Source organism: Venturia canescens, chromosome 9, assembly GCF_019457755.1.
Source record: "Venturia canescens isolate UGA chromosome 9, ASM1945775v1, whole genome shotgun sequence".
NCBI lineage: Eukaryota > Metazoa > Arthropoda > Insecta > Hymenoptera > Ichneumonidae > Venturia > Venturia canescens.
The window spans coordinates 1119675-1263853 of record NC_057429.1 but is presented as its reverse complement, the minus strand read 5'-3'; the positions used below and the strand labels follow the sequence as shown (position 1 = coordinate 1263853).

At 37.3% G+C, this 144179-nt stretch overlaps 3 protein-coding genes across 3 annotated transcripts in view; all 3 read right to left on the bottom strand.

The window, feature by feature from the left end:
• The window catches only part of LOC122416217 (uncharacterized), a 17750-nt gene extending 11602 nt beyond the window's left edge, over positions 1-6148 (bottom strand). The window contains exon 1 of the mRNA XM_043428971.1: positions 5532-6148. Within this exon, the coding sequence (XP_043284906.1) occupies positions 5532-6134 (603 nt within the window). The 5' untranslated portion in view covers positions 6135-6148. The remainder of the gene's footprint in view (positions 1-5531) is intronic.
• Positions 6149-51585: 45437 nt separating this feature from the next.
• Positions 51586-102273, bottom strand: LOC122416216 (uncharacterized). The gene is made up of 3 exons (XM_043428969.1): positions 102245-102273; positions 56698-56864; positions 51586-51985 (listed from the first exon to the last, which is right to left on the bottom strand). Exons 1-3 carry the CDS (start codon positions 102271-102273, stop codon positions 51828-51830), a joined length of 354 nt encoding a protein of 117 aa, XP_043284904.1. The 3' UTR covers positions 51586-51827.
• Positions 102274-123783: 21510 nt separating this feature from the next.
• LOC122416215 (putative ubiquitin-like-specific protease 1B) lies at positions 123784-125262 on the bottom strand. Its single transcript, XM_043428968.1, has one exon. It carries the CDS (start codon positions 125260-125262, stop codon positions 123784-123786), a length of 1479 nt encoding a protein of 492 aa, XP_043284903.1.
• Positions 125263-144179: the final 18917 nt, after the last annotated feature.

Genomic DNA, 144179 nt, shown 5'->3' with positions numbered 1-144179 from the left:
GAAAAAAACTTTAAAAATATTTTCTTTTTAAATTGTCAAAAAAATGATTTTATAAAAAAAAAATATAGAAAAATTCGAAAAAATTTTCACAAATCTTGAAAAAATATTATCTGTAAAAAAAACTAATCTGTATCTACTTTTCAAAGTATCAAAAGAATCAAATAATAAGTAAAAAATAAAAAACTGAAAAATCGCGCTTGAAATCATTTTGGAAACCGATGCCTCATTCTTCTTATTTGATTTGAACAGCTAAATCAATTGAAAAAAATTCTATCTAATTTATGTGCAGCATTAAAATTTATTATATCAATTCGAGGCCAAGTATTTTCTAATGAATTGAAAAAGTTACCACTTGAGTTACGTGCAGCACTAAAATTTATGATATCAATAGAAGGACAAGTAATTTATGAGTAACTCCAAATTTCAACATTATGGAATTGTTCTAAGAAGCTTTTAAATCCAAAAAATTACATGCAAGCTAGCCATTTCTTACTCTATGGTGGCAAAGACTTATAAGAAAATCGATTCTTTTCAGACTTTTAGGAGCTTCTGATATTATTCACAATATTCGACGTCAGTAGTAAGGCTACGCCGGTTCTGGCTCAAATGGGGGCGAGGGGGGAGCGGTGTACGGGGAAGCGCCAGGGCCAGAGGGGGGCAACGAAGGGGGAAGTCGCGCGCCGTAGGGCCGTGTGTGTGTGTCGCACACATTCTCGCGGCCCTTGAAAAAGAAGGAGAGATAGAGCCGATGGTGAGTGTGAGAGAGATGGAATGAGAAAAATCGTGTTAATTTATGACCAGTGCGTTACGGATTTGTCTTCGCCTCGGATGCAGATAAGGGAGAGGGGGCATAACGAAGGGTCTGCCGTTGGAGAGAGAGGTGTGAGAGAGATAGAATGACCGTAGAGAGCAAAAGCATGAGAGAGACGGAGTGAACGAGAAAAAATATTCTCTAAGAGTTTTGAACTCTGGGTGTATGTCGAGATGTAAACATTCAGTTTGAAATGCCATTGATTCGTCATCGCTCGTGTGCGGGCCGGATGGGGAAGGGTCTGCAGCAAAATTATTCTACAATAATTCTATAAGAGGTCTCAAGATTTTTTTTCGACATTTTGTTGTGTTTTTTTTTTTCAAGACTTCAGTATGAAAAGTATTCTCAAGATGGATAGATGTGCGAGTATGTATGCGATCCATCCGTTGAAAGAACATTGGATGCTGACTAAAAATGAACTCGAATCAATTCCTAAGATTCTACTCATAAAATATTATGGTAAATTCATTCCATCGCTATGGGATCGATTACCTGAACATTTGAAGAGTGATAGTGAAGTTCAGTCTTATCAATATTGTCACGATCATTTTAATCCACCGTGGATGTCGACTCATATTGATGCTCTAGGACCAATACGTCGAGAGTGTGAAAAATGTTGGATCATGGAACAACTAGTGAATATTTATGCAATTTATTGTATACGGAGCCCTCGTGAAATGACGGCGGAAGAACTCCTCATTATATCACCACCAACGTTCAAGAAATATTTCAGTGACTTTACGGATGTTTTGTGGGAGCGTTTTCCATATTACTACAAATCCGACGTTGAAATTCAATCGTTGCGTCGATGCCATGATCATTGGAATACGTCTTCGATGGAAGATCACATTGATGCTCCGGCCCCTCTACGGAAAAATTGTAGAAAATGTCGGGAGAGGGAGGACATGCATGAGGTAGAGGCGGAATAACCCTAAAAATTCAAGAGAAATCGAGAGCAACGTCGTCGTCAGTCAGCTGCTGCATTAGTTCGAGAGCAGATGAGAAAAAAATCACTCTTCAAAAATGGAGTTTACATCTTTGAACAAAGTTGCCACGCTGGAAAACAACATACCAACGAAGAAGCTGATTGAACTTGAGGTCGGGACTGATCATCCAATTCATCATATTCGATCGGTGAAAACGAAATTTGGAAAACGATACATCGCCAACATCGGAGGTCAATTCATGGTTTTTCTACCGGGGAGACTTTCCGAGGCTTTCGACCAAGACGAGGATGAATTCAAAAAGCTGTTGGAGGCGGCTCAAGCGAGAGAACTCTACATGGAAACGTTTGCCGACAAGTGGAGTAAAATTTTGTTCAAACATATTCCAAAATCTTCGTGAAGAGAAAAAAAAATGTATAATTGTGATCATTATTGAAAAATCATACTAATAATAGTAATAATAATATGAAATATTGTAGACTAATTGGAGGAGGAGGAGGAGGAGGAGGAGGAGGGCTTGCAATAAAAATATGGAAAAAGTCTCATCGTAGAAATGTTTTGTTTATTTGAAAATCCCTCGTTCACACAATGCTAGATATACATATAACCAACTTCTGAGCGATTTCACATTCGCATTCGCACAATTGTATTTCGGATTGTTATGGTGATGGTGAGGACAATCGAGGCGACTTTTCGGCAACTTCTGCAACGATGGGCAGTCCAGAGTCTCCATATCGATAATTTCCGATGACAGATCCAAGAAATTCTTCAGCCACAAAGACTTTTCGCTCCCTTTCACGTATATAGCTCGAGCTCGTTGTAAGATTGTTTGAATGATTATTTTCGCTGTTTTGTATGGTAGACCCTCATAGTCCCATGAAATCCCGTGAACATTTCGTTCCAACCATTTGTTTGTTATTTTATATTGACCGGGTAGCGCGTCCCAAGTACATGGTGATTTGAAGAACAGCGTTAGAGGTTTATAAATTTTGTCGTTGGCTCGAATAATTGATATTTCTTTCGGGATAAATTCATTGCGTGAGCCCTTAAAACCCTGGAGATCAACGATAAAGTCCATCTCGACTGACGATTAGTAAAATCATCACCATGACTTTATACCAATTTTTTCACCCCACCACTCACAGGATTGTATTCAACAATGCGATCGTGTAGAATGAGACAGTATGCGCATGTTTGAGCAGGAATATTTGTGCTTGTTTCAAATTCAAGGCGTACATCAACAGGCCCAGACTTGAGAGAATCGTTCTGCTTCGAGCAGTCAACCACAATGAGAGGAGCATATTTGAGAAAATCCGTTTTTGTAAGCCACGGTTCGGCCTCCTTATTGTAGTACATCGGTTGAAAGTTTGTATACATATCGTATAGTACTGCATACTGATTTTGCGGTATATTCAAATTCATGTTACCATAGGGATAACATTGTGAATTTAAGTATAATTTTACATCGGTAACATTGCAATGATCAAAATTGCTCGCATTTTGCCTTTTAACGCTCTTTCGTCCTGTTTGGAACGCCAGGATCACATATCGAGGTTTTTCCAGCTGTGTGGATGTCTTGACAGACCACACGTGTTTCGATGTCGCTGGTAACATTGGATATTCATACAATTCCCACGTACGAAAACTCATTGGAATTGGAGTATCTTTGGCGATGAATTTCAACAGTTGAATTTTCCGTTTATCTGCCACGGTGACGTATGGAACGAGCCATTCAATTTTTCGTAGTGTAATTTTATAATCTTCAGCGGCTGCTTGAACTATTGCATTATCATCGGAATGTGATCTAGTCAAGATCAATTCGTGTTTTGCATTCACCACCACTTTTCGATAATCTTCAGCAAATCCCAGCAGCATGCTCAGTGGTATGCATACGTCAAAGTTGCCTGCTACGTCTACAATTTGTTGAGTCTCCTCAACATCGAGCCAACCGGTGTTCTCAAGCATTGCACTTCTCGCCGACGAATGAGATGTATATCCTTTGATGAGAGATGTGATTCCCACATTTTTATTACGATCGATTTCAACTGCGTTAAGTTCATAACGCACCTCCTCGAATAAATGACAAATGGCATTGTTGACGAGGCTCGTTGCAGCTAACGCTGTACCATCCGCCTTTGTCAGTTTACCGCAAATGTGAATTGAACTTTTGCTCGGTAAAATTGATAAATCTTGATGTTGGATTGAAATACGTATTTCATCACTATTGTTGTATGTTGACGATGCGTATGGTTGATGAGCATGAACCTCATAATGTATGATGGATTCGTCAAACATGACGGGTGTCTGGATGTTTATGATTTCTTCCTCCATCGCAAGCAGCAAATGCACAACATATAATTTCTCACACGGCAACTCCACGAATTTTGAAACCCAAACTCTTTAATAGTAGAAGGTTTTGAGGTGTTAACGCTTTCAGCGTCGTTCGACGACTGGTGGTTTCGTAATGCCATGTTGGCTTATTAATATTGCCAATACGGTGATTGTAAATTATCCCCATCGAGATTTTATATGAAGTCTTATGGTGATTACTTCGCCGCGAAAATTTATCAAATCTCCGTCCTGATCAACAATACGAAGTTGTATATTGTCAATTCGCCGATTTGTGATTGGTAGATAAATGACACTCGATGGTACTTCGATGATTTTATAGCCAGCCGGTACAGATGGAAAAAATTCATGAATTGTGTGAACTTTTCGTCCGTTGATGTATGCACCAGTTGTTATGTTACACTCGACTCGGATGGCGTTCACTTTGATAATGGATACCGGCAAATCAGACACGTGTCTTTTATTGGGTTCCAATCGACGCGATGTAAAACCCAAAAGAGGTCCAATAGAATTGTTCGATGTAAAATCAATCGATTGATTACACTCAATTTCACTACGTAGCGTATAATTATTCGGCTTAAGCTGAATTTGTATGTTTGTCAACTGAGCTTTCAAATATTTTTCAATATCTTCAATTTCATAGCTGCCCGTTGGAATGGTCAACACTTGCGTTCCAACATGAAATTCATTGCAACCAATGTCAATATTTGGAATTGAATTGAACGTGAGCAGCTCGACGAGTCCAAGAGTATAATTTTTGTCGGGCGATAGTTCGATGGGTGGAAAAAATTGTGCTTCGAGTATGGAGGATGTGCCAGTGATGGTAATGGTTAAACTATCATCCATGATGCTCGCAACTTTAGAACTAAACACATAGCTCTATAATCTTTATTTATATAGTTTATAATTGTCTCGCCGATTCAGTTGATTACACAAAAATTTTAAACATAAATGTCCACATATTATTGTGTCATATTCTTGATAATTTTTATAATTATATTTCACGCTACCAACATTAAAGTATTTCATGAGTTCGGGTGGAGGTGGAAGATTGCCAAAGCTGTCAAAGTATGTGATTCCTCGGCCAGATTTTTTATAAGCAACCCAGTGTGTACCAGGTCCCACATTATCATCCAAATTAACGATTGCTGATTCTTGCTCGAGTGGTCCGTCCGCAGGTAAAGTGTCACGCATGAAAACACCGCGAAAGTTACGAATTTTCATGGCTCCCGCATATTTTAGCAGATCGATGTCGGTGAGTGGTTGATGTGGTAGCGTGATTATACGTTTTTTGACCCGAGGTAAAGACCCAAACCCTGTTTGTATGGTTTCAAGTGTAAACCTTTACCCAAAGCGATGGCCTCGAGTGTTCGATTGTGACGCTTACGTTCGTCCAATTCCTTTTTAGCCGCTTGAGCAGCATTTACAGCTTTGACTATTGCAGCACTGCCACCCGACAATGCTCCAACAGCGCTAAGACCGGCAAAGATGGGTACGAGGAAGGGTAATAAACCGCCGGTTTTTTGAGGAACAGGTAGAATCCTAGGCGTGCGTACTTTAACGCCCTTTACACCAGCTCGCGCACCTTTCAGTGCAGACATTACGACTTTACGAGAATCATCACTACGTATCATTGCTTTCTTCGCAGCACCGATAATCTTCTTCAGGCAAACACTTTTCGGGCGTTTCATACCCAATCCAAATTTCCTCTTAGTCTTCATAATGTTCGTCACAGCCCAAGCACTTGCTCTTTCACCGAGACTCGCGTCTTTCGAGGTTACACGCTTCCAAGCTTGTTCAGCCAAAACTTTATCCGCCAAATGTCTTGCTTCCAAATTGTCGCGATTTTTCGAATATGCGATATCGTGCTGTTTGCAAGCTGCGTCCAGCGGATTTATACCTGGATCACCACGAGCAAGACGTTTGGCCAATTTTGTGCCAGGTCCACAATATTGATAGCCTGGTAGATGCAATTCCACCGGGAGATTGTTAATTAGACTGTTGACAAGACCTTTGCCATGCACAATCATTACCACGCGGTGGTCGCAACACGACTGATCAGTATTATATTATAAAGTCGCATTTATATGATTTTTTCAATCAGTAGCATGCGCGATGAAGATGAAGAAACAAGGTGGTCAACTTCCCGTAATAAATTTCGATGAACTCGTAGGTGATGCAAAGAAAGTGAAGCGTCATGGGAACATACTACCTAGTAGCATTCGTGCCGTGTTTTGTGGACCATCGAATTGTGGAAAAACGAATGCTCTACTTACGCTCCTGATACATCCAAACGGTTTGAGATTCGAGAACATTTATCTCTACTCGAAATCGTTGAAACAGCCGAAATATCGACTTCTCGAGCAAATGCTCAAACCCGTGAAAGGAGTGGAATTCTTCCCATTTAACGAGCATGAACAAGTTGTGGCCCCCAGTGAAGCTCGACCAAACTCAATATTTATCTTTGATGATATAGCATGCGAAAAGCAGGATAATGTGAGAGCATTTTTTTCCATGGGGAGACATGAGATTGTGGACAGTTTTTATCTATGTCAAACGTATACCCGTATCCCGAAACATCTTGTGAGAGATAATGCAAATTTTGTTGTACTATTCAAGCAAGACGATATGAATCTAAAACATGTGTATAATGACCATGTGAATACTGATATGACTTATGCGTGCTTCAAAAACATGTGTATAAAGTGTTGGAAGTCGGACAAGTATGGATTCATCACGATTGACAAGGAGAGTGAATTGAATGCTGGAAGATATAGAAGAGGATTTGATTCCTTCCTCACCGTCGATGATAAATGATTGTTCTTTCAGTTTTAAGAGGATGGATCACACGATAAAGTGCGTCCCGCACCCCCCCACCTCTGTCGGTACTGCAGAACTTGGAAACAAGCTACTGCAGAGTACCGACAGATGTCGCGGCACTCGTCTTCCACCAGGGTTCGAGGTTACGCACTGAGCGCATACGACGAACCCGATGAATGACGTTTGCCAAGTGTAGGACCGTGGTGCATGACAGCACTCGCCTCGAAAGACGAATTACGTGCGCTATGAGCGAACGCAAAAACATTATATATATGTATATACATATAAATAATGCGAATTGAAGTTGTGGTCCCATATTTGTGCTGATTTAAAAAAATCGAGCTCTCAAGCAGTGAAGACTGCTGGGTCCTCGCTTGAATAAGCGGTAATAAATAAACAAGTCATTTTGTTTATGTGAAAGAACGTTAGTTCTTCGTACATCGCCAGCGATTTTCATAGCTGGGTAGTTCAACGTAAATTGAACTCTCCAGCAGTGAAAACAGCTCGGTTCTCGCCTGAAAAAGCGGTAATAAATAAACAATTTATATTGTTTATATAAAAAAACGATTTTCGTTCGATAAATCCACAACGATTTTCATTGTTGGATAGTTCAATGTGAATTGAGCTCTCCAGCAGGAAAGACTGCTGGGTCCTCGCTTGAAAAAGCGGTAATAAACAAACAAGTCATGTTGTTTATGTGGAAGAACATTAGTTCTTCGTACATCGCCAGCGATTTTCATAGCTGGGTAGTTCAACGTAAATTGAACTCTCTAGCAGTAAAAACTGCTGGGTTCTCGCTTGAGAAAGCGGTAATAAATAAACAATTTATATTGTTTATATAACAAAACGATTTTTGTTCGATAAATCTCCAACGATTTTCATCGTTGGGTAGTTCAATGTGAATTGAACTCTCCAGCAGTGAAGACTGCTGGGTCCTTGTTTGGAACGAATTTTTCAAACGATTTTGAAGTTTCTGAATTTGTAAAAAAAAAAATTCCGAAAAACCCACTTGTATTTTTTTAATCATTCCCAACATTTCTTGTTCTACAAAATTTCATCGTAAAATTGATATTATCCGAGAAAAAAAAATTATGAATCTTTTACAGTCACACAATTTCTTTTTCATGGAAAATAACAATTTTACAATGAATTTTTGTAGAACAAGAAGTGTTGGGAATCATTCAAAAAATACGCGGGGGTTTTTCCGAATTTTTTCCATTCTTTTCAAAATCAGAAACTTCTAAATAGCTTTAAAAATTCGGGAAAAACTAACTCTTATTTTTTGGATAAGCCTAAACACTTTTTGTCTCATAAGATTTTATCGTCAAGTTAATAATACTCGAGAAAAAGAATTATGTCACCCGGATGGGCTCATAATTGTTTCTCTAAAATTATCAACTTTACGAGATAAAATCTCATGGAGCAGTAAGTGTTTAAAGTCGTCCAAAAAATAAGCGTTCGTAATTCCGGAATTTTTTGAGCTACTTTGAAATTTTGGAATTCTCCAATATTTTGAAGCAGCAAAAAAAATGCCAGAAAACTAATTGGCATTTTTTGGATGATTCCCGACATTTATTGTTCTACAAAATTTCATCGTAAAATTGTTATTTTTCGGGAACGAAAAATTGTGTGACTCTAAAAGGTTCATAATTTTATTTTCCCGGAAAATAGCAATTATACGATGAAATTTTATAGAACAAAAAGTGTCGGGAATCATCCAAAAAATGCCAATTAGTTTTCTGGCATTTTTTTGCTGCTTTAAAGCATTTGGAGAATTGCAAAATTTCAAAATAGCTCAAAAAATTCCGGAATAACGAACGTTTATTTTTTGGATGAATTTAAACACTTACTGCTCCATGAGATTTTATCGTAAAGTTAATAATTTTCGAGAAACAAAATTATCAGCCCATCTGGGTGACATAATTTTTTTTTTCGAGTATTATTAACTTGACGATAAAATCGTATGAGACAAAAAGTGTTTAGGCTTATCCAAAAAATAAGAGTTAGTTTTTCCCGAATTTTTAAAGCGATTTAGAAGTTTCTGATTTTGAAAAGAATGGTAGAAATTCGGAAAAACACCCGCGTATTTTTTGAATGATTCCCAACACTTTCTGTTGTACAGAATTTCATCGTAAAATTGTTTTTTTCCGGGAAAATAAAATTATGAACTTTTTAGAGTACCACAATTTTTTTCCCCGAAAATAACAATTTTACGATGAAATTCTGTACAACAGAAAGTGTTGGGAATCATTCAAAAAATACGCGGGGCTTTTTCCGAATTTTTTCCATTCTGTTCAACATCAGAAACTGCTAAATCGCTTTAAAAATTCGGGAAAAACTAACTCTTATTTTTTGGATAAGCCTGAACACATTTTGTCTCATAAGATTTTATCGTCAAGTTAATAATACTCGAGAAAAAGAATTATGTCACCCGGATGGGCTCATAATTGTTTCTCTAAAATTATCAACTTTACGAGATAAAATCTCATGGAGCAGTAAGTGTTTAAAGTCGTACAAAAAATAAGCGTTCGTAATTCCGGAATTTTTTGAGCTACTTTGAAATTTTGGAATTCTCCAATATTTTGAAGCAGCAAAATAAATGCCAGAAAACTAATTGGCATTTTTTGGATGATTCCCGACATTTTTTGTTCTACAAAATTTCATCGTAAAATTGTTATTTTCCGGGAACGAAAAATTGTGTGACTCTAAAAGGTTCATATTTTTATTTTCCCGGAAAATAGCAATTTTACGATGAAATTTTATAGAACAAAAAGTGTCGGGAATCATCCAAAAAATGCCAATTAGTTTTCTGGCATTTTTTTGCTGCTTTAAAGCATTTGGAGAATTGCAAAATTTCAAAATAGCTCAAAAAATTCCGGAATAACGAACGTTTATTTTTTGGATGAATTTAAACATTTACTGCTCCATGAGATTTTATCGTAAAGTTAATAATTTTCGAGAAACAAAATTATCAGCCCATCCGGGTGACATAATTTTTTTTCTCGAGTATTTTGACGATAAAATCTTATGAGACAAAAAGTGTTGAGGGTTATCCAAAAAATAAGAGTTAGTTTTTCTCGAATTTTTGAAGCGATTTAGCAGTTTCTGATGTTGAACAAAATGGAAAAAATTCGGAAAAAGCCCCGCGTATTTTTTGAATGATTCCCAACACTTTCTGTTGTACAGAATTTCATCGTAAAATTGTTATTTTCGGGGAAGAAAATTGTGGTACTCTAAAAGGTTCATAATTTTATTTTCCCGGAAAATAGCAATTTTACGATGAAATTTTATAGAACAAAAAGTGTCGGGAATCATCCAAAAAATGCCAATTAGTTTTCTGGCATTTTTTTGCTGCTTTAAAGCATTTGGAGAATTGCAAAATTTCAAAATAGCTCAAAAAATTCTGGAATAACGAACGTTTATTTTTTGGATGAATTTAAACACTTACTGCTCCATGAGATTTTATCGTAAAGTTAATAATTTTCGAGAAACAAATTTATCAGCCCATCCGGGTGACATAATTTTTTTTCTCGAGTATTATTAACTTGACGATCAAGAGACTCGGTAGAGTCTCGGGACAAGTACATTGACAGCCCTGTCGTCTGCTGGCCCGAGGCTCTCGCCGAGTATACTTTCTCCGAATAAAACGATTCGCCGTGGTGGGGGTAAAATTGGCAAGTGATTTTTTTGAATTGCCGAAGTTATGAGTCATCTAAGGCTTTGAAAATTGAACTTTCAGCTAATTAAGAAATTCTCTTTAGATTGCGCCCAAAATCAACACGATCGGTGGCGTAATTGCTGAGAAAAAACTTTGCACAGGCTCAAGATTATGCAAAAGTTACTGACACATCACGAGTTCGACGTATACGTATACGCGTTTTGACGTAGTTAGTAGTAGTAGAGTTGTTGCCTCTACGCATTCTGATTGGCTCAACGATGTCGGCTCCTCCAGCTGCTAGGCCGACCGCGGGTGAGGCTCAAGTGTTAGAAGGCCTAAAATAGCGAACAGGCATTCAGTATATCTATATATGCGTTATACAGAATGCCTGTTCGCCATTTTAGGCCTTCTAACTATTGAGTCTTACCCCGACCGCGCTCAGACTCCGTGAATATTATATTATATATATATATATATAAACCATGTGTCAGTTTTCGATCATCGTATAAACAAACAGAGTTTTGACATTATGGAATGCGTGTGGGATAAATAAAAAAAACTTTCGTCATCTAACGAAGTGCATAGTATTAAAACCTGTGGAATGCTAAACTAAACCGGTATAAAAGCAGTTGCGTAAATGTAGTCTGTGATCTGTGTGTGAAAAAGAATAAAATAAAAATGAAATGCATGTCGACGAAACTTTTTAAGATTTCATTAATTCGTTTGACTGAAAATAAGTTTATCATTTATATCATTTGTAAATAGGTTATATGATATCAATACATCGATACGCACATCCGAAACCATCCGAGACTTGTTTTCATATTGAACGTCATTTTGACAGGTGAGGTTATGATCCCCAAAGTGCTGTTGTGGGCGGACTCTAATTAATAAATGAAAATGGTTAGTGAAAGGTGGTTAATATTTATTTTGTTAAAACTTGTGGTATACTAAACCGGTATAAAAGCGGCCGCGTAAATGTAGACTATGATCTGTGTGTGCTAAAAAATATAAAAAAATGCGCGATGCATATGTCAACGAAACTTTTCAAGATTTCATTATTTCGTTCGATTGGAAATAAGTGTCAACTGAGATAATCTTTCAATTAAACCAGAGTTCGCGGAATATTGTCCAGTGTAAATATATCATCAGTTGCGTGATAACATATCATATGTAATAATGTAGGTCATATATACGAGTTCCCTTTGATAGCTGTGTGGTAACGAACCGGCCGGGGTTTGACGTTACGAAGTACGGGACAAATGTAACAAACGTTCGCATAGTTAGTGAATAATATAAATAAGGCAAATCAGTTCATCAAAAATAGGTCTGGAAGTTGTAAGAAAAAATGTTCGTCAACCTATAACGTCAAATTTTCTTTTTGCGATCTGAAATATTATGGTTGACATTGATTAAGACAAGAACATACAGAACTGTTAGTATATATAATGTGAGAAACTCCAATCGAATAAATGTTTTCTAATTTATTTCTTGTGTCATCATTTTTTTTGAATATTCTCATATTTTGCTTCCTATTGAGTTTGGCTCTGCTCTATCCGATCCTTGTTTTGACTCTATCGGTTTGCAGCGGATGGATACATATTATTAATTGGTTTCCTAATATGTGTCCTATGATTTTCTAATATTTCTTCATGCTGATTGTGGTAACGTAATTCAAGTGGTTTCCGACTATGATCATCAATCGCACATTTTGTATATTTGATTCTCAAAACAGTTTCTGGTGTTGATATAAGTGTAGTTATACTTTTTCCACCTGGTCTGTCGAGTAATAAATTTTGAAACTTGTTCCAAAAAGTCTTTGGATGTTTTTTTTGCTGATAGTATGAAAAGTTAAATCTTCGGAATGCGGTAGGCAAACACAAATTTTGACAACAATACTTATGAAATAACGTGTATGTTGAGTATTCCTACTCTGCAAACTGCAAATGTGGAATTATTGGTGAAAACATTCATTACGATATGTCTACAGTTGCTCAGTTTTGGATGCGATTGAGTATAATGCCTGCCAACATCATGGAAACCTACAGAATTTATAAATGTTATGTGCGCTATGTCATTTTAATGTAACATCATGACTTTGAACAACTTTTCACTATAATACTATATAGATTTGGATCATTGAAATACAGCAAAAATCTGCAAACTATAAAATTTATATACTTTGCCATTCATTTTACTTTTTGACTCTCACTGCAACATAAATATGAAGTGAAAAATTCATTAGAAAAGTCTTCAGTTGCTCATTTATGCTTTGAAATTTGATTTGAAATTGCTGTTTTCCAAACTCATTGCGCAGATACATTGAATTGCAGCAGATAGCTGCGAACTTTAAAATTTCTGTGGATAAATATATGTGCTAAGTATCACCTCCTATCTTTAATTATGGTAATATTGAGTATTCTCACTTTGCAAACTACAAATGTGGAATTATTAGTGAAAAGATTCATTACGCTAAGTCTACAGTTGCTCAGTTTTGGATGCGATCAAATATAATGCCTGCTAACATCCATGGGAACATACAGAATTTCTGAATACAATGTTCGCTATGTAATTTCAACGTAACATCATGACTTTTGCCAACTTTTCTCTATAATACTATAGATTTGGATTATTGAAATACAGCAAAAATCTGCGAATTATAAAATTGATATACTGTGTCACTCATTTTACTTTTTAAAACTAACTGTAACATATATATGAAGTAAACACTCATCACAGAAGTCTTCAGTTGCTCATTTATGGATAGATTTTAAATTGCTGTCTTCAAAATTTATTGCGCAGATACATTGAATCGCAGCAGATACCTGCGAACTCTGAAATTTCTGTGCATAAATATGTGTGTTAAGTATCACCCCCTATCTTTGATTATGAGAATGAGTAATAGAACTTGGTTTAGTAAGTTTTAAGGTATTTCTTTTTAAATACTATTGAAGTTTGTATTACTGCGGTATGAAGCGAATACCTCCAAACTTTCATATTTTTGTGTCGCAGCATGTGTGCCAATCATTTAAATTCTTTACTCCAACCGTAACATGTAATCTCAAAAATTCATCATAAACGTCTTCAGCTTCTCTAAATTCCTAAATTTTCCGTTTTCTATTTTATTCTGAGTTTTTATATTTCTAAATTCATTTTTAAATTCTCCTGAAATTGTTTTTCTTCAAAACCAATGCGCAGGTACCTTAAACGTCTTTGAATTCGGTTGCTCTGTTGAATTAAGTACGCTCAGTTTTTTTTGCTTCTTTGAGTTCTGACATAATAAATGTTTCCGGGTGCCTTTTTTCTGACGACTATCAAACTGGATAATTGGATCTCAGCGGCCACTTGCAAACTTTGGAAATATATTTCATCGGGGACACGTTTTGAATGACACGAAAATGTCTAGATTCAGAATGCAAAAGCAACATTTAAAAAGGGCCAATTCTGTTGGATATATGTTGTGTCTTGAATTTTATGTATCTTTCCTCTTTTCCTTTCTTTTTCCTTACGTTATCAGCCGAAAATCATATCAGCTGATAAAAAGACCTATTTTTCGTCGAAATTGTACTAAAAATAAGAGCAACCCGCATTGCTCCATGCTCTTGAGTTCCCAATGGACGAAACATATTAGAAGACAAGGAGAAAAATCACAAAAGTCCAAGACTAAACTTCTATCGAAATATTTTCAGTACAATTTCGACGAAAAATAGGTCTTTTTTCGTGAAAACCAACGTTATACGCCGAAAATTATAAACAATTCATAGAAATTTAAACTAAAATCTTACAGTCATCTGAACATAAATAAGAATCTTTTGAGAAAAAAGACGTGATATCAAACCATAAACTTCCCCTACGGAAAAAAAAAGGTTGGGACAAGTACATTGATGGTCCCTCGTTTGCTGATAATTCCACCCATAAACAAAACTTTAAAAAAAAATTTTTTTTAATTGTAAAAAAAATTATTTCATAAAAAAAAAATACAGAACAATTCGAAAAAAATTTTACAAATCTTGAAAAAACGTTATATTAAAAAAAAAACTAATCTGCATCTATTTTTTAAAGTGTCAAAAGAATCAAATAACAAGTAAAAAATAATAAACCGAAAAATTGCCCTTGAAATCATTTTGGAAACCGATGCCTCATTCTTCTTATTTGATTCGAACAGCTAAATCAACTGAAAAAAACTCCATCTAATTTACGTGCGGCATTAAAATTTATTATATTAATTCGAGGCCAAGTATTTTCTAATGAATTGAAAAAAGTTACCATTTGAATTACGTGCAGCATTAAAATTTATGATATCAATCGGTGGACAAGTATTTTATTAGTAAATCCAAATTTTGACATTATTAAATTCTCCTAAGAAGCATTTAAATCCAAAAAAAATCACATGAAAGCTAGTCATTTCTTACTCTATGGTGGCAGAGACTTATAAGAAAATCGACTCTTCTCAGACTTTCAGGATCCTCTGGTATTATTCACAAAATTCGACGTCGATTGGATCGATACAAATTATGTTTAAATATGTGTTAAAAGTACTTGTCCGGCCCATCACTTTCCGTTTAAATTGTTTATCCAAATAAAAGTCAGGACTTGTCTAGAACTGATGGATCACAAGTATTCATGCAGAGGGAATTGAGAGAATTATCTTCAAGTAATTTTTACTTAATTGCACTAATTTAATAAAAAACGGAAACAAATTATTCCGCAATATAGAAGGGATATTATTGTGCATCGATAAATGAAAAAAAATTGTACATAATGTATATGTTCATGCTTCCAAAATAACTCTGCAGTTTACATTCGATGACGGCAATTTTTACTTCCCACTTATTCTTCCAGCGAACGAGTTCCATTCGGAATAAGAACTAACCTATAATATTATTAAGAACATTGAAAATAATAATGAATCGCATTTCAACAAACTTTTAACGAGATTCTGCCGTGCCATTTCGTTTTTTTATGATTGATTCTTTATTGAATGAATAGTGATGGGCCGGACAAGTACTTTTAACACATATTTAAACATAATTTGTATCGATCCAATCGACGTCGAATTTTGTGAATAATACCAGAGGATCCTGAAAGTCTGAGAAGAGTCGATTTTCTTATAAGTCTCTGCCACCATAGAGTAAGAAATGACTAGCTTTCATGTGATTTTTTTTGGATTTAAATGCTTCTTAGGAGAATTTAATAATGTCAAAATTTGGATTTACTAATAAAATACTTGTCCACCGATTGATATCATAAATTTTAATGCTGCACGTAATTCAAATGGTAACTTTTTTCAATTCATTAGAAAATACTTGGCCTCGAATTAATATAATAAATTTTAATGCCGCACGTAAATTAGATGGAGTTTTTTTCAGTTGATTTAGCTGTTCGAATCAAATAAGAAGAATGAGGCATCGGTTTCCAAAATGATTTCAAGGGCAATTTTTCGGTTTATTATTTTTTACTTGTTATTTGATTCTTTTGACACTTTAAAAAATAGATGCAGATTAGTTTTTTTTTTAATATAACGTTTTTTCAAGATTTGTAAAATTTTTTTCGAATTGTTCTGTATTTTTTTTTTATGAAATAATTTTTTTTACAATTAAAAAAAATTTTTTTTTAAAGTTTTAAAATCTTATGAGACAAAAAGTGTTTAGGCTTATCCAAAAAATAAGAGTTAGTTTTTCCCGAATTTTTAAAGCGATTTAGCAGTTTCTGATGTTGAACAGAATGGAAAAAATTCGGAAAAAGCCCCGCGTATTTTTTGAATGATTCCCAACACTTTCTGTTGTACAGAATTTCATCGTAAAATTGTTATTTTCGGGGAAAAAAATTGTGGTACTCTAAAAGGTTCATAATTTTATTTTCCCGGAAAAAAACAATTTTACGATGAAATTCTGTAGAAAAGAAAGTGTTGGGAATCATTCAAAAAATACGCGGGGGTTTTTCCGAATTTTTTCCATTCTTTTCAAAATCAGAAACTTCTAAATCGCTTTAAAAATTCGGGAAAAACTAACTCTTATTTTTTGGATAAGCCTAAACACTTTTTGTCTCATAAGATTTTATCGTCAAGTTAATAATACTCGAGAAAAAGAATTATGTCACCCAGATGGGCTCATAATTGTTTCTCTAAAATTATCAACTTTACGAGATAAAATCTCATGGAGCAGTAAGTGTTTAAATTCGTCCAAAAAATAAGCGTTCGTTATTCCGGAATTTTTTGAGCTACTTTGAAATTTTGGAATTCTCCAAATGTTTTGAAGAAGCAAAAAAATGCCAGAAAACGAATTGGCATTTTTTGGATGATTCCCGACATTTTTTGTTCTACAAAATTTCATCGTAAAATTATTATTTTCCGGGGACGAAAAATTGTGTGACTCTAAAAGGTTCATAATTTTATTTTCCCGGAAAATAGCAATTTTACGATGAAATTTTATAGAACAAAAAATGTCGGGAATCATCCAAAAAATGCCAATTAGTTTTCTGGCATTTTTTTGCTGCTTTAAAGCATTTGGAGAATTGCACAATTTCAAAATAGCTCAAAAAATTCCGGAATAACGAACGTTTTTTTTTTGGATGAATTTAAACACTTACTGCTCCATGAGATTTTATCGTAAAGTTAATAATTTTCGAGAAACAAAATTATCAGCCCATCCGGGTGACATAATTTTTTTTCTCGAGTATTTTGACGATAAAATCTTATGAGACAAAAAGTGTTGAGGCTTATCCAAAAAATAAGAGTTAGTTTTTCTCGAATTTTTGAAGCGATTTAGCAGTTTCTGATGTTGAACAGAATGGAAAAAATTCGGAAAAAGCCCCGCGTATTTTTTGAATGATTGCCAACACTTTCTGTTGTACAGAATTTCATCGTAAAATTGTTATTTTCGGGGAAAAAAATTGTGGTACTCTAAAAGGTTCATAATTTTATTTTCCCGGAAAAAAACAATTTTACGATGAAATTCTGTAGAAAAGAAAGTGTTGGGAATCATTCAAAAAATACGCGGGGGTTTTTCCGAATTTTTTCCATTCTTTTCAAAATCAGAAACTTCTAAATCGCTTTAAAAATTCGGGAAAAACTAACTCTTATTTTTTGGATAAGCCTAAACACTTTTTGTCTCATAAGATTTTATCGTCAAGTTAATAATACTCGAGAAAAAGAATTATGTCACCCGGATGGGCTCATAATTGTTTCTCTAAAATTATCAACTTTACGAGATAAAATCTCATGGAGCAGTAAGTGTTTAAATTCGTCCAAAAAATAAGCGTTCGTTATTCCCGAATTTTTTGAGCTACTTTGAAATTTTGGAATTCTCCAAATGTTTTGAAGCAGCAAAAAAATGCCAGAAAACTAATTGGCATTTTTTGGATGATTCCCGACATTTTTTGTTCTACAAAATTTCATCGTAAAATTGTTATTTGCCGGGGACGAAAAATTGTGTGACTCTAAAAGGTTCATAATTTTATTTTCCGGGAAATAGCAATTTTACGATGAAATTTTATAGAACAAAAAATGTCGGGAATCATCCAAAAAATGCCAATTAGTTTTCTGGCATTTTTTTGCTGCTTTAAAGCATTTGGAGAATTGCAAAATTTCAAAATAGCTCAAAAAATTCCGGAATAACGAACGTTTTTTTTTTGGATGAATTTAAACACTTACTGCTCCATGAGATTTTATCTCGTAAAGTTGATTTCAACAGCGGTTCAGGAAACGTCAACTTGGATAGTTTATTTTTCAATTTGTCCAATATTTATGAATTTTTTTGAAAATTTTTTATTTTTCTTTACAGAATTTTTTCGATTGTTTTTTATTTTTGTTGAATTTTTTTGAAGTTTTCAATTTTTCGTTTATTATTTCTATAGAATTTTTTTCCTGGTTCTGAATCTTTTTTCTATGTCATCCAGAAACAAGAGACCATCAATGTACTTGTCCCAACCTTTTTTTCCCTAGGGGAAGTTTATGGTTTGATATCACGCCTTTTTTCTCAAAAGTTCCTCATTTATGTTATGACGGTTATAGGATTTTAGTATAAATTTCTATGAATTAATTGCTTAGTACATTTTTATAGATTCCATTCTCATACGAACATTTTTTATGGGATAATCTTTTTCATGAAATTATCAGCAAATAAGGGACCATCAATGTACTTTTCCCAATCTTATTTTCCCTGTGTATGATGTTCGGCTTATAAAGTTGGTTTCCACCATAAAAAACCAATTTTTCGTAAAAGTTATAGTGAAAATATTTCGTCACAAGTCTGCCCTTGAACTTTGGCGATTTTTTTCCTCATACTCTAATATGTTATGCCTATTTGGAACTCAACAGCATGGAGGAATCCGGGATGAGGCCCGAGAAATGAATTTCGGTTTATAATGTTGGTTTCCACGTAAAAGACCAATTTTTCTTCAAAATTGTACTGAAAATATTTCGGCACTGGTTTGGTCTTGGACTTTGGTGATTTTTCTCCTTATCTTCTAATATGTTTTGTCTATTGGGAATCCAAGAGCATGAAGAAATACGTTTTGTGGGCCATAATATGATTTTCGGCTTATAACGTTGGTTTCCACGAAATAAGATCTATTTTTCGTCAAAATTGTACTGGAAATATTTCGTCACAGGTCTGTCTTTGCACTTTGGTTATTTTTTTTCTTCTACTCTAATATGCTATGCTTATTGGGAACCCAAGAGAATGGTAGAAAGCAGGTTGGGTGCCGAGATATGATTTTCAGCTTATAACGTTGGTTTCCACGAAAAAGGACCTATTTTTCGTCAAAATTGTACTGGAAATATTTCGGCACTGGTTTGTTTTTCCACGTTGGTGATTTTCCCCCTTATCTTCTAATATGTTTTGTATAATAGGAACCCAAGAGAGTGAAGAAATGCGTCTCGTGGGCTGTAATATGATTTTCGGCTTATAACGTTGGTTTCCGCGACAAAAGATTTATTTTTCGTCAAAATTGTACTGGAAATATTTCGTCTCCTGTCTGTCCTTGGCCTTTCGTGATTTTTTCCAAGTCTTCATACCAAGAAAGAACTGATGTAAAGATTTCCTTAATAGAACAGATTTTATTTATCCCTGTTCTTTAAAATTCAAATGAAAGATAGATCAAATTCATAACACGAAAAATCCAACAGATTTGCCCACTTTAAATGTCGCTTTTGCATTCTGAATCTAGAGATTTCATCTCATCCAAAATGTGCCCCAAGTGAAATATATTTCCAAAGTTGGCAAGTGGCCGCTAAAGTCCAATTATCCACAGTTTGATAGTTGCTGAAAAAAAGTACCCGAAAACTTTTAACATTTATTATGCCAGAACTCAAAGCAGCAAAAAAACTAAGCGAACTTAATTCAACGGAGCAACAGAATTCAAAGACGTTTAAGGTACCTGCATTGGTTTTGGAGGAAATCCATTTCAGGACAATTCAGAAATGAATTTAGAAATTCGAAAACTCACAATGGAGTAGAAAAAGGAAAATTGAAGTATTTAGAAAAGCGGAAGACTTTTGTGATAAATTTTCTAGATTACATGATATGGTTGGAGTAAATGATTTGAATGATTGGCACACATGCTGCAACACAGAAATATCAAAGTTTGGAAGTATTCGCGGTGTATCAGTCATACAAACTTCAATACTATTTGAAAAGAAACACTTAAAACCTTGCCGAACCAAGTTCCATTACATATTACCATAATCAAGGATAAGGGGTGATCCGTCGCATATATATTTATCCACAGAAATTTCAGAGTCAATGTATCTGCGCAATGAGCTTCGAAGACAGCAATTTCAAATCTATCCATAAATGAGCAATTGAAGACTTTTATAATCAATTTTTTACTTCATATATATGGTACAGTTAGAGTCAAAATGTAAAATGAATGGCACAGTATTTAAATTGTATAGTTTGCAGATTTTTGCAGTATATCAATGATCCGAATTTACAGCATTATAATGAAAAGTTGTCAAAAGTCATGATGTTACATTAAAATGACATAGCGCACATTGCATTCAGCAATTCTGTAAGTTTCTGGGGATGTTGGTTGGCATTATATTTGATCGCATCCAAAACTGAGCAACAGTAGACTTATTCGAATGAATTTTTTTTATAATAATTCCATATTTGTAGTTTGCAAAGTGGAAATACTCAACATACATGTCATTCCATAAGTTTTGTTATCAAAATTTGTGTTTGCATACAGCATTCCCAAGATACGACTTTTCATATCATCAGCAAAATAAGCATCCAAAGACTTTTTGGAAGAAGTTTCAAAATTTATTACTCGACAGACCAGGTGGAAAAAGTATAACAACACTTATATCAACACCAGAAACTGTTTTAAGAATCTGATATATAAAATGTGCGATTGATGATCATAGTCGGAAACCACTTGAATCATGTTACCACAATCAGCATGAAGAAATATTAGAAAATTATAGGACACATATTAGGCAACCATTTAATACTATGTATCGATCCGCTGCAAACCGATGGAGTCAAAACAAGGATCGGAAAGAGCAGAGCCAAACTCAATAGGAAGCAAAATGTGGGAATATTCAAAAATACCGATGACACAAGAAATAAATTAGAAAACATTTATTCGATTGGAGTTTCTTACATTATATATACTAACAGTTCCGTGTGTTCTTGTTTTATTAATTATCAACCATAATATTTCAGATCGCAAAAAGAAAATTTGACGTTATAGGTTGACGAACATTTTTTCTTACAACTTCCAGACTTGTTTATCCAAATAAAAATCAGGGCTTGTCTAGAACTGATGAGTCACAAGTATTCATGCAGAGGGAATTGAGAGAATGATCTTTAAGTAATTGTTACTTAATTGCACTAATTTAATAAAAAACGGAAACAAATTGTTCCGCAATATACAAGGGATATTATTCTGCATCTACAAATGAAAAAAATTGTATATAATATATATGTTCAAGCTTCCAAAATAACTCTCCAGTTTATATTCAATGATGGCAATTTTTACTTCCCACTTATTCTTCCAGCGAACGAATTCCATTCAGAATAAGAACTAACTTATACTATATTATTAAGCGCATTAAACTAATAATGAATCGCATTTCAACAAATTTTTGACCAGATTCTGCCGTACGATTTCGTTTTTTATGATTGATTTTTTATTGAATGAATATTGATGGGCCGGACAAGTACTTTTAACTCATATTTAAACATAATTTGTATCGATCCAATCGACGTCGAATATTGTGAATAATATCAGAAGCTCCTGAAAGTCTGAAAAGAATCGATTTTCTTATAAGTCTTTGCCACCATAGAGTAAGAAATGGCTAGCTTGCATGTGATTTTTTGGATTTAAAAGCTTCTTAGAACAATTCCATAATGTTGAAATTTGGAGTTACTCATAAATTACTTGTCCTTCTATTGATATCATAAATTTTAGTGCTGCACGTAACTCAAGTGGTAACTTTTTCAATTCATTAGAAAATACTTGGCCTCGAATTGATATAATAAATTTTAATGCTGCACATAAATTAGATAGAATTTTTTTCAATTGATTTCGCTGTTCAAATCAAATAAGAAGAATGAGGCATCGGTTTCCAAAATGATTTCAAGCGCGATTTTTCGGTTTTTTATTTTTTACTTATTATTTGATTCTTTTGATACTTTAAAAAGTAGATACAGATTAGTTTTTTTTACAGATAATATTTTTTCAAGATTTGTGAAATCTTTTTCGAATTGTTCTATATTTTTTTTTATAAAATCATTTTTTTGACAATTTAAAAAGAAAATATTTTTAAAGTTTTTTTCATGGATGTATTATATACTAATAAAATACTTATCCTCCGATTGATGCCATAAATTGTAGTGCTGCACATAACTCAGATGGTAACTTTTTTGATTCACTGGAACTTTCTTAAGTTCCGGGTGCTTCCCGTAAGAATGAATTTCTCACGTCCTATTTGAATTATTTTTTTCCTTTACAATATAATTACAGATTTCTATTTTTTTTAATATAATATTTTTTCATGATTTGTGAAAGCTTTTCTTAATTGTTTTGTTGAAATTATTTACAGTTGGTTTCGTAATTTTTTTTACATACCATTATGTTTTGAATTTTTTTCCACTCGTCATCCGATGTACTCGTCACTTTTGCATTTATTTGACCACGTTTTGTTCCTTTGAACCAAACATTTTTCACGCATTACCATGATTTAACAGTAGGGAATGACCCGAGTGCAATCCCACATATCACTGGCATAACAATATGTTCAAAACTCATGCTCTTATTCGACCAAAATTTTGATAGAATACTCTACAGAAATATATTTTTGGAAAATACCGTTTAATTCTCACTGTCTATACTTCAGAAAAGTCCATTCCTCATTAACTAACTTAACAAAATTATCCAAAATAAGTAAATTTTTGGCAGTATTACGATATCTGTGGCCCCAAGTTTTGACTATGTAGTCTTTATATTTGGCCCGAAATAAGACTTTTTTCAAGAGTGACAAAAATCGAAATTCGGCCTTTTAAGGGGTGAAACAGGGGGTTGAAAGTTGAAGCATTATAATGTTTGTGGTCCCTAATTCTGACGATACAGCGTCTATATTCCATCGAAAATCAGACTTTTTTTTATTTACTCAAGATCCAAGTTCGACCATTAAGGGGGTGATAGAGTGGTTTAAAAATTGCAGCGTTTTTATAATGTATGTTATTTGTGGTCGCTAATTCTGACCATGCAAACTTTTTTAAACAAAGATAATCGGAACTCGGCCTTTGAGGGGGGAAAATGAGAGACATGAAGTTTGCGTATTATATTATTTGGGGTACCTAAATTGTTTTAAAAAAATTTGCAAATTAAATGTGTTCTTTCGGGGGCTCTGCCCCGCGGGGGGTTTCGCCCCCCCCCCCCCCCCCCCCCCCGACCCCCCGTTGATGGTTGCGTTTGCGGATATAGTTCCGAAAGGGACACTTCGATTTGAACACCCAGCTTTTGCAAAAACACACATAAAAAAGAGGTTAAAACAAGATCACACCTAAAATTTCAACCGCGGCAAATGTTTTTTAAAATTTTTATCACCATTTTTGTGTGGCGGTAGCCAACTCGCGACGACGCGCACAGAGCACCTTCGATGTGTGTGCGGAATCATTGGGCGAGTTTTGAGCACTTTCAATGTATGTGCGGAATCGTTGGGTGGGTCTGGAGCACCTTCGATGTGTGTGCGGAATCGTTGGGTGGGTTTGAAGCACCTTTGATGTGTGTGCGGAATCGTCGTTAGGTGGGTTTGGAGCACCTTCGATGTGTGTGCGGAATTGTTGGGTGGGTCTGAAGCACCTTCGATGTGTGTGCGAAATCGTTGAGTGGGTTTGGAGTACCTTCGATGTGTGTGCGGAATTGTTGGGTGGGTCTGAAGCACCTTCGATGTGTGTGCGGAATCGTTGGGTGGGTCTGCAACACCTTCGATAAGTTCCAAATAACTGCCGAACACTTTTTAAATTACTCATATATTCTAGAATATAAACGTCGAATTTCAAGAAAATCTGCCAAAAAATACTTTCTCTTAGAAAAAATTTAAAATCTCTGTTTCACCCGCTTAAAAGCCGAATTTCGATTTTTTTTACTCTTTAAAAAAGTCTTATTTCGGGCCAAATATGAAGACTACATGGCCAAAACTTGGGGCCACAGATATCGTAATATCCCCAAATTTTTCTTTACCGATTAAAAATTATGAAAAAAAACAACAAAATATACATTAATGCTGAAATTTGTTGTAGCACCAAAGAAACGTGCAAGCACAAAACCAGTGAGAGTTTTCGTTTCCGGTTGTTCCTATTGGATTGGTTTCCAGCATTCAACATGGTCTAAAGCGAGGAAATCCTGTGAATTGATGAATGCCTCGTTAGTTGCGCTGGATTCACCAGAAAAAATATCTCACATGATCAGTTTGATGGTGGACAACAAAGCAGGTTTTGTTTGAGCTTGAAATATTATCACAAAAACTGTATGATCGGAACTAGTTGGAAAGGGCTTTTGATAGCGAGTTATAGATTTTTCTAACAATTTTTTTGTTCTCAAGTGTTGTTATGATTGAAAAAAGGAAGTGTTTTCATCTTTGCTTTGATTTTCAAGGCAACACATCAAAGGATGACTAACTAATGATAAAAAAGAGTACCTTTTCATTAAATAGGTAAAATAATCCTAAGAAACGTTTTCCTTCAACTTGCATGTGTTTTTATTTGCATACTTTTGCGTGCTTCTATAATACAGTTCCCCTCCAACAAACTGATTCTTCTCTATATATGAAAGTTTTTCTCCTACCTTCAATTTTCATACCTTCTTTACATTCTTCTTTATTATGCTTTAAACCCAACTAATTTCTCCCTACCTTCATCTTGTCCTTTTTTTTAACTTCCTTCTTCCATCTTTTCCCTTTTTCCATTATCTTTTGTCTACGATGAAGCTTGTTTTTATTTGTCCATCATATTTTTTATTTGCGAATGCCCCTTACTTTTCTAACTTATGTGTATTTTGAACGGCAGGGTGTCAGTTGGACCCCGTGTAATTTTCCATCGTGGCATTTGCCCCGTTTCATTCTCCACTGTAAAACTCTCCTACTGTGGCAATTGGACACCGTGGCAAATGCCCAACCGTGCATTTACCCCGTAGGGCTATTGATCACCGCAGCAGTTCGACATTTCCCCGATGCTCGCGTATTCCCACTTTTCGCACCATCAGGCTCAGCCGTCCTCACCATGCTCGATATGCCTTCGTTATAACTCCCCTCTGCTGTGGCAATTAGACATCGTGGCAAATGCCCAACCGTGCATATGCCCCGTAGGGCTATTAGCCATCGTAGCATTTCGACATTTTCCCAACTCTTAGATGTCCAAATTCCCTATCAGCTGTACTTTCCCAATAGAATCATCCGTACCCGACAAAAAACTTACCAGCTAGTAAATTTATCTATTCACGACTACTACAAACGAATCAAATATTCACAATTTAAAAAGGAGATACAAATTAGAATATTTTTAAATACAATGTTTTTTCAAGATTTGTAAAATTTTTTTCGAATTATTCTATTAAAATTATTAACAGTTGATTTTATAATTTTTATAATGGAATTTTCAGTACATTTTTCGTGATGTGATCAAGAAACAAGGGACCATCAATATACTTGCCCAACCTTTTTTTCCCGAAGGGAATTTTGAAGGTTTTATATCACGACTTTTTTCTCAAAAGTTCTGCAATCTTGTTTTTCGGGTTACATCAAGCTGAGCTAACCATGCACAATCACGCTGAGTTCAAGAAGAAATGAAAACTATATACTCTCTGATCAGAAAATTGAAAATTTGATTGAAGCAATCTTTTAACTTTTCACTATTTGTTTTGCAAAATTGAGAAAAAGATTGGCTATTAGTAGGCAAGAGGAAGGAGTAATATTCAAAAAATTCTCTTTTATCTCATGTAACTTGCTGTTGATGAACTCAAGAACAAAAATCAACAGAGTGTTGAATGCGAAATTCAAATATTGGTCGATCTATCGAGCGATATATGCGGAAATAAATTGAATTTTCGAAAATAATCTTTGTCTCATTTTTTTCAAATTATAAATTAAACGCCGTATTATGACAAATAATTATAGTCAACAATTTAAACCCTAGATGTTTGTTTTGTGTATCCAATGCTTAAAATTCAATTCAAAACTCTCATTAACGTTGAAAATACCCCCATAATCGGTATATTAGTGGATAATATCATTCACTAATATTGCAGGGCTGTAATGTATTTGAATATTTTTCACGGTTTAAAATAATTTCCATTGCAAGATTTGAGAATATTTGTTTACATTTTTCGAAATATAATTCGAAAATGGGCGATCATCAATGTACTTGTCGAAATTTTTTTTTTCCAAGAGAAGATTTTTGCGGCTTGATATCAAATCTTTTTTCTGCGGTAGTTCTAAACATTTATTATGTTTTATGTCACCTGGCAGTAGTCTCCGTGAAACCTCATGTAACATACTTCAAAACACAAATGCAGGCTGATTTATTAGAAGTTGTTCGATCTATTTCGAAACTTTCTTCGAACGAGCAAATCATTACTAAAGGTCATAAAAAAACCATTTCAAACGTAATGAATAAAAAAAATGGAATCTGCTGAATCTTGGTAATGTATGAAAAAAGTTTGGTGTTCGAATGAACAAAACGTTGTCGAATAAATGCAAAAGTGATGAGTACATCGGATGACGAATGAAAAAAATTAAAAACATAATGATATGGATTAAAAAAAATTACGAAACCAACTGTAAATAATTTCAACAACACAATTAAGAAAAGCTTTCACAAATCGTGAAAAAAAGATTATATTTAGAAGAAATATAAATCCGTAATTATATTGTAAAAGAAAAAAAATTCAAATAGAACGTGAGAAATTCATTCCTACGGGAAGCATTCGGAACTTGAAAAAGTTCTAGTGAATCAAAGAGTTACCAAAAAATCGCATTAAAGGTAAAAGTCATTTGTTACTCTATAGTGGCGGAGACTTAGAAGAAAATCGATTTTCTCAGACTTTCAGGATCCCTTGTTATTCACAATATTCGATGTCGATTTCGTGTCGGTACAAATTATGTTTAAATATGTGCTAAATACTGCTAAAGTACTTATCCGGCCCATCACTTTTCATTCAAATTGCTCATTCAAATAAAAATCAAACTAGACTAAATTAATGTATTATTTTTATGGAACTAGAATTAACGCTGCCGTTACACGCCCACTTGAATTCAAACATCATCCCATATATGCTCGGCGACAACTATCTCTTCGCAACAATTCACTCATGTTTTTATGTTGATTTTAACAAAGTGCAATTGTGTACGTGATGATAAAAAAAACGAGATTGTGCAGACGAATCCTCTCGAAAATTTATTAGAATGCGATTTATTATCAATTGAATATCTTCAGTAGTAGAATAGGTTAGTTGCTATAACAAATAAAATTCGCCAAGTATTAAAAGTTCGTACCTTAAGTAAAACACTGTTCATCAAGTCCGAACTAAAATGCTGTTATGTTTTTTTTTTCCAAAAAGAAATGATGTCTGTGGAAAAACTTTAAAAAAGTAAAAATAACGCCAAGTATTAAAAGTCCGTACCTTCAGTTGAATAATAATTTTAAAAATCAATTCTCAAAGGAAGCACATGGAGTTTGTTACAAAAGGAATAGAACATTTTTTAAAAATCTCTTCGCAGGCTAAATGTCTACCACTGAATGAGAGAATTTGAACTTGCTGAATAAAGAATCAAAATTTTCGCTGTTGCTTGTAAAGAAAAGAAAATTCTCGTCGCATGTGAAGTTTTGACTCTTTAAAATGATGAATCGAACATGTCGAAAAATAATCGAAATCGTAACCATTGTTTGTAGCCAAGAATCGGAAGCATTCGATAAATTCTTTCATCATTAGTTGGAATTATCGACCGTGCATCAGTAGTTGTTGCAATTGATCGGAGTTCTGACGGTTCCTGGACCGCTGTTGAGATACAAAAACAATACAAAAACTTGGCGTGCATGGTTAAGTAAAAAAGCTCGGGAAGATATGAAATATATATAACTCAGAAGAACGATTCTCAGTTGTGCAAGCAGAATTTTTGTTCGATGTGGAAAAAAAAACTTGTATGGAATAGAAGAGAGAGATCGAATAAAACGTTGAACGTTTCGGATGCACTCGGTCGGTGGCTGGATAGATAAATGTATGAATGAACGGAGAGGATGATCCTGGGTCTAAAAGGTATACAGTAGGAAATGATCGCAGGGTAAAGAATTAATATATAATTCCGTGATGAAGAAATGCGGCACAGTTAACGATGGTTTCTTTTCCAATGCATGACGTTATATTGCTTCTTTGCGCGTGCGTTGTGACTGTTGATAACGACAGTTATCAACGAGACATTCCTTCGCCGAGCTTTTTTACTTAACCATGCACGCCAAGTTTTTGTATTGTTTTTGTAGCTCAACAGCGGTCCAGGAAACGTCATTGTTAAACTGCAGTTAAAACTGACTAAACTGACGTGCGATTTGAGATCATAACTTACAATCGAGTTATGTCGTTTCCGAACGTGCATAAACATGAAAATTGGTGAACACGGATTCACTTTTGTGTGAATCGATAGAAATTAACAAGATTCACTGACATTTCGTTCTCAATCGCTTTCCGATGTGGTGATCGAGATCATAACTTACAATCGAGTGATATCGTTACCGAACCATCATAAACGTGAAAATTGGAGATCACCGATACACTTTTGTGTGAATCGATACAATTTAACAACATTCACTGACATTTCGAAAAGAGCAGCTTTTCGATGTGCGATTCGATATCATAACTGACAATCGAGTGATGTCGTTTCCGACCGTTCATAAACGTGAAAATTGGAGATCACCGATACACTTTTGTGTGAATCGATTCAATTTAACAACATTCACTGACATTTCGAACAGAACAGCTTTCCGACATGCGATTCGAGATCATAACCTACAATCGAGTGATGTCGTTTCCGAACGTTCATTAACATGAAAATTTGTGATCACCAATACACTTTTGTGCGAATCGATGGAAATTAACAGGATTCACTGACATTTCGTTCTGAATCGCTTTCCGATGTGCGAATCGAGATAATACATTACAATCGAGTGATGTCGTTTCCGAACGTTCATAAACGTGAAAATTGGAGATCACCGATACACTTTTGTGTGAATCGATACAGTTTAACAACATTCACTGACATTTCGAAAAGAGCAGCTTTTCGATGTGCGATTCGATATCATAACTTACAATCGAGTGATGTCGTTTCCGACCGTTCATAAACGTGAAAATTGGAGATCACCGATACACTTTTGTGTGAATCGATACATTTTATCAACATTCACTGACATTTCGAACAGAACAGCTTTCCGACGTGCGATTCGAGATCATAACCTACAATCGACTGATGTCGTTTCCGTACGTTCATAAACATGAAAATTTGTGATCACCGATACACTTTTGTGCGAATCGATACAAATTAACAAGGTTCATTGACATTTCGTTCTAAATAGCTTTCCGATGTGCGAATCGAGATAATACATTACAATCGAGTGATGTCGTTTCCGAACGTTCATAAACGTGAAAATTGGAGATCACCGATACACTTTTGTGTGAATCGATACATTTTATCAACATTCACTGACATTTCGAACAGAACAGCTTTCCGACGTGCGATTCAAGATTATAACCTACAATCGAGTGATGTCGTTTCCGAACGTTCATAAACATGAAAATTTGTGATCACCGATACACTTTTGTGCGAATCGATACAAATTAACAACGTTCACTGTCATTTCGTTCTGAATCGCTTTCCGACGTGTAATGATCTCGAATCGCACGTCGGAAAGCGATGCTAGTCGAAATGTCAGTGAATGTTGTTAAATTGTATCGATTCACACAAAAGTGTATCGGTGATGCCGTTCTTAATGTTTATGAACGTTCGGAAACGACATCACTCAATTCTAAGGTATGATCTCGAATCACACGTTGGAAAGCTATTCTGTTCGAAATGTCAGTGAATGTTGTTAAATTGTATCGATTTACACAAAAGTGTATCGGTGATCACCAATTTTCATGTTCAGGAACGTTCGGAAACGACATCACTCGATTGTAAGGTATGATCTCGAATCGCACGTCGGAAAGCTGTTCTGTTCGAAATGTCAGTGAATGTAGTTAAATTGTATCGATTCACACAAAAGTGTACCGGTGATCACCAATTTTCATGTTCATGAACGTTCGGAAACGACATCACTCGATTGTAAGGTATGATCTCGAATCGCACGTGGGAATCTGATTTTGTTCGAAATGTCAGTGAATCTTCTTGATTTGTTGCGATTCTCACAAAAATCTATCGGCGATCACCGTTCTTCATGTTTATGAACGTTCGGAAACGACAACACTCGATTGTAAGCTGTGATCGCGATTCGCACATCGGAAAGCGATTCAGAACGAAATGTCAGTGAATCTGGTTAATTTGTGTCGATTCACACAAAAGTGTATAGGTGATCACCAATTTTCATGTTCATGAACGTTCGGAAACGACACCACTCGATTGTAAGGTGTGATCTAGAATCGCACGTGGGAATCTGATTTTGTTCGAAATGTCAGTGAATCTTCTTAATTTGTTGCGATTCTCACAAAAATCTATCGGTGATCACCGTTCTTCATGTTTATGAAGGTTCGGAAACGACAACACTCGATTGTAAGCTGTGATCGCGATTCGCACATCGGAAAGCGATTCAGAACGAAATGTCAGTGAATCTGGTTAATTTGTGTCGATTCACACAAAAGTGTATAGGTGATCACCAATTTTCATGTTCATGAACGTTCGGAAACGACATCATTCGATTGTAAGGTATGATCTCGAATCGCACGTCGGAAAGCTGTTCTGTTCGAAATGTCAGTGAATGTTGTTAAATTGTATCGATTCACACAAAAGTGTATCGGTGATCACCAATTTTCACGTTTATGAACGTTCGGAAATGACATCACTCGATTGTAAGTTATGATCTCGGTTCGCACGTCGGAAAGCTGTTCTGTTCGAAATGTCAGTGAATGTTGTTAAATTGTATAGATTCACACAAAAGTGTATCGGTGATTACCAGTTTTCACGTTTATGAACGTTCCGAAATGACATCACTCGATTTTAAGTTATGATCTCGGATCGCACGTCGGAAAGCTGTTCTGTTCGAAATGTCAGTGAATGTTGTTAAATTGTATAGATTCACACAAAAGTGTATCGGTGATCACCAATTTGCACGTTTATGAACGTTCGGAAACGACATCACTCGATTGTAATTTATGATCTCGAATCGAAATGTCATTGAATATTGTTAATTTGTCATGAATTGAACAAAAATTTTATTGGTGATCACCAACTTCATGTTTATGAACGTTCGGAAACGTTTTCATCGCTCGATTGTCAGTTCAGATCTCAAATGGCCCTTCGGATTGCGATACTAAATGTCTGTAAAATTGTTGATATGTGACGTTTATCGGTGACCGTTTCCAATCTTTCATAAACATGAAAATAGGTAATCAGCGATAATCTTTTCTGTTAATCGTTACAAATCAACAATTTTTTCCGACATTTCTATCAGAATCGCAATCCGAGATGCGATTCGAGACCGGAACTGACAATCGAACGATGTCGTTTCTGAACGTTCACAAATATGAAAATTGGTGATCACAAATAAATTTTTGTGAGAATCGCTACAAATTATCAAGATTCACTGACAATTCGAACAGAATCGGTTTCCGACGTGCGATTCGAGATCATAACTTACAATCGAGTGATGTCGTCTCCGAAAGTTCGTATACATGAAAAACGGTGATCACGATAAACTTTTTGTTCACGTCATCACAAATTAACAAGATTCTATGACATTTCGAACAGAATCGCTTTCTGACGTGCGATTTGAGATCATAACTTACAATCGAGTTATGTCGTTTCCGAACGTGCATAAACATGAAAATTGGTGAACACGGATTCACTTTTGTGTGAATCGATAGAAATTAACAAGATTCACTGACATTTCGTTCTCAATCGCTTTCCGATGTGGTGATCGAGATCATAACTTACAATCGAGTGATATCGTTTCCGAACCATCATAAACGTGAAAATTGGAGATCACCGATACACTTTTGTGTGAATCGATACAATTTAACAACATTCACTGACATTTCGAAAAGAGCAGCTTCTCGATGTGCGATTCGATATCATAACTGACAATCGAGTGATGTCGTTTCCGACCGTTCATAAACGTGATAATTGGAGATCACCGATACACTTTTGTGTGAATCGATTCAATTTAACAACATTCACTGACATTTCGAACAGAACAGCTTTCCGACATGCGATTCGAGATCATAACCTACAATCGAGTGATGTCGTTTCCGAACGTTCATAAACATGAAAATTTGTGATCACCAATACACTTTTGTGCGAATCGATGGAAATTAACAGGATTCACTGACATTTCGTTCTGAATCGCTTTCCGATGTGCGAATCGAGACAATACATTACAATCGAGTGATGTCGTTTCCGAACGTTCATAAACGTGAAAATTGGAGTTCACCGATACACTTTTGTGTGAATCGATACATTTTATCAACATTCACTGACATTTCGAACAGAACAGCTTTCCGACGTGCGATTCGAAATCATAACCTACAATCGAGTGATGTCGTTTCCGAACGTTCATAAACATGAAAATTTGTGATCACCGATACACTTTTGTGCGAATCGATACAAATTAACAACGTTCACTGTCATTTCGTTCTGAATCGCTTTCCGACGTGTAATGATCTCGAATCGCACGTCGGAAAGCGATGCTAGTCGAAATGTCAGTGAATGTTGTTAAATTGTATCGATTCACACAAAAGTGTATCGGTGATCACCAATTTTCACGTTTATGAACGTTCGGAAATGACATCACTCGATTGTAAGTTATGATCTCGGTTCGCACGTCGGAAAGCTGTTCTGTTCGAAATGTCAGTGAATGTTGTTAAATTGTATGGATTCACACAAAAGTGTATCGGTGATCACCAATTTGCACGTTTATGAACGTTCGGAAACGACATCACTCGATTGTAATTTATGATCTCGAATCGAAATGTCATTGAATATTGTTAATTTGTCATGAATTGAACAAAAATTTTATTGGTGATCACCAACTTCATGTTTATGAACGTTCGGAAACGTTTTCATCGCTCGATTGTCAGTTCAGATCTCAAATGGCCCTTCGGATTGCGATACTAAATGTCTGTAAAATTGTTGATATGAGACGTTTATCGGTGACCGTTTCCAATCTTTCATAAACATGAAAATAGGTAATCAGCGATAATCTTTTCTGTTAATCGTTACAAATCAACAATTTTTTCGACATTTCTATCAGAATCGCAATCCGAGATGCTATTCGAGACCGGAACTGACAATCGAACGATGTCGTTTCTGAACGTTCACAAATATGAAAATTGGTGATCACAAATAAACTTTTGTGAGAATCGCTACAAATTATCAAGATTCACTGACAATTCGAACAGAATCGGTTTCCGACGTGCGATTCGAGATCATAACTTACAATCGAGTGATGTCGTCTCCGAAAGTTCGTATACATGAAAAACGGTGATCACGATAAACTTTTTGTTCAAGTCATCACAAATTAACAAGATTCACTGACATTTCGTTCTGAATCGCTTTCCGACGTGCGATTCGAGATCATAACCTACAATCGAGTGATGTCGTTTCCGAACGTTCATAAACATGAAAATTTGTGATCACCAATACACTTTTGTGCGAATCGATGGAAATTAACAGGATTCACTGACATTTCGTTCTGAATCGCTTTCCGATGTGCGAATCGAGATAATACATTACAATCGAGTGATGTCGTTTCCGAACGTTCATAAACGTGAAAATTGGAGTTCACCGATACACTTTTGTGTGAATCGATACATTTTATCAACATTTACTGACAGTTCGAACAGAACAGCTTTCCGACGTGCGATTCGAGATCATAACCAACAATCGACTGATGTCGTTTCCGTACGTTCATAAACATGAAAATTTGTGATCACCGATACACTTTTGTGCGAATCGATACAAATTAACAAGGTTCAGTGACATTTCGTTCTAAATAGCTTTCCGATGTGCGAATCGAGATAATACATTACAATCGAGTGATGTCGTTTCCGAACGTTCATAAACGTGAAAATTGGAGATCACCGATACACTTTTGTGTGAATCGATACATTTTATCAACATTCACTGACATTTCGAACAGAACAGCTTTCCGACGTGCGATTCGAGATTATAACCTACAATCGAGTGATGTCGTTTCCGAACGTTCATAAACATGAAAATTTGTGATCACCGATACACTTTTGTGCGAATCGATACAAATTAACAACGTTCACTGTCATTTCGTTCTGAATCGCTTTCCGACGTGTAATGATCTCGAATCGCACGTCGGAAAGCGATGCTAGTCGAAATGTCAGTGAATGTTGTTAAATTGTATCGATTCACACAAAAGTGTATCGGTGATGCCGTTCTTAATGTTTATGAACGTTCGGAAACGACATCACTCAATTCTAAGGTATGATCTCGAATCACACGTTGGAAAGCTATTCTGTTCGAAATGTCAGTGAATGTTGTTAAATTGTATCGATTTACACAAAAGTGTATCGGTGATCACCAATTTTCATGTTCAGGAACGTTCGGAAACGACATCACTCGATTGTAAGGTATGATCTCGAATCGCACGTCGGAAAGCTGTTCTGTTCGAAATGTCAGTGAATGTAGTTAAATTGTATCGATTCACACAAAAGTGTACCGGTGATCACCAATTTTCATGTTCATGAACGTTCGGAAACGACATCACTCGATTGTAAGGTATGATCTCGAATCGCACGTGGGAATCTGATTTTGTTCGAAATGTCAGTGAATCTTCTTGATTTGTTGCGATTCTCACAAAAATCTATCGGCGATCACCGTTCTTCATGTTTATGAACGTTCGGAAACGACAACACTCGATTGTAAGCTGTGATCGCGATTCGCACATCGGAAAGCGATTCAGAACGAAATGTCAGTGAATCTGGTTAATTTGTGTCGATTCACACAAAAGTGTATAGGTGATCACCAATTTTCATGTTCATGAACGTTCGGAAACGACACCACTCGATTGTAAGGTGTGATCTAGAATCGCACGTGGGAATCTGATTTTGTTCGAAATGTCAGTGAATCTTCTTAATTTGTTGCGATTCTCACAAAAATCTATCGGTGATCACCGTTCTTCATGTTTATGAAGGTTCGGAAACGACAACACTCGATTGTAAGCTGTGATCGCGATTCGCACATCGGAAAGCGATTCAGAACGAAATGTCAGTGAATCTGGTTAATTTGTGTCGATTCACACAAAAGTGTATAGGTGATCACCAATTTTCATGTTCATGAACGTTCGGAAACGACATCATTCGATTGTAAGGTATGATCTCGAATCGCACGTCGGAAAGCTGTTCTGTTCGAAATGTCAGTGAATGTTGTTAAATTGTATCGATTCACACAAAAGTGTATCGGTGATCACCAATTTTCACGTTTATGAACGTTCGGAAATGACATCACTCGATTGTAAGTTATGATCTCGGTTCGCACGTCGGAAAGCTGTTCTGTTCGAAATGTCAGTGAATGTTGTTAAATTGTATAGATTCACACAAAAGTGTATCGGTGATTACCAGTTTTCACGTTTATGAACGTTCCGAAATGACATCACTCGATTTTAAGTTATGATCTCGGATCGCACGTCGGAAAGCTGTTCTGTTCGAAATGTCAGTGAATGTTGTTAAATTGTATAGATTCACACAAAAGTGTATCGGTGATCACCAATTTGCACGTTTATGAACGTTCGGAAACGACATCACTCGATTGTAATTTATGATCTCGAATCGAAATGTCATTGAATATTGTTAATTTGTCATGAATTGAACAAAAATTTTATTGGTGATCACCAACTTCATGTTTATGAACGTTCGGAAACGTTTTCATCGCTCGATTGTCAGTTCAGATCTCAAATGGCCCTTCGGATTGCGATACTAAATGTCTGTAAAATTGTTGATATGTGACGTTTATCGGTGACCGTTTCCAATCTTTCATAAACATGAAAATAGGTAATCAGCGATAATCGTTTCTGTTAATCGTTACAAATCAACAATTTTTTCCGACATTTCTATCAGAATCGCAATCCGAGATGCGATTCGAGACCGGAACTGACAATCGAACGATGTCGTTTCTGAACGTTCACAAATATGAAAATTGGTGATCACAAATAAATTTTTGTGAGAATCGCTACAAATTATCAAGATTCACTGACAATTCGAACAGAATCGGTTTCCGACGTGCGATTCGAGATCATAACTTACAATCGAGTGATGTCGTCTCCGAAAGTTCGTATACATGAAAAACGGTGATCACGATAAACTTTTTGTTCAAGTCATCACAAATTAACAAGATTCTATGACATTTCGAACAGAATCGCTTTCTGACGTGCGATTTGAGATCATAACTTACAATCGAGTTATGTCGTTTCCGAACGTGCATAAACATGAAAATTGGTGAACACGGATTCACTTTTGTGTGAATCGATAGAAATTAACAAGATTCACTGACATTTCGTTCTCAATCGCTTTCCGATGTGGTGATCGAGATCATAACTTACAATCGAGTGATATCGTTTCCGAACCATCATAAACGTGAAAATTGGAGATCACCGATACACTTTTGTGTGAATCGATACAATTTAACAACATTCACTGACATTTCGAAAAGAGCAGCTTCTCGATGTGCGATTCGATATCATAACTGACAATCGAGTGATGTCGTTTCCGACCGTTCATAAACGTGATAATTGGAGATCACCGATACACTTTTGTGTGAATCGATTCAATTTAACAACATTCACTGACATTTCGAACAGAACAGCTTTCCGACATGCGATTCGAGATCATAACCTACAATCGAGTGATGTCGTTTCCGAACGTTCATAAACATGAAAATTTGTGATCACCAATACACTTTTGTGCGAATCGATGGAAATTAACAGGATTCACTGACATTTCGTTCTGAATCGCTTTCCGATGTGCGAATCGAGACAATACATTACAATCGAGTGATGTCGTTTCCGAACGTTCATAAACGTGAAAATTGGAGTTCACCGATACACTTTTGTGTGAATCGATACATTTTATCAACATTCACTGACATTTCGAACAGAACAGCTTTCCGACGTGCGATTCGAAATCATAACCTACAATCGAGTGATGTCGTTTCCGAACGTTCATAAACATGAAAATTTGTGATCACCGATACACTTTTGTGCGAATCGATACAAATTAACAACGTTCACTGTCATTTCGTTCTGAATCGCTTTCCGACGTGTAATGATCTCGAATCGCACGTCGGAAAGCGATGCTAGTCGAAATGTCAGTGAATGTTGTTAAATTGTATCGATTCACACAAAAGTGTATCGGTGATCACCAATTTTCACGTTTATGAACGTTCGGAAATGACATCACTCGATTGTAAGTTATGATCTCGGTTCGCACGTCGGAAAGCTGTTCTGTTCGAAATGTCAGTGAATGTTGTTAAATTGTATGGATTCACACAAAAGTGTATCGGTGATCACCAATTTGCACGTTTATGAACGTTCGGAAACGACATCACTCGATTGTAATTTATGATCTCGAATCGAAATGTCATTGAATATTGTTAATTTGTCATGAATTGAACAAAAATTTTATTGGTGATCACCAACTTCATGTTTATGAACGTTCGGAAACGTTTTCATCGCTCGATTGTCAGTTCAGATCTCAAATGGCCCTTCGGATTGCGATACTAAATGTCTGTAAAATTGTTGATATGAGACGTTTATCGGTGACCGTTTCCAATCTTTCATAAACATGAAAATAGGTAATCAGCGATAATCTTTTCTGTTAATCGTTACAAATCAACAATTTTTTCGACATTTCTATCAGAATCGCAATCCGAGATGCTATTCGAGACCGGAACTGACAATCGAACGATGTCGTTTCTGAACGTTCACAAATATGAAAATTGGTGATCACAAATAAACTTTTGTGAGAATCGCTACAAATTATCAAGATTCACTGACAATTCGAACAGAATCGGTTTCCGACGTGCGATTCGAGATCATAACTTACAATCGAGTGATGTCGTCTCCGAAAGTTCGTATACATGAAAAACGGTGATCACGATAAACTTTTTGTTCAAGTCATCACAAATTAACAAGATTCACTGACATTTCGTTCTGAATCGCTTTCCGACGTGCGATTCGAGATCATAACCTACAATCGAGTGATGTCGTTTCCGAACGTTCATAAACATGAAAATTTGTGATCACCAATACACTTTTGTGCGAATCGATGGAAATTAACAGGATTCACTGACATTTCGTTCTGAATCGCTTTCCGATGTGCGAATCGAGATAATACATTACAATCGAGTGATGTCGTTTCCGAACGTTCATAAACGTGAAAATTGGAGTTCACCGATACACTTTTGTGTGAATCGATACATTTTATCAACATTTACTGACAGTTCGAACAGAACAGCTTTCCGACGTGCGATTCGAGATCATAACCAACAATCGACTGATGTCGTTTCCGTACGTTCATAAACATGAAAATTTGTGATCACCGATACACTTTTGTGCGAATCGATACAAATTAACAAGGTTCAGTGACATTTCGTTCTAAATAGCTTTCCGATGTGCGAATCGAGATAATACATTACAATCGAGTGATGTCGTTTCCGAACGTTCATAAACGTGAAAATTGGAGATCACCGATACACTTTTGTGTGAATCGATACATTTTATCAACATTCACTGACATTTCGAACAGAACAGCTTTCCGACGTGCGATTCGAGATTATAACCTACAATCGAGTGATGTCGTTTCCGAACGTTCATAAACATGAAAATTTGTGATCACCGATACACTTTAGTGCGAATCGATACAAATTAACAACGTTCACTGTCATTTCGTTCTGAATCGCTTTCCGACGTGTAATGATCTCGAATCGCACGTCGGAAAGCGATGCTAGTCGAAATGTCAGTGAATGTTTTTAAATTGTATCGATTCACACAAAAGTGTATCGGTGATCACCGTTCTTAATGTTTATGAACGTTCGGAAACGACATCACTCAATTCTAAGGTATGATCTCGAATCGCACGTTGGAAAGCTGTTCTGTTCAAAATGTCAGTGAATGTTGTTAAATTGTATCGATTTACACAAAAGTGTATCGGTGATCACCAATTTTCATGTTCATGAACGTTCGGAAACGACATCACTCGATTGTAAGGTATGATCTCGAATCGCACGTCGGAAAGCTGTTCTGTTCGAAATGTCAGTGAATGTTGTTAAATTGTATCGATTCACACAAAAGTGTATCGGTGATCACCAATTTTCATGTTCATGAACGTTCGGAAACGACATCACTCGATTGTAAGGTATGATCTCGAATCGCTCGTCGGAAGGCTGTTCTGTTCGAAATGTCAGTGAATGTTGTAAAATTGTATCGATTCACACAAAAGTGTATCGGTGATCACCAATTTTCACGTTTATGAACGTTCGAAAACTACATCACTCGATTGTAAGTTATGATCTCGAATCGCACGTCGGAATCTGATTTTGTTCGAAATGTCAGTGAATCTTCTTGATTTGTTGCGATTCTCGCAAAAATCTATCGGTGATCACCGTTCTTCATGTTTATGAACGTTCGGAAACGACATCACTCGATCGTGAGGTATGATCTCGAATCGCACGTCGGAAAGCTGTTCAGTTCGAAATGTCAGTGAATCTTGTTAATTTTTATCGATTTACACGAAAGTGTATCGGTGATCACCAATTTTCATGTTCAGGAACGTTCGGAAACGACATCACTTGATTGCAAGGTATGATCTCGAATCGCACGTCGGAAAGCTGTTCTGTTCGAAATGTCAGTGAATGTAGTTAAATTGTATCGATTCACACATAAGTGTACCGGTGATCACCAATTTTCATGTTCATGAACGTTCGGAAACGACATCACTCGATTGTAAGGTATGATCTCGAATCGCACGTGGGAATCTGATTTTGTTCGAAATGTCAGTGAATCTTCTTGATTTGTTGCGATTCTCACAAAAATCTATCGGTGATCACCGTTCTTCATGTTTATGAACGTTCGGAAACGACAACACTCGATTGTAAGCTGTGATCGCGATTCGCACATCGGAAAGCGATTCAGAACGAAATGTCAGTGAATCTGGTTAATTTGTGTCGATTCACACAAAAGTGTATAGGTGATCACCAATTTTCATGTTCATGAACGTTCGGAAACGACATCACTCGATTTTAAGTTATGATCTCGGATCGCACGTCGGAAAGCTGTTCTGTTCGAAATGTCAGTGAATGTTGTTAAATTGTATAGATTCACACAAAAGTGTATCGGTGATCACCAATTTGCACGTTTATGAACGTTCGGAAACGACATCACTCGATTGTAATTTATGATCTCGAATCGAAATGTCATTGAATATTGTTAATTTGTCATGAATTGAACAAAAATTTTATTGGTGATCACCAACTTCATGTTTATGAACGTTCGGAAACGTTTTCATCGCTCGATTGTCAGTTCAGATCTCAAATGGCCCTTCGGATTGCGATACTAAATGTCTGTAAAATTGTTGATATGTGACGTTTATCGGTGACCGTTTCCAATCTTTCATAAACATGAAAATAGGTAATCAGCGATAATCTTTTCTGTTAATCGTTACAAATCAACAATTTTTTCCGACATTTCTATCAGAATCGCAATCCGAGATGCGATTCGAGACCGGAACTGACAATCGAACGATGTCGTTTCTGAACGTTCACAAATATGAAAATTGGTGATCACAAATAAATTTTTGTGAGAATCGCTACAAATTATCAAGATTCACTGACAATTCGAACAGAATCGGTTTCCGACGTGCGATTCGAGATCATAACTTACAATCGAGTGATGTCGTCTCCGAAAGTTCGTATACATGAAAAACGGTGATCACGATAAACTTTTTGTTCAAGTCATCACAAATTAACAAGATTCTATGACATTTCGAACAGAATCGCTTTCTGACGTGCGATTTGAGATCATAACTTACAATCGAGTTATGTCGTTTCCGAACGTGCATAAACATGAAAATTGGTGAACACGGATTCACTTTTGTGTGAATCGATAGAAATTAACAAGATTCACTGACATTTCGTTCTCAATCGCTTTCCGATGTGGTGATCGAGATCATAACTTACAATCGAGTGATATCGTTTCCGAACCATCATAAACGTGAAAATTGGAGATCACCGATACACTTTTGTGTGAATCGATACAATTTAACAACATTCACTGACATTTCGAAAAGAGCAGCTTTTCGATGTGCGATTCGATATCATAACTGACAATCGAGTGATGTCGTTTCCGACCGTTCATAAACGTGATAATTGGAGATCACCGATACACTTTTGTGTGAATCGATTCAATTTAACAACATTCACTGACATTTCGAACAGAACAGCTTTCCGACATGCCATTCGAGATCATAACCTACAATCGAGTGATGTCGTTTCCGAACGTTCATAAACATGAAAATTTGTGATCACCAATACACTTTTGTGCGAATCGATGGAAATTAACAGGATTCACTGACATTTCGTTCTGAATCGCTTTCCGATGTGCGAATCGAGATAATACATTACAATCGAGTGATGTCGTTTCCGAACGTTCATAAACGTGAAAATTGGAGTTCACCGATACACTTTTGTGTGAATCGATACATTTTATCAACATTCACTGACATTTCGAACAGAACAGCTTTCCGACGTGCGATTCGAAATCATAACCTACAATCGAGTGATGTCGTTTCCGAACGTTCATAAACATGAAAATTTGTGATCACCGATACACTTTTGTGCGAATCGATACAAATTAACAAGGTTCACTGAAATTTCGTTCTGAATAGCTTTCCGATGTGCGAATCGAGATAATACATTACAATCGAGTGATGTCGTTTCCGAACGTTCATAAACGTGAAAATTGGAGATCACCGATACACTTTTGTGTGAATCGATACATTTTATCAACATTCACTGACATTTCGAACAGAACAGCTTTCCGACGTGCGATTCGAGATCATAACCTAAAATCGACTGATGTCGTTTCCGTACGTTCATAAACATGAAAATTTGTGATCACCGATACACTTTTGTGCGAATCGATACAACTTAACAAGGTTCAGTGACATTTCGTTCTAAATAGCTTTCCGATGTGCGAATCGAGATAATACATTACAATCGAGTGATGTCGTTTCCGAACGTTCATAAACGTGAAAATTGGAGATCACCGATACACTTTTGTGTGAATCGATACATTTTATCAACATTCACTGACATTTCGAACAGAACAGCTTTCCGACGTGCGATTCGAGATTATAACCTACAATCGAGTGATGTCGTTTCCGAACGTTCATAAACATGAAAATTTGTGATCACCGATACGCTTTAGTGCGAATCGATACAAATTAACAACGTTCACTGTCATTTCGTTCTGAATCGCTTTCCGACGTGTAATGATCTCGAATCGCACGTCGGAAAGCGATGCTAGTCGAAATGTCAGTGAATGTTTTTAAATTGTATCGATTCACACAAAAGTGTATCGGTGATCACCGTTCTTAATGTTTATGAACGTTCGGAAACGACATCACTCAATTCTAAGGTATGATCTCGAATCGCACGTTGGAAAGCTGTTCTGTTCAAAATGTCAGTGAATGTTGTTAAATTGTATCGATTTACACAAAAGTGTATCGGTGATCACCAATTTTCATGTTCATGAACGTTCGGAAACGACATCACTCGATTGCAAGGTATGATCTCGAATCGCACGTCGGAAAGCTGTTCTGTTCGAAATGTCAGTGAATGTAGTTAAATTGTATCGATTCACACAAAAGTGTACCGGTGATCACCAATTTTCATGTTCATGAACGTTCGGAAACGACATCACTCGATTGTAAGGTATGATCTCGAATCGCACGTGGGAATCTGATTTTGTTCGAAATGTCAGTGAATCTTCTTGATTTGTTGCGATTCTCACAAAAATCTATCGGCGATCACCGTTCTTCATGTTTATGAACGTTCGGAAACAAAAACACTCGATTGTAAGCTGTGATCGCGATTCGCACATCGGAAAGCGATTCAGAACGAAATGTCAGTGAATCTGGTTAATTTGTGTCGATTCACACAAAAGTGTATCGGTGATCACCAATTTTCATGTTCATGAACGTTCGGAAACGACATCACTCCATTGTAAGGTATGATCTCGAATCGCACGTCGGAAAGCTGTTCTGTTCAAAATGTCAGTGAATGTTGTTAAATTGTATCGATTCACACAAAAGTGTATCGGTGATCACCAATTTTCACGTTTATGAACGTTCCGAAATGACATCACTCGATTGTAAGTTATGATCTCGGATCGCACGTCGGAAAGCTGTTCTGTTCGAAATGTCAGTGAATGTTGTTAAATTGTATAGATTCACACAAAAGTGTATCGGTGATCACCAATTTGCACGTTTATGAACGTTCGGAAACGACATCACTCGATTGTAATTTATGATCTCGAATCGAAATGTCATTGAATATTGTTAATTTGTCATGAATTGAACAAAAATTTTATTGGTGATCACCAACTTCATGTTTATGAACGTTCGGAAACGTTTTCATCGCTCGATTGTCAGTTCAGATCTCAAATGGCCCTTCGGATTGCGATACTAAATGTCTGTAAAATTGTTGATATGTGACGTTTATCGGTGACCGTTTCCAATCTTTCATAAACATGAAAATAGGTAATCAGCGATAATCTTTTCTGTTAATCGTTACAAATCAACAATTTTTTCCGACATTTCTATCAGAATCGCAATCCGAGATGCGATTCGAGACCGGAACTGACAATCGAACGATGTCGTTTCTGAACGTTCACAAATATGAAAATTGGTGATCACAAATAAATTTTTGTGAGAATCGCTACAAATTATCAAGATTCACTGACAATTCGAACAGAATCGGTTTCCGACGTGCGATTCGAGATCATAACTTACAATCGAGTGATGTCGTCTCCGAAAGTTCGTATACATGAAAAACGGTGATCACGATAAACTTTTTGTTCAAGTCATCACAAATTAACAAGATTCTATGACATTTCGAACAGAATCGCTTTCTGACGTGCGATTTGAGATCATAACTTACAATCGAGTTATGTCGTTTCCGAACGTGCATAAACATGAAAATTGGTGAACACGGATTCACTTTTGTGTGAATCGATAGAAATTAACAAGATTCACTGACATTTCGTTCTCAATCGCTTTCCGATGTGGTGATCGAGATCATAACTTACAGTCGAGTGATATCGTTTCCGAACCATCATAAACGTGAAAATTGGAGATCACCGATACACTTTTGTGTGAATCGATACAATTTAACAACATTCACTGACATTTCGAAAAGAGCAGCTTTTCGATGTGCGATTCGATATCATAACTGACAATCGAGTGATGTCGTTTCCGACCGTTCATAAACGTGATAATTGGAGATCACCGATACACTTTTGTGTGAATCGATTCAATTTAACAACATTCACTGACATTTCGAACAGAACAGCTTTCCGACATGCCATTCGAGATCATAACCTACAATCGAGTGATGTCGTTTCCGAACGTTCATAAACATGAAAATTTGTGATCACCAATACACTTTTGTGCGAATCGATGGAAATTAACAGGATTCACTGACATTTCGTTCTGAATCGCTTTCCGATGTGCGAATCGAGATAATACATTACAATCGAGTGATGTCGTTTCCGAACGTTCATAAACGTGAAAATTGGAGTTCACCGATACACTTTTGTGTGAATCGATACATTTTATCAACATTCACTGACATTTCGAACAGAACAGCTTTCCGACGTGCGATTCGAAATCATAACCTACAATCGAGTGATGTCGTTTCCGAACGTTCATAAACATGAAAATTTGTGATCACCGATACACTTTTGTGCGAATCGATACAAATTAACAAGGTTCACGGACATTTCGTTCTGAATAGCTTTCCGATGTGCGAATCGAGATAATACATTACAATCGAGTGATGTCGTTTCCGAACGTTCATAAACGTGAAAATTGGAGATCACCGATACACTTTTGTGTGAATCGATACAGTTTAACAACATTCACTGACATTTCGAAAAGAGCAGCTTTTCGATGTGCGATTCGATATCATAACTTACAATCGAGTGATGTCGTTTCCGACCGTTCATAAACGTGAAAATTGGAGATCACCGATACACTTTTGTGTGAATCGATTCAATTTAACAACATTCACTGACATTTCGAACAGAACAGCTTTCCGACGTGCGATTCGAGATCATAACCTACAATCGAGTGATGTCGTTTCCGAACGTCCATAAACATGAAAATTTGTGATCACCGATACACTTTTGTGTGAATCGATACATTTTATCAACATTCACTGACATTTCGAACAGAACAGCTTTCCGACGTGCGATTCGAGATTATAACCTACAATCGAGTGATGTCGTGACCGAACGTTCATAAACATTAAAATTTGTGATCACCGATACACTTTTGTGCGAATCGATACAAATTAACAAGGTTCACTGAAATTTCGTTCTGAATAGCTTTCCGATGTGCGAATCGAGATAATACATTACAATCGAGTGATGTCGTTTCCGAACGTTCATAAACGTGAAAATTGGAGATCACCGATACACTTTTGTGTGAATCGATACATTTTATCAACATTCACTGACATTTCGAACAGAACAGCTTTCCGACGTGCGATTCGAGATCATAACCTACAATCGACTGATGTCGTTTCCGTACGTTCATAAACATGAAAATTTGTGATCACCGATACACTTTTGTGCGAATCGATACAAATTAACAAGGTTCAGTGACATTTCGTTCTAAATAGCTTTCCGATGTGCGAATCGAGATAATACATTACAATCGAGTGATGTCGTTTCCGAACGTTCATAAACGTGAAAATTGGAGATCACCGATACACTTTTGTGTGAATCGATACATTTTATCAACATTCACTGACATTTCGAACAGAACAGCTTTCCGACGTGCGATTCGAGATTATAACCTACAATCGAGTGATGTCGTGTCCGAACGTTCATAAACATTAAAATTTGTGATCACCGATACACTTTTGTGCGAATCGATACAAATTAACAAGGTTCACTGAAATTTCGTTCTGAATAGCTTTCCGATGTGCGAATCGAGATAATACATTGCAATCGAGTGATGTCGTTTCCGAACGTTCATAAACGTGAAAATTGGAGATCACCGATACACTTTTGTGTGAATCGATACATTTTATCAACATTCACTGACATTTCGAACAGAACAGCTTTCCGACGTGCGATTCGAGATCATAACCTACAATCGACTGATGTCGTTTCCGTACGTTCATAAACATGAAAATTTGTGATCACCGATACACTTTTGTGCGAATCGATACAAATTAACAAGGTTCAGTGACATTTCGTTCTAAATAGCTTTCCGATGTGCGAACCGAGATAATACATTACAATCGAGTGATGTCGTTTCCGAACGTTCATAAACGTGAAAATTGGAGATCACCGATACACTTTTGTGTGAATCGATACATTTTATCAACATTCACTGACATTTCGAACAGAACAGCTTTCCGACGTGCGATTCGAGATTATAACCTACAATCGAGTGATGTCGTTTCCGAACGTTCATAAACATGAAAATTTGTGATCACCGATACACTTTAGTGCGAATCGATACAAATTAACAACGTTCACTGTCATTTCGTTCTGAATCGCTTTCCGACGTGTAATGATCTCGAATCGCACGTCGGAAAGCGATGCTAGTCGAAATGTCAGTGAATGTTTTTAAATTGTATCGATTCACACAAAAGTGTATCGGTGATCACCGTTCTTAATGTTTATGAACGTTCGGAAACGACATCACTCAATTCTAAGGTATGATCTCGAATCGCACGTCGGAAAGCTGTTCTGTTCGAAATGTCAGTGAATGTTGTTAAATTGTATCGATTCACACAAAAGTGTATCGGTGATCACCAATTTTCATGTTCATGAACGTTCGGAAACGACATCACTCGATTGTAAGGTATGATCTCGAATCGCTCGTCGGAAGGCTGTTCTGTTCGAAATGTCAGTGAATGTTGTAAAATTGTATCGATTCACACAAAAGTGTATCGGTGATCACCAATTTTCACGTTTATGAACGTTCGAAAACTACATCACTCGATTGTAAGTTATGATCTCGAATCGCACGTCGGAATCTGAATTTGTTCGAAATGTCAGTGAATCTTCTTGATTTGTTGCGATTCTCGCAAAAATCTATCGGTGATCACCGTTCTTCATGTTTATGAACGTTCGGAAACGACATCACTCGATCGTAAGGTATGATCTCGAATCGCACGTCGGAAAGCTGTTCAGTTCGAAATGTCAGTGAATCTTGTTAATTTTTATCGATTTACACGAAAGTGTATCGGTGATCACCAATTTTCATGTTCAGGAACGTTCGGAAACGACATCACTCGATTGCAAGGTATGATCTCGAATCGCACGTCGGAAAGCTGTTCTGTTCGAAATGTCAGTGAATGTAGTTAAATTGTATCGATTCACACAAAAGTGTACCGGTGATCACCAATTTTCATGTTCATGAACGTTCGGAAACGACATCACTCGATTGTAAGGTGTGATCTCGAATCGCACGTGGGAATCTGATTTTGTTCGAAATGTCAGTGAATCTTCTTGATTTGTTGCGATTCTCACAAAAATCTATCGGCGATCACCGTTCTTCATGTTTATGAACGTTCGGAAACAAAAACACTCGATTGTAAGCTGTGATCGCGATTCGCACATCGGAAAGCGATTCAGAACGAAATGTCAGTGAATCTGGTTAATTTGTGTCGATTCACACAAAAGTGTATCGGTGATCACCAATTTTCATGTTCATGAACGTTCGGAAACGACATCACTCCATTGTAAGGTATGATCTCGAATCGCACGTCGGAAAGCTGTTCTGTTCGAAATGTCAGTGAATCTTGTTAATTTTTATCGATTTACACAAAAGTGTATCAGTGATCACCAATTTTCACGTTTATGAACGTTCGGAAACGACACCACTCGATTGTAAGGTGTGATCTAGAATCGCACGTGGGAATCTGATTTTGTTCGAAATGTCAGTGAATCTTCTTGATTTGTTGCGATTCTCACAAAAATCTATCGGTGATCACCGTTCTTCATGTTTATGAACGTTCGGAAACGACAACACTCGATTGTAAGCTGTGATCGCGATTCGCACATCGGAAAGCGATTCAGAACGAAATGTCAGTGAATCTGGTTAATTTGTGTCGATTCACACAAAAGTGTATAGGTGATCACCAATTTTCATGTTCATGAACGTTCGGAAACGACATCACTCGATTGTAAGGTATGATCTCGAATCGCACGTCGGAAAGCTGTTTTGTTCGAAATGTCAGTGAATGTTGTTAAATTGTATCGATTCACACAAAAGTGTATCGGTGATCACCAATTTTCACGTTTATGAACGTTCCGAAATGACATCACTCGATTGTAAGTTATGATCTCGGATCGCACGTCGGAAAGCTGTTCTGTTCGAAATGTCAGTGAATGTTGTTAAATTGTATAGATTCACACAAAAGTGTATCGGTGATCACCAATTTGCACGTTTATGAACGTTCGGAAACGACATCACTCGATTGTAATTTATGATCTCGAATCGAAATGTCATTGAATATTGTTGATTTGTCATGAATTGAACAAAAATTTTATTGGTGATCACCAACTTCATGTTTATGAACGTTCGGAAACGTTTTCATCGCTCGATTGTCAGGTCAGATCTCAAATGGCCCTTCGGATTGCGATACTAAATGTCTGTAAAATTGTTGATATGTGACGTTTATCGGTGACCGTTTCCAATCTTTCATAAACATGAAAATAGGTAATCAGCGATAATCTTTTCTGTTAATCGTTACAAATCAACAATTTTTTCCGACATTTCTATCAGAATCGCAATCCGAGATGCGATTCGAGACCGGAACTGACAATCGAACGATGTCGTTTCTGAACGTTCACAAATATGAAAATTGGTGATCACAAATAAATTTTTGTGAGAATCGCTACAAATTATCAAGATTCACTGACAATTCGAACAGAATCGGTTTCCGACGTGCGATTCGAGATCATAACTTACAATCGAGTGATGTCGTCTCCGAAAGTTCGTATACATGAAAAACGGTGATCACGATAAACTTTTTGTTCAAGTCATCACAAATTAACAAGATTCTATGACATTTCGAACAGAATCGCTTTCTGACGTGCGATTTGAGATCATAACTTACAATCGAGTTATGTCGTTTCCGAACGTGCATAAACATGAAAATTGGTGAACACGGATTCACTTTTGTGTGAATCGATAGAAATTAACAAGATTCACTGACATTTCGTTCTCAATCGCTTTCCGATGTGGTGATCGAGATCATAACTTACAATCGAGTGATATCGTTTCCGAACCATCATAAACGTGAAAATTGGAGATCACCGATACACTTTTGTGTGAATCGATACAATTTAACAACATTCACTGACATTTCGAAAAGAGCAGCTTTTCGATGTGCGATTCGATATCATAACTGACAATCGAGTGATGTCGTTTCCGACCGTTCATAAACGTGATAATTGGAGATCACCGATACACTTTTGTGTGAATCGATTCAATTTAACAACATTCACTGACATTTCGAACAGAACAGCTTTCCGACATGCGATTCGAGATCATAACCTACAATCGAGTGATGTCGTTTCCGAACGTTCATAAACATGAAAATTTGTGATCACCAATACACTTTTGTGCGAATCGATGGAAATTAACAGGATTCACTGACATTTCGTTCTGAATCGCTTTCCGATGTGCGAATCGAGATAATACATTACAATCGAGTGATGTCGTTTCCGAACGTTCATAAACGTGAAAATTGGAGTTCACCGATACACTTTTGTGTGAATCGATACATTTTATCAACATTCACTGACATTTCGAACAGAACAGCTTTCCGACGTGCGATTCGAAATCATAACCTACAATCGAGTGATGTCGTTTCCGAACGTTCATAAACATGAAAATTTGTGATCACCGATACACTTTTGTGCGAATCGATACAAATTAACAACGTTCACTGTCATTTCGTTCTGAATCGCTTTCCGACGTGTAATGATCTCGAATCGCACGTCGGAAAGCGATGCTAGTCGAAATGTCAGTGAATGTTGTTAAATTGTATCGATTCACACAAAAGTGTATCGGTGATCACCAATTTTCATGTTCATGAACGTTCGGAAACGACATCACTCGATTGTAAGGTATGATCTCGAATCGCTCGTCGGAAGGCTGTTCTGTTCGAAATGTCAGTGAATGTTGTTAAATTGTATCGATTCACACAAAAGTGTATGGGTGATCACCAATTTTCACGTTTATGAACGTTCGGAAACGACACCACTCGATTGTAAGGTGTGATCTCGAATCGCACGTAGGAATCTGATTTTGTTCGAAATGTCAGTGAATCTTCTTGATTTGTTGCGATTCTCACAAAAATCTATCGGTGATCACCGTTCTTCATGTTGTAACATCAAAATTTTTCTATGGTACACAGATTAATTATTCAAAAATGATACACTCAAACCAGGTTAATTTTGATGTTTCCGGAGTACATAGAATTTATTAGGATTGAAAATTGTGGAGCCGAACTCCGAGATTGGTAACAAATATAAATGGTTCAACAATTATAATTTTTCGAGCACAACATTTCTCCCGCACGCATTACGCGCTCCCACTCATACACACACATACACATTCACTCATATAAAAGGCCTGAGACGGTCACCGTGAACACGACGAGCGACGACGATGATATTCGGAGAAAAAAAAGAAATGAGATTCGTAAACTTATCTAGTACTCGTTTGATCCCTCGTTGGCTTTATACTCCGGGAACTGGGGAAATGCTGGCGGGCAGTAGTAAAACAATTGAAAATGCCTTCGGGATGATATTTCTGGAAATCGGGGCGGCCGCACCCAATTGATAGTGAATCCAGATAATTAATTGATCCAACAATCCTTCCTTCGCCACGAGGCTTCCCGTTCGACGGTCCCGGAGCAAGAGAGCGAGGCTCACCGCTTTTCGGACGATCTCTCACAGAACCACGATAAGTGGGGAGGGCGAAGATTCGAGACCAGGTGGCTCGATCCCCGGATCGATGCACCGTGAACAGCGCGAAAATTTTAAAGCGCAAAAGGAAGGTTACAACGCCCCCCCTTTTATGTGACTCCTCTAATAAACGAGGAAGATGCATAAAATCGAGGAAAGCCAGAAATGACGGTGGATAGTTCACGGAAGAGATCCGCGTTGGTAACCGAAGAGTCCCGCAGGATGGATTGACCACTCATGGGACAGACCAAAAAGCGAGAGCTGTAAACCTCGAGGTAGAGATGGCCCGTTGCTCTCCTTCTTTAGTCCTTAGGATAGCGATGAAATACCAATCGACGGGGACACCTCCTCGAATGGTAGAGCTCGGAAAGTTCCATGAGCGATGATGCTGAACCGGACACGATAGCGATTCGTAGACATTCAGCGACGCGTGACAGAGGTATCGGATTCGTACGAGGCCCTGTACATTAATTCATAGTTTAGGTATTTACACTCACATTCACACAAGTCTCTCAGACGTCACGCATACAGAGGCATCATGCCAACATCTCTTATAATCATTATTCAACCTAGGCTTCGTCAATACATTACAACGTCATAAAAGAAGGGATATAAACTCACAAAATCAACTTCCTGTTCGTTTTAAAGGAAAGAGATGGAGTCATTACACTTCATTATCCAGGGCACCCCCAGGATACGTCGTCCTTACAACTAACATTCCAACAATTTCTCTACTTTTACAGAGCTTATTCATTCGCTTTTTTCACATCGTATGTAATCTCTATTCAACATTGAGATTTGACGGCAAAGAAAGCCCATCATCACCAACAATTTTAATTATCCGTTTTAGCATAATATTTTCTCAAATTCCAGCGATTATAGGTACCAATCTCTCGAGTGTCGTCATGTACCTCGCAAAGGACAAAAGCATTTGGTCCGACACATTTCAAAATTTTGTAGGGCCCTTCAAATAAATGGAAGAACTTTTTAGTCACGCGATTGAGAGCATTCGAAAGATGACGCACACGCAATAAAACTAAATCCCCCAGTGCCAAAACTATTTTCGAGACAGATCGTTCTTGCTTCTTTCGTTGTTCAAAATTTTTACGCATATTCTCTCGGGCCAACGTCAACATATATTCGTGGGTCACTCCGACGGAATTTGGAAAATTTATAAGTTTCTGTATTTTATCTCGAGCAGATTCGCCAGACTGCAATTCGCACGGTGCGAATCCCGTACTTTGATGAACCGTGACATTAAGCATTTCCTCTATCTTCGATAAAAATATTACCCATTTGGTATGTTTATCGGCGCATAAAGTCCGGAATAGCCGACCCAGCTCTCGCATAACACGTTCAGTGGGGTTAGATTGCGGGTGACGAATGGAACTAAACAACACTTTAATTCCGGCAGCCTCTAATTTCTCTTTCCACGCTCCCGATGTAAACTGAGTACCATGATCCGACAAAATTCGTTTCGGTTTGCCAAACTTGGGACAAAACGACTCAAAAATCTTTTTCAAACACGTATTGACGTTCGCCTTTTTAATGGGATAGAGGCTCACGTATTTAGAAAAAACATCGAGCATCACAAAAACGTATTGTATTCCTCCGCGAGCCATAGGAAGGGGGCCATAGAAATCTACGGTGATTAAATCGTTCACCCCGTCAGAAGCAACGTAGTTGTATGCCCCTTCCATGGACACAGACAAATATTTGACTCGTTGACACAGGTCACATTCGAGCACATATTTCTTAACTTGTGAGCGCATATTCTTCCAAAAATAAAATTGTCTAAGATATTCGAGTGTTTTAAACACCCCTGGATGGCCTAATTTCTCGTGAATTTGCTCAACCAATAAACGCTGCAATCGTTTTGGTATGACTGCGGTCCAACCGCCGAATCGGTTTCCACGATGAAACAAAATTTGCTCATGAACGAGAAAGCGAGCGTTCTCGTCATTCATCTGGCATTCATCAATAAGTTTTTTAGTTTTTTCATCTTGAGATTGTAAAAAGCTCAAATTCTTCAAATCGCGAGCGAGATTCGTATCGTACTCTAGCATGGCCATAGTTACGAGCGATACATCTTCAACACATTTAAAGGGCAAAAAATATTGATGAAGCGAAGATATGACTATTCGATCAACAGTTTCCTCGTGAAAATCTTTAGCGGGGTTCCTACTAAAAAAATCAGCCACCACATTATCCGCACCGCGACAATAGGACACCGAAAACGAATACTGTTGCAACAAGAGGCCCCAGCGGCTAATCCGAGAATTCGCGAACGCTGCAGATCGCAAAAAGGTCAAGGCCTGATGGTCGGTTATGATCGTGAAATGTGTTCCTATTAGATACACCCGAAATTTTGTGACCGAATAAACAATAGCGAGAAGCTCTTTTTCCGTAGTAGTGTAGTTAATCTCACATTTAGTCAAACATCGAGAAACTACACCAATTACGTTATGCTCTCCCGCGTCGTTGATCTGGTACAAAATTCCACTGATCCCATAATTACTCGCATCCGTTTGAACGCGATAATCGCGACCCGGAATTATATGTTTAAGGCAAATACAGTTGCGGAAGTCTTCCTTTAACTGCCTGAACGCGCGTTTTTGAACCTCCGTCCACCTCCAATTCTGATTTTTTTGAAGCAACTCTCTGAGCGGTGCAACCGATACACTCTGGTTCACGTTGAATTGACGGTAGTAATTACACACGCCCAAGAATTGTTGTAATTGACGAATGTTTCGAGGCTCGGCAAAATTTATAATAGTATCAAGTTTATGAGGGTCAGGAACAATTCCCTGCTCCGATATTATGAAACCGAGAAACGGAACTGTATTTTGAAAGAAATAACATTTAGATAGCTTGAGAGTGAAGTTATACTTCGATAATCGCTCGAAGAGTCGTTCGAGTACGCAAAAATGCTCATCAACCGTTTGCGTCCCTATTAGAATATCATCGATATAGACTGAAATATTATCCTGAAAATCTCTCTTAAGAGCAAAACTAAGACTGCGAATGAAACCGCTTCCGGCCGTTTTAAGGCCGAATGGTATGCGACAGAATTGAAACATATTCGAATCAAATAAAAAGGCCGTGTATGGCCGTGACTCTTTATGCAAAGGGACTTGCCAGTATCCATGAGTCAAATCGATTTTTGAAAACCAACGAGCACCATGAAATTTTTGGAGCACTTCGTTGATCAACGGAGGAGACTCATGGTCGTCCTCAATTATTTCATTCAAATGTCGTGCATCCAAGCAGACTCTAACAGATCCGTCCTCCTTCTTCACGATTCTCAGGGGATTACAAAAATTACTAACCGCCCTCTCAATCACTCCATTCTGCAACATTTTGTCTATTGCCTGCGCGGTGGCTTCTCTAACCTGATACGGTACCGGATAATTATGTTTAACTCTAGGTTTTTTTGTTGTTATCGCGATCTTATGTTCGTATCCTATCGCGCATCCGGGTTTATCCGAGAATAATTTCGTATGATTTGACAGTAAATTGCACAATTTTTCATTCTCCGAGTCTTTCAACCGCGTTATATGGAAGGTGGATGAACTTGATTCCCCTTGATAACTTAAATCACTGACCGAACATTTCTCCACATTATCATCAACTTGGTATTTTTTTTTGTTATTTTCCTGAGTATCATTGTTTTCTGTTTCTTGAGCTACTTTAATAATTTTTTTCTTGTCAATGTCAACGCTACGAACACTTATATCATTATCAACTGGTAATTCATTAATTCGAATAACATATACGTGTATTTTTTCATTCTCACGAGAACATATTAACGTTTCCTGCAAATCACGTTCAAACAACATTGATGTGCGCGACACTTCAGTCCCACGAATCTCAATTTTATTATTTTTGTAGTCAATTATCACCTCGTTTCTGGACATCCAGTCATGTCCTAATATCACGTCTGACGAAAGAAATGGGATAACGAGAAGCGTGCACCCAATTACCCTTTTATCCAGAATAATTTGCACGTATATCTGCCGCTTTACTATCGTACTTTTCTTCGCGATAGCGGTTGACACCGATACATTTGACACCGGAAACTCTTCTATTCTTTTAACCGCTGACAATTGGTTGTATAATTTTTCGGAAATGGCCGTAACCTGACTCCCGGTATCGAGTAAGGCTACGATTTCTAATTGATCAATTTTGATCTTCAGGTGCGGGCTTTTTACGAAAGACTTCCCCGCGCTCGAAGATTTTACTTCCGCTCCTTCTTCAACACCTACCAGTAAATCATTTACAAAATCGAATCCCGATTGACACGCTGTCGGAACGGAATACAGCGCATCGTTATCTAGTTTAAATGATCATTATTGCTTTGGTTATGAACCCACTGCGAATGATTATTATTTCTTGCATAAGACTGTACTGGTGGTGGCGGAGGATACCTCGTGTCAGGCAGGGTGAAATTCTGTGTCATACTATCGCGATAAAGATTTTCACGGAGGTAATTTCCATTGTATCCGTATTTATTTGTCTGATTTCGTTTTTCGCGACGATTACTATTTCTGTTTTGTTGTTTGCCGTGATTGTTGTATTCCGACTCGCGAATTTCTAATTGATTTATCCCGGGTCCATGGTTTCTCGCTTGGACGCTATTTTGATTTTGTTTAGCATCACGACCGTTTCTTTCCCCCCGAACCGCGTCAAGATTCGCGAGAGCTTGGGCTATTGTTACTGTATCTGTGAAATTTACCGTGGAAAGGGTTTCTCTCACCCAAGCTGGATATTGTTGGACTATGTTAAAATTGACTTCGAAATCAGATAATTTTGGGATAAAATATCGTGCTTGCGCCGATTGTCTGTAAAAATATGTTTGGAGCGATTCACGATTGATATCGCATTTCCGTTCTGTCCACCGTTTTTTGAATCGTACGCGGACTGGCACCGAATAGAATTCGTCTAAAAATTGTTTTTTGAAATCTTCAAAATCCCGGAACTTTTCCTTCAAATTATACCATAAACCCGCTTTGCCCTCGAGAGAATATTCTACTATCGTCATCTTTCGATTTTCTTTAATGTTTTTCGTTCGCAAAAATTTTTCTAATTCTTTCATAAATTCTGCGGGATGTTTTTCAATTTCATCACTGAATTTCGGAGTTTTTATATCAATATGTGTATTCTGTACGTTACTTATAATCGCTGTAATATCCTCGGCAATACTTCTGGTATTTGTTTGGCCTTCACTTATTATCTCTGGCGGATTATTCGGCTGTTGATGATTACGGGCTGTCTGAGCATCGAGTCGCGCTTGCCATTCTTCCAGCTTCTCTCTCTCTCTTGCCGTAATCTCTCCCACTCTTGCTCAAGGTGCACACTGTCTATTCTCTCCATATTTCTCGGTGAATTCTCGTTCCTGTTAATATTTGAATTTATGTTAGGAGTTTTCTTTTTTCGTACAATATGAGGAGATTCGGCTTTTCGTTTTCTCGACTCTAATAACGGCAATAATGATTTATTTATAACATTCGATTTCGCTCGCGTTGCTCGTGGCGAAATAGATTTGTCGACTTTCGGCATGTAAAGTTATTATACTTATTATTATTGAATATTTCTATTTTATTTTATTCTTGAGGTTTTTCGCCTCTTAGTTGGGCGCCAAATTGTAACATCAAAATTTTTCTATGGTACACAGATTAATTATTCAAAAATGATACACTCAAACCAGGTTAATTTTGATGTTTCCGGAGTACATAGAATTTATTAGGATTGAAAATTGTGGAGCCGAACTCCGAGATTGGTAACAAATATAAATGGTTCAACAATTATAATTTTTCGAGCACAACATTTCTCCCGCACACATTACGCGCTCCCACTCATACACACACATACACATTCACTCATATAAAAGGCCTGAGACGGTCACCGTGAACACGACGAGCGACGACGATGATATTCGGAGAAAAAAAAGAAATGAGATTCGTAAACTTATCTAGTACTCGTTTGATCCCTCGTTGGCTCTATACTCCGGGAACTGGGGAAATGCTGGCGGGCAGTAGTAAAACAATTGAAAATGCCTTCGGGATGATATTTCTGGAAATCGGGGCGGCCGCACCCAATTGATAGTGAATCCAGATAATTAATTGATCCAACAATCCTTCCTTCGCCACGAGGCTTCCCGTTCGACGGTCCCGGAGCAAGAGAGCGAGGCTCACCGCTTTTCGGACGATCTCTCACAGAACCACGATAAGTGGGGAGGGCGAAGATTCGAGACCAGGTGGCTCGATCCCCGGATCGATGCACCGTGAACAGCGCGAAAATTTTAAAGCGCAAAAGGAAGGTTACAATGTTTATGAACGTTCGGAAACGACAACACTCGATTGTAAGCTGTGATCGCGATTCGCACATCGGAAAGCGATTCAGAACGAAATGTCAGTGAATCTGGTTAATTTGTGTCGATTCACACAAAAGTGTATAGGTGATCACCAATTTTCATGTTCATGAACGTTCGGAAACGACATCACTCGATTGTAAGGTATGATCTCGAATCGCACGTCGGAAAGCTGTTCTGTTCGAAATGTCAGTGAATGTTGTTAAATTGTGTCGATTCACACAAAAGTGTATCGGTGATCACCAATTTTCACGTTTATGAACGTTCGGAAATGACATCACTCGATTGTAAGTTATGATCTCGGATCGCACGTCGGAAAGCTGTTCTGTTCGAAATGTCAGTGAATGTTGTTAAATTGTATAGATTCACACAAAAGTGTATCGGTGATCACCAATTTGCACGTTTATGAACGTTCGTAAACGACATCACTCGATTGTAATTTATGATCTCGAATCGAAATGTCATTGAATATTGTTAATTTGTCATGAATTGAACAAAAATTTTGTTGGTGATCACCAACTTCATGTTTATGAACGTTCGGAAACGTTTTCATCGCCCGATTGCCAGTTCAGATCTCAAATAGCCCTTCGGATTGCAATACTAAATGTCTGTAAAATTGTTGATATGTGACGTTTATCGGTGACCGTTTCCAATCTTTCATAAACATGAAAATAGGTAATCAGCGATAATCTTTTCTGTTAATCGTTACAAATCAACAATTTTTTCCGACATTTCTATCAGAATCGCAATCCGAGATGCGATTCGAGACCGGAACTGACAATCGAACGATGTCGTTTCTGAACGTTCACAAATATGAAAATTGGTGATCACAAATAAACTTTTGTGAGAATCGCTACAAATTATAAAGATTCACTGACAATTCGAACAGAATCGGTTTCCGACGTGCGATTCGAGATCATAACTTACAATCGAGTGATGTCGTCTCCGAAAGTTCGTATACATGAAAAACGGTGATCACGATAAACTTTTTGTTCAAGTCATCACAAATTAACAAGATTCTATGACATTTCGAACAGAATCGCTTTCTGACGTGCGATTTGAGATCATAACTTACAATCGAGTTATGTCGTTTCCGAACGTGCATAAACATGAAAATTGGTGAACACGGATTGACTTTTGTGTAAATCGATAGAAATTAACAAGATTCACTGACATTTCGTTCTCAATCGCTTTCCGATGTGCTGATCGAGATCATAACTTACAATCGAGTGATGTCGTTTCCGAACGTTCATGAACATGAAAATTGGTGATCACCGATACACTTTTGTGTGAATCGATTCAATTAAACAACATTCACTGACATTTCGAACAGAACAGCTTTCCGACGTGCGATTCGAGATCATAACCTACAATCGAGTGATGTCGTTTCCGAACGTTCATAAACATGAAAATTTGTGATCACCAATACACTTTTGTGCGAATCGATGGAAATTAACAAGGTTCACGGACATTTCGTTCTGAATAGCTTTCCGATGTGCGAATCGAGATAATACATTACAATCGAGTGATGTCGTTTCCGAACGTTCATAAACATGAAAATTTGTGATCACCCATACACTTTTGTGTGAATCGATACAATTTATCAACATTCACTGACATTTCGAACAGAACAGCTTTCCGACGTGCGATTCGAGATGATAACCTACAATCGAGTGATGTCGTTTCCGAACATTCATAGACATGAAAATTTGTGATCACCGATACACTTTTGTGCGATTCGATACAAGCTAACAAGGTTCACTGACATTTCGTTCTGAATAGCTTTCCGATGTGCGAATCGAGATAATACATTACAATCGAGTGATGCCGTTTCCGAACGTTCATAAACGTGAAAATTGGAGATCACCGATACACTTTTGTGTGAATCGATACATTTTATCAACATTCACTGACATTTCGAACAGAACAGCTTTCCGACGTGCGATTCGAGATTATAACCTACAATCGAGTGATGTCGTTTCCGAACGTTCATAAACATTAAAATTTGTGATCACCGATACACTTTTGTGCGAATCGACACAAATTAACAAGGTTCACTGACATTTCGTTCTGAATAGCTTTCCGATGTGCGAATCGAGATAATACATTACAATCGAGTGATGTCGTTTCCGAACGTTCATAAACGTGAAAATTGGAGATCACCGATACACTTTTGTGTGAATCGATACATTTTATCAACATTCACTGACATTTCGAACAGAACCACTTTCCGACGTGCGATTCGAGATTATAACCTACAATCGAGTGATGTCGTTTCCGAACGTTCATAGACATGAAAATTTGTGATCACCGATACACTTTTGTGCGATTCGATACAATTTAACAAGGTTCACTGACATTTCGTTCTGAATAGCTTTCCGATGTGCGAATCGAGATAATACATTACAATCGAGTGATGCCGTTTCCGAACGTTCATAAACGTGAAAATTGGAGATCACCGATACACTTTTGTGTGAATCGATACATTTTATCAACATTCACTGACATTTCGAACAGAACAGCTTTCCGACGTGCGATTCGAGATTATAACCTACAATCGAGTGATGTCGTTTCCGAACGTTCATAAACATTAAAATTTGTGATCACCGATACACTTTTGTGCGAATCGACACAAATTAACAAGGTTCACTGACATTTCGTTCTGAATAGCTTTCCGATGTGCGAATCGAGATAATACATTACAATCGAGTGATGTCGTTTCCGAACGTTCATAAACGTGAAAATTGGAGATCACCGATACACTTTTGTGTGAATCGATACAGTTTAACAACATTCACTGACATTTCGAACAGAACAGCTTTCCGACGTGCGATTCGAGATTATAACCTACAATCGAGTGATGTCGTTTCCGAACGTTCATAAACATTAAAATTTGTGATCACCGATACACTTTTGTGCGAATCGATACAAATTAACAAGGTTCACTGACATTTCGTTCTGAATAGCTTTCCGATGTGCGAATCGAGATAATACATTACAATCGAGTGATGTCGTTTCCGAACGTTCATAAACGTGAAAATTGGAGATCACCGATACACTTTTGTGTGAATCGATACATTTTATCAACATTCACTGACATTTCGAACAGAACAGCTTTCCGACGTGCGATTCGAGATTATAACCTACAATCGAGTGATGTCGTTTCCGAACGTTCATAAACATTAAAATTTGTGATCACCGATACACTTTTGTGCGATTCGATACAAATTAACAAGGTTCACTGACATTTCGTTCTGAATAGCTTTCCGATGTGCGAATCGAGATAATACATTACAATCGAGTGATGCCGTTTCCGAACGTTCATAAACGTGAAAATTGGAGATCACCGATACACTTTTGTGTGAATCGATACATTTTATCAACATTCACTGACATTTCGAACAGAACAGCTTTCCGACGTGCGATTCGAGATTATAACCTACAATCGAGTGATGTCGTTTCCGAACGTTCATAAACATTAAAATTTGTGATCACCGATACACTTTTGTGCGAATCGACACAAATTAACAAGGTTCACTGACATTTCGTTCTGAATAGCTTTCCGATGTGCGAATCGAGATAATACATTACAATCGAGTGATGTCGTTTCCGAACGTTCATAAACGTGAAAATTGGAGATCACCGATACACTTTTGTGTGAATCGATACATTTTATCAACATTCACTGACATTTCGAACAGAACCACTTTCCGACGTGCGATTCGAGATTATAACCTACAATCGAGTGATGTCGTTTCCGAACGTTCATAAACATTAAAATTTGTGATCACCGATACACTTTTGTGCGAATCGACACAAATTAACAAGGTTCACTGACATTTCGTTCTGAATAGCTTTCCGATGTGCGAATCGAGATAATACATTACAATCGAGTGATGTCGTTTCCGAACGTTCATAAACGTGAAAATTGGAGATCACCGATACACTTTTGTGTGAATCGATACATTTTATCAACATTCACTGACATTTCGAACAGAACCACTTTCCGACGTGCGATTCGAGATTATAACCTACAATCGAGTGATGTCGTTTCCGAACGTTCATAGACATGAAAATTTGTGATCACCGATACACTTTTGTGCGATTCGATACAAATTAACAAGGTTCACTGACATTTCGTTCTGAATAGCTTTCCGATGTGCGAATCGAGATAATACATTACAATCGAGTGATGCCGTTTCCGAACGTTCATAAACGTGAAAATTGGAGATCACCGATACACTTTTGTGTGAATCGATACATTTTATCAACATTCACTGACATTTCGAACAGAACAGCTTTCCGACGTGCGATTCGAGATTATAACCTACAATCGAGTGATGTCGTTTCCAAACGTTCATAAACATTAAAATTTGTGATCACCGATACACATTTGTGCGAATCGACACAAATTAACAAGGTTCACTGACATTTCGTTCTGAATAGCTTTCCGATGTGCGAATCGAGATAATACATTACAATCGAGTGATGTCGTTTCCGAACGTTCATAAACGTGAAAATTGGAGATCACCGATACACTTTTGTGTGAATCGATACATTTTATCAACATTCACTGACATTTCGAACAGAACCACTTTCCGACGTGCGATTCGAGATTATAACCTACAATCGAGTGATGTCGTTTCCGAACGTTCATAGACATGAAAATTTGTGATCACCGATACACTTTTGTGCGATTCGATACGAATTAACAAGGTTCACTGACATTTCGTTCTGAATAGCTTTCCGATGTGCGAATCGAGATAATACAATACAATCGAGTGATGCCGTTTCCGAACGTTCATAAACGTGAAAATTGGAGATCACCGATACACTTTTGTGTGAATCGATACATTTTATCAACATTCACTGACATTTCGAACAGAACAGCTTTCCGACGTGCGATTCGAGATTATAACCTACAATCGAGTGATGTCGTTTCCGAACGTTCATAAACATTAAAATTTGTGATCACCGATACACTTTTGTGCGAATCGACACAAATTAACAAGGTTCACTGACATTTCGTTCTGAATAGCTTTCCGATGTGCGAATCGAGATAATACATTACAATCGAGTGATGTCGTTTCCGAACGTTCATAACCGTGAAAATTGGAGATCACCGATACACTTTTGTGTGAATCGATACATTTTATCAACATTCACTGACATTTCGAACAGAACAGCTTTCCGACGTGCGATTCGAGATTATAACCTACAATCGAGTGATGTCGTTTCCGAACGTTCATAAACATTAAAATTTGTGATCACCGATACACTTTTGTGCGAATCGATACAAATTAACAAGGTTCACTGACATTTCGTTCTGAATGGCTTTCCGATGTGCGAATCGAGATAATACATTACAATCGAGTGATGTCGTTTCCGAACGTTCATAAACGTGAAAATTGGAGATCACCGATACACTTTTGTTAGAATCGATACATTTTATCAACATTCACTGACATTTCGAACAGAACAGCTTTCCGACGTGCGATTCGAGATTATAACCTACAATCGAGTGATGTCGTTTCCGAACGTTCATAAACATGAAAATTTGTGATCACCGATACACTTTAGTGCGAATCGATACAAATTAACAACGTTCACTGTCATTTCGTTCTGAATCGCTTTCCGACGTGTAATGATCTCGAATCGCACGTCGGAAAGCTGTTCTGTTCGAAATTTCAGTGAATTTAGTTAAATTGTATCGATTCACACAAAAGTCTACCGGTGATCACCAATTTTCATGTTCATGAACGTTCGGAAACGACATCATTCGATTGTAAGGTATGATCTCGAATCGCACGTGGGAATCTGATTTTGTTCGAAATGTCAGTGAATCTTCTTGATTTGTTGCGATTCTCACAAAAATCTATCGGCGATCACCGTTCTTCATGTTTATGAACGTTCGGAAACAAAAACACTCGATTGTAAGCTGTGATCGCGATTCGCACATCGGAAAGCGATTCAGAAAGAAATGTCAGTGAATCTGGTTAATTTGTGTCGATTCACACAAAAGTGTATCGGTGATGACCAATTTTCATGTTCATGAACGTTCGGAAACGACATCACTCGATTGTAAGGTATGATCTCGAATCGCACGTCGGAAAGCTGTTCTGTTCGAAATGTCAGTGAATGTTGTTAAATTGTATCGATTCACACAAAAGTGTATCGGTGATCACCAATTTTCATGTTCATGAACGTTCGGAAACGACATCACTCGATTGTAAGGTATGATCTCGAATCGCTCGTCGGAAGGATGTTCTGTTCGAAATGTCAGTAGATGTTGTTAAATTGTATCGATTCACACAAAAGTGTATCGGTGATCACCAATTTTCACGTTTATGAACGTTCGGAAACGACACCACTCGATTGTAATGTGTGATCTCGAATCGCACGTAGGAATCTGATTTTGTTCGAAATGTCAGTGAATCTTCTTGATTTGTTGCGATTCTCACAAAAATCTATCGGTGATCACCGTTCTTCATGTTTATGAACGTTCGGAAACGCCAACACTCGATTGTAAGCTGTGATCGCGATTCGCACATCGGAAAGCGATTCAGAACGAAATGTCAGTGAATCTGGTTAATTTGTGTCGATTGACACAAAAGTGTATAGGTGATCACCAATTTGCATGTTCATGAACGTTCGGAAACGACATCACTCGATTGTAAGGTATGATCTCGAATCGCACGTCGGAAAGCTGTTCTGTTCGAAATGTCAGTGAATGTTGTTAAATTGTGTCGATTCACACAAAAGTGTATCGGTGATGACCAATTTTCACGTTTATGAACGTTCGGAAATGACATCACTCGATTGTAAGTTATGATCTCGGATCGCACGTCGGAAAGCTGTTCTGTTCGAAATGTCAGTGAATGTTGTTAAATTGTATAGATTCACACAAAAGTGTATCGGTGATCACCAATTTGCACGTTTATGAACGTTCGTAAACGACATCACTCGATTGTAATTTATGATCTCGAATCGAAATGTCATTGAATATTGTTAATTTGTCATGAATTGAACAAAAATTTTGTTGGTGATCACCAACTTCATGTTTATGAACGTTCGGAAACGTTTTCATCGCTCGATTGCCAGTTCAGATCTCAAATAGCCCTTCGGATTGCAATACTAAATGTCTGTAAAATTGTTGATATGTGACGTTTATCGGTGACCGTTTCCAATCTTTCATAAACATGAAAATAGGTAATCAGCGATAATCTTTTCTGTTAATCGTTACAAATCAACAATTTTTTCCGACATTTCTATCAGAATCGCAATCCGAGATGCGATTCGAGACCGGAACTGACAATCGAACGATGTCGTTTCTGAACGTTCACAAATATGAAAATTGGTGATCACAAATAAACTTTTGTGAGAATCGCTACAAATTATCAAGATTCACTGACAATTCGAACAGAATCGGTTTCCGACGTGCGATTCGAGATCATAACTTACAATCGAGTGATGTCGTCTCCGAAAGTTCGTATACATGAAAAACGGTGATCACGATAAACTTTTTGTTCAAGTCATCACAAATTAACAAGATTCTATGACATTTCGAACAGAATCGCTTTCTGACGTGCGATTTGAGATCATAACTTACAATCGAGTTATGTCGTTTCCGAACGTGCATAAACATGAAAATTGGTGAACACGGATTGACTTTTGTGTGAATCGATAGAAATTAACAAGATTCACTGACATTTCGTTCTCAATCGCTTTCCGATGTGCTGATCGAGATCATAACTTACAATCGAGTGATGTCGTTTCCGAACGTTCATGAACATGAAAATTGGTGATCACCGATACACTTTTGTGTGAATCGATTCAATTAAACAACATTCACTGACATTTCGAACAGAACAGCTTTCCGACGTGCGATTCGAGATCATAACCTACAATCGAGTGATGTCGTTTCCGAACGTTCATAAACATGAAAATTTGTGATCACCAATACACTTTTGTGCGAATCGATGGAAATTAACAAGGTTCACGGACATTTCGTTCTGAATAGCTTTCCGATGTGCGAATCGAGATAATACATTACAATCGAGTGATGTCGTTTCCGAACGTTCATAAACATGAAAATTTGTGATCACCCATACACTTTTGTGTGAATCGATACAATTTATCAACATTCACTGACATTTCGAACAGAACAGCTTTCCGACGTGCGATTCGAGATCATAACCTACAATCGAGTGATGTCGTTTCCGAACGTCCATAGACATGAAAATTTGTGATCACCGATACACTTTTGTGGGATTCGATACGAATTAACAAGGTTCACTGACATTTCGTTCTGAATAGCTTTCCGATGTGCGAATCGAGATAATACATTACAATCGAGTGATGTCGTTTCCGAACGTTCATAAACGTGAAAATTGGAGATCACCGATACACTTTTGTGTGAATCGATACATTTTATCAACATTCACTGACATTTCGAACAGAACCACTTTCCGACGTGCGATTCGAGATTATAACCTACAATCGAGTGATGTCGTTTCCGAACGTTCATAGACATGAAAATTTGTGATCACCGATACACTTTTGTGCGATTCGATACAAATTAACAAGGTTCACTGACATTTCGTTCTGAAAAGCTTTCCGATGTGCGAATCGAGATAATACATTACAATCGAGTGATGCCGTTTCCGAACGTTCATAAACGTGAAAATTGGAGATCACCGATACACTTTTGTGTGAATCGATACATTTTATCAACATTCACTGACATTTCGAACAGAACAGCTTTCCGACGTGCGATTCGAGATTATAACCTACAATCGAGTGATGTCGTTTCCGAACGTTCATAAACATTAAAATTTGTGATCACCGATACACATTTGTGCGAATCGACACAAATTAACAAGGTTCACTGACATTTCGTTCTGAATAGCTTTCCGATGTGCGAATCGAGATAATACATTACAATCGAGTGATGTCGTTTCCGAACGTTCATAAACGTGAAAATTGGAGTTCACCGATACACTTTTGTGTGAATCGATACATTTTATCAACATTCACTGACATTTCGAACAGAACCACTTTCCGACGTGCGATTCGAGATTATAACCTACAATCGAGTGATGTCGTTTCCGAACGTTCATAGACATGAAAATTTGTGATCACCGATACACTTTTGTGCGATTCGATACAATTTAACAAGGTTCACTGACATTTCGTTCTGAATAGCTTTCCGATGTGCGAATCGAGATAATACATTACAATCGAGTGATGCCGTTTCCGAACGTTCATAAACGTGAAAATTGGAGATCACCGATACACTTTTGTGTGAATCGATACCATTTATCAACATTCACTGACATTTCGAACAGAACAGCTTTCCGACGTGCGATTCGAGATTATAACCTACAATCGAGTGATGTCGTTTCCGAACGTTCATAAACATTAAAATTTGTGATCACCGATACACTTTTGTGCGAATCGACACAAATTAACAAGGTTCACTGACATTTCGTTCTGAATAGCTTTCCGATGTGCGAATCGAGATAATACATTACAATCGAGTGATGTCGTTTCCGAACGTTCATAAACCTGAAAATTGGAGATCACCGATACACTTTTGTGTGAATCGATACAGTTTAACAACATTCACTGACATTTCGAACAGAACAGCTTTCCGACGTGCGATTCGAGATTATAACCTACAATCGAGTGATGTCGTTTCCGAACGTTCATAAACATTAAAATTTGTGATCACCAATACACTTTTGTGCGAATCGATGGAAATTAACAAGGTTCACGGACATTTCGTTCTGAATCGCTTTCCGATGTGCGAATCGAGATAATACATTACAATCGAGTGATGTCGTTTCCGAACGTTCATAAACGTGAAAATTGGAGTTCACCGATACACTTTTGTGTGAATCGATACATTTTATCAACATTCACTGACATTTCGAACAGAACAGCTTTCCGACGTGCGATTCGAGATCATAACCAACAATCGAGTGATGTCGTTTCCGAACGTTCATAGACATGAAAATTTGTGATCACCGATACACTTTTGTGCGATTCGATACGAATTAACAAGGTTCACTGACATTTCGTTCTGAATAGCTTTCCGATGTGCGAATCGAGATAATACATTACAATCGAGTGATGCCGTTTCCGAACGTTCATAAACGTGAAAATTGGAGATCACCGATACACTTTTGTGTGAATCGATACATTTTATCAACATTCACTGACATTTCGAACAGAACAGCTTTCCGACGTGCGATTCGAGATTATAACCTACAATCGAGTGATGTCGTTTCCGAACGTTCATAAACATTAAAATTTGTGATCACCGATACACTTTTGTGCGAATCGACACAAATTAACAAGGTTCACTGACATTTCGTTCTGAATAGCTTTCCGATGTGCGAATCGAGATAATACATTACAATCGAGTGATGTCGTTTCCGAACGTTCATAAACGTGAAAATTGGAGATCACCGATACACTTTTGTGTGAATCGATACATTTTATCAACATTCACTGACATTTCGAACAGAACAGCTTTCCGACGTGCGATTCGAGATTATAACCTACAATCGAGTGATGTCGTTTCCGAACGTGCATAAACATGAAAATTGGTGAACACGGATTCACTTTTGTGTGAATCGATAGAAATTAACAAGATTCACTGACATTTCGTTCTCAATCGCTTTCCGATGTGGTGATCGAGATCATAACTTACAATCGAGTGATATCGTTTCCGAACCATCATAAACGTGAAAATTGGAGATCGCCGATACACTTTTGTTAGAATCGATACATTTTATCAACATTCACTGACATTTCGAACAGAACAGCTTTCCGACGTGCGATTCGAGATTATAACCTACAATCGAGTGATGTCGTTTCCGAACGTTCATAAACATGAAAATTTGTGATCACCGATACACTTTAGTGCGAATCGATACAAATAAACAACGTTCACTGTCATTTCGTTCTGAATCGCTTTCCGACGTGTAATGATCTCGAATCGCACGTCGGAAAGCTGTTCTGTTCGAAATTTCAGTGAATTTAGTTAAATTGTATCGATTCACACAAAAGTGTACCGGTGATCACCAATTTTCATGTTCATGAACGTTCGGAAACGACATCATTCGATTGTAAGGTATGATCTCGAATCGCACGTGGGAATCTGATTTTGTTCGAAATGTCAGTGAATCTTCTTGATTTGTTGCGATTCTCACAAAAATCTATCGGCGATCACCGTTCTTCATGTTTATGAACGTTCGGAAACAAAAACACTCGATTGTAAGCTGTGATCGCGATTCGCACATCGGAAAGCGATTCAGAACGAAATGTCAGTGAATCTGGTTAATTTGTGTCGATTCACACAAAAGTGTATCGGTGATGACCAATTTTCATGTTCATGAACGTTCGGAAACGACATCACTCGATTGTAAGGTATGATCTCGAATCGCACGTCGGAAAGCTGTTCTGTTCGAAATGTCAGTGAATGTTGTTAAATTGTATCGATTCACACAAAAGTGTATCGGTGATCACCAATTTTCATGTTCATGAACGTTCGGAAACGACATCACTCGATTGTAAGGTATGATCTCGAATCGCTCGTCGGAAGGCTGTTCTGTTCGAAATGTCAGTAGATGTTGTTAAATTGTATCGATTCACACAAAAGTGTATCGGTGATCACCAATTTTCACGTTTATGAACGTTCGGAAACGACACCACTCGATTGTAAGGTGTGATCTCGAATCGCACGTAGGAATCTGATTTTGTTCGAAATGTCAGTGAATCTTCTTGATTTGTTGCGATTCTCACAAAAATCTATCGGTGATCACCGTTCTTCATGTTTATGAACGTTCGGAAACGCCAACACTCGATTGTAAGCTGTGATCGCGATTCGCACATCGGAAAGCGATTCAGAACGAAATGTCAGTGAATCTGGTTAATTTGTGTCGATTGACACAAAAGTGTATAGGTGATCACCAATTTGCATGTTCATGAACGTTCGGAAACGACATCACTCGATTGTAAGGTATGATCTCGAATCGCACGTCGGAAAGCTGTTCTGTTCGAAATGTCAGTGAATGTTGTTAAATTGTGTCGATTCACACAAAAGTGTATCGGTGATGACCAATTTTCACGTTTATGAACGTTCGGAAATGACATCACTCGATTGTAAGTTATGATCTCGGATCGCACGTCGGAAAGCTGTTCTGTTCGAAATGTCAGTGAATGTTGTTAAATTGTATAGATTCACACAAAAGTGTATCGGTGATCACCAATTTGCACGTTTATGAACGTTCGTAAACGACATCACTCGATTGTAATTTATGATCTCGAATCGAAATGTCATTGAATATTGTTAATTTGTCATGAATTGAACAAAAATTTTGTTGGTGATCACCAACTTCATGTTTATGAACGTTCGGAAACGTTTTCATCGCTCGATTGCCAGTTCAGATCTCAAATAGCCCTTCGGATTGCAATACTAAATGTCTGTAAAATTGTTGATATGTGACGTTTATCGGTGACCGTTTCCAATCTTTCATAAACATGAAAATAGGTAATCAGCGATAATCTTTTCTGTTAATCGTTACAAATCAACAATTTTTTCCGACATTTCTATCAGAATCGCAATCCGAGATGCGATTCGAGACCGGAACTGACAATCGAACGATGTCGTTTCTGAACGTTCACAAATATGAAAATTGGTGATCACAAATAAACTTTTGTGAGAATCGCTACAAATTATCAAGATTCACTGACAATTCGAACAGAATCGGTTTCCGACGTGCGATTCGAGATCATAACTTACAATCGAGTGATGTCGTCTCCGAAAGTTCGTATACATGAAAAACGGTGATCACGATAAACTTTTTGTTCAAGTCATCACAAATTAACAAGATTCTATGACATTTCGAACAGAATCGCTTTCTGACGTGCGATTTGAGATCATAACTTACAATCGAGTTATGTCGTTTCCGAACGTGCATAAACATGAAAATTGGTGAACACGGATTGACTTTTGTGTGAATCGATAGAAATTAACAAGATTCACTGACATTTCGTTCTCAATCGCTTTCCGATGTGCTGATCGAGATCATAACTTACAATCGAGTGATGTCGTTTCCGAACGTTCATGAACATGAAAATTGGTGATCACCGATACACTTTTGTGTGAATCGATTCAATTAAACAACATTCACTGACATTTCGAACAGAACAGCTTTCCGACGTGCGATTCGAGATCATAACCTACAATCGAGTGATGTCGTTTCCGAACGTTCATAAACATGAAAATTTGTGATCACCAATACACTTTTGTGCGAATCGATGGAAATTAACAAGGTTCACGGACATTTCGTTCTGAATAGCTTTCCGATGTGCGAATCGAGATAATACATTACAATCGAGTGATGTCGTTTCCGAACGTTCATAAACATGAAAATTTGTGATCACCCATACACTTTTGTGTGAATCGATACAATTTATCAACATTCACTGACATTTCGAACAGAACAGCTTTCCGACGTGCGATTCGAGATCATAACCTACAATCGAGTGATGTCGTTTCCGAACGTCCATAGACATGAAAATTTGTGATCACCGATACACTTTTGTGGGATTCGATACGAATTAACAAGGTTCACTGACATTTCGTTCTGAATAGCTTTCCGATGTGCGAATCGAGATAATACATTACAATCGAGTGATGTCGTTTCCGAACGTTCATAAACGTGAAAATTGGAGATCACCGATACACTTTTGTGTGAATCGATACATTTTATCAACATTCACTGACATTTCGAACAGAACCACTTTCCGACGTGCGATTCGAGATTATAACCTACAATCGAGTGATGTCGTTTCCGAACGTTCATAGACATGAAAATTTGTGATCACCGATACACTTTTGTGCGATTCGATACAAATTAACAAGGTTCACTGACATTTCGTTCTGAATAGCTTTCCGATGTGCGAATCGAGATAATACATTACAATCGAGTGATGCCGTTTCCGAACGTTCATAAACGTGAAAATTGGAGATCACCGATACACTTTTGTGTGAATCGATACATTTTATCAACATTCACTGACATTTCGAACAGAACAGCTTTCCGACGTGCGATTCGAGATTATAACCTACAATCGAGTGATGTCGTTTCCGAACGTTCATAAACATTAAAATTTGTGATCACCGATACACATTTGTGCGAATCGACACAAATTAACAAGGTTCACTGACATTTCGTTCTGAATAGCTTTCCGATGTGCGAATCGAGATAATACATTACAATCGAGTGATGTCGTTTCCGAACGTTCATAAACGTGAAAATTGGAGTTCACCGATACACTTTTGTGTGAATCGATACATTTTATCAACATTCACTGACATTTCGAACAGAACCACTTTCCGACGTGCGATTCGAGATTATAACCTACAATCGAGTGATGTCGTTTCCGAACGTTCATAGACATGAAAATTTGTGATCACCGATACACTTTTGTGCGATTCGATACAATTTAACAAGGTTCACTGACATTTCGTTGTGAATAGCTTTCCGATGTGCGAATCGAGATAATACATTACAATCGAGTGATGCCGTTTCCGAACGTTCATAAACGTGAAAATTGGAGATCACCGATACACTTTTGTGTGAATCGATACCATTTATCAACATTCACTGACATTTCGAACAGAACAGCTTTCCGACGTGCGATTCGAGATTATAACCTACAATCGAGTGATGTCGTTTCCGAACGTTCATAAACATTAAAATTTGTGATCACCGATACACTTTTGTGCGAATCGACACAAATTAACAAGGTTCACTGACATTTCGTTCTGAATAGCTTTCCGATGTGCGAATCGAGATAATACATTACAATCGAGTGATGTCGTTTCCGAACGTTCATAAACGTGAAAATTGGAGATCACCGATACACTTTTGTGTGAATCGATACATTTTATCAACATTCACTGACATTTCGAACAGAACAGCTTTCCGACGTGCGATTCGAGATTATAACCTACAATCGAGTGATGTCGTTTCCGAACGTTCATAAACATTAAAATTTGTGATCACCGATACACTTTTGTGCGAATCGACACAAATTAACAAGGTTCACTGACATTTCGTTCTGAATAGCTTTCCGATGTGCGAATCGAGATAATACATTACAATCGAGTGATGTCGTTTCCGAACGTTCATAAACGTGAAAATTGGAGATCACCGATACACTTTTGTGTGAATCGATACAGTTTAACAACATTCACTGACATTTCGAACAGAACAGCTTTCCGACGTGCGATTCGAGATTATAACCTACAATCGAGTGATGTCGTTTCCGAACGTTCATAAACATTAAAATTTGTGATCACCGATACACTTTTGTGCGAATCGATACAAATTAACAAGGTTCACTGACATTTCGTTCTGAATAGCTTTCCGATGTGCGAATCGAGATAATACATTACAATCGAGGGATGTCGTTTCCGAACGTTCATAAACGTGAAAATTGGAGATCACCGATACACTTTTGTGTGAATCGATACATTTTATCAACATTCACTGACATTTCGAACAGAACAGCTTTCCGACGTGCGATTCGAGATTATAACCTACAATCGAGTGATGTCGTTTCCGAACGTTCATAAACATGAAAATTTGTGATCACCAATACACTTTTGTGCGAATCGATGGAAATTAACAAGGTTCACGGACATTTCGTTCTGAATAGCTTTCCGATGTGCGAATCGAGATAATACATTACAATCGAGTGATGTCGTTTCCGAACGTTCATAAACATGAAAATTTGTGATCACCCATACACTTTTGTGTGAATCGATACAATTTATCAACATTCACTGACATTTCGAACAGAACAGCTTTCCGACGTGCGATTCGAGATCATAACCTACAATCGAGTGATGTCGTTTCCGAACGTTCATAGACATGAAAATTTGTGATCACCGATACACTTTTGTGCGATTCGATACAAATTAACAAGGTTCACTGACATTTCGTTCTGAATAGCTTTCCGATGTGCGAATCGAGATAATACATTACAATCGAGTGATGCCGTTTCCGAACGTTCATAAACGTGAAAATTGGAGATCACCGATACACTTTTGTGTGAATCGATACATTTTATCAACATTCACTGACATTTCGAACAGAACAGCTTTCCGACGTGCGATTCGAGATTATAACCTACAATCGAGTGATGTCGTTTCCGAACGTTCATAAACATTAAAATTTGTGATCACCGATACACTTTTGTGCGAATCGACACAAATTAACAAGGTTCACTGACATTTCGTTCTGAATAGCTTTCCGATGTGCGAATCGAGATAATACATTACAATCGAGTGATGTCGTTTCCGAACGTTCATAAACGTGAAAATTGGAGATCACCGATACACTTTTGTGTGAATCGATACAGTTTAACCACATTCACTGACATTTCGAAAAGAGCAGCTTTTCGATGTGCGATTCGATATCATAACTTACAATCGAGTGATGTCGTTTCCGACCGTTCATAAACGTGAAAATTGGAGATCACCGATACACTTTTGTGTGAATCGATTCAATTTAACAACATTCACTGACATTTCGAACAGAACAGCTTTCCGACGTGCGATTCGAGATCATAACCTACAATCGAGTGATGTCGTTTCCGAACGTTCATAAACATAAAAATTTGTGATCACCAATACACTTTTGTGCGAATCGATGGAAATTAACAGGATTCACTGACATTTCGTTCTGAATCGCTTTCCGATGTGCGAATCGAGATAATACATTACAATCGAGTGATGTCGTTTCCGAACGTTCATAAACGTGAAAATTGGAGTTCACCGATACACTTTTGTGTGAATCGATACATTTTATCAACATTCACTGACATTTCGAACAGAACAGCTTTCCGACGTGCGATTCGAGATCATAACCTACAATCGAGTGATGTCGTTTCCGAACGTTCATAGACATGAAAATTTGTGATCACCGATACACTTTTGTGGGATTCGATACGAATTAACAAGGTTCACTGACATTTCGTTCTGAATAGCTTTCCGATGTGCGAATCGAGATAATACATTACAATCGAGTGATGTCGTTTCCGAACGTTCATAAACGTGAAAATTGGAGATCACCGATACACTTTTGTGTGAATCGATACATTTTATCAACATTCACTGACATTTCGATCAGAACCACTTTCCGACGTGCGATTCGAGATTATAACCTACAATCGAGTGATGTCGTTTCCGAACGTTCATAGACATGAAAATTTGTGATCACCGATACACTTTTGTGCGATTCGATACAAATTAACAAGGTTCACTGACATTTCGTTCTGAATAGCTTTCCGATGTGCGAATCGAGATAATACATTACAATCGAGTGATGCCGTTTCCGAACGTTCATAAACGTGAAAATTGGAGATCACCGATACACTTTTGTGTGAATCGATACATTTTATCAACATTCACTGACATTTCGAACAGAACAGCTTTCCGACGTGCGATTCGAGATTATAACCTACAATCGAGTGATGTCGTTTCCGAACGTTCATAAACATTAAAATTTGTGATCACCGATACACATTTGTGCGAATCGACACAAATTAACAAGGTTCACTGACATTTCGTTCTGAATAGCTTTCCGATGTGCGAATCGAGATAATACATTACAATCGAGTGATGTCGTTTCCGAACGTTCATAAACGTGAAAATTGGAGATCACCGATACACTTTTGTGTGAATCGATACATTTTATCAACATTCACTGACATTTCGAACAGAACCACTTTCCGACGTGCGATTCGAGATTATAACCTACAATCGAGTGATGTCGTTTCCGAACGTTCATAGACATGAAAATTTGTGATCACCGATACACTTTTGTGCGATTCGATACAATTTAACAAGGTTCACTGACATTTCGTTCTGAATAGCTTTCCGATGTGCGAATCGAGATAATACATTACAATCGAGTGATGCCGTTTCCGAACGTTCATAAACGTGAAAATTGGACATCACCGATACACTTTTGTGTGAATCGATACATTTTATCAACATTCACTGACATTTCGAACAGAACAGCTTTCCGACGTGCGATTCGAGATTATAACCTACAATCGAGTGATGTCGTTTCCGAACGTTCATAAACATTAAAATTTGTGATCACCGATACACTTTTGTGCGAATCGACACAAATTAACAAGGTTCACTGACATTTCGTTCTGAATAGCTTTCCGATGTGCGAATCGAGATAATACATTACAATCGAGTGATGTCGTTTCCGAACGTTCATAAACGTGAAAATTGGAGATCACCGATACACTTTTGTGTGAATCGATACATTTTATCAACATTCACTGACATTTCGAACAGAACAGCTTTCCGACGTGCGATTCGAGATTATAACCTACAATCGAGTGATGTCGTTTCCGAACGTTCATAAACATTAAAATTTGTGATCACGGATACACTTTTGTGCGAATCGATACAAATTAACAAGGTTCACTGACATTTCGTTCTGAATAGCTTTCCGATGTGCGAATCGAGATAATACATTACAATCGAGTGATGTCGTTTCCGAACGTTCATAAACGTGAAAATTGGAGATCACCGATACACTTTTGTGTGAATCGATACATTTTATCAACATTCACTGACATTTCGAACAGAACAGCTTTCCGACGTGCGATTCGAGATTATAACCTACAATCGAGTGATGTCGTTTCCGAACGTTCATAAACATTAAAATTTGAGATCACCGATACACTTTTGTGCGAATCGATACAAATTAACAAGGTTCACTGACATTTCGTTCTGAATAGCTTTCCGATGTGCGAATCGAGATAATACATTACAATCGAGTGATGTCGTTTCCGAACGTTCATAAACGTGAAAATTGGAGATCACCGATACACTTTTGTGTGAATCGATACATTTTATCAACATTCACTGACATTTCGAACAGAACAGCTTTCCGACGTGCGATTCGAGATTATAACCTACAATCGAGTGATGTCGTTTCCGAACGTTCATAAACATGAAAATTTGTGATCACCCATACACTTTAGTGCGAATCGATACAAATTAACAACGTTCACTGTCATTTCGTTCTGAATCGCTTTCCGACGTGTAATGATCTCGAATCGCACGTCGGAAAGCGATGCTAGTCGAAATGTCAGTGAATGTTGTTAAATTGTATCGATTCACACAAAAGTGTATCGGTGATCACCGTTCTTAATGTTTATGAACGTTCGGAAACGACATCACTCAATTCTAAGGTATGATCTCGAATCGCACGTTGGAAAGCTGTTCTGTTCGAAATGTCAGTGAATGTTGTTAAATTGTATCGATTTACACAAAAGTGTATCGGTGATCACCAATTTTCATGTTCATGAACGTTCGGAAACGACATCACTCGATTGTAAGGTATGATCTCGAATCGCTCGTCGGAAGGCTGTTCTGTTCGAAATGTCAGTGAATGTTGTAAAATTGTATCGATTCACACAAAAGTGTATCGGTGATCACCAATTTTCACGTTTATGAACGTTCGGAAACGACACCACTCGATTGTAAGGTGTGATCTCGAATCGCACGTAGGAATCTGATTTTGTTCGAAATGTCAGTGAATCTTCTTGATTTGTTGCGATTCTCACAAAAATCTATCGGTGATCACCGTTCTTCATGTTTATGAACGTTCGGAGACGACAACACTTGATTGTAAGCTGTGATCGCGATTCGCACATCGGAAAGCGATTCAGAACGAAATGTCAGTGAATCTGGTTAATTTGTGTCGATTCACACAAAAGTGTATAGGTGATCACCAATTTTCATGTTCATGAACGTTCGAAAACGACATCACTCGATTGTAAGGTATGATCTCGAATCGCACGTCGGAAAGCTGTTCTGTTCGAAATGTCAGTGAATGTTGTTAAATTGTGTCGATTCACACAAAAGTGTATCGGTGATCACCAATTTTCACGTTTATGAACGTTCGGAAATGACATCACTCGATTGTAAGTTATGATCTCGGATCGCACGTCGGAAAGCTGTTCTGTTCGAAACGTCAGTGAATGTTGTTAAATTGTATAGATTCACACAAAAGTGTATCGGTGATCACCAATTTGCACGTTTATGAACGTTCGGAAACGACATCACTCGATTGTAATTTATGATCTCGAATCGAAATGTCATTGAATATTGTTAATTTGTCATGAATTGAACAAAAATTTTGTTGGTGATCACCAACTTCATGTTTATGAACGTTCGGAAACGTTTTCATCGCTCGATTGCCAGTTCAGATCTCAAATAGCCCTTCGGATTGCAATACTAAATGTCTGTAAAATTGTTGATATGTGACGTTTATCGGTGACCGTTTCCAATCTTTCATAAACATGAAATTAGGTAATCAGCGATAATTTTTTCTGTTAATCGTTACAAATCAACAATTTTTTCCGACATTTCTATCAGAATCGCAATCGGAGATGCGATTCGAGACCGGAACTGACAATCGAACGATGTCGTTTCTGAACGTTCACAAATATGAAAATTGGTGATCACAAATAAACTTTTGTGAGAATCGCTACAAATTATCAAGATTCACTGACAATTCGAGCAGAATCGGTTTCCGACGTGCGATTCGAGATCATAACTTACAATCGAGTGATGTCGTCTCCGAAAGTTCGTATACATGAAAAACGGTGATCACGATAAACTTTTTGTTCAAGTCATCACAAATTAACAAGATTCTATGACATTTCGAACAGAATCGCTTTCTGACGTGCGATTTGAGATCATAACTTACAATCGAGTTATGTCGTTTCCGAACGTGCATAAACATGAAAATTGGTGAACACGGATTGACTTTTGTGTGAATCGATAGAAATTACCAAGATTCACTGACATTTCGTTCTCAATCGCTTTCCGATGTGCTGATCGAGATCATAACTTACAATCGAGTGATGTCGTTTCCGAACGTTCATGAACATGAAAATTGGTGATCACCGATACACTTTTGTGTGAATCGATTCAATTAAACAACATTCACTGACATTTCGAACAGAACAGCTTTCCGACGTGCGATTCGAGATCATAACCTACAATCGAGTGATGTCGTTTCCGAACGTTCATAAACATGAAAATTTGTGATCACCAATACACTTTTGTGCGAATCGATGGAAATTAACAAGGTTCACGGACATTTCGTTCTGAATAGCTTTCCGATGTGCGAATCGAGATAATACATTACAATCGAGTGATGTCGTTTCCGAACGTTCATAAACATGAAAATTTGTGATCACCCATACACTTTTGTGTAAATCGATACAATTTATCAACATTCACTGACATTTCGAACAGAACAGCTTTCCGACGTGCGATTCGAGATCATAACCTACAATCGAGTGATGTCGTTTCCGAACGTTCATAGACATGAAAATTTGTGATCACCGATACACTTTTGTGCGATTCGATACAAATTAACAAGGTTCACTGACATTTCGTTCTGAATAGCTTTCCGATGTGCGAATCGAGATAATACATTACAATCGAGTGATGTCGTTTCCGAACGTTCATAAACGTGAAAATTGGAGTTCACCGATACACTTTTGTGTGAATCGATACATTTTATCAACATTCACTGACATTTCGAACAGAACAGCTTTCCGACGTGCGATTCGAGATCATAACCTACAATCGAGTGATGTCGTTTCCGAACGTTCATAGACATGAAAATTTGTGATCACCGATACACTTTTGTGCGATTCGATACGAATTAACAAGGTTCACTGACATTTCGTTCTGAATAGCTTTCCGATGTGCGAATCGAGATAATACATTACAATCGAGTGATGTCGTTTCCGAACGTTCATAAACGTGAAAATTGGAGATCACCGATACACTTTTGTGTGAATCGATACATTTTATCAACATTCACTGACATTTCGAACAGAACCACTTTCCGACGTGCGATTCGAGATTATAACCTACAATCGAGTGATGTCGTTTCCGAAGTTCATAGACATGAAAATTTGTGATCACCGATACACTTTTGTGCGATTCGATACAAATTAACAAGGTTCACTGACATTTCGTTCTGAATAGCTTTCCGATGTGCGAATCGAGATAATACATTACAATCGAGTGATGTCGTTTCCGAACGTTCATAAACGTGAAAATTGGAGATCACCGATACACTTTTGTGTGAATCGATACAGTTTAACAACATTCACTGACATTTCGAACAGAACAGCTTTCCGACGTGCGATTCGAGATTATAACCTACAATCGAGTGATGTCGTTTCCGAACGTTCATAAACATTAAAATTTGTGATCACCGATACACTTTTGTGCGAATCGATACAAATTAACAAGGTTCACTGACATTTCGTTCTGAATAGCTTTCCGATGTGCGAATCGAGATAATACATTACAATCGAGTGATGTCGTTTCCGAACGTTCATAAACGTGAAAATTGGAGATCACCGATACACTTTTGTGTGAATCGATACATTTTATCAACATTCACTGACATTTAGAACAGAACAGCTTTCCGACGTGCGATTCGAGATTATAACCTACAATCGAGTGATGTCGTTTCCGAACGTTCATAAACATTAAAATTTGTGATCACCGATACACTTTTGTGCGAATCGATACAAATTAACAAGGTTCACTGACATTTCGTTCTGAATAGCTTTCCGATGTGCGAATCGAGATAATACATTACAATCGAGTGATGTCGTTTCCGAACGTTCATAAACGTGAAAATTGGAGATCACCGATACACTTTTGTGTGAATCGATACATTTTATCAACATTCACTGACATTTCGATCAGAACCACTTTCCGACGTGCGATTCGAGATTATAACCTACAATCGAGTGATGTCGTTTCCGAACGTTCATAGACATGAAAATTTGTGATCACCGATACACTTTTGTGCGATTCGATACAAATTAACAAGGTTCACTGACATTTCGTTCTGAATAGCTTTCCGATGTGCGAATCGAGATAATACATTACAATCGAGTGATGCCATTTCCGAACGTTCATAAACGTGAAAATTGGAGATCACCGATACACTTTTGTGTGAATCGATACATTTTATCAACATTCACTGACATTTCGAACAGAACAGCTTTCCGACGTGCGATTCGAGATTATAACCTACAATCGAGTGATGTCGTTTCCGAACGTTCATAAACATTAAAATTTGTGATCACCGATACACATTTGTGCGAATCGACACAAATTAACAAGGTTCACTGACATTTCGTTCTGAATAGCTTTCCGATGTGCGAATCGAGATAATACATTACAATCGAGTGATGTCGTTTCCGAACGTTCATAAACGTGAAAATTGGAGATCACCGATACACTTTTGTGTGAATCGATACATTTTATCAACATTCACTGACATTTCGAACAGAACAGCTTTCCGACGTGCGATTCGAGATTATAACCTACAATCGAGTGATGTCGTTTCCGAACGTTCATAAACATTAAAATTTGTGATCACCGATACACTTTTGTGCGAATCGACACAAATTAACAAGGTTCACTGACATTTCGTTCTGAATAGCTTTCCGATGTGCGAATCGAGATAATACATTACAATCGAGTGATGTCGTTTCCGAACGTTCATAAACGTGAAAATTGGAGATCACCGATACACTTTTGTGTGAATCGATACAGTTTAACAACATTCACTGACATTTCGAACAGAACAGCTTTCCGACGTGCGATTCGAGATTATAACCTACAATCGAGTGATGTCGTTTCCGAACGTTCATAAACATTAAAATTTGTGATCACCGATACACTTTTGTGCGAATCGATACAAATTAACAAGGTTCACTGACATTTCGTTCTGAATAGCTTTCCGATGTGCGAATCGAGATAATACATTACAATCGAGTGATGTCGTTTCCGAACGTTCATAAACGTGAAAATTGGAGATCACCGATACACTTTTGTGTGAATCGATACATTTTATCAACATTCACTGACATTTAGAACAGAACAGCTTTCCGACGTGCGATTCGAGATTATAACCTACAATCGAGTGATGTCGTTTCCGAACGTTCATAAACATTAAAATTTGTGATCACCGATACACTTTTGTGCGAATCGATACAAATTAACAAGGTTCACTGACATTTCGTTCTGAATAGCTTTCCGATGTGCGAATCGAGATAATACATTACAATCGAGTGATGTCGTTTCCGAACGTTCATAAACGTGAAAATTGGAGATCACCGATACACTTTTGTGTGAATCGATACATTTTATCAACATTCACTGACATTTCGAACAGAACAGCTTTCCGACGTGCGATTCGAGATTATAACCTACAATCGAGTGATGTCGTTTCCGAACGTTCATAAACATTAAAATTTGTGATCACGGATACACTTTTGTGCGAATCGATACAAATTAACAAGGTACACTGACATTTCGTTCTGAATAGCTTTCCGATGTGCGAATCGAGATAATACATTACAATCGAGTGATGTCGTTTCCGAACGTTCATAAACGTGAAAATTGGAGATCACCGATACACTTTTGTGTGAATCGATACATTTTATCAACATTCACTGACATTTCGAACAGAACAGCTTTCCGACGTGCGATTCGAGATTATAACCTACAATCGAGTGATGTCGTTTCCGAACGTTCATAAACATTAAAATTTGTGATCACCGATACACTTTTGTGCGAATCGATACAAATTAACAAGGTTCACTGACATTTCGTTCTGAATAGCTTTCCGATGTGCGAATCGAGATAATACATTACAATCGAGTGATGTCGTTTCCGAACGTTCATAAACGTGAAAATTGGAGATCACCGATACATTTTTGTGTGAATCGATACATTTTATCAACATTCACTGACATTTCGAACAGAACAGCTTTCCGACGTGCGATTCGAGATTATAACCTACAATCGAGTGATGTCGTTTCCGAACGTTCATAAACATGAAAATTTGTGATCACCCATACACTTTAGTGCGAATCGATACAAATTAACAACGTTCACTGTCATTTCGTTCTGAATCGCTTTCCGACGTGTAATGATCTCGAATCGCACGTCGGAAAGCGATGCTAGTCGAAATGTCAGTGAATGTTGTTAAATTGTATCGATTCACACAAAAGTGTATCGGTGATCACCGTTCTTAATGTTTATGAACGTTCGGAAACGACATCACTCAATTCTAAGGTATGATCTCGAATCGCTCGTCGGAAGGCTGTTCTGTTCGAAATGTCAGTGAATGTTGTTAAATTGTATCGATTCACACAAAAGTGTATCGGTGATCACCAATTTTCACGTTTATGAACGTTCGGAAACGACACCACTCGATTGTAAGGTGTGATCTCGAATCGCACGTAGGAATCTGATTTTGTTCGAAATGTCAGTGAATCTTCTTGATTTGTTGCGATTCTCACAAAAATCTATCGGTGATCACCGTTCTTCATGTTTATGAACGTTCGGAGACGACAACACTCGATTGTAAGCTGTGATCGCGATTCGCACATCGGAAAGCGATTCAGAACGAAATGTCAGTGAATCTGGTTAATTTGTGTCGATTCACACAAAAGTGTATAGGTGATCACCAATTTTCATGTTCATGAACGTTCGAAAACGACATCACTCGATTGTAAGGTATGATCTCGAATCGCACGTCGGAAAGCTGTTCTGTTCGAAATGTCAGTGAATGTTGTTAAATTGTGTCGATTCACACAAAAGTGTATCGGTGATCACCAATTTTCACGTTTATGAACGTTCGGAAATGACATCACTCGATTGTAAGTTATGATCTCGGATCGCACGTCGGAAAGCTGTTCTGTTCGAAACGTCAGTGAATGTTGTTAAATTGTATAGATTCACACAAAAGTGTATCGGTGATCACCAATTTGCACGTTTATGAACGTTCGGAAACGACATCACTCGATTGTAATTTATGATCTCGAATCGAAATGTCATTGAATATTGTTAATTTGTCATGAATTGAACAAAAATTTTGTTGGTGATCACCAACTTCATGTTTATGAACGTTCGGAAACGTTTTCATCGCTCGATTGCCAGTTCAGATCTCAAATAGCCCTTCGGATTGCAATACTAAATGTCTGTAAAATTGTTGATATGTGACGTTTATCGGTGACCGTTTCCAATCTTTCATAAACATGAAATTAGGTAATCAGCGATAATCTTTTCTGTTAATCGTTACAAATCAACAATTTTTTCCGACATTTCTATCAGAATCGCAATCGGCGATGCGATTCGAGACCGGAACTGACAATCGAACGATGTCGTTTCTGAACGTTCACAAATATGAAAATTGGTGATCACAAATAAACTTTTGTGAGAATCGCTACAAATTATCAAGATTCACTGACAATTCGAGCAGAATCGGTTTCCGACGTGCGATTCGAGATCATAACTTACAATCGAGTGATGTCGTCTCCGAAAGTTCGTATACATGAAAAACGGTGATCACGATAAACTTTTTGTTCAAGTCATCACAAATTAACAAGATTCTATGACATTTCGAACAGAATCGCTTTCTGACGTGCGATTTGAGATCATAACTTACAATCGAGTTATGTCGTTTCCGAACGTGCATAAACATGAAAATTGGTGAACACGGATTGACTTTTGTGTGAATCGATAGAAATTACCAAGATTCACTGACATTTCGTTCTCAATCGCTTTCCGATGTGCTGATCGAGATCATAACTTACAATCGAGTGATGTCGTTTCCGAACGTTCATGAACATGAAAATTGGTGATCACCGATACACTTTTGTGTGAATCGATTCAATTAAACAACATTCACTGACATTTCGAACAGAACAGCTTTCCGACGTGCGATTCGAGATCATAACCTACAATCGAGTGATGTCGTTTCCGAACGTTCATAAACATGAAAATTTGTGATCACCAATACACTTTTGTGCGAATTGATGGAAATTAACAAGGTTCACGGACATTTCGTTCTGAATAGCTTTCCGATGTGCGAATCGAGATAATACATTACAATCGAGTGATGTCGTTTCCGAACGTTCATAAACATGAAAATTTGTGATCACCCATACACTTTTGTGTAAATCGATACAATTTATCAACATTCACTGACATTTCGAACAGAACAGCTTTCCGACGTGCGATTCGAGATCATAACCTACAATCGAGTGATGTCGTTTCCGAACGTTCATAGACATGAAAATTTGTGATCACCGATACACTTTTGTGCGATTCGATACAAATTAACAAGGTTCACTGACATTTCGTTCTGAATAGCTTTCCGATGTGCGAATCGAGATAATACATTACAATCGAGTGATGTCGTTTCCGAACGTTCATAAACGTGAAAATTGGAGATCACCGATACACTTTTGTGTGAATCGATACAGTTTAACAACATTCACGGACATTTCGAAAAGAGCAGCTTTTCGATGTGCGATTCGATATCATAACTTACAATCGAGTGATGTCGTTTCCGACCGTTCATAAACGTGAAAATTGGAGATCACCGATACACTTTTGTGTGAATCGATTCAATTTAACAACATTCACTGACATTTCGAACAGAACAGCTTTCCGACGTGCGATTCGAGATCATAACCTACAATCGAGTGATGTCGTTTCCGAACGTTCATAAACATGAAAATTTGTGATCACCAATACACTTTTGTGCGAATCGATGGAAATTAACAGGATTCACTGACATTTCGTTCTGAATCGCTTTCCGATGTGCGAATCGAGATAATACATTACAATCGAGTGATGTCGTTTCCGAACGTTCATAAACGTGAAAATTGGAGTTCACCGATACACTTTTGTGTGAATCGATACATTTTATCAACATTCACTGACATTTCGAACAGAACAGCTTTCCGACGTGCGATTCGAGATCATAACCTACAATCGAGTGATGTCGTTTCCGAACGTTCATAGACATGAAAATTTGTGATCACCGATACACTTTTGTGCGATTCGATACGAATTAACAAGGTTCACTGACATTTCGTTCTGAATAGCTTTCCGATGTGCGAATCGAGATAATACATTACAATCGAGTGATGTCGTTTCCGAACGTTCATAAACGTGAAAATTGGAGATCACCGATACACTTTTGTGTGAATCGATACATTTTATCAACATTCACTGACATTTCGAACAGAACCACTTTCCGACGTGCGATTCGAGATTATAACCTACAATCGAGTGATGTCGTTTCCGAACGTTCATAGACATGAAAATTTGTGATCACCGATACACTTTTGTGCGATTCGATACAAATTAACAAGGTTCACTGACATTTCGTTCTGAATAGCTTTCCGATGTGCGAATCGAGATAATACATTACAATCGAGTGATGCCGTTTCCGAACGTTCATAAACGTGAAAATTGGAGATCACCGATACACTTTTGTGTGAATCGATACATTTTATCAACATTCACTGACATTTCGAACAGAACAGCTTTCCGACGTGCGATTCGAGATTATAACCTACAATCGGGTGATGTCGTTTCCGAACGTTCATAAACATTAAAATTTGTGATCACCGATACACTTTTGTGCGAAACGACACAAATTAACAAGGTTCACTGACATTTCGTTCTTAATAGCTTTCCGATGTGCGAATCGAGATAATACATTACAATCGAGTGATGTCGTTTCCGAACGTTCATAAACGTGAAAATTGGAGATCACCGATACACTTTTGTGTGAATCGATACATTTTATCAACATTCACTGACATTTCGAACAGAACAGCTTTCCGACGTGCGATTCGAGATTATAACCTACAATCGAGTGATGTCGTTTCCGAACGTTCATAAACATTAAAATTTGTGATCACCGATACACTTTTGTGCGAATCGATACAAATTAACAAGGTTCACTGACATTTCGTTCTGAATAGCTTTCCGATGTGCGAATCGAGATAATACATTACAATCGAGTGATGTCGTTTCCGAACGTTCATAAACGTGAAAATTGGAGATCACCGATACACTTTTGTGTGAATCGATACAGTTTAACAACATTCACTGACATTTCGAACAGAACAGCTTTCCGACGTGCGATTCGAGATTATAACCTACAATCGAGTGATGTCGTTTCCGAACGTTCATAAACATTAAAATTTGTGATCACCGATACACTTTTGTGCGAATCGATACAAATTAACAAGGTTCACTGACATTTCGTTCTGAATAGCTTTCCGATGTGCGAATCGAGATAATACATTACAATCGAGTGATGTCGTTTCCGAACGTTCATAAACGTGAAAATTGGAGATCACCGATACACTTTTGTGTGAATCGATACATTTTATCAACATTCACTGACATTTCGAACAGAACAGCTTTCCGACGTGCGATTCGAGATTATAACCTACAATCGAGTGATGTCGTTTCCGAACGTTCATAAACATTAAAATTTGTGATCACCGATACACTTTTGTGCGAATCGACACAAATTAACAAGGTTCACTGACATTTCGTTCTGAATAGCTTTCCGATGTGCGAATCGAGATAATACATTACAATCGAGTGATGTCGTTTCCGAACGTTCATAAACGTGAAAATTGGAGATCACCGATACACTTTTGTGTGAATCGATACAGTTTAACAACATTCACTGACATTTCGAACAGAACAGCTTTCCGACGTGCGATTCGAGATTATAACCTACAATCGAGTGATGTCGTTTCCGAACGTTCATAAACATTAAAATTTGTGATCACCGATACACTTTTGTGCGAATCGATACAAATTAACAAGGTTCACTGACATTTCGTTCTGAATAGCTTTCCGATGTGCGAATCGAGATAATACATTACAATCGAGTGATGTCGTTTCCGAACGTTCATAAACGTGAAAATTGGAGATCACCGATACACTTTTGTGTGAATCGATACATTTTATCAACATTCACTGACATTTCGAACAGAACAGCTTTCCGACGTGCGATTCGAGATTATAACCTACAATCGAGTGATGTCGTTTCCGAACGTTCATAAACATTAAAATTTGTGATCACCGATACACTTTTGTGCGAATCGACACAAATTAACAAGGTTCACTGACATTTCGTTCTGAATAGCTTTCCGATGTGCGAATCGAGATAATACATTACAATCGAGTGATGTCGTTTCCGAACGATCATAAACGTGAAAATTTGTGATCACCCATACACTTTTGTGTAAATCGATACATTTTATCAACATTCACTGACATTTCGAACAGAACAGCTTTCCGACGTGCGATTCGAGATTATAACCTACAATCGAGTGATGTCGTTTCCGAACGTTCATAAACATTAAAATTTGTGATCACCGATACACTTTTGTGCGAATCGATACAAATTAACAAGGTTCACTGACATTTCGTTCTGAATAGCTTTCCGATGTGCGAATCGAGATAATACATTACAATCGAGTGATGTCGTTTCCGAACGTTCATAAACGTGAAAATTGGAGATCACCGATACACTTTTGTGTGAATCGATACAATTTATCAACATTCACTGACATTTCGAACAGAACAGCTTTCCGACGTGCGATTCGAGATCATAACCTACAATCGAGTGATGTCGTTTCCGAACGTTCATAGACATGAAAATTTGTGATCACCGATACACTTTTGTGCGATTCGATACAAATTAACAAGGTTCACTGACATTTCGTTCTGAATAGCTTTCCGATGTGCGAATCGAGATAATACATTACAATCGAGTGATGCCGTTTCCGAACGTTCATAAACGTGAAAATTGGAGATCACCGATACACTTTTGTGTGAATCGATACATTTTATCAACATTCACTGACATTTCGAACAGAACAGCTTTCCGACGTGCGATTCGAGATTATAACCTACAATCGAGTGATGTCGTTTCCGAACGTTCATAAACATTAAAATTTGTGAGCACCGATACACTTTTGTGCGAATCGACACAAATTAACAAGGTTCACTGACATTTCGTTCTGAATAGCTTTCCGATGTGCGAATCGAGATAATACATTACAATCGAGTGATGTCGTTTCCGAACGTTCATAAACGTGAAAATTGGAGATCACCGATACACTTTTGTGTGAATCGATACAGTTTAACAACATTCACTGACATTTCGAACAGAACAGCTTTCCGACGTGCGATTCGAGATCATAACCTACAATCGAGTGATGTCGTTTCCGAACGTTCATAGACATGAAAATTTGTGATCACCGATACACTTTTGTGCGATTCGATACAAATTAACAAGGTTCACTGACATTTCGTTCTGAATAGCTTTCCGATGTGCGAATCGAGATAATACATTACAATCGAGTGATGTCGTTTCCGAACGTTCATAAACGTGAAAATTGGAGATCACCGATACACTTTTGTGTGAATCGATACATTTTATCAACATTCACTGACATTTCGAACAGAACAGCTTTCCGACGTGCGATTCGAGATTATAACCTACAATCGAGTGATGTCGTTTCGGAACGTTCATAAACATTAAAATTTGTGATCACCGATACACTTTTGTGCGAATCGACACAAATTAACAAGGTTCACTGACATTTCGTTCTGAATAGCTTTCCGATGTGCGAATCGAGATTATACATTACATCGAGTGATGTCGTTTCCGAACGTTCATAAACGTGAAAATTGGAGATCACCGATACACTTTTGTGTGAATCGATACATTTTATCAACATTCACTGACATTTCGAACAGAACAGCTTTCCGACGTGCGATTCGAGATTATAACCTACAATCGAGTGATGTCGTTTCGGAACGTTCATAAACATTAAAATTTGTGATCACCGATACACTTTTGTGCGAATCGACACAAATTAACAAGGTTCACTGACATTTCGTTCTGAATAGCTTTCCGATGTGCGAATCGAGATTATACATTACATCGAGTGATGTCGTTTCCGAACGTTCATAAACGTGAAAATTGGAGATCACCGATACACTTTTGTGTGAATCGATACATTTTATCAACATTCACTGACATTTCGAACAGAACAGCTTTCCGACGTGCGATTCGAGATTATAACCTACAATCGAGTGATGTCGTTTCCGAACGTTCATAAACATTAAAATTTGTGATCACCGATACACTTTTGTGCGAATCGATACAAATTAACAAGGTTCACGGACATTTCGTTCTGAATAGCTTTCCGATGTGCGAATCGAGATAATACATTACAATCGAGTGATGTCCTTTCCGAACGTTCATAAACGTGAAAATTGGAGATCACCGATACACTTTTGTGTGAATCGATACAGTTTAACAAGATTCACTGACATTTCGAAAAGAGCAGCTTTTCGATGTGCGATTCGATATCATAACTTACAATCGAGTGATGTCGTTTCCGACCGTTCATAAACGTGAAAATTGGAGATCACCGATACACTTTTGTGTGAATCGATACATTTTATCAACATTCACTGACATTTCGAACAGAACAGCTTTCCGACGTGCGATTCGAGATTATAACCTACAATCGAGTGATGTCGTTTCCGAACGTTCATAAACATTAAAATTTGTGATCACCGATACACTTTTGTGCGAATCGATACAAATTAACAAGGTTCACTGGCATTTCGTTCTGAATAGCTTTCCGATGTGCGAATCGAGATAATACATTACAATCGAGTGATGTCGTTTCCGAACGTTCATAAACGTGAAAATTGGAGATCACCGATACACTTTTGTGTGAATCGATACATTTTATCAACATTCACTGACATTTCGAACAGAACAGCTTTCCGACGTGCGATTCGAGATTATAACCTACAATCGAGTGATGTCGTTTCCGAACGTTCATAAACATGAAAATTTGTGATCACCGATACACTTTAGTGCGAATCGATACAAATTAACAACGTTCACTGTCATTTCGTTCTGAATCGCTTTCCGACGTGTAATGATCTCGAATCGCACGTCGGAAAGCGATGCTAGTCGAAATGTCAGTGAATGTTGTTAAATTGTATCGATTCACATAAAAGTGTATCGGTGATCACCGTTCTTAATGTTTATGAACGTTCGGAAACGACATCACTCAATTCTAAGGTATGATCTCGAATCGCACGTTGGAAAGCTGTTCTGTTCGAAATGTCAGTGAATGTTGTTAAATTGTATCGATTTACACAAAAGTGTATCGGTGATCACCAATTTTCATGTTCATGAACGTTCGGAAACGACATCACTCGATTGTAAGGTATGATCTCGAATCGCACGTCGGAAAGCTGTTCTGTTCGAAATGTCAGTGAATGTTGTTAAATTGTATCGATTCACACAAAAGTGTATCGGTGATCACCAATTTTCATGTTCATGAACGTTCGGAAACGACATCACTCGATTGTAAGGTATGATCTCGAATCGCTCGTCGGAAGGCTGTTCTGTTCGAAATGTCAGTGAATGTTGTTAAATTGTATCGATTCACACAAAAGTGTATCGGTGATCACCAATTTTCACGTTTATGAACGTTCCGAAATGACATCACTCGATTGTAAGTTATGATCTCGAATCGCACGTCGGAATCTGATTTTGTTCGAAATGTCAGTGAATCTTCTTGATTTGTTGCGATTCTCGCAAAAATCTATCGGTGATCACCGTTCTTCATGTTTATGAACGTTCGGAAACGACATCACTCGATCGTAAGGTATGATCTCGAATCGCACGTCGGAAAGCTGTTCAGTTCGAAATGTCAGTGAATCTTGTTAATTTTTATCGATTTACACGAAAGTGTATCGGTGATCACCAATTTTCATGTTCAGGAACATTCGGAAACGACATCACTCGATTGTAAGGTATGATCTCGAATCGCACGTCGGAAAGCTGTTCTGTTCGAAATGTCAGTGAATGTAGTTAAATTGTATCGATTCACACAAAAGTGTACCGGTGATCACCAATTTTCATGTTCATGAACGTTCGGAAACGACATCACTCGATTGTAAGGTATGATCTCGAATCGCACGTGGGAATCTGATTTTGTTCGAAATGTAAGTGAATCTTCTTGATTTGTTGCGATTCTCACAAAAATCTATCGGCGATCACCGTTCTTCATGTTTATGAACGTTCGGAAACAAAAACACTCGATTGTAAGCTGTGATCGCGATTCGCACATCGGAAAGCGATTCAGAACGAAATGTCAGTGAATCTGCTTAATTTGTGTCGATTCACACAAAAGTGTATCGGTGATCACCAATTTTCATGTTCATGAACGTACGGAAACGACATCACTCGATTGTAAGGTATGATCTCGAATCGCACGTCGGAAAGCTGTTCTGTTCGAAATGTCAGTGAATGTTGTTAAATTGTATCGATTCACACAAAAGTGTATCGGTGATCACCAATTTTCATGTTCATGAACGTTCGGAAACGACATCACTCGATTGTAAGGTATGATCTCGAATCGCTCGTCGGAAGGCTGTTCTGTTCGAAATGTCAGTGAATGTTGTTAAATTGTATCGATTCACACAAAAGTGTATCGGTGATCACCAATTTTCACGTTTATGAACGTTCGGAAACGACACCACTCGATTGTAAGGTGTGATCTCGAATCGCACGTAGGAATCTGATTTTGTTCGAAATGTCAGTGAATCTTCTTGATTTGTTGCGATTCTCACAAAAATCTATCGGTGATCACCGATCTTCATGTTTATGAACGTTCGGAAACGACAACACTCGATTGTAAGCTGTGATCGCGATTCGCACATCGGAAAGCGATTCAGAACGAAATGTCAGTGAATCTGGTTAATTTGTGTCGATTCACACAAAAGTGTATAGGTGATCACCAATTTTCATGTTCATGAACGTTCGGAAACGACATCACTCGATTGTAAGGTATGATCTCGAATCGCACGTCGGAAAGCTGTTCTGTTCGAAATGTCAGTGAATGTTGTTAAATTGTGTCGATTCACACAAAAGTGTATCGGTGATCACCAATTTTCACGTTTATGAAAGTTCGGAAATGACATCACTCGATTGTAAGTTATGATCTCGGATCGCACGTCGGAAAGCTGTTCTGTTCGAAATGTCAGTGAATGTTGTTAAATTGTATAGATTCACACAAAAGTGTATCGGTGATCACCAATTTGCACGTTTATGAACGTTCGGAAACGACATCACTCGATTGTAATTTATGATCTCGAATCGAAATGTCATTGAATATTGATAATTTGTCATGAATGGAACAAAAATTTTGTTGGTGATCACCAACTTCATGTTTATGAACGTTCGGATACGTTTTCATCGCTCGATTGCCAGTTCAGATCTCAAATAGCCCTTCGGATTGCAATACTAAATGTCTGTAAAATTGTTGATATGTGACGTTTATCGGTGACCGTTTCCAATCTTTCATAAACATGAAAATAGGTAATCAGCGATAATCTTTTCTGTTAATCGTTACAAATCAACAATTTTTTCCGACATTTCTATCAGAATCGCAATCCGAGATGCGATTCGAGACCGGAACTGACAATCGAACGATGTCGTTTCTGAACGTTCACAAATATGAAAATTGGTGATCACAAATAAACTTTTGTGAGAATCGCTACAAATTATCAAGATTCACTGACAATTCGAACAGAATCGGTTTCCGACGTGCGATTCGAGATCATAACTTACAATCGAGTGATGTCGTCTCCGAAAGTTCGTATACATGAAAAACGGTGATCACGATAAACTTTTTGTTCAAGTCATCACAAATTAACAAGATTCTATGACATTGCGAACAGAATCGCTTTCTGACGTGCGATTTGAGATCATAACTTACAATCGAGTTATGTCGTTTCCGAACGTGCATAAACATGAAAATTGGTGAACACGGATTGACTTTTGTGTGAATCGATAGAAATTAACAAGATTCACTGACATTTCGTTCTCAATCGCTTTCCGATGTGCTGATCGAGATCATAACTTACAATCGAGTGATGTCGTTTCCGAACGTTCATGAACATGAAAATTGGTGAACACCGATACACTTTTGTGTGAATCGATTCAATTAACAAGGTTCACGGACATTTCGTTCTGAATAGCTTTCCGATGTGCGAATCGAGATAATACATTACAATCGAGTGATGTCGTTTCCGAACGTTCATAAACATGAAAATTTGTGATCACCCATACACTTTTGTGTGAATCGATACAATTTATCAACATTCACTGACATTTCGAACAGAACAGCTTTCCGACGTGCGATTCGATATCATAACTTACAATCGAGTGATGTCGTTTCCGACCGTTCATAAACGTGAAAATTGGAGATCACCGATACACTTTTGTGTGAATCGATACATTTTATCAACATTCACTGACATTTCGAACAGAACAGCTTTCCGACGTGCGATTCGAGATTATAACCTACAATCGAGTGATGTCGTTTCCGAACGTTCATAAACATTAAAATTTGTGATCACCGATACACTTTTGTGCGAATCGATACAAATTAACAAGGTTCACTGGCATTTCGTTCTGAATAGCTTTCCGATGTGCGAATCGAGATAATACATTACAATCGAGTGATGTCGTTTCCGAACGTTCATAAACGTGAAAATTGGAGATCACCGATACACTTTTGTGTGAATCGATACATTTTATCAACATTCACTGACATTTCGAACAGAACAGCTTTCCGACGTGCGATTCGAGATTATAACCTACAATCGAGTGATGTCGTTTCCGAACGTTCATAAACATGAAAATTTGTGATCACCGATACACTTTAGTGCGAATCGATACAAATTAACAACGTTCACTGTCATTTCGTTCTGAATCGCTTTCCGACGTGTAATGATCTCGAATCGCACGTCGGAAAGCGATGCTAGTCGAAATGTCAGTGAATGTTGTTAAATTGTATCGATTCACATAAAAGTGTATCGGTGATCACCGTTCTTAATGTTTATGAACGTTCGGAAACGACATCACTGAATTCTAAGGTATGATCTCGAATCGCACGTTGGAAAGCTGTTCTGTTCGAAATGTCAGTGAATGTTGTTAAATTGTATCGATTTACACAAAAGTGTATCGGTGATCACCAATTTTCATGTTCATGAACGTTCGGAAACGACATCACTCGATTGTAAGGTATGATCTCGAATCGCACGTCGGAAAGCTGTTCTGTTCGAAATGTCAGTGAATGTTGTTAAATTGTATCGATTCACACAAAAGTGTATAGGTGATCACCAATTTTCATGTTCATGAACGTTCGGAAACGACATCACTCGATTGTAAGGTATGATCTCGAATCGCACGTCGGAAAGCTGTTCTGTTCGAAATGTCAGTGAATGTTGTTAAATTGTGTCGATTCACACAAAAGTGTATCGGTGATGACCAATTTTCACGTTTATGAACGTTCGGAAATGACATCACTCGATTGTAAGTTATGATCTCGGATCGCACGTCGGAAAGCTGTTCTGTTCGAAATGTCAGTGAATGTTGTTAAATTGTATAGATTCACACAAAAGTGTATCGGTGATCACCAATTTGCACGTTTATGAACGTTCGGAAACGACATCACTCGATTGTAATTTATGATCTCGAATCGAAATGTCATTGAATATTGATAATTTGTCATGAATGGAACAAAAATTTTGTTGGTGATCACCAACTTCATGTTTATGAACGTTCGGAAACGTTTTCATCGCTCGATTGCCAGTTCAGATCTCAAATAGCCCTTCGGATTGCAATACTAAATGTCTGTAAAATTGTTGATATGTGACGTTTATCGGTGACCGTTTCCAATCTTTCATAAACATGAAAATAGGTAATCAGCGATAATCTTTTCTGTTAATCGTTACAAATCAACAATTTTTTCCGACATTTCTATCAGAATCGCAATCCGAGATGCGATTCGAGACCGGAACTGACAATCGAACGATGTCGTTTCTGAACGTTCACAAATATGAAAATTGGTGATCACAAATAAACTTTTGTGAGAATCGCTACAAATTATCAAGATTCACTGACAATTCGAACAGAATCGGTTTCCGACGTGCGATTCGAGATCATAACTTACAATCGAGTGATGTCGTCTCCGAAAGTTCGTATACATGAAAAACGGTGATCACGATAAACTTTTTGTTCAAGTCATCACAAATTAACAAGATTCTATGACATTTCGAACAGAATCGCTTTCTGACGTGCGATTTGAGATCATAACTTACAATCGAGTTATGTCGTTTCCGAACGTGCATAAACATGAAAATTGGTGAACACGGATTGACTTTTGTGTGAATCGATAGAAATTAACAAGATTCACTGACATTTCGTTCTCAATCGCTTTCCGATGTGCTGATCGAGATCATAACTTACAATCGAGTGATGTCGTTTCCGAACGTTCATGAACATGAAAATTGGTGATCACCGATACACTTTTGTGTGAATCGATTCAATTAAACAACATTCACTGACATTTCGAACAGAACAGCTTTCCGACGTGCGATTCGAGATCATAACCTACAATCGAGTGATGTCGTTTCCGAACGTTCATAAACATGAAAATTTGTGATCACCAATACACTTTTGTGCGAATCGATGGAAATTAACAAGGTTCACGGACATTTCGTTCTGAATAGCTTTCCGATGTGCGAATCGAGATAATACATTACAATCGAGTGATGTCGTTTCCGAACGTTCATAAACATGAAAATTTGTGATCACCCATACACTTTTGTGTGAATCGATACAATTTATCAACATTCACTGACATTTCGAACAGAACAGCTTTCCGACGTGCGATTCGAGATCATAACCTACAATCGAGTGATGTCGTTTCCGAACGTTCATAGACATGAAAATTTGTGAGCACCGATACACTTTTGTGCGAATCGATACAAATTAACAAGGTTCACGGACATTTCGTTCTGAATAGCTTTCCGATGTGCGAATCGAGATAATACATTACAATCGAGTGATGTCGTTTCCGAACGTTCATAAACGTGAAAATTGGAGATCACCGATACACTTTTGTGTGAATCGATACAGTTTAACAACATTCACTGACATTTCGAAAAGAGCAGCTTTTCGATGTGCGATTCGATATCATAACTTACAATCGAGTGATGTCGTTTCCGACCGTTCATAAACGTGAAAATTGGAGATCACCGATACACTTTTGTGTGAATCGATTCAATTTAACAACATTCACTGACATTTCGAACAGAACAGCTTTCCGACGTGCGATTCGAGATCATAACCTACAATCGAGTGATGTCGTTTCCGAACGTTCATAAACATGAAAATTTGTGATCACCAATACACTTTTGTGCGAATCGATGGAAATTAACAGGATTCACTGACATTTCGTTCTGAATCGCTTTCCGATGTGCGAATCGAGATAATACATTACAATCGAGTGATGTCGTTTCCGAACGTTCATAAAAGTGAAAATTGGAGTTCACCGATACACTTTTGTGTGAATCGATACATTTTATCAACATTCACTGACATTTCGAACAGAACAGCTTTCCGACGTGCGATTCGAGATCATAACCAACAATCGAGTGATGTCGTTTCCGAACGTTCATAGACATGAAAATTTGTGATCACCGATACACTTTTGTGCGATTCGATACGAATTAACAAGGTTCACTGACATTTCGTTCTGAATAGCTTTCCGATGTGCGAATCGAGATAATACATTACAATCGAGTGATGCCGTTTCCGAACGTTCATAAACGTGAAAATTGGAGATCACCGATACACTTTTGTGTGAATCGATACATTTTATCAACATTCACTGACATTTCGAACAGAACAGCTTTCCGACGTGCGATTCGAGATTATAACCTACAATCGAGTGATGTCGTTTCCGAACGTTCATAAACATTAAAATTTGTGATCACCGATACACTTTTGTGCGAATCGACACAAATTAACAAGGTTCACTGACATTTCGTTCTGAATAGCTTTCCGATGTGCGAATCGAGATAATACATTACAATCGAGTGATGTCGTTTCCGAACGTTCATAAACGTGAAAATTGGAGATCACCGATACACTTTTGTGTGAATCGATACATTTTATCAACATTCACTGACATTTCGAACAGAACAGCTTTCCGACGTGCGATTCGAGATTATAACCTACAATCGAGTGATGTCGTTTCCGAACGTTCATAAACATTAAAATTTGTGATCACCGATACACTTTTGTGCGAATCGATACAAATTAACAAGGTTCACTGACATTTCGTTCTGAATAGCTTTCCGATGTGCGAATCGAGATAATACATTACAATCGAGTGATGTCGTTTCCGAACGTTCATAAACGTGAAAATTGGAGATCACCGATACACTTTTGTTAGAATAGATACATTTTATCAACATTCACTGACATTTCGAACAGAACAGCTTTCCGACGTGCGATTCGAGATTATAACCTACAATCGAGTGATGTCGTTTCCGAACGTTCATAAACATGAAAATTTGTGATCACCGATACACTTTAGTACGAATCGATACAAATTAACAACGTTCACTGTCATTTCGTTCTGAATCGCTTTCCGACGTGTAATGATCTCGAATCGCACGTCGGAAAGCGATGCTAGTCGAAATGTCAGTGAATGTTGTTAAATTGTATCGATTCACACAAAAGTGTATCGGTGATCACCGTTCTTAATGTTTATGAACGGTCGGAAACGACATCACTCAATTCTAAGGTCTCGAATCGCACGTTGGAAAGCTGTTCTGTTCGAAATGTCAGTGAATGTTGTTAAATTGTATCGATTTACACAAAAGTGTATCGGTGATCACCAATTTTCATGTTCATGAACGTTCGGAAACGACATCACTCGATTGTAAGGTATGATCTCGAATCGCACGTCGGAAAGCTGTTCTGTTCGAAATGTCAGTGAATGTTGTTAAATTGTATCGATTCACACAAAAGTGTATCGGTGATCACCAATTTTCATGTTCATGAACGTTCGGAAACGACATCACTCGATTGTAAGGTATGATCTCGAATCGCTCGTCGGAAGGCTGTTCTGTTCGAAATGTCAGTGAATGTTGTAAAATTGTATCGATTCACACAAAAGTGTATCGGTGATCACCAATTTTCACGTTTATGAACGTTCGAAAACTACATCACTCGATTGTAAGTTATGTTCTCGAATCGCAGGTCGGAATCTGATTTTGTTCGAAATGTCAGTGAATCTTCTTGATTTGTTGCGATTCTTGCAAAAATCTATCGGTGATCATCGTTCTTCATGTTTATGAACGTTCGGAAACGACATCACTCGATCGTAAGGTATGATCTCGAATCGCACGTCGGAAAGCTGTTCAGTTCGAAATGTCAGTGAATCTTGTTAATTTTTATCGATTTACACGAAAGTGTATCGGTGATCACCAATTTTCATGTTCAGGAACGTTCGGAAACGACATCACTCGATTGTAAGGTATGATCTCGAATCGCACGTCGGAAAGCTGTTCTGTTCGAAATTTCAGTGAATTTAGTTAAATTGTATCGATTCACACAAAAGTGTACCGGTGATCACCAATTTTCATGTTCATGAACGTTCGGAAACGACATCATTCGATTGTAAGGTATGATCTCGAATCGCACGTGGGAATCTGATTTTGTTCGAAATGTCAGTGAATCTTCTTGATTTGTTGCGATTCTCACAAAAATCTATCGGCGATCACCGTTCTTCATGTTTATGAACGTTCGGAAACAAAAACACTCGATTGTAAGCTGTGATCGCGATTCGCACATCGGAAAGCCATTCAGAACGAAATGTCAGTGAATCTGGTTAATTTGTGTCGATTCACACAAAAGTGTATCGGTGATGACCAATTTTCATGTTCATGAACGTTCGGAAACGACATCACTCGATTGTAAGGTATGATCTCGAATCGCACGTCGGAAAGCTGTTCTGTTCGAAATGTCAGTGAATGTTGTTAAATTGTATCGATTCACACAAAAGTGTATCGGTGATCACCAATTTTCATGTTCATGAACGTTCGGAAACGACATCACTCGATTGTAACGTATGATCTCGAATCGCTCGTCGGAAAGCTGTTCTATTCGAAATGTCAGTGAATGTTGTTAAATTGTGTCGATTCACACAAAAGTGTATCGGTGATCACCAATTTGCACGTTTATGAACGTTCGTAAACGACATCTCTCGATTGTAATTTATGATCTCGAATCGAAATGTCATTGAATATTGTTAATTTGTCATGAATTGAACAAAAATTTTGTTGGTGATCACCAACTTCATGTTTATGAACGTTCGGAAACGTTTTCATCGCTCGATTGCCAGTTCAGATCTCAAATAGCCCTTCGGATTGCAATACTAAATGTCTGTAAAATTGTTGATATGTGACGTTTATCGGTGACCGTTTCCAATCTTTCATAAACATGAAAACCATGAAAAAAATTATTAAAAAAGTTTTTATAGAAATTATAAAAAAATTATTCAATAAAAAAAATAATAAGCTCTCCTGAAAATTATTTCAACACAACAATTAAAAAAAAAAAAATTGACGAATCAGGAAATTACATTAAAATAAAATAAAAAAAAATTCCATAAAAAAAATCAGGAAAAAACATTATATTAAAATAAAAATCCAAATTAGGAAACAACATTATACAGAAAAAAATTTCAAATGAAACGTTAACAAAGTCAAAGACACCACTCATCAGAAACATTGTAAATGTAACAAAAAAAAAATCTCGCTTGAAAAGTTTTAAACACCGATGCCACATTCCTTTCATCTTATCCTAATGAAGAACAACTAAATAAATTGAAAAAGTTTCGATCTAAATTACGTACAGCATTAAAATTTATGATATAAATTCGAGGACAAGTATCATTTAATATTCCGAAATATTAACTTCTATAGGACACATCAGGAACTTGAGAAATAGAATACATCAGGAACTTGAGAAAATTTTCGTGAATCAAAAAGATTACCATCTAAATTATGTGCAGTTGTAAAATTTATGATATCAATTAGTGGACAAGTATTTTATTTGTAATTCGCAATTTTATCATTATGGAATTGTTCTAATATGTGTTAAGAATATTCGTCCAGCTCAGGTTGTTTTATAGAAATTAGTAGAAAATCAGCTACTATAAAAAAATCTCAAAATCTTGCTTTCTAACAATTAGAACGATGCCAACCCAATTTTTTTAATAATCAGAACATAGAAAATTGTGTTTGAATGAGAGTTGAGAATACTCTTCTGGCCCAAGCAACGCTAAAGTCAGGAGTTACTTTCCGACAGCAGAAAATTATAAAGAAACCGAAACCTTCCTGTCCGTGACTTTTTGGTAAATGGCTAATACAAAAAAAACTCATCGAAGGTAAAGTCATTTGTTACTCTTCGGCGTTAAAGACTTCTAAGAAGATTGATTCTTCTCCGACTTTCAGGACCCCCTGGTGTTATTCACAACATTCGACGTCGATTGGATCGGTACAAATTATGTTTAAATACGTGTTAAAAGTACTTGTCCGGCCAATCACTTTTCATTCAAATTGCTCATTCAAATAAAAATCAGGGCTCTTCTAGAAATGATAGATCACAAGTATGCATACAGAGAGAAATAAAATTACCTCCAGGTAATGTTAATAATTTGATTGCATTAATTTAAACAGAAATGCGAACGCATTTCCTGTAATACGCAAGGGAATTTATTGTTCACCAGTAAAAAAATACTCTTTGTAATATAAAAGTTTTCGAACATTTAAGATAATCCCCCAGTTTATATTGCAATGAAAACAATTTTCACTTCTCATTTCTATTAGCGAACGAATTCTATACTCGATATAAGAACTAACCTCTACTATTGCCGAGAACATAGCGCTGATAATAAATCGCATTTCAGTAAAATTTCGAGCGGATTCGGTCGTACAATTTCATTTTCATATGATGACGTGCACAATTGTAACTCGTTAAAATCAACGTCAAAAGATGGGTACGTCACAAAAATTCGCTAGAACTCTGACAGAAGTGAATTTCTAGTGAATACTGTTCTTTCTTGAGAAAAATATTTCGATCGAAATATGAATCCTATACCCGTTGCCATGAGTCGTTGCCAAGAGATAGTTGTCACCGAGCACCGTTAAATATCTGAACGAAAGCGAGCGCGTAGCGCCAGCGTTTTTGTTCTTAGATTTTTATTTGAATGAGCAATTTGAATGAAAAGTGATTGGCCGGACAAGTACTTTTAACACGTATTTAAACATAATTTGTACCGATCCAATCGACGTCGAATGTTGTGAATAACACCAGGGGGTCCTGAAAGTCGGAGAAGAATCAATCTTCTTAGAAGTCTTTAACGCCGAAGAGTAACAAATGACTTTACCTTCGATGAGTTTTTTTTGTATTAGCCATTTACCAAAAAGTCACGGACAGGAAGGTTTCGGTTTCTTTATAATTTTCTGCTGTCGGAAAGTAACTCCTGACTTTAGCGTTGCTTGGGCCAGAAGAGTATTCTCAACTCTCATTCAAACACAATTTTCTATGTTCTGATTATTAAAAAAATTGGGTTGGCATCGTTCTAATTGTTAGAAAGCAAGATTTTGAGATTTTTTTATAGTAGCTGATTTTCTACTAATTTCTATAAAACAACCTGAGCTGGACGAATATTCTTAACACATATTAGAACAATTCCATAATGATAAAATTGCGAATTACAAATAAAATACTTGTCCACTAATTGATATCATAAATTTTACAACTGCACATAATTTAGATGGTAATTTTTTTGATTCACGAAAATTTTCTCAAGTTCCTGATGTATTCTATTTCTCAAGTTCCTGATGTGTCCTATAGAAGTTAATATTTCGGAATATTAAATGATACTTGTCCTCGAATTTATATCATAAATTTTAATGCTGTACGTAATTTAGATCGAAACTTTTTCAATTTATTTAGTTGTTCTTCATTAGGATAAGATGAAAGGAATGTGGCATCGGTGTTTAAAACTTTTCAAGCGAGATTTTTTTTTTGTTACATTTACAATGTTTCTGATGAGTGGTGTCTTTGACTTTGTTAACGTTTCATTTGAAATTTTTTTCTGTATAATGTTGTTTCCTAATTTGGATTTTTATTTTAATATAATGTTTTTTCCTGATTTTTTTTATGGAATTTTTTTTTATTTTATTTTAATGTAATTTCCTGATTCGTCAATTTTTTTTTTTTTAATTGTTGTGTTGAAATAATTTTCAGGAGAGCTTATTATTTTTTTTATTGAATAATTTTTTTATAATTTCTATAAAAACTTTTTTAATAATTTTTTTCATGGAATTATCAGCACACAAGGAACCATCAATGTACTTGTCCCAACCTTTTTTTCCCTAGGGGAAGTTTATGGTTTGATATCACGACTTTTTTCTCAAAAGTTCCTCATTTGTGTTCTGATGGCTATAGAATTTTAGTTCAAATTTCCATGAATTATTTTCTTAGTACATTTTAGAGATTCCATGCTCATACAAACATGAGCAGCGTTAAAATTTTATTCTGCGAACTCTTTTCCGCACCACCACAGGGGTAGAGTTCCAGGCGCGTTTTTTTTAACGTGGTTTCCCCGAGAGGCCTAATCCACATCTCATCGCTTGTAAACTCGTTGCTTGTTCTATCATAGTTGGACCATCTCTGCAAGTTGATACGAGTAACGACTAGAGTTATTGATAAGTTTCGAATCGACATGCTACAAAAAACCATGAAAACCACAAATGAATATTGATAGTGTCTAGAGTATTAGCGGTTTTAAAAAGTCGTATTTACCTAGCTACCACAGCTGTAATTTTTTTTCATCATATGAGTGAGATGGTGATCTTCAAGCACAATTTACCATCCAACGAGAAACGTGACTCTGCAATTCAAGGCTAAATTGGTTGGTGTCTTTTTTCCTTATTTCTGTACCAGACACTACTACTATATCTGATAAGTGTTATAGTGAACTGAAAATGTAAAAAAAAGAGAACCTGCATAGTTGAATGTGGTTATGCGATGTACAATGAAAATATAGAACTTATATTTGTACGTTAAAAAAATAAAATATAAAACGTACTAGTATTTTCCGAACAATATGCTCAATTTACTCTCTCAACAAGAAAAATATATAAGAATCTTTGGCATTAACGGGCCATGTTCTCTTTTCAACTATTGCATCATCAATATTCATCCAAGATGAACGGCCATGTCGGATCATGCAGGTATAATGGCCTGTGGTGACATGTTCACCATGATGAAATATCGTGCTCATAACTTTAAATGTATGTCCGCATAGTTTTATCTTAGAACTAGGCACAGCCTTGATTTTGCACGGTTTTTTTATATTTTTGCCCGTTTTTGAATCGACTGTCGGTAATGCTAATACGATTACCAATATCTTTGACACTGAACTCAAAGATAACCGAACATGCCTATTCGTGGCAGGACAATTATCACAAGAAATTTCAGCTAATTTCCATTGAGCCAAATTACGATCAATTACTTCTTGGAGGGTTAATGTTGTTTTCGAGTCAAAAACGTCTATAGGTAGAAAATTTTCAAGTTCTTCTCGAACACTTGTATATCCGCAAGCTTTACAAAGAATTTTTGTCGAACGTTGACATTGTACAAGAGTTTTGATGGATGGTACGGCTTGGCATATAGCATTGAAAAAATCTGATGCATCGTGTAGAATAGGTTGAACGAATACATCGCCTATAAATTTTCGAACATCATTTATAGCAATTGAGGGACTATTTTTTATTTTATAAATTTCCAGTGCAATAGACAGAGGTCGACAATTATCTGCTTGTTTGATTAGTTTCACAATGGGGTCACAGTTAAAAATACATTGAATAACGGTATTAGCATAACAAGATGTACCATCAACGTTCAAAAATCCGGTAATGAAAGGATTTTCCTGCCGATGACATGTTGCACTGTCTTGTATTTGTACATCGGTCAATTCTTTTGGCACAGCCCAAATAACATCGCGGGTTTTAGGACCACGAATGTCGGGAATTTCTATACTGTCGAGATCTGGCCGATATAACTTTCTCAATCGATTGTACTCACTAATACACAAAGGGTTAGCACGAATTGAATACGGATCGAAATTTATTAAATGTAAACCATCAAGAGATGTAACTCGCGACAAACCGACATAAATTTGGCCACAGCTGAATATGGAGTTCCCGCAATCCATAACAACACATTTTAAACTTAATCCTTGGCTTTTGTGGAAGGAAATAGCATAACTAATGCACAAAGGAAATTGTCTTCTAGTTACATAAACGCCGTCGATCACTTCGAATTTAACGCTCACACGCTCTATATCATATTGCAAACCATTCGCGAATTTGATAGTGACTCTCTTAATTGCACTTCCATCCAAAGATTCAGAGACCGAAACTACCTCGCCGATCGCGCCATTAACGAGACCGATTGTAACATCGATATTTCGACGAAGCATAACTTTGGCACCGATTTTGATGGGAATCACCCTAGCAAGCCCGGCAGTTTGACTTATGTCATCCTCCCACCGGTGTAAAATCTTTGTAACCCTAGTCTTAAAGGATGGTTTATCGATCAAGTCGTCAGCGACTAAGTGGATTTCCTTCGACGGAATTCGATCCAACATTGCCTCATTCAATACATCACACATGCGATTCGTAGGCATTAAGCAAACTACGTCGGTTTGTAATGTACTTATATAATCGCACAACTTCGTAATTCTACCAGGAATATTTGAAGATATTAATGCAATCTTTCTTGACTCTAACATCTGCAAACTTTCGGTGTCTATGCAACCAAAGCGGATTTTTGAGAGCATTTCTCGGTACGATACGTCATTTTTCTGACGCATATTGATTGTTAGTTCATCATACTTGAATAAATTGCCCCACAAATTCACGCTACTCAACGATCCAATTAATTTTTCAATCTTTTCTTTTGAAAGTTTCATGAACACTGGTTCTTCTCGAACGGGCGGTAATTGTAAAAGATCGCCAAAAACTATAATATGTTTTTTTCCAAACCAACCATTTTCAACTTCAGCGGTATTAAAAATGTTTGTTAGTGTAAGATGAAGGTACATTAAAGTGATATTTGAAACCATCGATATTTCGTCAATAATTATTAGATCAACGTTTTTAAAATTGTCCCTTATGACTTCTAAAGCTGCATCCGACAGCTCCCGATATTTTGGTGTACGATTATGTTCGACGGGCAGCTGGAACGTTCTATGTAAAGTCATGCCGTCAATGTTAAAAGCAGCTATCCCAGTGGGAGCAGTAATCGCTGAATTCTTATTTTTCACTTGTTTAAGCCAACACGTTATGGTTTTGATTAAAAAACTTTTGCCTGTTCCACCCTCTCCACTCACAAACAATCTGATTATTTCACCAGAATTTATTGCATTGGTTACTGAGTCGAATATGCGTTTCTGGTCTGCATTTAATTCTAGAATCATATCTAAAACATTTCGTTCTTTACGAACTTCATTCTCGCCCAAATTGATAAAATCTTTCATGGCGTCATCAGCCTCTATTGGATCGCACCCATGTGGAATCTTTTGGTTACCTGAATCTAGGTTATTTTCTTTATCTTTTTCTATTTCATCTATTTTCTGCTGAATTAATTCTTTTATTTCTTTGGCGTCTTTCGCCATTTCTGACAAACGCTCGTGGTATTCAGCAGCCATTGGCAATGTGGCCTGTACAGAACAATACGATTCAGTGTATGTTTCCTTACCATTCTTGAGCTCAGCCACACATCGCCATGGCTGGAATAACAGAAGTAAGGAGTAAAAATATTTTTCGGGATTAGTCAACGGATCGAATTGATAATGATCAATTAAATAGCCACGATTGCGTTTTCGAAGATACGAACCCGGTTTAATTTTATAATACTCAACATCTTTCCGTTGAGGCATGCTTTTAACGATATCATACCACTTCGCATAATCGTAAAGACTTATACTATCCAATTCATCGGGTCTTTTTGGATAATGTTCAATCAAGCCGTCATAGAAAATATCTGTTGATTCTGCGTCCATGGTCTCCACTAATTTACGAGGCTTGACCCGCCTACTTCTGACAATATTAATGTCAACCCATCTGATAACAGTTTCTGGATCGGTAACAAATAAGGGATACCCCAACAGTGTATCCGCTGCTTCAAGTGCACCACATTCTCGATGATCCAATGCACGTAACCCAATATTCCAAAGCCTAGTGGCAACAGATTTTGTACTATTGATTTGTTCAAAAGTCTCCCCAGCATGGGTTTTTTCGGATTTAGATAGATACTTGGTACAATACCGAGCCAGCGCAGACGATTTTTCTCCTACAAATGAAATGTCCATATTACCCTCCCAGGCTGTCAAAACAGCAGGGTTGTAATTGTTTATATTAACCTCGTCGAGACTACGAGGATTATCATACAACTGGCATTTAGATTTTAACTTTCGCCGTCCAGCAATGGATGTTTGAACATCTCTGATAATCCACTCGTTAGTAACGGGTTTTGGAAATGCAAATCGACAAACTTTACGACTACCACCCTTACCTTTCACTCCTACCGATTTCCTACGCATACAATAAGAATTGTGATTGTGATATTGGTGGGTGGTAACTCGACGATTCAAGATGGGTGAAATTTTTGGATTCGGTATTCTAGAAGTCACGTACATCTTGATGAAGTCAGCGACTTCTTCTTTCGAGTTTTTGCCAAGAATCGGGGCACCCTCTATCCATATGAGCAAATGAAAATGTATCATACCTCTTCCCTGATACTCTCTTCTTATAACATAATGTATGACTTTTCCAATGGGATTGTCGTCCGATTTAAGAAAGGCTATCATTGCTTCTAATTCGTTATCTATAAAGATTGCAGCTGAAATAGAATCAGTAGCTATGAATTCACTCACTGATTTTTTGCTATCAAGTGAGGGGTTTCTCTCTCGTAAGAATTGAGCCAACCTATCCCATTGCCACTCACTTGGACTTAGTGTCAGAAACCATGTTGGAGGTCCATAATAGCGGATCATACAATTTAAATTACTGCGGGGTTTTTTCCAATATTGTTCGGTATTTCGAAGTTTTGAAAATATTGTAGATAAATTTCCTTCCAGCTCACCTTTGTTTAATTGCTCCAAGTAAGAAGCAGATGTATATCGCACGCGTCCATCAATGACATTCAATTTATGATATATTCCACTCTGCAATTGTCGAATGTTTTGCGCATTCAAAAGGTAGAACAGATATTGTGGATCCAATCGAAATTGATTATTTCTTGATAAAATCCGCAATTTCGCATACTCGAATGCTGAGATATGGACAGGCCTTTCTTGGTGTTCTCCATTAATACCATTAGGATATACACACGGGAAACACAACAAATCCAGGAATTTGTACCGATTATCTAAGGGTTCAGCACGAACCTTTAACATCTGATAAAGTTCCGTTGCAGTTTTATTTTCTTTTGGGGCGTGCATCTGATGAATCGTATATTGCTCATAAAAGCAATCAGATGGAGTCATTTGTGTCAATAAAGCTGCCACACGGCCATCCATTTGCTTGTTTGCAACTGCTTTTTGTTTACCATCTCCTTGAATTTGTTTTTCTTGTACTTCAAGGTTGATATCTGGATCATCAACATCCTCATCGCTATCACATTCTTGTGATATTGGGAATTCAACTTCACGTAAATCCGTGTCCAGTAAATCCGAAAACCGCTCCGGTAAATTAATTTCTTTGTACAGGATGTTGCGTTCTTTCAGCCATAGAAGGGAACAGAAGACTTTTTGTTTGTTGACAATTGATTCCCAAACTTTTTTACTTTTAGTCGGAACACCACGTACTAAAATGTATAGTTCGTGGTCTGAATTAATAGCCTTGGTCGGAGGACAAATTTTTTCTAATGTTTTTTCTAGCGGTAAAGGTAAGTGAAAAGCTCGCCCTTGCGCTTTCATCATCATTTTTCTGTGTGGCATGTTTTTTTTATGTACCGTACCCATTTTTACAACTGTTTGAAATGCTTTAGCTCTTTGAATCAAAATTCTTTCAAATTCGTTCAAATCTTTAAGGGGAGCAGGCGTAGGTTGAACGTACAGATTATTTAGAACGCACGTTGGAGGTATAACACCCGCACGCAACTTTGTCAGACAATACTGACAAATGTAATCCGAATCACAATCTCTATGACTAGCAACGAAGAGCTTTAAATCATCCCAAATCTTTCCTACAGGGACGACGCGTAAGTTGTCAAGTTTCCTAATATCGGTTAAGCGATAAAGCTTTTGACACGATAGGCAAGGAAAATGTGGCAGATTTAATGCTTTTTTCTCAAACGATTGAAATGCGTTGGCATACTTGCGTTGGATGCTGTCTTCGTCCAACAGTATTTCATCAATATTTTGGATATGAGAAGCATTTTCTTTTGCTTTTTCCGCGAATTCCTGTAAAATTGTAACATTCATTGTATCCAAAGCATTATCAATTTCTACGACTTTCTGAAGCAAAGCTGATACTTTATAAAATAATCTCTTTATTAATCGTACTTGTGGAAAATGCGGTGATAGAAAATTTAGAGATAATAATAAAGATTTGCATAGGCGAGGCTGCATATAACATGCTTGACTGTGACCTAACCTAGATTCAGTGTGTTTTACTGTACATTGTCGAATTCTAGGTAAAACTGTTTTCAATTTGTGTACAGAAATATTACGCATGATAGTTAGGAACTTTTCGAATTTATTCAGAATAATCTCGTCTGGAATTCGACAATGTTCAGAACAAACCCACGTCCGATGCTTATGACGGATTTTTTTTGTAACAATTGATGGTAGCACATTTGTTGCTTTAGCTTCGGCGTTTAAAATGATAGGCTCGGTGAAATTTCTGGGGTAAACGTAAGCGGTTTCCTCATAATACGGTTCAGACGATGCTATATGCTTCCTAACAGATCCACATAGCGCAACTATTTGACTATTTATTTCGGAGTTCAATGCAGCTGCTTTGACCGTTAAACAGATTTCGGCTTTACGTTTCAACTTTTGCAACACTTATCTGAGAGCGAACATATTTTTACCTCTCAATCTGAAATTCCATTTAATAATACGCTCTGCTTCGAAAAGACATTGACCGCCATCATGTGGCCATAATTTTTTCATCAAACGATTTATGTACTCGCCTTTAGTAGTCAACATTTTTATGTTATCATTAGTTTCACGAAATCGTTTATACTTCCGAAATAATGATTGGGCTTTTAGTAATTTTAGTTTTATATCCATGCGCCGTTGAATTTGGCTATGTTTATTCTTATTTACGTAATGCGGAATAGGATCTAGAGCCACAAGTTTTGGACGTTTTAGAGAATTTTCAATCGCCACATCTTTGGAGAGGACAGAAATTTTTCGTTTCCTACATCGATCTATCAACCGATTTTTTTCAACAACGTGCGCAAGGTTAACTGAATGTAAAAGATTGGATTGTTGCGAATGATTTTCAAATTTATTGTTAATGGAAATTCTATTCCTACACTTGTCATCACAATCTTTTGAGTGATCCTGTATCATTGCAAGTACAGTGCTACCTGGGATTATACGCTCCGACACCTCTTGATGATTTCTAACTACACCATCAATTAAATTCCTATGCTCTTCCCTGTCACCAGAATCATCAATAAGTGGAAGAGCAGTGCTTTTATCAGGAATGATAACTGAAATTCTTTTAGGAATGATGTGGTCACAGCTTTCATTCTTCTGTACATTTGTTGAAACAATTATATTTTTATCACAAGAGTTTATGTCATTAGACTTGGAGAAAGATACAACTTTAGAGAATGGAATTTTTCTCTTCCTAGAGTTTATTTTTGGAATTTCTGTCACGACAGGAAGGTTAACATTAAGTAGTTCAGCTGGCACATTCCACTGTGGTATAGCGAAACTCGGACTATACGTGAAAGGCACTATTTCCGCCACTCCATAATGCAAACCGGATATTGTGCAGTTTTTAGTTACTTGTGAAGGATTCAATTCGTGACAAAGGTAGTTTACACCTATGACAGTCGGTTCTTGTTTTATGACATTCCCGTTAGTGTAATTTCGAGTTTCAACTATCTTGACGTTTTGAGATTTTTGGTTGCATTGCCGGAATTTTTTTCTCGATGCCCGCTCTTTTTGTATTTTCAAATGCTGCAACGAGCATATTTTGATAGGATCTCCATCTCGAACTATACGTGGGAAATGATTGATTATCCCCGTGTCAAATATTTCCAATAGATGTTGACGCATATTTTTCACATCGTACTGAACTTTTTCCGGTTTCACACCATAAAAAAGCGATGTTGCAAAGGCAATGGCGAATACTCCACAGTCACTCATATTGGGTTGTTGGGTCACAACTGGAAATTTAACGGGGCGCTGATGAAAAAGGTATTTCGGGAGCATACGTTGAAGATACAATTTGTGATGTGGATGTAACTTTTTTTGGTTCATCGAATCGAATATAAAGATGGAGTGAGTATCGTAATAAGCGCACACCCAATGACCCCCTCTATTGTTGATTCCTTCTGAGCTATGCAAAATTTGAATGAATTTACGATCAGCCCTCTCTTCAGTAATATTATGGGGCAATTGTACCTTCCATGTTTCTTGCATCACAAATTCAGATGCAGAATGTTCCGTTAAAAGCCGACCAAAGGTGTCAATATGATCTCCAGTGAGCCACTCTCCTCTAGATATAATCATTCGATCTTCTATTTTCAATTTCTTCATATTCATATTTGCAGTGGACAATCGTCGTTATAGCTAATAGCAAATTGCAATACAACGCTAGCAGAAACTTTCTTTATAGCGGATATAGCTTTCGGAATAGCGCACGAAGCAGCTTTTATTACAGCGCACGAAGCAGCTTTTATTACAGCGCACGAAGCAGCTTTTATTATAGTGCACGGAGCAACTTTTATTATAGCGCACGAAGCAGTTTTTATTATAGCGCACAAAGCAGCTTTTATTATAGCGCACAAAGCAGCTTTTACTATAGCGCACGTAGCAGCTTTCAGAATAGCGCGCGAAGCAGCTTTTAGAATAGCGCACGTAGCAGCTAAAAGAAGAGAACTCTCCAAAAGATGTCTCCCGACGTGGGGAAACCCTGCAAAGAAAAAGTTAAAAGTTGTCAGAGATGAGTACAACATGCAGAATACCGTGTTCGTGTAGTCTTTTTTTTCTTGAACTAAAATCGTGAAGCACACTACCTCTATATGTGAAAACTAGTCAAGAGAATTTCCATCATGTTCTCTGAGCTATTCTATGGTAACTTCATTTAAAAAGAAGAATTCCGAGCCGATTCGTTTCTTGTCTTACTTCTTACGATTCTTTATGATTTTCCAATTCATTCTTTCATCTCATAACTAACCTATACTATTAGTAAAAACATTAAACTAATAATAAATCGCATTTCAATAAATTTTTAACCGGATTCTGCCGTGCAATTTCGTTTTTTTATGATTGATTTTTATTTGAATGAATAGTGATGGGCCGGACAAGTACTTTTAACTCATATTTAAACATAATTTGTATCGATCCAATCGACGTCGAATATTGTGAATAATATCAGAAGCTCCTGAAAGTCTGAATAGAATCGATTTTCTTTTTAAGTCTCTGCTACCATAGAGTAAGAAATGACTAGCTTGCATGTGATTTTTTTGGATTTAAAAGCTTCTTAGAACAATTCCATAATGTTGAAATTTGGAGTTACTCATAAATTACTTGTCCTTCGATTGATATCATAAATTTTAGTGCTGCACGTAACTCAAATGGGAACTTTTTTCAATTTATTAGAAAATACTTGGCCTCAAATTGATATAATAAATTTTAATGCTGCACGTATATTAGATGGATTTTTTTTCAATTGATTTAGCTGTTCGAATCAAATAAGAAGAATGAAGCATCGGTTTCCAAAATGATTTCAAGCGCGATTTTTCGGTTTTTTATTTTTTACTTGTTATTTGATACTTTGATACTTAAAAAAATAGATACAGATTATTTTTTTTTTAAAGATAATGTTTTTCAAGATTTGTGAAATTTTTTTCGAATTGTTCTGTACTTTTTTTAAAAGTTTTTTTTATAGATGGAATTATCAGCAAACGAGGGACCATCAATGTACTTGTCCCAACCTTTTTTTCCTAGGGGAAGTTTATGGTTTTCATTCTTTCATCTCAACTTCCATTTATATTGGACCAAATATCCCAAAGAAAAGTTCTAGCTGACTACTTGTGACGCGGACCTGAAGAGGAGCCGTAAAACTTTGGTGTGATATTTCAACTCGCGCATGATTTTAATTCACTTCCGATATAGGGAGTTATCGACGAAATATTAAAGTAAGTGAAAAAAAAATCTGGGGATAAATCAAATTCTTCTGCGATAACGTCGTACACGATAAAGTAAACGAAAAATTAAGGGTCTTATTTTTTACAGAATTAAGTGAATGGACTCAGGCGCTGAAAATTTAGTAGAAATAAAATTATGCCGTTTTTACCATGAATCATCCAAGATTTCCCCGAAGAATATCAATTGTGGTGGATTGAATATAGCAAATGTGAGAATTTGAACCACAAGTTAGTTATTATCACTTTTTTGCTACTTTTGTCGTTATTGCATTTCTACCTATTTCCGTATGGAGTCAAACAGAAATTAAAATGGAGCATTATCTTGGTCAATTACTTTTTCGGAGCAATGGGAGAATAAGCAAAGATATGAATTTCACCTTAAGACATTCAATTTTATGATAAAAACTCGTTTTATGACGAAATTAACCATTCGTCGATAACAACGAGAAAATCATCAGAGAATCTTGATTTCCAGCTGAATTATGATTTTCGCCTTGGCTCGTCAAATTTCATGTTAAAAACTCGTTTTTGCACGAATTTAACGATCAAGAAACGTTACCATGGCTTGTCTCCAGGGCAATGGGGATTTTTTTCCTCCTCTTGGTCCCTTTCGCCTATAACAACGAAAAAATCATGGGAGAATCTCGATTTTTAGTCGAGATATGATTTTCGTCTTACAACATCAAATTTAATGTGAAAAACCTCGTTTATGTACGAATTTGACGGTGATGAAACGTTGCCTTGGCTTGTCTCCAGGGCAATGGGGATTTTTTTCCTCCAACTTTGGTCCCTTTCGCCTATTACAACGAAAAAATCATGGGAGAATCTCGATTTTTAGTCGAGATATGATTTTCGCCTTACAACTTCAATTTTCATGTTAAAAACTCGTTTTTGCACGAATTTGACGGTGATGAAACGTTGCCTTGGCTTGTCTCCAGGGCAATGGGGATTTTTTTCCTCCAACTTTGGTCCCTTTCGCCTATTACAACGAAAAAATCATGGGAGAATCTCGATTTTTAGTCGAGATATGATTTTCGCCTTACAACTTCAAATTTCATGTTAAAAACTCGTTTTTGCACGAATTTGACGATCAAGAAACGTTGCCATGGCTTGTCTCCAGGGCAATGGGGATTTTTTTCCTCCAACTTTGGTCCCTTTCGCCTATTACAACGAAAAAATCATGGGAGAATCTCGATTTTTAGTCGAGATATGATTTTCGCCTTACAACTTCAATTTTCATGTTAAAAACTCGTTTTTGCACGAATTTGACGGTGATGAAACGTTGCCTTGGCTTGTCTCCAGGGCAATGGGGATTTTTTTCCTCCAACTTTGGTCCCTTTCGCCTATTACAACGAAAAAATCATGGGAGAATCTCGATTTTTAGTCGAGATATGATTTTCGCCTTACAACTTCAATTTTCATGTTAAAAACTCGTTTGTGCACGAATTTGACGGTGATGAAACGTTGCCTTGGCTTGTCTCCAGGGCAATGGGGATTTTTTTCCTTCAACTTTGGTCTCTTTCGCCTATTACAACGACAAAATCATGGGAGAATCTCGATTTTTAGTCGAGATATGATTACAACATCAAATTTCATGTCAAAACCTCGTTTTTGCATGAAATTGTCGATCAAGAAACGTTGCCATGGCTTGTCTCCAGGGCAATGGGGATTTTTTTCCTCCAACTTTGGTCCCTTTCGCCTATAACAACGAAAAAATCATAAGAGAATCTCGATTTTTAGTCGAGATATGATTTTCGCCTTACAACATCAAATTTCATGTCAAAACCTCGTTTATGCACGAATTTGACGGTGAAGAAACGTTGCCTTGGCTTGCCACCAGGACAGTAAGGATTTTTCTCCTCCAACTTTGATCCGTTTCACCTATAACAACGAAAAAATCATGGGAGAATCTCGATTTTTAGTCGAGATATGATTGTTACCTTATCATGTTACAAACTGATTTTTGCACGAAATTGAATATGACGAAACGTTGTCTTGGCTTGTCTCTATATACATTACAAAGTTTTTAGAACGTTTATTCCAATACCAATTCATATCAAAGGGATATTACGTGAAAATCCTTGTTCATTATTCTAAGTGGTTGTGATGTTTTGATCACAATGTTATCTTTTCACTAGCCTATTTTTTTATCAAGAATTTTATAATGAAGGATGGCCGAAGATATAATATCGAATATGATCATGAATCAGGAATGGTATTTATGTATGAATATAACACGGTTTTAATATGGACAACTCCTATTATTCACTATAGAATTTCGTTCATATTTTACAGAATATTTTAAACCTATACGGATAAAGAATCAGTAGTTTCCCTGGATGTGTAATTAACGGAATCCATTTTAAGGAGTAACTCAATTTAAAGCAATAAATCCACTCGTTGTGTGTATTATATGTGCACGTGTACTCAAGTTTCGTAGTGCCGAATGCGTGATTGAATTGACCGATGGATTTTTATTAAATAAAAATCAGCTCCATTACCAATGGCTTAATGATGCACAAGTTTGCATCCATTGCACAGCAGTGGAAGCAAGCAGATGGAGCATTTGCAGTACTCCATCGTTGCCTCTGCATGGAGGTGCTCATCTATTCTTCATTTATTGATAGAATGCACATACTGTTTTTGCTCTCATTCTGTACAATGTGTTTATCAAAGAGGGAGGGAGGGTGATAATGTAAATTAAACTTATTTTGATATGAAAAGTCTCAAAGAAATATGTGCTTTTTTGATGATCGATGGAAATTTTTATTGAATAAAAATCACCTCTATTGTACCAATGGGCTCAATGTTGCAAAAGTTTGCATCCATTGCACAGCAGTGGATTTCAAAAATCTAGAATACTGTTTTTGCTCTCATTCTATACAGTATGTTTATCATAGGGGGGTGTTAAAATAAATTAAACTTATTTTTATATGAAAAGTTCCAATTATGTGCTTTTTTGATTGACCGATGGATTTTTATTAAATAAAAATCAGCTTCATTACTGATGGCTTAATGATGCGCAAGTTTACATCCATTGCGCCGCAGTGGAAGCAAGCAGATGGAGCATTTGGAGTACTCCATCGTTGCCGCTGCATGGAGGTGCTCATCTATTCTTCATTGATTGATAGAATGCACATACTGTTTTTGCTCTCATTCTGTACAATGTGTTTATCAAAGAGAGAGGAGGGGTGATAATGTAAATTAAACTTATTTTGATATGAACAAACAAATATGTGCTTTTTTGATGATCGATGGAAATTTTTATTGAATAAAAATCACCTCTATTATACCAATGGGCTCAATGTTGCAAAAGTTTGCATCCATTGCACAGCAGTGGATTTCAAAAATCTAGAATACTGTTTTTGCTCCCATTCTATACAGTATGTTTATCATAGGGGGGTGTTAAAATAAATTAAACTTATTTTTATATGAAAAGTTCCAATTATGTGCTTTTTTGATTGACCAATGGATTTTTATTAAATAAAAATCAGCTTCATTACTGATGGCTTAATGATGCGCAAGTTTACATCCATTGCGCCGCAGTGGAAGCAAGCAGATGGAGTATTTGGAGTACTCCATCGTTGCCGCTGCATGGAGGTGCTCATCTATTCTTCATTGATTGATAGAATGCACATACTGTTTTTGCTCTCATTCTGTACAATGTGTTTATCAAAGAGAGAGGAGGGGTGATAATGTAAATTAAACTTATTTTGATATGAACAAACAAATATGTGCTTTTGTGATGATCGATGGAAATTTTTATTGAATAAAAATCACCTCTATTATACCAATGGGCTCAATGTTGCAAAAGTTTGCATCCATTGCACAGCAGTGGATTTCAAAAATCTAGAATACTGTTTTTGCTCCCATTCTATACAGTATGTTTATCAATGGGGGGTGTTAAAATAAATTAAACTTATTTTTATATGAAAAGTTCCAAATATGTACTTTTTTGATTGACCGATGGATTTTTATTAAATAAAAATCAGCTCCATTACTGATGGCTTAATGATGCACAAGTTTACATCCATTGCGCAGCAGTGGAAGCAAGCAGATGGAGCATTAGGAATGCTCCATTGTTGCTGTCGCATGGACGTGCTCATCTATTCTTCACTGATGGTAGTTGACAGAACTTATTGATAATAAATGCACATTCAAATATTTTGTAATAATATATATTGATCGGAATACTTTATTCCTTCTATCCTATCAATCATCAAGTTTTTATTACTGAAGGATGATAAAATGGAATACAACTGAGAGTAGGGTTTTTTTATTTGAATATAACGAACAAGAGAAAATCTGGAATTTTTGTTGTTGATTGAGGTTTTAACGTTGAAATATGGACATCTGCTATAATTCACTTATATATTTCCATTCAGATTTTGTAGAATGAAACAAAATCAAATATTGTTGAAATTGAATAATTTGTATGTATTTAGAGTTAAAGAAATTCATCTCAACAAATAACTCAAATACAATAATTCATATTTTGATTAAATGAACTACAGGGGATCCTAAATAATCCATTAAAAACAGAGGTGTTTAAATATTCTGTCCATTCAACAGGTGAAAGCTTTATAATATCGAAACTTACACCGAGTCTCTTGATATAAAATAGTTTCAATTTCACAGTTCAACAATGACAAGCGAATCCAAAAGGAAACATTTATTTAGAAAGAATCTTGGATTACCTTTATTCGATGCAGGGATTTATTGAATGACAAAGTATCCCACTCCTTTATTTATCGCTGCAAAAGTATAAATGGAGTCGGATTACCTGCAAAGAACACCACATATAAAACGAATAATCTCAATGGATTCCAAAAAGTGCTTCAGCTTCATGCACAAACGAATATGACATGAGAGTCGCAATAATTAAGAAAAAATGTTTGAATCGCTCATCACTGATTGTTTCACGATAGTGAATCAACAATACTACGTAATTGTTCAAGAAATTCAATTCACTAACTGATAAATAATAAAAAATCATTGTTGTTTTTTCATACCGAATAAAATGCAGAAACCGCTCAATTTAGAAAAAAATCATGCAAAAATAACAATAACATTACACTCATGAATCTTCAATACCATGCACAATATCAAATACGCAGCTCGAAACGAATTGAAGCTATACACACCTAAAAGAAACTCGGTTAATGACTTATCACTTCTCACTTATTTATAAATCAAAGAATTCCGAAAAACGAATTAAATTATTTTTATTCACGATAACGAGAAAAATCCGAACGAGTCGTTAACACGTGTATTCGCAATAAAAAAATCAACCATGGTATAAATAAAACATTTATTCGTGGACACTTCATAACATTAGTTTGAACTTTTCCCGATAGGGCGCTACGGATCGAAAATGTACATGTAACATTGGATTGAATAAATAAAGTCGCGTAACTTTTTAACACATAACCAGATTTTTATGGTAATTCATGACATATTTAAAACAAGATATTTTTGATCGTATGCTTTGGTCTCGCTGGAGTTACCATTTTGATTTGTGGCTCTCATTTCGATCTGGGCACATCCTTGTTTTTGAATTTTCTTTTTTTTTTTAACACCAAGATTTGATGGTGTTTTCGTCGTTCGATAATGTTTGTTCAAAATTAAACCATGAAATCACAAAAAATGTTTATCATCAAGAGACTCGGTATTGATCATTTTTTTTATATATATAATAAAATGATTTTTGTATACCGCGAGAGAAAGTGAGACAGATATGAAAGAGAGCGAGAGAGTATGAGATTTATATATATACAATAATGATAAAAGATCCCCAAAAACTTTCACTTTTCATCACTAGTGGCGCGGTAGTCTACTTGCACCATTCCTATTGCAAGAGAAAGTGAGAGAGCGAAAGGGTGTGAAAAAGAGCAACAAAGTGTACATGAATTTGCAAGAAAGAATATTAATGCATGGAAAAGATTGCAAAAGCGAGAGAGTGTGAGAGAGTGCAAACAAAAGCAGAAAAGTGCGAGAGACAGCAAAAGAGAATGCGAAAGAGTGTGAGAGAACCCTCAATAATTCTCTCGTAACTATTGCACATGCTTTTTTTATAATTCTGTGGTCTCGCTCAAGTTATTTTTACCTCCAAAAAGCAATATCGATTTTATTATAATTGTATAAAAGAACATTGAAATGAAAATAAAAAATAATTGGAAAGTATAATTGATCAATCTGAATATATTTCATGAAGTTACCATCGGTCGGTAACAAGTCGTTGATGAATGTCAGAGCAGCGCGGCGGGGTTTCCCCACTTTCACTCTGTCACACATTTCCTATTTTATCTTTTTTCATTGGTACTGTGTTCGCTCAACGTTATTGTTACTTTAGTTTTAGGATGACACGACAAATCGTCGATTCCAAAACGCCGAGCGACTAAACGCCGAATAACTAAAAACCGAATATGCCCACACGACTATACGCCAATGTGACAAAATACCGTACACACATCGAAAGTGTTCCAAACCCGCCCATTGTGTTTGTGTGTGTGGGGGGGGGGGGGGGTGTCTTATTTGTGACAATCCCTCAACGTATTGTAACGAAACGCTCTTGCCGACCTGGCCTGAACGCCGCCACGCGTCGGTTCGAGCAACCTAAATAATAAGGAGCAGGTATGAAGGAAAACGCGGAAACCAAGAATTCTTGTGGAAAATTAAAATAATCAAATTTATTCAAATAACTGATTGAATTTTGACAAAAATAAAAAGCTTCACGATTGCTTTTGATGATTAAAACAGTTTGGTGTTTTGTTTTTATATTGTCTTGCGTTGTTCTACCGGATCAGGCGAGAGAAAGACCCGAAAGACCCGAAAACGTTGCAAATTCTCTGTCTGAGAAATTTTAAGTTTCTCAATTTTCGAATTTTAAAGTGTACAAAGAAAAAACTGTAAATCGCAAAAAACCCGAAAATCAATGTCTATCGCACGCTGTATTTCGCGAAACTCTATATTCCCGATGTCCTGTCTCGCTTGTTTTTCTCTATTAAAATAAATGAATCCAAGAGGATCTCTTTGCTTTACAATTTCTCAATTTTGTTTTGACTCGATATAATTTTAACTCAACCTATCGCCTCTTGGATTTTTTTTGTTAATTTTCTAAATTGGGCTAGATCTCCGTACCCGACCAATTCGGACAAGAATTTTATCAAATTTGAATTTAAAATTTAATTTACAAAATTATTACAGCTCTGCTCTTAACAATCATAAGATAACAAAATAGAATCTACTATGGAATATGACAGGATAACGTAGACCACAGGCTCTGGGATTGAAACGTCACCGAATCGCTCCGAGATCCTGTGCATCTACTAGGTTAGGTAATTCACCGTCCACGGGCTCTGGGATTGAAACGTCGCCGAATCGCTCCGAGATCCCGTGCAACGGAAATTCGGGAAGACTAAGAGTGGACCCTGGACTCTGGGATTGAAACGTCACCGAATCGCTCCGAGATTCCTGGCATCCAGGAAAATTTGGAAATTTTTGAGGTTAGGTGCGGACCCTGGACTCTGGGATTGAAACGTCACCGAATCGCTCCGAGATTCCAGGCATCCAGGAAAATTTAGGATAGGAATTTATGAGTCTTGAGCAGAGTGCTTGGTTAGTACTGTAAGAGAGAGAGGTCCGAGTTGATCCTTGAGGCCGGGAGAACTGCATGCCGAATGAGTCGCGCAGCGCTTCTTATACCCCGTTCCCCACCATGAAATTCTCGAGCGCCGAGAATCTCAGTTTTCGACCGGTTCTGCGCATCAACTTGTTACGCCCTCTCCGATTGGCCCGTTGCCATGATTCGCGATCTACCGTTGGTCGAGCGGGCTAGCATACGATGCGCAGACTACCGCTTTTTATGATTTACAGCTTATTCCGATGTTAAACAATAAAAACTTCAATTTGATCAATTATTACTCAATTTCTTCTTTTATTTGGCATTGTTATTTCATTTAATATGATTTGAATAATTACAATCGCGAAAAGTCACGTACACGTCCTATAGCCCATTAACGCTCTGCCCGCGCATGCGTCGTAGTCGCTTTTTACATTTTTCACTTGTGATCGTTTTTTATACTATTAATTTGACTTGTGATAATTTTCCTTAGACTCCTGTTATTTTTCTGTAAATTTTGATCATATTCACGTGCTCAGGCGACTTAAAATAAGAAAATGCAAAAAGAATTAATCTTTGAAAATATAGCGCGGCGAAGTTCAGAGCGGCGCCGGTAGCCCCGCTCGGGCTCATGCCTACCGGCCTAAGATGGCCGTCACCTGTCAACAACGACGAGCGTGGTCGCCGCGATGTTTTGTCCGCGATCTAAAGATCGCGGAGTTTCGTTAGTTTCGACGGGCTCGGGCCGTCTCGCGTGTGCTTCGTTACAAATGCCCCCCAGAACAAAAAAATCTAAGAATTAGAGATTTTTGTTCTCAAATCTCGTCTTACTGAGAATAAAATGAAAGTTTTTCAAATTTGAAAACCGGAAATGGAATCTTTGAAAGAAAAAAAAAATGACGTGTTGACCCTGGGGATGGATGGATTTGATGATCTTGGTATTCTTGATGTTCTTGACGTTCTCGATGTTCTCGATGTTCTCGATGTTCTTCACTGATTTGGTGGATCGTCAAGGATCCGTTCTCGTCGATAGGCATACCAATTGCCAGCTGCTTTTTCTTCTTCTATCAAGTCCTGCATATCTTCTGGAGAGATCATCCCGATGTTATCGTTTAAACAATAATCGTATGGCCCTTCTCTCGCAAACTCTTCAAGAACGAGTCGATCTGCTAAGTTATCGTTGTGCGGCTGTGTGAATAACCGTACCTCATGTGCTTCTTTGGTAGGATGTTCAGCAACAATCTTGATCTTGACTCTCTTCTCTTCCAAGGCCCGTTGGTAGTAGAGGCATACAGTTTCCTCCCATCGTTCTCCCAAAAATGGTTTAATTCCCGACAGGTAGCCTCTCGACGAGAAGGGTGGAGCCACAAGGAACGCATGAGGAAGGGCACACAATTCAAAAACTGGATGCATAAGTGTTGTTCCTCGATCGATGAATCTTAAAGTGGCTTCGCTGTCCTCGTATCCCATCAATTCCACGCGGTGGGCTACACTGCCGATTTCTAAAGCGTAATGATCTCCAATCCGATAACCTGGCCTTTGCATATGCCCAATTCGGTTGACGTACGCCCCAAGCTCGTATTCGAAATCGCACAGCTCCCAATATTTCGTTTTACTTGTAAATGTGAAGTTCGTTGGATTTTTGAAATCCAAGATAATGCACTCCATGGTCCCTTCCCATGTGCCAGGCCATGGAGATGGCGTTGGTACTCCAGGAATGTTGTGGATTCTCATGTTGATGCTGATAAAGATGTTCGATGTTGCTCAGGATGAAAATAGCCGACTTCTCGATGTTGAATTCTTTCTCTGGTTGCTAATGTTGTTCTTGATGATCAGGTAGACTTGCCGATGTTGCTAGTAGCTGGACTGGAGCTGGAATGACGCTCCGGAGCCCGCTGCTCCGACTCTTATACCCAACTTCAATCCCCACTCTTTTCACACTCCCCACTCTTTCAGTTTTCAGTCCATTTTACCCCCACTTCACTTTTACAGTCTCTTATTGTCCATCCCCCCTTCACTTTTACAGTCTCTTATTGTCCATCCCCCCTTCACTTTTATTAGTTCATTCCTTTTGTTTTCACTCCCTTCCCTTCCTTTCCGATTCGTTTTTCCTTATTTTTTAGCGTTACAGGTAAGTACTTAATTTCTAACATTTCTAATTTTTACAATTATTTCTAATCTTTTTCTTTTCTTTTCAGGACATCGGATCTAGACGAGTAAGTATTCGCATTTATCGCTAATTTAAAAAAATTTCTCTTTTTTCTTTTGCAGGCTAGCGCGTTCCAGGACATCGGTTTCTCATCAGGTAAGTAAGGTGATTCATTCTATTTTCTAATTAAACTTTTCTTAATTGTATTTTCTATTTTTCAGGTTCAGCATTCCCAGGACATCGCTTCTCTACGGTAAGTAATTTTCGCGTTTTCTAATTTTTTTTTTTTTTTTTTTTTTTTTTTTTTATTTTATTTTTCTTTTCAGGCGCAGACTTTCCAGGACATCGATTCTCGAGGAAGGTAAGTATTTTATATGTTTTTTGCTTTCTAATTCTATTTTCTTTCATAGGTACAAAGTTTCTCGGTAGGTATTCTTTTTTTTTATATTTTTCAGGTGCAGAAATTCCCAAGGACAACGATAGGATGCTTATTTTCAGGTATCATGAAATAAAACACAGGAGAATTTGTTTGAATGTAGCAAAAAATGACGTCTTTTATTGCGTTTTGATTGATTGAAGACGTTTTTACATAATAAAATCATTTAAATAAAATTTAACGAAAACAAGGATATTTGAGATCCTATATCACAGCAGCAAAAGAAAAATATAGAGGGCTTATGACTCCCATGATCTGAACAGAAAAATACTTAGAATTGAGTATAATCAAAGGAATGTCGTAACGACTTCACTCTTCCATTTTTCCTGCTTCCAATTCTCTCCTCATTTTTTTTCTGATTTGAGGTATCTCTTCCTGCGAGAATGTCATTTCCCTATTAAGGATCTCGTATTTGGCATATTGGCATGTGAACACCCCACAGTCATACCCATTTCGCTGTCGAGGAATATCTTTTTTTGTCGCCAGAATCCATTCATCCTTTTTGATTTGTTCTTCTCCCTTATTCTTCGCCTCTTCGACCAGGTATTCCCGAAGGGTAGCCAAATACTTCGGGTTGTCTCGGCCGAAACTATCGTAATAAACGATAGTTTTTTTTAGAAAATTAATAACCGCGAGACACCAGTGATTCCCTAGGTTGATCGGGACAATCATCTTCTCGAATTTAAAAATATGGACATTTTTAGTCCATCTCTTGATGGCATCGTATCCATTGAGGTAGAGTCGCGGAAAGAAAAAGGAATTCATGACAGATGTCCTCTCGTCCTTGATCATTTCCATGTAGCAATTAATGATCTCGTCATTTAACCAATTTGTTCCACTCAAAGTCTCGAGATCTTGTGGTTTTATTTCTCTCTTTATCTTCTTCGTTTGTTTTTCCTCGTGGTTATCTGTTCTCTTCTTCTTGTTTTCGTCATTGTTAATGTTATTGTAGTTGTTTTCTGTGTTCTCCTTGTCTTCTCCTTTTGTCTCCTTCTTTATCTTCTTTGTTTCTTGTTGTCCGTCGTTTTCGTTTCCTTTTCTCTTTTTTTTATCATTGACATTGTTATTGTTCCCTTCATTTTCTTTTTCGTTAATGATGTTACTATCATTGTTTCTGTCATCATCTTTTTTTATCGCCTCCTTAATCTTCTTTACCTGTTTTTTTTCGTCATTGCTCGTGCTTTTCCTTTTGTTTTCGTTGTTGTCATTCTTTTTTTCTATGTCTTGTTTCGTTATCTCTTCTTTGCTCCTCTTCACTTGTTTTTCAGCACGATCGTCTGTCCTTTTCCTCTTGTTGTCAATGTTGCTACTGTCGTTGTTTTGTGTGTTTTCTTTTTCGTCCTCGACCCACACAAATTCTCCTGCTCCCCATCCCTTCCATTCTTCCCCCTTATCATCTACCTCCCTTATCGGGGAAAGCATTTCCGGCACCCTAAATTCATTCTCTTGCCGGATCAAGAACCATTTGCGAGATATGTACCTGAGAAGCATATCTCGGTTCGGTCTCCTGGATTCCTCGATTTCGATTTTGTGCAAGACCCATTCGGTCTGCACCCCCTTCTCTTTCGTTGAAAACGCGGTCTGCGTTTTGACGCTCTGCATGCGTCTTTTTGACGCGTGCGGGCGAACCACGGCGATTACTATGACGTCATCTTCTTCCTCTTTCTTTCTTCTTATTTCCCTCAAGATTTCTACCTCCTTTTCCTCATTCATCCATTCTCCCCTTCCTCCGTCCGTCTGTTGTGCGAAGTCTTTTCGCACGACTTCAGTTTGTGTGCTAGCGTCCATCTTCATGCCTATGTACGTCCAGAGAAATTTTTCCACTCATTCCTATTTCCTTTTGTTCTTCTATCCTCTACTTACTTTTTCGTTATTCCTCATGCTGTTCATGCCTAAATCATTATTCGTTACCTGTCTTTGCGCCTAAAGTACTCCTAAATCCTTCCAAATTCCTTCGCTTTGATCTGCACACTACGTCCGTCTCGGCCAAGCGTCGGTTGTCGAATGACGACTTGACATGGCGGGCGGACCTCGCTAACGCTCGTGAGTTCGGCTGCTAACAGCGCCACTCGCCGATCGTGGATACTTCGGGAACTAATGCCTAAAACTTCGTTTTCATGAACTTCCTGTCGTGCCGAAAGCATGACGCAATCGCAAACTTCTCAAATTGTGTTTTTGGTTGTTTAAATGAATTCTATTGTTAATTAACTTGAACAGTCGAGTAATTATGGCTCTCTAATGCAATATCTACCCTTTTTTGTGATGTCTTTGAAATTTCTAATAAAAATGAGTTTTGTCATTGTTTATTGCTCTTATTGCTAACAAAATGCTTCAGTATTGTGATTCTTTCTTTTCCTTCCATTATTATTAAATTTTCTCGAGTTTTTATGCGTTTTTCTGATTTTTAAATAGTCCCGTAGAAGAAATACGGATGGAGAATGCGTAACGGTTTTGTATGACGCTTAACGTGAAATTTTGAAATTTTTATTGTAATTTGGCAATTTTTTGCATTGGAATCGTTTGGAAATAATATGAAAAGATTTGTTACATAGTTAATTTAAATACATCCCGGTAATTTTACTCGGAATCAGCAAATTTCATTAATTTTTGTATTTCTTAAGATTCGCGGCATGGTACATCCCTCTTTCCACTTCAGTTTCCGGATTTTCAAGAATAAATGTTGCAGCAGCTATTTGCTTTTTAATTCTATACGGTCCCTCGTAAATTGAAAAGAATTTCGCCATTTTTTTGTTAACTGGGTCGCTTACGTTGCACGCTTTTGCTAATACTAGGTCACCCTCGTTAAATTCAACCAATTTGTGTTTTTGATCAAATTTTCGAGCTCTTTCTCTACCTTTTCTCGTGATTCTTTCCCTAGCAAGCATTAATTTGGCTTCGATCCCTTCCTCCTCATCAAATCGGTCATCTTTTTCTATCTGTATCCAGTTCTTCCAAATTCTCTGTGGTTTTATGTTTCTCTGAATCTCGACCGGCGTCATTTCTGTTATCTCGTGATGAGTTTCATTCATACAATCCTCTATTACTCGAACCCATTTTAGCCAATCTGTGTGCTTATCGGTCAAAAACGTTCTGAAAAATCTCCCTATCTCTCTATTCACTCTTTCTACTATATTTCCCTGAGGATGACGAATGGAAGAAAATACTGGCTGAATCCCCTCACTGGCTAATTTCCCTAACCATAATCGTGAAGTAAATTGTGTGCCATGGTCAAATTGCAATTTCTTAGGTTTGCCGAATTCCGGAATATAGTGATTGAAAATCTTATTAATAGTTGCCGGCGCTGTCGCCGCTTTGAGAGGATATAAAACTACGTATTTCGAAAACGCATCTATTGTTACAAGGATGTGTTTCATTCCACCCTTTGTGACTGGTAAGGGACCGAAAAAATCGATTGACACAATATCTCCCGGTCCCTCCGGAATGATATTTTGCTGTGCCGCATAAGAATTCTGGTTAGGAACTTTATTTCTCTGACAAGAATCGCATGAACCAAGAATTTGTCTAATTATGCGGTATAATCTCGGGTAAGTGAAATCTTCTTTTATTATTTTCCAAACTTTTTTCGCGCCTACATGTCCATACATTTTGTGTGTTTCAGATACGAGAAGATGGAGGATCTCTCGTGGCAAAACGATTTTCCAGGAGTCAGGATTTATTTTTTTCAATAAAATGTTGTTTTTGATTTGATATTTATCGTCTTGTTCATTTTGTATCCTCTCCCTAATTTCCCTGATCTTATCTTCTCTTTCTTGCCAAAGTCCTACCTGCCGAATCATTTGTTCTAATTCCTGCGACGGTTTGATTGCCAACATTGTGCTAATTACCAATTCTTTTCCTTTCCGCCCCCCAGTATCAGGTGGATTTAATCGACTCAAAACATCCGCTACTACATTTCGATTTCCCGGACAAAACTCGAATTCAATATCGTAATCTTGGATAGCGAGAATCCATCTTGTTAATCTCTCATTTAACAGTTGACAATTTTTTAGGAATGTAATGGCCCGATGATCAGTGATTACTTTAATTTTTGCTCCGAGCAAATACGTTCTGAATTTTTTTAAAGACCAAACAATCGCGAGCAACTCTTTCTCTGTAGTCGTATAAGCTAATTCGGGACCCTTGAGCGTACGGCTCGCAAACATTATTACCCTTAAATCATTATTTTCGTCTTTTTGAGCCAGGGTGCCCCCCAAAGCATAGCTACTCGCATCAGTTTGCAAAATAAATTCTCTTTCTGGATCAGGATGCGTTAGAAGAACGTTATCAACAAATAAATCTTTAATCTTTTGAAAAGCGATTTTTTCTTCTTCCTCCCATCGCCATTTTGTCTCTTTTTTCAGCAATTTTAAAAGTGGAATAGTTTCCTCGGCATGTTTTTTCGTGAATTTAGTATAGTAATTAATTAAACCCAAGAATCCCCTTAACTGCTTTAAATTTCTGGGTGGCGGAAACTCATGAATGGCTTGTATTTTCTCTGGTTGTGGCTTTATGCCTCTAGTCGTCAAGATGTGTCCTAAAAATTCTACTTCTCGCCTGAAAAATTTTGCTTTATTCAATTTTATTGTCATCCCGTGTTGTTGTAATCTTTCTAAAAGCTCATCTAAATGTCTCATGTGTTCATCGAAATTTGATGAAATACACAACAAATCGTCGACAAAATTTATGACGTGATCCCCCAGACCGTAAAGAATTATATCAAGAGCTCGCAATAACGCGGCCGTACTTGTTTTGAGCCCAAATGGCGTTACTTTGAATTCGTAGACTTTTCCCCTGTATCTGAATGCTGTGTACTTCATCGAATCTGGATGGAGTGGGATCTGCCAAAAACTATTTGTTAAATCGAGGGTTGTCATTACTTTTGCCGAATGGCATTTCTGAAAAATTTCTTCCATGTTCGGGACTGATTCGTGGTCATTTGCCATTACCTGATTTAATTTTCGCGCGTCTAAACAAAGTCTAACTGAGCCGTCTTTCTTTATGACAGGAATTATCGGGTTTATCCAGGGACTATTTGATCTCTGAATCATTCCGTAATCTAACAATTTCTCTATCTCCCTGTCTACTTTTTCCCTATGCATTAAAGGTACCTCATAAGCGTGTGCAACGATCGGCGTATCCGTCGTAATATCTAATCGATGTTCGTAAACCGAAATTCTTCCTGTGGTCTTACGAAAAACTTCCTTTCTATTCCATATTACTCGTTTGTGAATTTCTTTTTCACTCTCCGAAAGTTCAGTCTGTCCCACAATTTCATCTATTTCTTCAAAAGTTATTTCCTCACTGTTTCTATCGTCAAAAATCAAATTTTGTATTGGCTCAAAAATTTTTTCAATATTCTCTTTTTCAACACCTCTTCCTTGCTCTGGCTCAAAAATGTTTTCTTCAATCTTGTAAAATGCCTCCATGAATTCATTATCCTCTACATCTTCAATTTCATTTAAATTCTTCCAAAATTTCCCATTAACTTTATTTTCAATGTCTCCACTATTTTCATCTCCCTCAAATTCCTCTTTTTCAAAAATTATTTCAACTTCTTTTTCAAAAACTCCAACCATTTTTTCTTTCTTCAAAATTTCTTTTTCAATAGGCCCTTTAGTGGGTACAACATCAATGACATCGTTGTATTTGACTCGTAAAGACATTTCTTCCAAATCAATCAAACTTTTAAGCGGTTGCAAGGAATCAACACCAAGCAACACGTCTCTAATTAAACCAGGGATAATTAAAAATTTAATGTACGTTTTTACTTTTCCAATTTCAGTTCTCGCCATTATTTGATTTTTGACTTTTGTCGTTTTCCCTTTTATCGCACCCTTTACCGTCACTCCCGTGACAGGTAGAAGTGGACAATTTTTAAAAATCTCTCTGTTCTCTAAATAAAATTCCTCTGAAATTGTAGTAACTTTCGACCCTGAATCTACTAACGCAGTCACTGTAATACCCTCAATCTTAGCATAAATTTCTGGACATTCTATTATAGGCACCGCTTCTCCATTTATTTCCTCTTCCATTAAAAATTCTCTTGTATCCGTGAAAATTGTATTGATGGCCATTTTAATTTCCTCTGTTTTGTTTGTTTCGCTTCTTTGTTGGAGGTCCTCCGATAAACCGTCCTGCGAATTGTCTTTCTTTTCTTTTTCCACCGTTGTACCTCGTTCCTTTTTCGTTTTTCGTTGATTAATATTTTTGAGCACGGGTACAACGCTTATTCGTTTCCCGCCGCCGAAGTTGAGGGTTGTGGTTCTTGATGAACCTCTATTGCTTGAACTTCTGGTTGTTGTCGTTCGTTAATTTGACGATGATCATTTGGGTTATTCGGCGGTCTGTATCCTCCATTATTCTGTTGCGGTCTCCAGTTCGGATTCTGATTTTGTCGGTTATATCCATTTTGTTGATTGTTGTTTCCATTATTGCGATTTTGCTGAGGATATCCGTTGTTTTGTCGCTGATTATAATTTTGTTGGTAATTTCCGTTGTTAGGCCTTTGGTTATAATTCTGCTGGTAGTTTCGGTTCTGTTGATTGTTCCAGCCATTGTTATTGTTGTATCCCCCGTTGTTTGGCCGATTATTCTGATTCCAATTCGGGTTGCCACGATTGAAATTATTTTGATAGCCTCCTTGGTTGTTCCAATTATTTTGCTGCGGCATGCGGAACGGTCTCTGTTCGTTTTTATTTTGATTTTGGGATGTCTGCGTTGCTTCTTTTTCTTTTTTGGAATTGATTGGTCCATGCCGATCCATTTTCCCCAGAAATTCAATTAATTGTTCGAGGGTTTTGAATCCTCGGCTGATAATCGTTGCTTGGATTTCGTCCGTGTAGTGTTGCGAAAGTGATGCAATTATATCCTCATCACTGGGAGGAGGGATGAGATCCTTTGCAGCCCCGAAGATATGGATCGTGTACTCCACCTTGGATATTTTATTGTCCTTGTCGGAATAGTGTCCGAATTCGAGGTCCTTTCTCACTTTCCTTTGAACATCCATACTCCAGAATCGCTCCACGAATTTCTTCTCCACTTCATCAAAATCCTCAACGCGGTCCTCGATGAGCACCCACCATTCCTTTGCCGCTTTCTCCAGACATTGTCCCAATAAATATTTCATTTCAGTTATGGTGGGGTTGGTAACCTCACAATACCTCCGAAATTCTTTGATGAATTTCATTGGTCTCTTTTTTTCAGATCCGTCGTACGTAGGTGGTTTAATTTTAATTTTATTCGGATGCATGTCCATCGGCAGCATCGTCCCAGTCCGTTCTCTTCTTTCTTCTTCCGGTTCCTCCTCAGATTCGTCGTCAGAAACTTCTTTGTTCGGTTTCTGGACAATCCTCGTACTTTCCGTGTTTGGACTTTCAATTTTGTCCTTCTGCTCAAGGTTTTCGACCCTTTTTCTGATCGCGTTTATATTCAGTTGCATTTGAGCAACACTCACCTCGACCACAGCACTCTTCGACTCGTTGTCCTGGACGATTTTTGTCAAGCCCGTGACATGTCGTTTAATTGGTTCGTATATTTGGTGAACCTCACTAGCGATTGTGGCTTGCATTGTCTTGAATTTCTCTGTGAATTCAGACCTCAAGTCTAGGTTTGCCTGATTATTTCGGGCGATCTCGTTTGCCATGCTCTGCACTTGAGTCTTCATCTCTTTCATCGCATCTATTAAACTCATTAATAGTTCATGATTTAATTCACTAAACTCTATCCTTCCCCTATTTGATCCGGGAGTGCCAAATTCCTCTAACTTAATATCCCCGGGATTCTCGTCAATTTTCTCTAACTGTAAACCAAAATTACCCCGAGATTCGTTAAAAATATCCCCGGCTCCTGGAGGAGGAATCGAGGTAGTTAAATCGACATTTTGAACACCTGCACCATTGTCCTCGGGATTCTGAAACCCGGAATCTCTCGCTGTTTCGTCTCTCTCGGTCTTTTCCGCCATTTTTTGTATAACCAATAATTTACAGTTAAGCAAAAGTAAAGAATATCTCCACGTTTCCCCGCGATACCTGCCCCACGTTGGGCGCCAGTTGTAACGAAACGCTCTTGCCGACCTGGCCTGAACGCCGCCACGCGTCGGTTCGAGCAACCTAAATAATAAGGAGCAGGTATGAAGGAAAACGCGGAAACCAAGAATTCTTGTGGAAAATTAAAATAATCAAATTTATTCAAATAACTGATTGAATTTTGACAAAAATAAAAAGCTTCACGATTGCTTTTGATGATTAAAACAGTTTGGTGTTTTGTTTTTATATTGTCTTGCGTTGTTCTACCGGATCAGGCGAGAGAAAGACCCGAAAGACCCGAAAACGTTGCAAATTCTCTGTCTGAGAAATTTTAAGTTTCTCAATTTTCGAATTTTAAAGTGTACAAAGAAAAAACTGTAAATCGCAAAAAACCCGAAAATCAATGTCTATCGCACGCTGTATTTCGCGAAACTCTATATTCCCGATGTCCTGTCTCGCTTGTTTTTCTCTATTAAAATAAATGAATCCAAGAGGATCTCTTTGCTTTACAATTTCTCAATTTTGTTTTGACTCGATATAATTTTAACTCAACCTATCGCCTCTTGGATTTTTTTTGTTAATTTTCTAAATTGGGCTAGATCTCCGTACCCGACCAATTCGGACAAGAATTTTATCAAATTTGAATTTAAAATTTAATTTACAAAATTATTACAGCTCTGCTCTTAACAATCATAAGATAACAAAATAGAATCTACTATGGAATATGACAGGATAACGTAGACCACAGGCTCTGGGATTGAAACGTCACCGAATCGCTCCGAGATCCTGTGCATCTACTAGGTTAGGTAATTCACCGTCCACGGGCTCTGGGATTGAAACGTCGCCGAATCGCTCCGAGATCCCGTGCAACGGAAATTCGGGAAGACTAAGAGTGGACCCTGGACTCTGGGATTGAAACGTCACCGAATCGCTCCGAGATTCCTGGCATCCAGGAAAATTTGGAAATTTTTGAGGTTAGGTGCGGACCCTGGACTCTGGGATTGAAACCTCACCGAATCGCTCCGAGATTCCAGGCATCCAGGAAAATTTAGGATAGGAATTTATGAGTCTTGAGCAGAGTGCTTGGTTAGTACTGTAAGAGAGAGAGGTCCGAGTTGATCCTTGAGGCCGGGAGAACTGCATGCCGAATGAGTCGCGCAGCGCTTCTTATACCCCGTTCCCCACCATGAAATTCTCGAGCGCCGAGAATCTCAGTTTTCGACCGGTTCTGCGCATCAACTTGTTACGCCCTCTCCGATTGGCCCGTTGCCATGATTCGCGATCTACCGTTGGTCGAGCGGGCTAGCATACGATGCGCAGACTACCGCTTTTTATGATTTACAGCTTATTCCGATGTTAAACAATAAAAACTTCAATTTGATCAATTATTACTCAATTTCTTCTTTTATTTGGCATTGTTATTTCATTTAATATGATTTGAATAATTACAATCGCGAAAAGTCACGTACACGTCCTATAGCCCATTAACGCTCTGCCCGCGCATGCGTCGTAGTCGCTTTTTACATTTTTCACTTGTGATCGTTTTTTATACTATTAATTTGACTTGTGATAATTTTCCTTAGACTCCTGTTATTTTTCTGTAAATTTTGATCATATTCACGTGCTCAGGCGACTTAAAATAAGAAAATGCAAAAAGAATTAATCTTTGAAAATATAGCGCGGCGAAGTTCAGAGCGGCGCCGGTAGCCCCGCTCGGGCTCATGCCTACCGGCCTAAGATGGCCGTCACCTGTCAACAACGACGAGCGTGGTCGCCGCGATGTTTTGTCCGCGATCTAAAGATCGCGGAGTTTCGTTAGTTTCGACGGGCTCGGGCCGTCTCGCGTGTGCTTCGTTACAGTATAGTCATTCGGCATTTAGTCGTTCGGCGTATAGTCGCCGGCATTTTGTCATGAAACCACGAGTTTTAGAATTAAACTTCTCACTTTGACTTACTACCCAGCGAATAGACTGGGATAAGGTTCGCAATTTCTATGCGAATTTTACGTGAATTCCAAGCTTTTGCATTAAAGTTACATAATGATCCTAATGGTTTTTGCCACTGTAACTTTTTTAACTATTACTGTAACGAAAAAAACTTTAATTTCATGTTCATTTTAGTCGTTTTCTCCGACACGGTTCTAACTCAGTTCAATTCTTTTCATATTATAGTTGATTCTATAAATATTTTCATATAGTTTATTCTTTACAGTAGGCTAAACCGAGTTTAAACTTATATTAACGTTGGAAAAAACCGGCGCTGGTGTGTTTAAATAATAAATATATACATTCAAAATTGAATGCCACCTGGTGAGAAAAAATTTGAAAACTCACACCCTCATCTCAAAGGATCATATTTCTGCGCCTCATTTCCCCACTCATTATTCAACCGACGGCAACAGGAGAGTAAGTAAAGTTTGTTGAATTTCGATTAAATAAATTATTATTTATAAAATCTATTAATGTCGTTGTCAATTTTAATGTTATAGAGGATCATCGAAAATGGGTGACAACCAGATTGCCGGAGGCGGGCAGGTCGAGAACGGTGGACAGGCCGAGAACGGTGGGCAGGCCGACCAGCCCATTGTCGAGGTCGAGCCACGCGGTGATGGCGATCGGCAACCGCCAGAACCGCAACAAGTCGGCGAGGAGCTCGATATGAAAAAAAAATATCGTAAGTAACAATGAAGTCGAATATGTTTATTTATTTTATGATTAAACCACCGTCAAAGTGTCGAGTGGCTATGATACTTACCCAGTTTGTTTACTTTTCAATTACAGATCGGGGAACGAGAGCTGGTTGGCGGGTTCGCGAAGCGAAAAAAATTGACTTTTTGGCCCGTCTAAATGAACGGATGGGCCAAATTGTCGCCGACCGGTATCGCAGCAATTGGCGAGGTAGTCGTGGCGGTCGACGACATGGACGAGGTAAGAAAAAAAAAACCATCGAATCGTTCTCCGATTAATGTAAAAATGGTTCGTCAATTTTTCTGATTGTTTTTGTATTTTTTTTGTTTCAGAATCTTCATGAATGCGACTATTTTTTGAAACGTTTTTTAAATAAATAAATAAAAATAAACTCAAAAGACTTCATCGCATTTTTATTCACCAGTAAATTTTCCCAAGCCATACTTCCCTCAGTTCCTTATACCAAAAAAATACTTACTGCTCCTCACATCAATAATCAGAAAGCATTATGTTGCGCAGTGCTTAATTGTGTATCGATTAAAGATGTACCACAATATTTATTGTCAAGTTTCCATATAAACATTATCAAGTTTCCATAAAACATTATACGCAATACTTTATATACGCAGTATTTAATTGTGTATCGATTGAAGATGTACCGCAGTATTGACATAAGTTTTTATAAAAAAATCAGACCGCACTGGAGAAAGTGCACCATAGCATAGACCGTAAGAATTTTTTATGAGAACTATTAGAACCATACTGCAGTGCACTTTCTCTGGTGCATTCTAATTTTTGGGAATAAAAATGAAATGAAATGAAAATGAAAACTTTCTACGGTTAATAATATGGTACATCGTTAATCGATACACAATTAATAAGTGCTGCGCAATACAATAGTTCCTGATTGTTGATGCTAGGGACTACTTTTATAATTCATACGTACCTGGGTTTCATTTCGAAACAATGATTCTTCCAAAAACTCTTCCAGTAGCAATGAGCGTAGTGAAAATTCCATTATGACTATCCAAATGTAGCCAACTGTTCGAAAATCAGTTTTTGAGGTCCTTTTCAATTACCTACTGATCAAATGATTATTGCAGTGGAGAATTGTACATTGACTCAGCTTTAGTTAAATGCTATGAAAAATTTTAAAAATGTTTGACTAGGTTTCATCGAGATTTTATTCATGAGAAATAGAACAGCAACAAAACTTTATCACCAACAGCGACCGTGCCTGTTTCAATGCATCCGGAAACACAGAAGCCTGAGCCCAGCCTTGAAAACATCATTTACAGAAAATTGGAAAGGTTCGCTAATGGGACGTTCCGGGCATTTGAAGCGGTCTATGAAAGTACAAATAAAATTTAAAGGACAAATAAAGTTCTTTGAAACCTGCTTGTTTTAAAAATAAATTGAACTTTTCAACAATCTCGTCGAATCTCTCCTTCGACCAATCGACTGTGTCAAGTTTGTTCACAACAATAGCCAGTTGTGAAATACCAATGTAAATCGAAAGTCGTAAAAATCAAAATAAAATGAGCGTTCAAACGGTAAATTATTATAATTAATAAGAGTAAATAAATAGAGTTCAAAGTAAATGGTTTGAGTTTTTGGAATAAAAGTCGTTGAGGGGACGAGCGCGAAATAACGATTGTACTGGTTACGAAAAGTTGAAGAATGTTATTCATCATCGCCTCCGCAAATGCGCGAGTACCAAGCAGTCAGGGGATGGAGTAGAAAAGTCGAAACGTTTGATTTTCTCGTTGATTATAGATTTTTTTCTAACATAAGGTTCACGAAATTGCCAACGTTTGCAAAGCGTTCGACCAAATAGGGAAGCCATTTTGTAATAATATCGGAGTTTCACGTTTTGCATGTAGCTCAAATTCAATTTGCATCCCTCACCGGGGATACTGTATTTCATATCGACGTAAATGTTTAATTGTTGGTGATCAATCGTGGGTGAAATTGAAGCAATGGAATTCTCGAGTACCGATCGATCTTTTGATATTTTTTCTTTGTTCTTTATAAATTTTTGGTTTGATTTAAATTCGCTAGATCGCAAAGCAGTCGTCAAATCAATCGTCCAATTATTTGCAATCAGGCTCCTATCACCACTCATTTTTTCAAGTTCCGAGCTTAAATTTTCTTTCTCGTTTTCTTCGATCGGTGTATCGCTTGTTTCCGGCATTGTTAGAGGTTCGAGAGAATTCGCGAGTCGGAAAGTTGATGGTGTTGGATGAAATTCTCTGTTTTCTCGACCCCGTGACCACTTCGGAATAACGGAATTTGTTTTTAGTGATGGCAATCCTTTACTGAACAAACTCATCCTCACGAGCCCATTCGAATTATCCGATTTTTGCAAGAGATGAGCCGTTAAATCCGAGAATGTACCAAATACTCTTTCAGTCTCGTCACGCTTCGATACGAATGGTGTTTTTGTACTTATCGTTTTTGCGTAACTCGTCATTGAATCCGTCAAGGAACCGTACGTCTTGGAATTATTTGACGCGGGTACAATATATACCTGCTAAAGCTTCCAGATATTCTTTATAACCATGGTCCGACTCTGAACAAAAAAAAATCAAAGTTATGGATAGAAAGAACAAATGACATTTAATCCCCTTAACAATAAGTTTAAAAAAATGTATGCACCAGTGGTAACTTAGAAAGGAATTTCGTTTAAAACGTCATTCAATGTAGCCTCACTACTGAAATAATGTTGAATTACTTTTTCTACGAGGATCTCTTCGAGGACGAAATCTCCCATAACATTTCTAACTGTTTCCATTGAAATCTCCAATCCAATTGGGAATTTTCATTCTCGGACAATGCAGCTCTTTCTACTTTGTTTGGAGCATGTTCTTTTGATGCCGCAGCCTCATTGCTTTTCACTACTGCAGGTTCCACGAAAATAGAACTAATGTTCTGTTGCTTATGGCGGTCAAAGAGAAACTCTTCAGCTTGAGCGTAAGGAAATTCATTATTATTAATAAGATAACAAAATGATATTAGGATGAATGCTTAATTATAACTATGGCTTGAATTCCATCTAATTTTTAAATGATACAAACAATATAGATACAGTTTTTTTTGGTTAATCTGATTTCAATGAAAAATCCTTATTTTTTATTTGCTAATTCTGAAAAACTGAACATATGGATACGATGCCATAGTTGTGTTGAAAAAGGTGGATTTTAGTTTATGATAATATGAATAAGAATAAATTTGAAACTATCACCGGTGCGATAACAAATGTAGTTTTTCACTGTTACTGAAATAAGATTAAATTCAATATATACCTGTGTTAGCGTCCAAATATTTTTTAGCCATCAATGTCGCTGATGAAATTATGTTGAATTACTTTTTCTACGAGGACCTCTTCGAGGATAGAATCTCCAAGAAAATTTCTAACAGTTTCCATGCAAACCTTCAATTGGGAATTTCCTTTCTTGGACAATGCAGCTCTTTCTGCTTTGTTTGGAGCTTGTTCTTTTGATTCCACAGACTCATTGCTTTTCACTACTGCGGGTTCCACGAAAATAGAACTAATGTTCTGTTGCTTATGGCGGTCAAAGAGAAACTCTTCAGCTTGAGCATAAGGAAATTCATTATTGTTAATTGGATAACAAAATTATATAGAATGAATGATTATTTATAACTATGGCTTGAATTCCATCTAATTTTTATTTAAATCATTGAATGACACAAACAATAAGGAAACAATTTCTTTTGGTTAACCTGATATTGAGAAATATTCAATGAAAAATTATTTTTTATTTTTTGCTAATTCTGAAAATATTTTAAGAGAACTGAAAATATGGATAAGACGCCATAATTGGGTTGAAAAAGATGAATTGTGGTGTATAGTATTATATGAATATGAATAAAGTTGAAACTATAAACAGTACAATAATAAATGCAGTTTTCCACTGTTACTGAAATAAGATTAAATTCAATATATACCTGTGTTAGCTTCCAGATATTTTTTAGCCATTTAATGTCGCTGATGAAATTATGTTGAATTACTTTTTCTACGAGGACCTCTTCGAGGACGAAATCTCCAATAACATTTCTAACTGTTTCCATTGAAATCTCCAATCCAATTAGGAATTTTCTTTCTCGGACAATGCAGCTCTTTCTGCTTTGTTTGGAGCTTGTTCTTTTGATTCCACAGACTCATTGCTTTTCACTAATGCAGGTTCCACGAAAAAAGAACTAATGCTCTGGTGCTTTTGGCGGTCTAAGAGAAACTCTTCAGCTTGAGCGTAAGGAAATTTATTATTATTCATTGGATAACAAAATGATATTAGGATGACTGCTTATTTATAACAATGGCTTGAATTCCATCTAATTTTTAAATGATACAAACAATATAGATACAGTTTTTTTTGGTTAATCTGATATTGAGAAATATTCAATGAAAAATTATTTTTTATTTTTTGCTAATTCTGAAAATATTTTAAGAGAACTGAAAATATGGATAAGACGCCATAATTGGGTTGAAAAAGATGAATTTTGGTGGATAGTATTATATGAATATGAATAAAGTTGAAACTATAAACAGTACAATAATAAATGCAGTTTTCCACTGTTACTGAAATAAGATTAAATTCAATATATACCTGTGTTAGCTTCCAGATATTTTTTAGCCATTTAATGTCGCTGATGAAATTATGTTGAATTACTTTTTCTACGAGGACCTCTTCGAGGACGAAATCTCCAATAACATTTCTAACTGTTTCCATTGAAATCTCCAATCCAATTGGGAATTTTCTTTCTCGGACAATGCAGCTCTTTCTGCTTTGTTTGGAGCTTGTTCTTCTGATGCCGCAGCCTCATTGCTTTTCACTACTGCAGGTTCCACGAAAAAAGAACTAATGCTCTGTTGCTTTTGGCGGTCAAAGAGAAACTCTTCAGCTTGAGCATAAGGAAATTTATTATTATTCATTGGATAACAAAATGATATTAGGATGACTGCTTATTTATAACAATGGCTTGAATTCCATCTAATTTTTAAATGATACAAACAATATAGATACAGTTTTTTTTGGTTAATCTGATTTCAATGAAAAATTCTTATTTTTTATTTGCTAATTCTGAAAAACTGAACATATGGATACGATGCCATAGTTGGGTCGAAAAAGGTGGATTTTAGTGTATGGTATTATAAGAATAAATTTGAGCCTATCACCGGTGCGATAATAAATGTGGTTTTCCACTGTTACTAAAATAAGAGTAATTTGTTTTCAAGCTAGGACAATGAAAAAACTAAATAAAAGTTCTGTTTAAATAATACTGTTCTGTTTAGTATATGGATTGTTAGAATATCGGAGTGATTTAAGATTAATCTTACTATCTTATTAAAACTTACCTGTCATCTTGAAACATGTTAATGCCATGGCCAAATGCATCATAAGCGAGAGCTGAAATGTTCGATCCGTGTCCAACAAAAACACTAAATTTTCCCTTGATCTAAGATTACAGGTTTTGACTGTGCCATCTAGCTGCATAACCAATGTCATCTGTTAAGCGAAGCAACCAAATGGGTAGCCTCCGGAGGTTTAACCGGAAAGAACCTGAGCGTGATTTTGAATTCACATCAATATTAATTTTAGAGTTGTACATTATTTTACTACTGTGAATAGCTTTTTTTGACAACCGAAATCTTTATCAACCAGATTCACACAATTTATACATGTTCATAATTAAAAAATAACTGTACCTTTCCTCCAAGCCTTAAATCCCAAATAAAAACATGTTCACAAGCTCCAACAGCCACAAATCTTCCCTTCTGTCCTTCTAAAAACTGCATTAAGTATAGAACTTGTTATATATTCGAATTTCCTGCGGAAACGTATCGAAAACAACGAATTCAGACGTCTGAATCTGTTGTCGTCAATATTGTTTGGTTAACTCCGTTCGCGTTGACGTCATTTTTTTAATTCGATGTTTCACTCGTCCTATTTTTTTTTATTGATGATAAATTCTTAATTTATATAACAAACACTACTCAGGTTTTTATTTCGCGACATTTTGTGCATTCACAGTACACTTTGTTTAATGTTGATTATAATGCCGCTAGTCCACTTTTGAGGTTGAGTTTTTTTCGGATGTAGTAACGCTCGATCTAATAAAACCGGTGTTAACATGCTTGAAACCGGTGAACTTAATCCGCAATAACCTATTCCGGGTGTCACTCTTGATTTTCTGAGTGTCATCCTATGAAACTATCACTATTGATATTAAAATTATAATAACAGTGCTTGTATTAACTCATTCAGACTAATTTATATTATGGAATAAATTTTTTTTTTATAAACGTCGAATCCCGTTTGTTTTGATCACATGTTTCCAAGAGATTCGGTATCTATCCAACACTTGTAATGACCTCATTTTAAACCAATAAACTCATTTAAACCATTTATATTATGTACTAAATTATATTAATTTTTTTATTTTATCGCAATTCGAATAAATAATAACCGTCAAACTCCGGTTTGTTTTGATTTGACAACACGTTTTCAAGAGACTCGGGGTGCGTTCGACTTGGGCGCTTACACGCTTTAAGCAGTGGTTTGAAGACGCTGAAAGCATGTAAGCGCCCAAGCCGAACGCACCCTCGGTATTACGTCCTTATGCAGAAAATCATTAGTGTTAGTACACCAAATTCAACCAATTGAAATCCCTAGAGCCATAGTTGGTGTTATATACGGACACGCATCTTTGAATGTATTTCGGAAAACAACCAATGAAGAACCAGAGAGGATCCAAGGGGCCTTTGAAGGTATAGGTAACTTTGCGTAATTTTCGACCCGTGCAAAGTTTTTTCTCATCAATTACGTTACTGATCGTATTGATTTTAGGCTCATTCGATAGGGACCTTGAAAATTAGTGTCCAAACCAATTTTCGTTTCATGAAACGTCTTCTCAGCTTCGCGATTCACGAAATTGACATGCAAATTTTACCCCCACTACCGCGAATCGGTTTATTCAGAGATAATATAAAACTCGGCGAGCTCGGGCCAGCAGACGACAGGGCTGTCAATGTACTTGTCCCGAGACTCTACCGAGTCTCTTGATAGGTAATCAGCGATAATCTTTTCTGTTAATCGTTACAAATCAACAATTTTTTCCGACATTTCTATCAGAATCGCAATCCGAGATGCGATTCGAGACCGGAACTGACAATCGAACGATGTCGTTTCTGAACGTTCACAAATATGAAAATTGGTGATCACAAATAAACTTTTGTGAGAATCGCTACAAATTATCAAGATTCACTGACAATTCGAACAGAATCGGTTTCCGACGTGCGATTCGAGATCATAACTTACAATCGAGTGATGTCGTCTCCGAAAGTTCGTATACATGAAAAACGGTGATCACGATAAACTTTTTGTTCAAGTCATCACAAATTAACAAGATTCTATGACATTTCGAACAGAATCGCTTTCTGACGTGCGATTTGAGATCATAACTTACAATCGAGTTATGTCGTTTCCGAACGTGCATAAACATGAAAATTGGTGAACACGGATTGACTTTTGTGTGAATCGATAGAAATTAACAAGATTCACTGACATTTCGTTCTCAATCGCTTTCCGATGTGCTGATCGAGATCATAACCTACAATCGAGTGATGTCGTTTCCGAACGTTCATAAACATGAAAATTTGTGATCACCAATACACTTTTGTGCGAATCGATGGAAATTAACAAGGTTCACGGACATTTCGTTCTGAATAGCTTTCCGATGTGCGAATCGAGATAATACATTACAATCGAGTGATGTCGTTTCCGAACGTTCATAAACATGAAAATTTGTGATCACCCATACACTTTTGTGTGAATCGATACAATTTATCAACATTCACTGACATTTCGAACAGAACAGCTTTCCGACGTGCGATTCGAGATCATAACCTACAATCGAGTGATGTCGTTTCCGAACGTCCATAGACATGAAAATTTGTGATCACCGATACACTTTTGTGCGATTCGATACAAATTAACAAGGTTCACTGACATTTCGTTCTGAAAAGCTTTCCGATGTGCGAATCGAGATAATACATTACAATCGAGTGATGCCGTTTCAGAACGTTCATAAACGTGAAAATTGGAGATCACCGATACACTTTTGTGTGAATCGATACATTTTATCAACATTCACTGACATTTCGAACAGAACAGCTTTCCGACGTGCGATTCGAGATTATAACCTACAATCGAGTGATGTTGTTTCCGAACGTTCATAAACATTAAAATTTGTGATCACCGATACACTTTTGTGCGAATCGACACAAATTAACAAGGTTCACTGACATTTCGTTCTGAATAGCTTTCCGATGTGCGAATCGAGATAATACATTACAATCGAGTGATGTCGTTTCCGAACGTTCATAAACGTGAAAATTGGAGATCACCGATACACTTTTGTGTGAATCGATACATTTTATCAACATTCACTGACATTTCGAACAGAACAGCTTTCCGACGTGCGATTCGAGATTATAACCTACAATCGAGTGATGTCATTTCCGAACGTTCATAAACATGAAAATTTGTGATCACCGATACACTTTTGTGCGAATCGATACAAATTAACAAGATTCACTGACATTTCGTTCTGAATAGCTTTCCGATGTGCGAATCGAGATAATACATTACAATCGAGTGATGTCGTTTCCGAACGTTCATAAACGTGAAAATTGGAGATCACCGATACACTTTTGTGTGAATCGATACATTTTATCAACATTCACTGACATTTCGAACAGAACAGCTTTCCGACGTGCGATTCGAGATTATAACCTACAATCGAGTGATGTCGTTTCCGAACGTTCATAAACATGAAAATTTGTGATCACCGATACACTTTTGTGCAAATCGATACAAATTAACAAGGTTCACGGACATTTCGTTCTGAATAGCTTTCCGATGTGCGAATCGAGATAATTCATTACAATCGAGTGATGTCGTTTCCGAACGTTCATAAACGTGAAAATTGGAGATCACCGATACACTTTTGTGTGAATCGATACAGTTTAACAACATTCACTGACATTTCGAAAAGAGCAGCTTTTCGATGTGCGATTCGATATCATAACTTACAATCGAGTGATGTCGTTTCCGACCGTTCATAAACGTGAAAATTGGAGATCACCGATACACTTTTGTGTGAATCGATTCAATTTAACAACATTCACTGACATTTCGAACAGAACAGCTTTCCGACGTGCGATTCGAGATCATAACCTACAATCGAGTGATGTCGTTTCCGAACGTTCATAAACATAAAAATTTGTGATCACCAATACACTTTTGTGCGAATCGATGGAAATTAACAGGATTCACTGACATTTCGTTCTGAATCGCTTTCCGATGTGCGAATCGAGATAATACATTACAATCGAGTGATGTCGTTTCCGAACGTTCATAAACGTGAAAATTGGAGTTCACCGATACACTTTTGTGTGAATCGATACATTTTATCAACATTCACTGACATTTCGAACAGAACAGCTTTCCGACGTGCGATTCGAGATCATAACCTACAATCGAGTGATGTCGTTTCCGAACGTTCATAGACATGAAAATTTGTGATCACCGATACACTTTTGTGGGATTCGATACGAATTAACAAGGTTCACTGACATTTCGTTCTGAATAGCTTTCCGATGTGCGAATCGAGATAATACATTACAATCGAGTGATGTCGTTTCCGAACGTTCATAAACGTGAAAATTGGAGATCACCGATACACTTTTGTGTGAATCGATACATTTTATCAACATTCACTGACATTTCGAACAGAACCACTTTCCGACGTGCGATTCGAGATTATAACCTACAATCGAGTGATGTCGTTTCCGAACGTTCATAGACATGAAAATTTGTGATCACCGATACACTTTTGTGCGATTCGATACAAATTAACAAGGTTCACTGACATTTCGTTCTGAATAGCTTTCCGATGTGCGAATCGAGAT

What these genes read in the sequence shown, in the direction of transcription:
- LOC122416215 (XM_043428968.1), bottom strand. Translation starts at nt 125,262, where the DNA reads ATGGACGCTAGCACACAAACTGAAGTCGTGCGAAAAGACTTCGCACAA.
- LOC122416216 (XM_043428969.1), bottom strand. Translation starts at nt 102,273, where the DNA reads ATGGCTAATACAAAAAAAACTCATCGAAG. An exon ending in ACAAAAAAAACTCATCGAAG is followed by an intron (nt 56,865 to 102,244) that starts GTAAAGTCATTT and finishes ACCTTGAGCAAG; the next exon opens with AGTGGGAGAGATTACGGCAA. An exon ending in GGATATTACAGCGATTATAA is followed by an intron (nt 51,986 to 56,697) that starts GTAACGTACAGA and finishes ATTAATGTACAG; the next exon opens with GGCCTCGTACGAATCCGATA.